Source organism: Talpa europaea, assembly GCF_964194135.1.
Source record: "Talpa europaea genome assembly, chromosome: 12".
NCBI classification, from domain to species: Eukaryota; Metazoa; Chordata; class Mammalia; order Eulipotyphla; family Talpidae; genus Talpa; species Talpa europaea.
Genome location: NC_140079.1, coordinates 1,048,273 through 1,184,970, shown reverse-complemented (window position 1 = coordinate 1,184,970; position 136,698 = coordinate 1,048,273). Strand labels below are relative to the sequence as shown.

Below are 136,698 nucleotides of genomic sequence, written 5' to 3'. Positions count from 1 at the left end.
GAATACCTGCGAGAATACCTGCGAGCTACTGAATGTTCCAGACCCTGAAATCCCAACACAGGGGCCTCTGAGTTCCTGCTGTAGTTCGAGGTCTTTTTATGCTATCTTATGTGTCATCCGCTGTCATCAAGCTAAAATGCTTTTTAAGGTATTTTGGAAGCACCAGCCTTACTGCTGACATGGCAGTGTCTAAGCAGGGCACTGTCACGCACAGAAGAGCAAACTAAATTTAATCACTTGAGACATACTGACTTTCAAATTACAGCATTTCATGAAGTATGGCAAGCAGACTGAGGCTAAACTTTGATTTGCAGAGGGTTTATTCTTTGTGTACTCGTCATATTAGGAACCCACTTAAAGCAGAGCTTGGCATATAAAAATGTCTACTTTTTCCTATTAAACACTCTAGGAATTTCTGTCCTGGCTACTTCAAAAACAGGCGGCTGGCCGCATCACGCGACACTGCTCACCTGGACGGCCCTGGCAGGAAGCAGCTCAGTGCTCAGCAGCAGTCCCTGCACCGCCTCTAAGGGCTCTTCTGAGCTGTGCAGGGCCTGCTCCCACCCACGTTTAGCCCATCCCATTTTCTCTGTATCTCATCCATCTCCCTACTGTCACTTCAAATTGCCCAAGAAGCCTTCTTTATAGCCCAAGAGACCTAATTGTTCATTTTGTTGATCTAATTTCTGAACTCCAAAACTTCATTCACCCCTTTGCCCTAATTTCCCCTGGGCGCTCTGGGAACTTACCCAGACCCGTGCTTCTGGCCCCACCACCACAAACCCAACGCGACTAAAGGAAAGGGGACTCTGCTGGCCTCACATTCCCAGCTTCTCCCCAGGTGGCTGCCATGCCACAGCCTTACCTAACGCTCTGCTTTCCTCCCTCATGGCCTCGCGTTTCCCAAGCTTTGCCCCTCTTTCGCCGTCCACCTGAACCCACCCCGAACGCCGCTCCACTCTGACCCTCCCAGATGGCGTCCAGCTCCCTGAGCCACACGCTGTCCGGGCACCGCAACTCAAAAGGCCTGCGCTGCCTTTTCTCCGCATCTTTGTTTGGGGGCACTTCTGCCTCCCCCCCCGCCCCCCCGCCCATCCTCCCTTCCAGAACCCCGTCCCTGCCCGCCCAGCTCACGCTCGCCCCGGCGCGCGCTGCCCACGGGTGTGGCGGCCACTGCGCCCGGGAAGGCGCCCCAGTGACCCGCACGTCCCTGCTCTGCTCCTCCAGGGCCGGCCCCGCGATCCTGCGGCCTCGGCGCCGACCCTCGCGGAGTGAACGGCTGCGGCGCGAGCCCGCCCCGCCGGGCCCTCTCGCGGCGCGCCCAGGCAGCGGGGCCCGGCGGGCTGGAGGCAGCGCCCAGGAGGGCTCCCGCGGCCCGGCGCAGCCTGCGGGGAGGGGCCCGGGCCCGGGGCGGCGCCACACGCCCGGCCGGCGGGCGACTCGGCCGCTGCCCCGCGGCTGCGGACCGTTGGGCCGCGCTCCCCGGCAGGTGCGCGCCCCGGGGCCGCCGCGCCACGCGCCCGCGGGGAGGCCGGCCGCCGGCGGGGACCCGCGGGCCGCACGGCCGAGGCGGCGGGGCCGGCGCCGCCGGGGCGCGGGTCGGGCGGGCAGCGGCGCCGCGGGCGGGGAGGCGGGTCGGGCCGGACCCGGGGCCTTACCGAGAGCTGCGCGCCGGACGCCGTGGACACCGACGCCGCCATCTTCCCGGCCCCGGTGCGCAGCGCGGGCCGCACGCGCGCCCTCGCCGCGATCCGGAGCCGCCCGCCAGGGGCGACCGGGCCGGCCCCGCGGGAGCGCCGGGGTGCGGGTGCGCGCGAGGGAGCCCCCGCCTCACGACCCGGGGACGCTGCGCCCGGCGGCCGCCGCAGGCCCGACGCGAGCTAACGGACGCCCTTAGCAGCCAATCAAAGGGGCGAACGCCTTCCGGGAGTCGCCGAGGGCCCGCCCCGCCCCGCGGTGACGTCACAAGGTAGCGCGGCGCCGAGGGGGCGGCTGCGGCCGGGGGTGCCCCGTGCGCGGCGCGGGGGACCGTCTCCAGGGCGACCGTGCGGCGCGATCGCGGCAGAGTCCAGGCCAGCGCGACGTGCAAACACGCACCGGCGCCCGCACCACACGCAGGAGCGCGCGAGGCCCGGCTCCGGGAGGCCCCGGCTCCGGAGGCCCCTCCGGGAGAGACACTGCCTGCGGGCCAATAGCGAGCGGGGCGGGGCGGGGCTTAAGGAGCGCGCCCAATGGGCGGCCGGCCCCGGAGAGCGGCGCGCCCGGCGCGATTGGCCCGTGGCGCGCTCGCTCCCGCCCGCCCGCGCTGAGACGGCGGCGCGCCGGTGGGCGGGGCGGGTTTAAAGCGGGTTTCGCGCGCCGACGGCGTCGGGCTCTGATTGGCCGGCGCCTCCCACCCTTTGTGGGCGCGCCTGCGTCGCCGGGGCCGGGGGTGGGCGGGGCGCCCGGGTGACGCCGTCGCGCCGCCGGCCAATCAGGGGCGGGGACGCGCGGCCGAGGAGGAAGCGGATCCGCCGCCGCCGCGCAGCGACCCGCGGCCGCCCGCGCTGGTGTCCCTCCGCCGCCGTCGGGCCTAGGCGCGCCCGGACGTCCCGGGCCGGGGAGCGCGGGAGGCGGCCGGGCCGGGGCGCGGGCCGCGCGGGGGAGCGGCGCGCCCGGAGGCCGCGGCGGGATGGCGGCCTCGGCCCTGTACGCCTGCACCAAGTGCACGCAGCGCTTCCCCTTCGAGGAGCTCTCCCAGGGCCAGCAGCTCTGCAAGGTCCGGCCGCGTTCCCGGCCTCCCGGCCTCCCGGCCCCCCGGCCTCCCGGCCTCCCGGCGGGCGGCGGCACCTGTGTCCGCGCCCGCGCCCCCCGCGCCGCGCTGTCCCGGCCGCCGCGCCCGCGAGCGGGGAGCGGACGGCGCCCCCGGGGCGGGGGGAGCGGGCGGGGGGCCGGGCCCCCCGCTGACGGCCGCCCGGGCGCGTCGGGGCCCCGAGGAGACAAAGACGCCCCGGCGCCCGGGGCTGCGCCGCGCCGGCCGCGCGCGGAGGCTCCCCGGCCCGGGCGCGGGCGCGGGCGCCGGGGCGGGGCCGGGCGCGGCTGACGCGCTGCCTTGTTTCAGGAGTGCCGGATCGCGCACCCCATCGTGAAGTGCACCTACTGCCGCTCGGAGTTCCAGCAGGAGAGGTTCGTGCGCACCTGCCCCCCGGCGGCCCCGGCGCCGCGCCGCGCCGGGCCTGCGGGGGCTGTCGGGGCAGGCGGGTTCGCCTCGGGCGCGTTAGGACGGGCCCTTCCGCGCGCGGGGGCGACGGTGAGGTAATAAAACAGGGTCAGGACTAGACGAAACAGGAGGACATTCTGGCGTGGAAAATGGACAGACTTGCTAGTGAAAGTGCAGGTGAAGTTACTGCTCAGCTGTTAAGAAAGTGGCCGAATTCCAGGGCTGGAATGGACGGGAGGGGGGGCGTGAGGAGAGGTGTGAGGAGGTGTGCGGCAGGTGTGAGGAGAGGTGTGTGGTAGGTGTGAGGAGAGGTCTGAGGAGAGGTGTGAGGAGGTGTGTGGCAAGTGTAAGGGAAGGTGTGAGGAGGTGTGTGGCAGGTGTGAGGGGAGGTGTGTGGTAGGTGTGAGGAGAGGTCTGAGGAGAGGTGTGAGGAGGTGTGTGGCAAGTGTAAGGGAAGGTGTGAGGAGGTGTGTGGCAAGTGTAAGGGAAGGAGTGAGGAGGTGTGTGGCAGGTGTGAGGAGAGGTGTGCAGTAGGTGTGAGGAGAGGTCTGAGGAGAGGTGTGCAGCAGGTGTGAGGAGAGGTGTGCAGTGCTAACAGCCACATCAAGTACATTTTTAAAAATGGAGTAATTTGTTGCATCTTTGACGTTCACATTTCTGTCACCTAGACAGCATGGTGACTGGTATCTGCGCATGCTGCAAAATTAGCACCAAAATAAATCCGGTTCACATCATCCCCACGTAGATTTTTTTCCCCCGTGATGAGAACTTCTGGGATCTACTCGCCTAGCCAGCTGTAGTCATGCTCTACCTTTGACCCCTTCACCTGCTCCCTCCCAGCCCCTCGGGCACCTGTCCTGAGTTTGATTATTTTTCTTTTTGAGATTCTGCAATGGTGAAATTGCAGAGTGTTGGCTGGTCACATCCGCTGTGACGGGGTGCTGCCCCGCGAGAGCGTCCGTGACACCCGGCCTACAAGGAGAGCAAGTCAGGTCTTCACAGGTCACTGTGGGCAGCAGCATGGAGAGGCCGGCAGAGGTTAGCTGAGCACAGATCGGTCATCCTCTGCTTTCAGGGTGACGCGTGTGAAGTTTCTGGAATGAGAGGAAATTCAAAGTTTTTATTTCCTTTACCAAAAAATACACACTGAAAATGCTTAAAAACATTAATCCTAAGTTATGGCGAATTAAATGTGCTTAGTTTACAGTTCTCAAAAGATCTTATGTTTGTGTTTTTTAAGCAATCCTTCCTCCACATTAGAATTAAGTTTCACGTTTACACATCTATTTGCTAATTTGTACTAATTTCCTCAGCTACATAAATCTGATCTATATGCAATTACCTTTTCAGCAAAACGAACACAATTTGTAAGAAGTGCGCTCAAAACGTGAAACAGTTTGGCACGGTAAGTTAGATTTCTATTTCCTGCTGTTGCTTGCCGCTGGTCGATGTATTCCTCGAAGACGAACCTTTTAAAAATAATGTACTGTGTGTCCTTGCATGTTTCTACATACCAGAATATTTCAGAAAGAAATTTCTTATCGACAGTCTGACAGGAAGGTGGTGTTTACAAAGTCGTATCGTGTGTGTGTTTCATGTATATAAATTTCATTGTGAAATGTATGAATATATTAAAGATTCAAATATAGCTAACTTGGTACAACCTTTGTATGTTATGGCAGCACAGTCAGGCATTTACTCCTCGAAGCTGTGCGCTCTTCTGGGGCACGTTATTTACTTACCTGGTTAGAGTCAGTCAGGCCAAGCGGCTGCCTTACGGCTTTAAAGCTGCTGAATTGTCTTGAATAGCAAAGAAAATCAAGGTGTGTTTGTTATACTTTAGGTTAAATGTGCTGCCCCAAGTTTTTCAGATTGAAAACTTCCCAATTGTATATAGATTCCATGTGCCATCCGTACCCGTAGGTGATGAAGTTTATTAAATGTGTTTCGAGTAAACGATGTAATGAAGCTAAGTTCATGCCCGCGATGCTGGCTACATAAACTTTCCGTCAAAGCATATACCTTCGTTCTCGTTCTTTCAGAGTTTTTCCATGTGGGGCTTTTGTATTTATGGTATACTGTGCAAATCGTGAATGCATTTTTCATGATCTCATTTAACTATTCTGTAGTGTAACAGTGACCTTCACGACGCCAGAAATAAATATTAGTTGAACGCCTAGAAACGTGACAAATGTCCTTGAGCACGGCGTGGTACGCCCCAGATAGATCGTTTGCCTAGTGTTGTCTTCCACCCCAGAATAATGTCCATCCGCTGGGTGTGTCCCAAGGGGCCTCTTTTTGATATTTTTCAATGTCTCGACTAAAGGCACTCTCTCTTGTTCAGCCTAAGCCTTGTCAGTACTGTAACATCATCGCAGCGTTTATTGGTACAAAATGTCAGCGTTGTACAAATTCAGAAAAAAAATACGGACCGCCTCAGGCCTGTGAGCAGTGCAAACAGCAGTGTGCTTTCGACCGGAAGGAAGAAGGGAGAAGGAAGGTATGTGGCATTTGTGTTCTTCGGGAATCTCTGCTCACATATGGGGTCTTGTTGGGCCCCTGAAAGTGGTTGCGGAAAGGGCAGAGACGGTCTTCGCCGCTCTTGTGCCTGCGTCGTTTCCGCTTGATCCTGGGCATTGCTGGCCTCAGAAAATGCGCTCATGACGACTCTGCACTTAGGGTATCTGGCATTGGCTCCGGAGAACCTTAAATCCCGTCCGGCTGCTTGCCCTTGGCTGGCGACTTGGCGTTGCTGCTGTGAAAAAGGGCTGCTGGCTCGTTGGCGGCAATGACTCAAAATTCAGCTCTGCCTTTTCACGCGGGCGCGTGTTTTAGACCAGGGCTTATTTCCCATTTCCGGTGACTTAGTGGGCATGTGGCAGGCGGTGGCCGGCTGTCCATCAGTTTCAGCCGACGTGGAGGGGGACGGTCTCTGAGGACTCCCAGACCCCCACAGCCGCGCATGTGCCTGGGTTAGAAGACAGGAGGACTCCGTGTGCAGACGGACGGGAGAAAGACACTTCATTTGTTTTTCTAGGCTTAGTCTTAATACTTGGGGGCAGCACTCTCTCCCCTTGACACACGTGCAGTTGGCTCGCTCCGCTCACCTGCTTGCGGTCCGCCAGCAACAGCTGAGTGGGGGGCCCCAAGTCTCGCTCCTGAGAGGCAGGGTCAGCGCTTCCCGCCACCTGACCCTCCGTCGGTCTGACACCCTCGTGGGGGTGTGCGTATTGATAGGGGTGTGTGTGGCCGGTGGAGGACCTTGATCTCACGCCCAGCAGCACTGTAACTCCGGCCCGCCAGCAGCCCCCTAACGCGGCCTCCTCCTAACGCGGCCTCCTCGCGGTTGGGGCGCTCTTCCGCACTGCATCTGGGGAGCATTTACATAGCGGCTTCCCCCTCACACATGGGGAAAATGCACTAAGCAGACCTTGAAAACAGCCCTCGCCTCTAGTCGGGGAACTCCAGGAAGGTAACAGGGCCCTGGCCTGCCCGCGGCCTGTGTGCATCGCTCTACGCGGGCCGCGGCTCTGCACAAGGGAGGCCGAGAAGCGAGGGAGCCCGTGCGGGGTTCCCCGTGAATCTCAGCGGGTGATTCACACATGAGGAGTTTACCAGTCACTCTCACGAGTAGCGAGAATTGGTTGGGCGTGTCGCGCAGGTGCTCCTGTCTTCTGTGAGTAAGAGTTCTTGCTGCGGGGGTCGTACTTCATCCGTGACTTGAGGGCCGAGGCTGATGCTTAGAGGAAACCTCGCGGACGCGTGTCCTCGGTTAGGCTTCCTTTCCAGCCACGAGAACAGCGCCTCTCTCCGGGTTCAGAATGCCTCAGCACGAGTGGGTTCCGTGTTCCCGTTCTCACGCATCCCCGGTTCTCTCGTCTTCCCCGCGCTCGCCCCGGTTTCAGAAAAGTCTGATTTTACTTCCATTTTGCCGAGTTCTGTGTGAGAGAGGGCGCGCTGCAGGCGGGGTGGCGGGAGAAACGGAGCTGGGAGTTGAGCGTGTCTTGACTAGTTTCACTTTGCGCCACTCTGGGGCACATTGACCTAATAAGAATCCTGTCTTTCACGAGGTCGATGGGAAGTTGCTGTGCTGGCTCTGTACTCTGTCCTACAAGAGGGTCTTGCAGAAGACGAAAGAGCAGAGGAAGAGCCTGGGGTCTTCGCATTCGAACTCCTCCTCCTCCTCCCTCACGGAGAAGGACCAGCCCCACGCCAAGCACCACCACCACCACCACCGCCACCGCCACGGCGGCAGCCATCACAAGTAAGTGCTTTCAAGGGAGGCTTGGAAAGTCCTGCTGTCCTGACGCCGCCTGCTGGCGGCCAGCTCCCGGCACGTGCTGACTGGCAGCTGCGCTTCCGCGGCGTTCCTCAGCGTTGTGAGGCCCGGGCATCCGGGCTCTGTGCCGCTGGTGGCCAGAATAGTAAAAATATCCGGGCAGTTACTGCAGAAAACGGGAATCCTGCTATGCCAGGTAAACGCAAGGACATCAGGGTCAACGCTTCAAAGATTGAGGTTTCAAAGCAATCCTTCAGGGCGTCAAAGCCGCCGTTGTTGTTTAATTGTTAACGGTTTTACATGGAAAAATCCTACAGCCCTCGGTTCTCGGCTGCTGCTCTAGTTAGGCCCATTGAAACCCGTGGCTGAGAAATGCACGCGTCAGTTTCTGCGGACAGAGGGTGAAACCCGGTCATTTGTGACCGTGATGGAAGATTCTAAATCGCAGAGGGCCCCAAAGTGTGAGAAATAATGGGTTTTTTTATTAAACTTTCCAATTTTTTTACTTCTTTGTCCATTTTTGGGCAGCATTTGGTTTCTTCCCTCAGGGGAAGTCCCCATAGTTCTCCCAGCACCCCCAGCACCCCAGCCCCTTGTGCTCTTCCCGCCTGTCTTGACCCCTCTCCCCGCCTGCCCCCCATGCCGCAGGTCTCTGGTTTGCCTGCGAGTTCTGTCTTGTCTTTTGGACTCTGTTCAGTTTCCTTAGATTCCTCCTGTAATGGAGACCACCTGATATTTTTTATTTTCCTTCTAATAAATAAGAACTTGACTCGACGCGACTTGGGAAAGTTCTTTAGCTGTAACGTGTTAGCCTTTTATGTGTGTGCCACAAAGGATTATCTAAGGGGTTTTAATGCTCACGGAGACATCGGGGACACTAAAATTTAAACACAGGATGGGAAAAACGGACAGGACATGCACCCTTTCTAGAAGAGCCCCACATTTTTTGCTTAATTTTTCTATTAGTCTTTAGAATTACAGGCAGCGGCAGCATTTTGTTTCCAGAAACGGACGTCCCGGCTGACATCTGGGGGCCGGTGGTGGAGCCTTCGGAGGCCAGGCTGGGATTTCACGGTGCCCTGGGGACGTTCGCGTCAGTTTTTCCACCTGCCTCCCCAGTGGTGGAGATTTCTGGATGTCTCGGTGGCAGCTTCTCTCTCCTGGCTGCTCTGGAGATATGTTGAGATCTTGGTATCAGGGTATCCCAAGGAACCAAAAAATCCTCTATGTTTTTACTTGTTGCTTTAAAAAAAAAAAAAAAAAGACAAAATAATTAACTGTCTCTGTCCTGGTAACTTGAGCAAAGGGAAGGAGGATGGGGTTGGCTTCCATTTTTTGTCTTTTGAGTAGGAAATAACTGGCGTGGTGGGGTGTCGCGCAAGGGCAACAGGTGAGAATAATCAGGAGGCACAAATGGGTAAACATTGAGGGACCCACGCTCAGCGGGCGTGGAGGCCAGTCTGGGTCGCGAGTGGCCAGGCTCAGAGGCCGGGGGGAGGGCGCTCCATGCCCCGCTGAGGCGTCCTGCGCCTCCCGTGGGCCACGTTCGCCATGGCGCTTATTTACGGGTGACGCCTGAGGACGCGACTTCTTTACTTTTTGTGTGGAGCTGACAGGACAGTAAACTGTGCACACACGCGCACCTGCCCTCTAGCCCTGCGCTAAGTGCGTGGGCAGGCGTGACTCACTCACCCTCGCAGCCCCGCAGGTCCGACGGCTTTTTATTACACCCGTGTCAGAGACGGGACCAGGGCGAGGGATTTTAAGTAACTTTAACACGGTCACAGCCCAGGGCCTCTTAGTATCCCCCTATACTCCTTGTGCCGCGTGAGCGTGGGGGTCCGGCACGCTGCACGCTGCACGCTGAGGAAGCGGCTCGCGGCGGGACGGCTGCGGGTGCAGGGGAGACGCGGTTGGCGGGCTCCGGCGCGGCGGCGTGGTGGTGTGAGTCGGGTTATAATTAGCTGTGACTGCGACGCTTCCCGGTATTTTTGGCATGGCTTTCTCAGCACTAAAGAAAGATCTACAGACTTCAGAGGGGGCTCTTGGGAAAGCTTGGAAAGAAACGTAGACGTCAGGATAGTTCTTGGCCCAACTTAACATCCTGTTCTGAGGCACCTGCGCTTCCCCGAAGGAAGACTCTCCTTGCAGGATTATTGGGCAGGTCTTAAATCTGAAGCTCGGCCAGCATTGTCTCCCGTGGGAAGGGCAGCCTAAGTATGACGATGCCCTGTCGCCTTAGCCTTCCTGCGCGTGTGCCCCAAGCGTTGGTGCGTAACGCGGGGCTGAGTTACGGAAGAAGGTTCCGTCCTGGTCATCGTACCTTTCCTAATCCACAGCTAGTAATCATTTGATTAGATATATGTCTTACTCGAATCGGTGCATTAAATAAATACTAGTTTAGCCGGAGAACAGTTGAATTTGTCTTTCTCTGAACAGAGGGAGTGAGCGTAGTTCCTCCCTGAGGAGAGTGCTGTTGAGGGGTGCGCGCTTGTGTCACGCAGATATTACTAGATGTCATGTGTATCTTTCAGAATCAGCAACCTGAGTCCAGAGCAAGAGCAGGGACTGTGGAAACAGAGGTACGTATGTCGGCATCTTTTCTGGAGCAGCTTGGAGATGTGTTTGTGAAGATACGGCGTCTCTCGCCCTGTGTAACGTAGGCTTTAAAAAATTCAGTGGCATTGAATAACATTTCAGGGAAAGAATAATAACTGAGCACTCAGTTCCTCTGCCCTTTTCACTCTAACCGTGCTTGTTAATGTTTGGTTTCAGCCATAAATCCTCTGCAGCAATTCAGAATGAAACTCCAAAGAAAAAACCCAAATTGGAATCCAAGCCATCTAATGGGGACAGGTGAGCCGGACCCCTTAGGTGTTGTCACGACTCAGCTTAGTGAGCATTTGTGGTGGCTGGCCAGTGGTTACTAGGTAAAGACTACAAACGTGTGTCTTCCACATCGATTTCTTGAAGTCACCTGGAAGAGTAAACATCAAGTTAAAGTTAACTGAAAAGTGGCACTGAACGATGTTGTTCTATTTGGGGAGTAAATTGGGTTTTGAAGGAAGGAAAGCAAATGTTCTGAGATCAGGACATTCTCTTAGTTATTCTCAGTGAAGCAAAAATCTGCTTGTGGTATTTTGAAGTGACCTGCTTGAAAATGTTTTGAAGTTTTCTGAGCGTGACTGTTTTAATTCATTAGCCAAAACTTTGCTGATGTTACTGTACAAATTGGCTGCCTATTGCTTTACACTAGAAGTATTGACCCCCTAAAAGCTAATACTGAATTATATTTCTGCAGGTGTATGTAATGTGTGCCATTAGTAAGGTAATTTGCCAGTTGCATCCATTTCTGTCAGGTACATATTTTTTTGCATTAGCCTTAAGGATGTTTGTGGAATTGTCTAATTTATGCAATTTGAACACCTGCTGACTGTCCTTCTACTTCATTTAACTGTGTTTTACTTTTTTCTTTTTAGTAGCTCTATAAATCAGTCAGCAGATAGTGGGGGAACAGACAATTTTGTCCTGATCAGTCAACTGAAAGAAGAAGTGATGTCACTTAAGCGTCTCTTACAGCAGAGAGACCAGACCATTTTAGAAAAGGACAAGAAGGTGAGACGTGGCTCACGGGAACCAGTGAAATTCCCATCTGGAGTCTTCGTCGCTGACGGCAGCGTCACTAGCCTAGAGGGGTTTGTGGCTGCTTGTCGTGCACGCTCCTTGTGAGGCGCATAGCACCCCTGGGTTGCCGTGGAGGCCGGGGGGCAGGCAGGTCGGCGTGGCCGTCCAGAGGGTGTCAGGGGAGGGCTGATGGCAATGGGACCCAGACGCGCTTCTGAACGTTCATTTTCAGTAAGCTCGTAACTGAAAACCCCTGCTGATGACTCAGCCTGATACCGAGATACACACGGAACATTACATGAATTCTTGTGATCTGAGAAAGGAATTGAATGTACATTGACGCACCCGTCACCACTGCTGTGACCCACAGTGAGTGCCAGGCGGCAGCCCTGCTATGGGGCACCCGCTGTGGTCAGCGCAGGGTCCGCGGGCGGCGTCCGGCCATCCTGCAGGAGCGGGTGTGCTCGCCGGGACTCTGGTCTCCTGGCAAGAGCAGCACCACGTGATGGAAGCCGGCAGGCCCCGGATGCGGGGCTTAAGAGGAGTAGCAGATGCGGCGTGCTCTTAGTCACCAGGAGGACGCCAGCAGACTTGTGCACGGGGCCGGCTCACCCTGAACTAGAGCGGCCTCCGGCTGCTCAGGCGCAGCTGAGGCGGGACGTGGACGGGGTTGCTCCGCACTGTCTGTGCAGACCCAGCTGTCACACTTTCTGTGGGAATCCATGCAGGAGGCGCTCACCTCTCGGGCCTCAGTTTGCACTCCAGGCCCAGGGGTGTGAGGGAGGCTCCGGCGCTTACCGAGCTCAGGGATGCTGTTGTCTGGCCCTTGTGGATAGCGTCTTTTCCATACTCCTAGGCTGGGCGGTTTGGCTGATTTCAAACATTCATGCCATGGGAAGATATTAAAACCATTTCTTTTGAAACTGGGAACAAGGCGTGAATGACCTGCGTCTCCACGGCCACGCTTGCGTCCGAGCTGGTGTGGCCGGGGGTGCGCCAGCCCATGTTCCCCACGCCTCGGCGGTCAGCAGATTTAGATTCCATGCATTGGTGCCTTACTCTGAGCCGATTCAGTCCGAGGAATTTAGGATTGACACTAGATAAAAATAGGATAGTTAAGGGTGTCGTCTTTATGGTTAATGTTGACTGACATCAGAGTGTTTTAAATTACTAGGGATTTTGGAAATTGATGCACAAGTTTTAGAAATGTTTCTGTGGCTCAGACAGGTCTAGCTGCACTAACCTAGATAAAGGTAGTGCGGCGCGTGTGCCCGCAGCATCCACGGCTTCCGCGTGCACCCGGCGGCAGGCCTGGCCATGGGGCCCCTGAGTGTGCGCACTTAGTCGAGAGTTTCCTACTTTAATTTGTTTTTTTTAAACTGTGGTGGAGCTAGACAGGAGCCGTGCTGGGAAAGCAGCGATTGCTAACCCGGAGTCGCTTACTCGCTCGCAGGGTTTTCTTGTAAGACATCCCGTTATTTTTTCAAACTTTTTTCACTCTCTTCAATGACTTCCGGGGCCAGGTGAGTACTGGATCCCAAGGGCACGAGGAGGGATAAATACACGAGACACCGTCCTCATCTTCCAGAGATTCATAACCCGGAGGCAGCAGCCACCGCGCTGAGAGGCAGCGTCTCCGCTGACCTTGCGTGATTGGCCACTGGGAGCACGCGTCCCATGTAGCAGGGCACACAGAGAATCCACCTTTGTTTGAATTTGACAAAGCAAGTTTCTGTTCCGAGAATGCGCGTCTCAGACACCACGACTCCCTTTCTCCACTGTCCATGCAGTTTGGTGGCAGCAGCAGTTACGGGAAGAACCTGCCGACCTTTAAAGCTTATGTGATGCCGACCCTTCGGAAATAGCTAGAAGCTCTTTTCCGTATGAAAACTTCTTAGTTTGAAGTCACGTGCTTTTCACGTATGTCTCTGACGCTTGAGAAAAACTGCCACGCGGCCTTCCTTGCTGCTTCCCCACAGCCTGGCTCTGCCTCATCTTGACTAACTTTAGCCCAGGTTTTAGGCAGATGGAGCACATCATTCTGGACATAGTCTGAGGCAGCACGCCTCTTGGCCAGCAAGACTGGTCTCCGGGCTGGCCCAGCGGGAACGGAGCCATGTTTTCGTGACAGAAGCTTGTGGCGGTCTTTCCTGCGACTCCCTAGTAGCCCCAGACGAGCTGGCAACGCATGCGTGCCTGCAGCTTCCGCGGGCACCCGGCGGCAGGCCGGGCCTTGGGGTCCCTGAAGACCCTTTAGAAGTAGCAGAAAAGATTCTTCTCAAAAGTTTTAGCTGGTGGTTGATACCATTTACATTTAAATGACAGCAGGATCCAGCCGTAGTGCTCCCTATCAAGGCACAAGCCCTGGGTGGGCCATAAGCTCCGACCGGCCCCGGCCCCTCCCTGTTGTGCGCGATGGGGAGGGGTGCTCAGAGGGGCGTGTCTGCGCGGGCGCCTGTGTGTCCTTGTACACACCCATACGTGCCCGCGCACGTGCAGAGACGTATCCCCTTGTCTCCCAGCTCACCGAACTGAAGGCTGACTTTCAGTACCAGGAGTCGAACTTGAGAACCAAGATGAACAGCATGGAGAAGGCTCACAAGGAAACCGTGGAACAACTTCAGGTAAGTGGTGTCATGTGCGTCCCGCTCATCCGCCCTAGGGCAGGGGTGCGGCCTGGCTGGAGGCCGTGGTTGGGGACCTCTGGTGGCCCTGCTGTGTGCCGGGCTTGGCTCGTGACTTCGTGGTACAATCCTGAGCAACCCTGGCCCCACTAAAGTTGCTTGAAATCACCTAGAAGAGTGTTCAGCATATTCTGAAAAGTGTTGCCTAAATTTCAATCAGAGTTTTAGGGGATGTCACTAGAATGTGTCCGTCTGATCACTGGGTAAAAGCAACAAATTAAACATCAGATGCGTGTGAGCACAATCCATGCGTGCGTCGAGCCGTCACTCTCGCTGCTGCCCTGTCATGGGAGGGAGGCGAGTAGCCAGCACCAGGGGCTCCGGTGAGGCCTGGGGCACCGTTCTGGACCGAGGCAGAGCGTGCCCGGGAGCCTTTGAGGTGCAGACAGCCCACGCTGGGGAGCAGTCGGCCCAGGGGCCTCAGGCTGGATGCTGGGCAGGCAGTGAGTGGCGAGAGGCCCCCAGGGGCTGCAGCTGGCCGCGCATTGGCCCAGACTGAAGCGTCGCTCCCCTGCTGACCGTGGGTGAAGTAATCTCTGGGTAACCGCGTTCTGTAAATTCAGAAATTTTAAGTCTCCAAAGCACCAGGGACGTCGGCACACAGACTTTAGACTCTAGAAGAGAGCGTGCATCCCGGGAAGGAAGGAGGCCCCATTTGGGCTGATGACCAGTGTCAGACCAGGGTGTTCTGCAATCCTGTCTGGGCGAGTAGCCGACGTGGAGGAGCTTGTGAACTGGACGCAGGAACCCGCCGACACTGGAGGCGCAGGTCACCTCATCTTCACCGCAAGGTCACGATTACAAGGCACATTGGAGGGGACACTGTGCAGAGCCTGGCACGTGGTCGGCCTTCATGCAGCCAGAAGAGCCGTGATTGTGCAGGCGCCGCGTGTCCTGCAGGCCGCCTGGAGCGGCCACGGCCCCTGTCCGCAGGGACGGCTGCCAGGCTAGTTAAGAAGGCCAGACGCAGGCCTGGCGACAGAGCTTCTGCAAGGATTGGCTGTGGGGGGTGCCCTGGTCCCCAGCAGAGTCAGTCCAGGAGCAGGAGCGCAGTTGCCATGAGGGCGTGGCTCGGGGCCCCTCCCCGTGTGGTTCCAAGCTCGGCCGCCGCCTGGCGGGTGCTCCGTCCCGGAATGCACTGCTAGTTCGTGCTGTTGGGGGTTTCCATAGGCTGTCCTGTTCCCCCTCACGGTATCTTTGAGCCTCGCGGCACCCCATTCTCTGGGGGAGACTGTGCACGTGGCTCGTCCGTGTCCTCTGCCCCCCGGGGCTGCTCCCCGGCCCTGGTCACTGCCTGCCAGGCCCCCAGGTGACACTCTCGGGTCTCTCAAACCTTAGTTTTGAGGGAAAATGAAAGTCCTGCAAGCTCTCGAAGGTGTTCTCAACCTGCAGCTGTGGCTCACCGCCTCTGCAGGGGCGCGCTGTGGAGCGGAGCGTCGGTGAGGGCAGCTGGCCTGGGGCTTCTGCCTCCGCAGCTGCCTGCTGGGCTGGGCCGGCGTGTGGCCCCGGCCGCCGCAGGATGCCTCAGACAGCGCAGTGGCCCAAGCTGGCGGGGACGCCTTCTCGGACGCCGTGTCCAGGCCGCGCTCGGGCCCAGGCCTGCCCGCGCCGCGGTTCTGGCGGGCAGCACCGCGTCTCCTCCGGACACCTTGCCCCGCGCAGGGCGCCTGGCCCGGGCCCCCAGGGGCCCGCCAGGGAGACGCGCAGGGTCCGAGGACACTGCTGGGGCCTCGCAGGACGCCTGCGGTCATTCGGGCTGCGCCCCTGCCGCTCTGGGTGGAGTGTTGGCGCCGACTGGGCTCAGCCCGGAAGGCCAAGGGCCATTCTGCCTCTTGGGAGAAGCTGCGGCCTCGCGGGACCAGAAGGCCGCGCTGGCAGGACGGGCCCACGGAGCCAGCACCAGCCGCAGGACCCGAGCGGCCCGAGAGGGCGGCCTCCGGCGCTGCCAGAAACTGGGTGTCCAGGAGTGCCCCGCGCCCCAGCGAAAAACTCAAAGCCCTTTGCAATAAGAATCTCCTCTCGCCCTTTACATGGGTGACATCCAAGTGGAAACTGCAGTTTGCCGGGAGACGCTAACCTGGTTATGTACGAAATAATCCTTGTTTCCATAGTTGCCATTTTATGTTTCCACGAGAGAAACCAAATAGGTTTCGCCTGCGAGTTGCCTTTTTTGTCACAGACAGTGTCCCCGGACACCGGCTGGCGCCTGCTGGCCTTCCCGGGCCGGGGGGCCGTGAACGGGTCGGAAAGTTCCTTCTTCGCGTCCGGCTTGGCAGCAGCGGCCCCGGAGGCACCGGCGCTCTCGGCCCTGGGCGCGTGTCCGGGAAGTCAGTGTGGGCAGGAGCAGCGTCAGAGGAGCCGTGTTCTTCAGCCTGTTGCGCAGCTTGTTAATCTTCAATGTTTTTGTCTCCCGCAGGCCAAAAACAGAGAACTCCTCAAACAGGTCGCGGCCTTGTCAAAGGGTAAAAAGTTTGACAAGAGCGGAAGCATGCTCACGTCCCCCTGAGAGCGGCTGCTCGCAGCCTTCCTGCTGGAAACGCAAATCTGAAACCAATTCTGTGAAGCCCTTAAATTCTGTGTAGTGGGAACTATTTTTGCACACCAGATGAATTGGCCCGTTTCCTATTCACTTTTGTAAGCGATATGCAGCGTTTTTTAAGTTGTAAAACATTCAAATAAAACTTCAACTGGTTTGAAGTAACTTTTTAATTATTTGCTACCCAGGAACTTTCTTGCCAGCAATAGTCTCCCCCTAGGGAGGGCGGGGCCGGCTCCCCCGCCCCGTGCAGAGCCGCAGCCCCGGGGCGGGCGTCCTCGGGCCTCGCGTGGAGCATGGCGGACACTGGCTTGCGCGATTGTTTCACTCGCCTCAACTTCGGAGAGAATCATGGTGCTTTTACTAAATGAACTCCAGAGTCTGTGTACATATGTTTTTAAAAGTTAATCATTAACACGAGTCAACTAGCATCTTCATCGTGGGTATAGGAGTTAATGTGGATTGTACAGTATCCAAGGTCAAATGTGTTTGGTTTTGTAAAAACTGTAGATTTTTACTTACAAGTGCCTTTTTGCCACCTAATGTTTTTATTTATAGGAATGCTGATCTTTTGTACATAGTTTGTTTTAAAATCATGTTTAATAAATGTTTGTATATAAGCGCGTATGTACAGAAGCCTATTTCCAAGGGAAGCCGGAGTTCCTAGGACAGTGCTGGAGGCGGCATCGAGAGCTGCTCACGCGTGTAGGCCTTGGAGGATTTTGTGGGTGGTTTCTGTGGGAGGCAGGAAGCTCTTGGTCGGAGAATTCAACAATCACGTCAGGATACTTCCCCAAAGATTTCATTTTAAATCTCTTCAGACAGAGTAACGTTACCTTTCACGTCCATGGCTTCATGTTGGCTGTTGGTGGGCTACATGTTCTGCTTTACTTTTCTTTTATAAATATTTTTGAAAATATTAATTTTCTGCCGTGGTCCATGTATCTGCGGTCCCCGTAACAGGTGGTTCTCTAAGTTAATATTTATGTGCGCCGCCCTTCATGTGTAAGTTTAAAGCAAATCTGGAAAAATTAAATAACTTGTAAATCATTCTGTGATGATCTTGAATAATTTGGAATCTACTGTAAGATTCAGGTTTACTATTTATAAGAAAACTAGCGGGGCCTGTAAAGTTGCCTGGAGGAAGTCAAGGGAGGGTGGGGCGGGTCACCTGAAGTTACCGCCTGGTGGTCTCCTCCGAGCCCGTGGTGTCGGCGGGTCCGGAGGTTGGTCTTGCCAACGTGCCGGTTCCGACCTGCCGGCAGCGTGAGCGCCGGCTGCACTGCTGACGCCGAGAGCCCTGCCCCTGGGCACTCGAGGGCAGGGGCATCTGTCTCGAGTCGCCAGCGCTGACTGGATCAGCTTCAGAGATTTCGTTTCAGACAAGCTCGGCTGTGACCGCCCCGTCGGAGGTCGCCTCGCTGCAGCCGGCCGGTCGCCCGCGCCCCACGAAGTGCCCCCGGAGCTTTACCCGGTCAGGGCGGTGTCCGGGCGGCAGCAGAGTTGGGACCCGTCGAGGCTGAGAACCGTTAAACCCACTTCTTTTTATGAGATTTTCACGCAATAATCTCCCAGCGTTGGTGGGGCCATGGCGGCGTGCGCAGCGTGTGGTAACCGTGGAAGCTCGTCGATGCCTTTCTTTACAGTTTGTCACGTTTGCCGTCCTGGCTGCGCAGCCATCCGCGAGTCGCACAGCCGCTCCGCTTTGGAAGCCAGCTGCGTCCTGGTTCCTCAGCTTCGCGAGGCTGCTGCGAGAGCAGCGGGCCGCTCCCGTGCCTGGGGCTGCGTTGACAACCGACCGTGTTGGGCTGGAGCTTCGTAAGTTTCAAGGTTAAAACCTCCTGGGGGCGCCGCAGCATGTAGCCCCCATCCAGCGCCCTCTTTGTGTCTCGGCCTCGCGTTACAACTGGAAGTTTCTGCAGCTGTGGAACCAGTGACCGTGCCCGCCGGGCCGTGGCGAGCTGGCAGCGGCTCCGGCTGGACCCTGGAGGGCGGCGGTGACGGGCGTGCCCGGAGGCTCCTCTGGGCTCGAGTACTCGCGTGCTCGTGGCCTGTGACTCTGCGCCCCTCCGAGGCCCGGGCGGACGGCTGCGCCCTGCGGGCGGCCCGGCGCTGTCACGGGAGGCTGCGGAGCTGCTGCGCTCGCACACGACCTGCGGCCGGCGTTTTGTACTTTTTTCTAAATCCAGTATTTCACAATAAAACCTTGTCCTAAGTTTTATGCTCCTGTCACTGCTGTAACGATCCCTGGGAGCTCGGTGGCGTCCCCCGGCACCCTCCCCATGCGCCGCTGGCGTCCGGAGCCCCGGGGGTGAGCCTGTCAGGCCTGGGGCTGCCGTCCTGGCTGCTGTGCCGAGCCGAGCCTCCCCCGGAGGGCAGCCCCCGATCTTCCTGCTGTGTCCTGTCACCATGAGGCCCCCGGCGCTGGCATCAGCGCCGCCCCTTCTGTCCCCGTCACAGGTGGGGGTCCCCTCAGGGTCCACCATCAAGCCCGGGATGAGCTCCGCCTGCGCTGTCCCAGGAGGCCGGATGCGGGCAGGCTGGGGGTTGCTGGCGCCAGGAGCCCTCCCCGGGCATGCAGGGCTGGCCCGGGCGCCGGCGTCTCCTGAGGCGGGAACGCGGGTCCGTGTTGAGCTTTCGCAGCAACGCCAGCAGCAGCCGCGTCTAGCTCGGCCTTTGCCACGTGAGACACGGTGGAAGCCTGCCCGGCGCTGGGGGGACAGGACACGGACCCCGCGGTTCCTGGGCGGGGGGTGCCACGAGAGGGTCACCGGGCGCTTAGCTTGTCACTGCACTTGGTGAGACCGCGGCGGGGGGTCTTGGCCGGCCCAGGCGCCCTGGGGTTGGGTAGCCATCCCAGGCCCGGGGTGCGTCCGGGGTGGCACCGGGGCGCAGGGCCGCGGCTGAGGCCCGGGGGAGCCACATCCGGCGGCGGGGTGGTTGGAGCCCCCCCCCCCGTAACTGAGGCCCCCCGAGGGGGTCGCATGCAGGTGTCGCGCTCCCCTCAGCACCCCAGCCAGCCGCGCGCCTGGCCACGACGCAGCCGGGCCGGGCGGGGCCAGCAGTCGGGCCGGCGGAGGGCGGCGGGCAGCCGCCCGGCCCGGGACATGGCGGGGGTCGGCAGGTGAGCCCGCTCGTCCGCAGGGGGGACACGAGAGGGGCGCGGGGTCGGGGCATTAAGGCGCCCCGACGCCACCGCGCCCGGCTCCAGCCCTGACCCCACGGCCCCCGCCCGCCCGCCCCCGGCCCGGAGGCGCCGGCGCGCCCAGCCCGGCCGCCAGGGGGCGCGCGTGGCCGCCGGCTCGGGCCGCGGGTCCTGCCCTGACCGCGCCGGGGCCGGGGCCGGGGCCGGGGCCGAGGGGAGCAGCGCGGGCGGGGCCGGGCGCGGAGCGCCGGGAGCCGCGGGGGCTGGGGGGGGCCGCACCCCGGGCCGCGCCCGCACCCCCGGCGAGGGGGCCGCCGCCGTCCCTGCCCCCCGGCCGCCGCCGCGCCCCGCGCTCCCCGCACCCCGCGCCCGGGCCGGCGCCCCCTCTCCGCGCCCCCCTCAGCGCCCCCCTCAGCGCCCCCCTCAGCGCCCCCGAGCCCCGGCGGCCGCGCCCGCACACGCGGAGCCAGAGGCCCTGGGGGCCGGCGGGGGCCCGGGGGCGCGTCCTGCCGTCGTCCGCGGGGGACTCGTGCGCGGCCGGGGCGCCGGGACGGCCGGGACCCCAGCGCCGGGCTCCCCCAGCGGCCGCCCCGCCCCGCAGCCCCGCCCGGCCGGCCCGGCCTCCCCGGGGCCCAGAGCCGCCACCCCCGCCGGACAGGCCCCGCCCCGCTGCTCGGGTGTCGCCTCGGGGCCCCGCTGGCCCGGGAGCCGGCGCCGGGGAGCAGCCGGGGCCCAGCATCCGGGGGAGCAGCCGGGCCCCAGCATCCCCCGCAGAGGGGGCGCCCGGCCAGGGGAAGGGCCGCGCCCGAGGGAACAGTGACCCCAGGCTGCTGCGCTGGTTCTCACAGTGCTGGGGGCCCCCCGCACAGCAGCAGCCCAGCCGCAAGTCCTTGCCGGTGACCGTCGCCCCGAGGCTGAGCACTGGCGCCCCGGGAGCCCCCGTGACCGCAGTGACCGGAGGGGCAGAGAGCGCCGTGTCCCTGCAGCATCCACTGACCGCCCCCTCCGGCGCGAGGCCTCCCTCTGGCCCGCTGCTCTGTCCACAGGCATCTTCCGGAGAGCAGACGTCCCCGTGGCCAAAGCAGCCCCCGCTGGTCTCCCCACCACGAGGGAGCTGCCCACGAACACGGCCCCTGAGTGGGGAGTCGATCCCCGGCCAGGGAGCTGCCCACAGGGCGCGGCAGACCCTCCCGTCTCCCCGCGGCTCCCTCCCAGTGTCTCAGTAGATCTGCCTGTTCTGCGCCCCACTCTGTCTCTGGGGAGTCCTCTCACCACCCCCCGCACCTCTGGCCTGCACCCCAGTTCTTGTATGCATAAATAAATCTTTAAAAAAAAAATAGAGCTGCAGAAAGATCTAGCAATCCCACTGCTGGGTGACTCTGCAAAGACCAAGACACTAAGTCGAAGGGCTCCCTGCACCCCAGTGTTCGCTGAACCCCTGTCCCAGTAGCCGGCGTGGAGCAGCCCAAGTGCCTGAGGACAGGCGAGCGGATTCCCAGGACGCGCCGTGTAAACGCGGTGGAATACTACTCAGCTGGGGAAAATGAACCTTCCCTTTGGTGACAACACGGCTGGAGCTGAGAGGACGGTGCCACACGAGAGACGTCAGAGAGAGGAGACGGGACCAGGTGGCTCCGCTCCACGGGATATGCAGAAGCAGCACAGGAAGGCGCAGGCCAGTGGGGGGCGGACCCCGGAAACCGACCGCAGAAGGGGGGGGACGGGGCCACGGGAGAGGAGCCGAGGTCCTGGCGGGGGGTCTGGGCGCCCCTGGCCATGGCTGTGGCGTGGCAACACACATCTGAGGGGGTGTGAACGTGCACCCCCATAAATCCTATACAGTGTTGTGACCAACGTTACCTCCGTTTAAAAAAACCGAAAGCAACCTCCCCTTTGGTCCTCTGGAGGAGCGTGGCCAGATCCGTCGGCGTGAGCGTGTGCGTGTGAAAGACCTGCAGTCGCCATGTGCTCTCCAGGCGGTGGGGGACATTGGGGAGAAACAGAGACCCCTTGTCCGGGTGGAGCTTCTATTCTGGTGGGGAGACCGGGGTGACAGGCGCTGGGTGCGCGGAGGCGCATAGACAGCCAGCGGGGCTGCGAGGGCTGAGGGGCCTGGGGAGGGGCCGGGAGTCCTGCCGCGCCCCTCGATGCTGGCCCCCAGGGGACGGATGCCGCGAGCGGTGACCCCCCCACCGCCGCCCCGAGGGTCCCATGACCGGCTGCAGAGGCTGCGGACAGCTTCATAGGTTGCGTCTCAACCCCTTGCGCCACCAGGGAGGCTCTGTAGCTCTATCTTTTTAATTATTATTATTTTATTTTCTATAATTCTTACATCATTTTTCATTTTTGCACAGTGTGTGCATTTTCATCTTGGTTACAGTCCCCATGCAATTCCCACCCCCTTGTTTTGACCCTAATCCCCCCTCCCCCTACCCCCAGTGTGTCTCTGGTTTATAGTTGCTTGTGGGTTTTGATTTTTTCTTTATTATTATTAGTCTTTTTCCTGGTCCCTTATTTAGGTTTTCTAGATTCCTGCTCTGAGTGAGACCATCTGGTATTTTTCTTTTTCTTTCTGGCTCATTTCGCTGAGCATGATCCCTTCCAGCGCCATCCATGTTGCTGCAAATGGCATGTGTTTATCTTTTTTGATGGCTGAGTAATATTCCACGGTGTCTATGGACCCCATCTTCTTGATCCAGCATCTGTTTTTGGGCATTCGGGTGGTTTCCAGAGCTGAGCGGTTGTGGACAGGGCTGCTGTAAACCCAGCGGTGCAGGTGCCCTTTGGAATAGCTAGTCTACTTTTAACATTTTGAGAAACATCCATATTTTCCACAGGGGCTGGGCCAGTCCACCTCCCTCCACTGTGCGGGGCTTCCTGCTCCCTGCAGGCTCCTCCGGAACTGGGAGGCGTCTTTTTGGCCTTTTTGACGCGGGCCATTTTCACAGGCGTGAGGTTGTCTCTCGGGATGGTTTCTTTGGTGTGTCCCTGATACTAGGCGGGGATGAGCATGAAATGAAGGGGATTTCATGAGGGGAGAAAAGATCCTTCCACGAGAAGGGTGAGGGGCTCAGACGGGTCGCCCTGGGGGCCTGAGCCGGAGGGGAAGGCAGAGCCACAGCCGACGCTAGAACCGGGTGCCTCGGGTGGACGCCCCCTCCCAGCTGGGGTTTAAGAAAACAGCTGCAAGAAGCTTGGCCCGAGCGCGTTTCCCGCCTCCTTGGCCCTGAGTTGAGGGAAACAGCCAGGGGGTCTTTGTTTCTCTCTCTGGGCCTTTGGTCCACCCTTTGCTGGGACTTGGCGGCTCACCGGTGTCCGGCTCGCAGCCCAGGCGAGCCCCGCGCAGCCCGGGCAGAAGGGGGCCTGTGCGCCCCATGGCCGCGCGAGGAGGCCGGCGGGGCCTCTGTCCTGCCCGTCTGGCCCCGTGGCTGCGCGTCCTCCGGGCGCGGGGCGAGCTGTGGAGCGGCTGTTTCAGGGCTGCTGACGACGGGGTCTTGGCGTTGGGTGTTTCTCCTTCGGGGGCGTGGGAGGCTCAAGGTCGGGGGCCTGAGATGTAGGAGAAAAGAGACCAGAGCTGACTCGGGCGCGGGGATGCCCCCTCCCGTGCCAGTCGGCCCTGTGGGTGCCGCCCGGACCCTAACTAGGTCGTCAGGTGACCGTGTCAGCCGCGGAGCCGCCACAGGGGCTCGGCCCGCCAGGCCCGGCGGGGCTGCTCGCTGGTGTCTGAGACTCGGCCCGGGGCGCCCCCACCCGCGGGTCATCGTGGTCCCCCAGCCGCTGCCTCGCGGGGCCGCCGGTAGACACGGGCGTGGGAAGCGCACGAACCCTCGACCCCAGGGGCACAGAGCTTCTCCAGACGACGACTTTCATTCTTGGAATAGCTTCCTGATGTCAAGCGAGGAAGGGAAGGAAATGTCATCTTCCCATTCCATCTAGGACTTGATTTCTCTGAAAATATGCACAAGCCTTTGAGATCAGTATCCAGAGAGACTGAAATGTCGCTGCTGGTCTTTTTTTGTTTGTAGTGCTGCATTTGGAGTCCTTAGCAATAAAAGGAATCCTTTAATCTCCCTTTTTAAAAAAGATTTATTTATGCACACAAGAGCTGGGGGGCAGGCCAGAGGTGCGGGGGGTGAGAGGACTCAGCAGAGACAGAGTGGGGAGCAGAACAGGTGGATCCACTGACACACACTGCTGAGGGAGCAGCGGGGAGACAGGAGGGGTCTGCTGCGCCCTGTGGGCAGCTCCCTGGCCTGGGGTGGAACTCTTGCCGCAGTGGCTGGCGACAGCGTCATAATGCTGAGACTTAACCCCTTGCGCCACCAGGGAGGCTCTGGGGTCCCTATTTTATCTTGTATATCTGATATTTAAAATCACAGATTTTCGGGGCCTCCACGGTGGAGCGGCAGGTTGAGCACTGCGCTGTGAACCTGTCCGCAGCCTCTGCAGCGGGGGTTCAATTCCCGGCCAGCCAGGGAGCTACCCACAGGGCGCAGCAGACCCCTGCTACCTCGCCTGCTGCTCCCCTCAGCAGTGTGTCTCAGTCAGTCTCCCTGTTCTGCTCCCCACTCTGTCTCTGGTGAATCCTCTCACCCCCACACACACCTCTGGCCTGTACCCCAGTCTTTGTATAAATAAATAAATCTTTAAAAAAAATGAAATCGCAGGCTTTGGAATCAGAACGCTATCATCCTAGATCTGCTGCTTTCAACTTACTCATTTTTCTCCTCACGTGCTCATCGCCCCCTCTAAAATAGTGGTGATGTTTTCTTTCAAAAACTTTGGTTGTCATTTTGTTTCAAGACAACAAATCAATTCCAAGGTACCCGTCTGCCTTTTAAACCTTCCCTTTGTCTTCACACACCTGCGTTTTCATTAACTCTACATAGGAATGGTGCGGGGAGGTACGTAGGTGGGTATTTTATCCCGATTGGTCTGAGTTGGTGTCTTTCCAGAAAACTCCCCATTATTCTACCTTCAAATACTGTTTCCTCCTCCCACCGCGTCAGAACTGGGTGCTTCTGCAACAACTTCTGAAATTCTGATTAAAGTAGGTTGGACTGTCTCATCCTGCCTCAGATTTTATTACCCTCTCTCCTCGCCTCCATGTGTCTCTTTCAGAGCACTCTGCATAGTTTCTTTGAAGCTCTCCTCCTTTCATTAAGTCAGTCTGTAGCTATTTCTAATCTATGTAGCTTCCTCAGTGTTTCATCTCATTGAATGTATTGCCACTGTAATCACCAAATTACCTTTCTTCAGTCTGGGGTTTGGTTTATTTATTTATTTATTTATTCATTCATTTATTTAAATGTATTTATTTATTTATTTATTTTGGTCTCTTTATTTCTTGCTTCTCTTTTCAAACCTCGCTCCTTGAAGCATATCACAGATTTTTCCTTTACACCCAGCATCTGAGTCTTCCAGTGGCTGGAGGCTTGTCTGGCTCTGCAGCATTGTTTCTCCTGGTCTCATCTGTGCTGCTTTTTTGTTGGTTTATTTGATTTTTTTTTTTTTTGCTTATCCCTCATATCCTTTAGCGCATTAACTGAGAGAATTTTTTCAGGCAATGCTAAAATTCATTCAGAGAATTAAATTCATTCAATTTTCCTCTCCCTTTCACCTGAGGTTGAGCACTAAATCTAGGACCATTTTATATTTTAAAAAAGGTTTTATTGGGATCTTTTCAGACCACCCAGAAAGTTTTAACTTGGGCCAAAAACCTGTGTGAGGGCTGGCGTGCAGCTCCAAATTCCCAGCAGAGAGATTTCCCTCCACGCTCAGTGCCAAGCTGAAGAGACGCTTCCTCGTACTTGCAAGAGGAACTGGTACCTCGTGGGCTCCCAGCTCTGTGAGGGGACCTGCCATTAGCCCCCTGCTTGCGGCGTGCCCTGGCTTGTCTGCCTTCCCCTGAGCCTTATGCCGTCTGCAGAACGTGCGTTCAGGTTCCCCAGGGTTCAGCCGATCCCTCGGTCAGGCTGGACTCGGCCCTCGCTGGCTCCCTGTGGCTTCGTGCGCCCTCCCCTGCTGGCCGGGCCTGGCGTGCCGCAGGACCCAGGAGCCGGAAGTCAAACTGGAAATGCGTTGCAAATTATATTTAAAAGAAAAAGAGACAAAGCAGCCGTTTTCACTGAAAGATACTAGATACCATCTGATGAAAAAGGCAGATGAGCTCCCCCAGGAAAGAGCCGCATTTTTGTGTTTGTGTCTCGGGAGCTCACCACCCCGCGAAGACACCCCAGGAGATGCGTGGATGATGGTTGAGGGGGGTGCGTGGATTGGGCACCGGAGGCTGCACGGAGCTTGGTGAGTGTTCGTCAGTATTAAGTGTGTGTGGACATTCGCCTGCCTGGTCCCTGAACGCTCAGACACCGACACACGCGTGGCATGTGCATGTCTGTGTCTGTCTTGCACGCGTGTCATGCCACGTAGTCCCGGCGCCTCAGCGATGCCTCACTCGGTCCGCGCGTCTCCGGCAACCCTCAGGCGGCTGCTGTGCTCGGGCGGGACACACCCGGGCAGCCCTCGCCAGGGCAGACCCGGCAGACCCCGATGCTGGCCCCGTCCCGGCTGCCGCGGAGGCCCTGGCCTGCACGCGCGCGTCCCGTGGCGCTGCGTGGCTCGTGCGGAGCCCCGAGGAGGACCGCGAGGTCCCCGAGAGGAGCAGAGCTGAGGGGCGAGGGGGGAGCTGCTGAGAGCAGGAGCCGCTGTGCCTGTTTGGAAGTCAGGCTGCGAAGGCCGGGACCGATACCGGACTCAGGGCGAGCGTCCGCTGCCTCGGTGGAGGGAGGGTGAGCTCAGAGCTGCGGCTGGGGGTCAGGTCTCGTGTGTGACTTGAGGTGCCCTCTGTAAGAGAAGGCGTGGGAATCATGAACAGGTACTTGGGAATGGACATGACTATTTAGACTTGGAAAATAAACCTCAACAAATTATAAATTGTAAAAAGCTGACAAATGCTAAACATCATGAAGTCCGGGGAAGTCGTAGAAAACATTTATTAACGAACTGCCTGGCATGGAGCTTATTACCATAAGCCTCGTGATAATCTATTTCTATAGCTCTTGGCTTTGTATACTTTGATGGTCTCACCAGAGGATGACGGGTCTGTAATGTCTTTTCTGAAAAGAGTTGAAAGGGATATTCCAGCCGTTTCTCTGGACACTCGTTTTTTAAGTGCTAATGCGATGGTGCCCCGAGGGGGCTCCCGGTCACAGGACGGCTGCCAGCTCGTGCTCCAGGCGGACTTCCGGAGACAGTAACTTTCATGGTCTTATTTTTTCAAGTACCATCAAAAATGAAAAGAAAGTAGGGCTGGTTTATAATGTATTTGTTGCATTGCAAAGCATATTCCGGAGAGCCGAGTTTTCGTTTTGAGCAAGTATGGAGAAGAAGTTGCATTTCTGCTTATCATTTTTTCATGTCAGTGACTGGAAGGATTCCCACCAGAGTTCTGCTCCATACATTTCCGACCTTGTTTCTCTTCCACCCCGCGCGGGGTCAGGCACCCTGTCAGAGTGTTTTATGCTGCAATTGATTTGGACCTGTGGGTCACGATGCTGGAGGAACAGTGTGTTTAGGGGAGGCCATTTGGGGCAACTGGAAATAGCTGCTTGGAAATGACTCTGAATTATATAAATACTGAACTAAATATATCACTAGCTCAACTCTGCCTTTTCTGGAGATTAAAAATGCCTTGGCCTGCTCCTTGGCTGCTACCTGGTGACGGCGTACATGTGAGAGGCTATGGGAATCAGAGGCTTAAAGAAGGCGAAGGGCAAGCCTGCGGCCCATGGTCTCGGGAATATGTCACTAAATATTATGCATTCGATGACATTAGTCACCTTTCCATAGTGAAGCTCACAATAAGCGTGATATTCTTTCTCTGGCCTCACTGGTTATTCAGTTATCCTGTCCATAGTTTTCCAAGGACAAGCAAGATTCAAGCCAAAATATAGACTTTTTAGTTTCCATTCCTAATCAAAGTTCTATATGTCTTTAAAATATATAGCATTGGGCCTCGCTGGTGGCGCCGGTGGTTGAGCACCGCACTGTGAAGCTGTCCGCAGCCTCTGCAGCACCGGTTCAATCCCGGCCGGCGGGCGAGGGTCTCACATGACGTAGCAGACCTCTCCTGCCGCCCGCTGCTCCCCTCAGCAGTGTATTTCGTCCGCCTGTTCTGCTCCCCGCTCTGTCTCCGGTGAATCCTCTCACCCTCCCGCGCATCTGGCCTGTACCCCGGTTCTTGTATAAATAAATAAATAAATATTTAAAAGACAAATAAATAAAATATATAGCATCTCCAGAGAATTACTATTTTACAATCGCGCATTCACGACATACGTTTGTGCTCGCCGCTCTCTGAAGCCCACTGACAGGGTAGGAAGAAGCGAGGTCAGGATTGCTGCAGGGACGGGGCACACGAGATGATGGCACACGGGCGCCGGGAGGGCTTCCGGCCTCTGTTGTTTGTTCAGCTGGTCCCTCCTGCAACTAACAAGCACAAGATGGAAACTACAAACCCACCAGCATCTGCCTGCACACACACCCGGCGTCGCTGCAGTTTTCTGGAGCTACAGAATTAGGCAAAAACTGGGGAGATGGCCACCCCTGAAAGATGTCCTATTCTACGTGAGAGTCGTGTCTTCTGCTTTTCTTTGAAGTCAGTCCCCAGCCCGCGCCGCCTGGAAGGACAGAGAGCAGCTGCCTTCCTGCTAAGGCCGCAGTGGAGGATCTGGGAGTGAGAGAAGGTCCCGTTTGGGGTGAGAGGGACTGGGAGGGAGGAGCCCCACATTTGTGTACAAACACATTATCCTCTGACTGACCGACTCCTAATCACACCTTCATGAGGGAGAAACTGTTGGGGGCGGGGGGCGGGGACGGGGCTGGCAAAAGTGGGAGCTGGGAAGTAAAAAACCGAGCCCTTCTGGTGCCTAGAGAAGACAGTCTCGACCTCACCCTGCCGGCTGATTGCTGCCCTGGCGAGAGCCAAGTTCTCCAGCAGCACAGACAGAAGCCCGAGTGTTCACGTCACCCGCAACGTCCGGGGCGCGGTGGAAACGTAGACATGCAAGAAAAAAAGAAGAGGAAATAAAGTCATGATCAAGGGAAAAAACAAGTCTGTGATACTCAAAAGCAATCATGAGTGTGGCCAAGGACGTAAAAACAGTCACTCTGAATAAACAGGCGCGAAATCTCAGCCGAGAAAGAGAAGCTGCAAAAAGGAACCAAATGGAACCAAAAATTAACTGGATTTATTTCACTGCAGATTGGAGAGGTTAGCAAATTAAAAGATAGATGATAGAAATTACATAATCTGAGGAAAAAGCAAAAATATCGAGAAAAAAGAGAATGGATCATCAGTGAAATGGGAGCCAATCCTCAGAATCCAACGTACGGGCACTTGGAGACCAGGAGGGCAGGAGGTGGAACAGGATGGAAAATTACGTGAAATCTGGAAATGTAGGAAAATGAAAATGTATGAAATCTGGGAAAAAGCCAAGTTAAATATCCAAGAGGCTCAGCAAATCTCAAGTAAGAAAAAGCCAAAGAACCATCCCTGGATTCATGATTGTCAAATGGTGGGTATCACAAGATTAAAAAAAAAATTAAAAAATCACCTTGAAAACAACCATAAAAAATGTCACTGTCTGCAGGAGGAGCCGCAGCACACGTGGGAGACGCCATAGAATCAAATGAAAATCCTGCCTAAAAATGATGCACAAATTTGACACAATCCCCATCAAAACCCCAGCAATCTTTTTCAAAAAAATCTCAAGCAAAAATATTAAAATTTATTGGGAACCATGAAAGACCTCGAATTACAAAAGCAACCCTGACTTCAAACTTAACTACAAATCAATAGTCTTAAAAATTATATGATTTTGGCACAAAAATAGATGCATTGATCAATGGGACACAATCAAAAGCCCAGAAATAACCCACACCTATGCCAGCCTCTAATTTATGATAAAGCATCTGTGGCCGTAAAATGGGGAAAGACAGTCTCTCTAATAAAGGGTTCTGGGCAGCTGGAAAGCCACACGTAAAGGATGAGGGCGGATCACTCACCGACACCAAATAAACTCCAAGCGGATTAAAGATTCAGGGGCACGACCTGCAGCAATAAAATGCAGAGAAGAAAACACTGAGGATACTGTCCACGACATCAGCAATAAAGATATTTCCGTTGGGCCTCCCTGGTGGCGCAGGCGGTTGAGCACAGCACTGTGACGCTGTCCGCAGCCTCTGCAGCGCGGGTTCAATTCCCAGCCGGCCAGGGAGCTACCCACAGGGCGCAGCAGACCTCTCCTGTCTCCCCGCTGCTCCCTCAGCAGTGTATTTCATCAGTCTGCCTGCTCTGCTCCCCGCTCTGTCTCTGGTGAATCCTCTCACCCTCCCTCGCATCTGGCCTGTACCCCAGCTCTTGTATAAATAAATAAATCTTTAAAAAAAAAAAAGGTATTTCTGTTGATTCAAACCCAATGGCAGAGGAATTAAAACCAAAATGAGCAATTTAGATTAAGTCAAGTTCAACAGCGTAAACTTGAAAAAGAAAACTAAGATGACTAAATAGTCACCCTCCTGAATGGGAGAAAATGTTCACACAATATGTGATAATAAGAGATCAATATCCTGGGCCTCCCCTGGTGGCACAGCAGCTGGGCTGCGAAGCTGCCCGCAGCCTCTGCAGCGCCGGTTCGCTCCCCAGCCACCGGCGAGGGTCCCACATGGCGCACAGACCTCTCCTGCCACCCGCTGCTCCCCTCAGCAGTGTCCTTCGGTCCTTCTGCCTGCTCTGCTCCCCGCTCTGGCTCTGGTGAATTCTCTCACCCTCCCGCGCTTCTGACTGTACCCAGTGCTTGGATAAATAAATAAATAAATAAATCTTAAAAAAAAAAAATACCCGTATGTCCAGGGCAGTCTCATCCACCACAGTGAGGACACAGAAGCTGCCTCAGTGTCCTTGACGGGTGATGCCTGGAGAAGATAGAGAACGACGCACCGTGGAGTATTATACAGCCACGAGAAAGGATGACATGCGCCATTTTATGGAAAATGGAACTTGAGAGCAGCAGAGGGAGTGAGAACGATAACAACAAACACTGGACGTTTACGTGGCGGGCAGTTCAATAGCGTAAAACACTTTCAGAAATAAGGGCACATTAGTAAGCTTTCTGGGGGGCTCTTCCTGAGGTTAAGGGGGGGCAGGGACAAGGAGACACCAGGGGTGGTGGTCAGTGAGAGGCGCCGAGTCCCCGGGCCCTCTGACGCCAGGTCTCCTGCCCAGAGCTCCCGACAGTCCCACAGCGCCGGGGAGGGCCCTGGGCAGGGCGTCTTCGAGGACCCGGCAGCTCTGCCCGCGGGGAACAGCGTGGCCCGTTCATGCTTGCCTTGGGGGCCGACTGCGGCCCCCCGCCCGCCGCGAAGGCAGAGTGTGTGCCGGAGCCAGACACGCGGGCTGGGCGAGCGGTTTTCACCTGGCAGCACCCAGGGACCCACGCCCGCTGCTGCCGGCCCCGCGCGCTGGGCTGCCCCCGCCGCAGGAACACGCAGGTGGGTCGTTCCAACCTGAAGGCGCGCCCGGGTCGTCCAGCTGAGCGCCTCAGGACATGGAGGCCTTCTGGTCCTTCTCACCTGCCTCTGCGTCCACGCAGGCTGCTCCCATCGTGGCTTGAGTCGGTTTCCGGAAAGGCCCTGCCCGCTGGGCGCCCCGTCTGGGTTCCCGGGCCCGGGCCCTGTCCCGCCGCGTGTGTGGCCGCCGAGTCGAGCGCGTCCTGGGGTGTGTGGACGGGACGTTCGCCCGGCCCGGCCGGGGTGACGGCCTCGCGGGAGGGACTTGAGGTCCCCGCAGCCTCATAACCGGTCAGAGAAACACTGCACCCGAGCACGGCCCTGACCCGAGAGCCACACGGCGCGGCTGGCCCGGCTGCCCTGCGCGCTCGGCCTGGCCCGCCCGGGGTGTGGGCGGCAGCGACGGCGACGCAGCGTTGGCCCTGCACGCGCCCGGCAGGCGTCCCGCTGCGCAGGAGCCCGAGGTCCGCTTGGCCCAATCGCCACGGGATGCCGCGTCGCGCCGGAGTGTCCCCCGCGGGCGGCACCGGGTCTGTCTCCGCCGCGGGGACGCCGCCTGCGGGGAGCCGGCCGCTGCTCCTTTCGCGTCCGTCTGTGACCCCGCTCCGGAGCCCGGGCCGGCCCCTCGCGTGACCGGTTTCCTATGGGAAGGTCGTGTCGGGGGAGCCCACGCGCCCCTGAGGCCGCATCCGCGCTCCGGGGTCTCCAGTCTTCTCAGCCTGCGCCCTGCGAAGTCTCCAGACGGTTCTTGAAGTGGGGGATCCAGGGAGGAGCGTGGTCCCCGCCGGGTCTCCCATTCCCAAACGGCCATGCCGCGAACCCTCGGCCCCCAACGTCACCCTTGTACTGCTCCCTTTCACCTTTGACCCCGGCACCATGCCGCAGCTTCCTTCCCGGTCCGGGGACTTTGCATTGGGGCCGAGGGCGGTGCCCTGGTGCGAGGGGGCCCGGGGTCGGCCCAGCCCGGCGAGTGGGGAGAGATGCCGGGAGGGACCCAGCGGAGGACGCGGACACGTCCCCAATGACCCCGTCGTGCTCTCCGCAGCGGTGGGGGCTGCCGGGGGTTGTCCCGCAGGTGGGACGGGCTCCCAGCTCCTCATCAGCCCATGTCACACCGTCGGTTTTCATTTCTGCATCCAAGTCCCTCGGGGGGGCGCGGGGCGCGGCGTGTCCTCCCGGAGTCTCCCTCTGGGGCCTCCCCCGCGCCCCTGTCAAACCACCTCGCTCCGGCCCGTCTGGTCCGCGTTCCCCGCTGTCCGCTCCGGCCTGGGCGCGCGTTTTCTGGCCTTCCCGGGCCTCTCCCGCCGCCACCTTTCTGCTTCTCCGCGTCCAGGCTGGGAACCACCCCCAGCCCTGCGGGGCGGGTGCTGACCGCCCCTGCCTCCCCCGGGCCGGCTGTGCGCCTGGTGGCAGGTGTGGCGGGCGCCCTGAGGTGCCTTCCCGGGAAATGCTGATTCCTGGTGACTGTGCTGGGCGGCCCCGGGCCTCGCTCTGCAGATGTGGGGGGCGGGGGGTGCAGAAGCTGCGGGAAGCTTCTGGGATCAGGCCCGACCACCCTGCGTTCCTGGCCAGGATCCTGGATGTGGGTGTGGCGCCCCACTTGCCTTCCCTGCTCCGTCCGGGAGTCTCCCCCACGCACCCCGTCCGCCTCTGCGGGGGACTCGGCGCAGCCTCCGCACCGCGGCGATCCGGGGACACAGGCGCTCCGGGCTGCGCTGGGGTCTCCGAGCCGCGTGGCCCCAGGACGGGCCGGTCCCCGCCCGCACTCGCGATGCCACGGAGGCCCCTCCTGCCTGTTCCTCGGCCCACAAACCCCCGTGGCAAGAAATGCCTCGCGTGACGTACACAGCGTCTTCCTTCCTGCGGGAATGGGCCGTGTTTATTTTTCAAAAATTGAAAAACTAATTTTCAAGCCAGGAGAAATAACTGCGGCGGGTTCCATAGACGCCTCTTCTTTTACAAGTAACGACACTTTCTCTCTAATTTGGGATTAAAATCACATGTTGTTTTCTCGGCTTGACACATTGAAAACTTTCCTGTGTCTAAAGCTACCCCCGCTGCTCTGCGGATGTCCAGGGACTGGACCCGGTGGGCGCCTGTCGGGGCTCCGGGTCGGCGCCAGGCCCCGGGTCCGCAGCCGCAGCGCCCACTCTTGGGTCCTGACCCTGTGCTTGGGGCCGGCGAGGGGGAGCGTTCCCGCCTCTGGCTGGCCGTGGGCTGGGCCGGGCCGCGAGGGTAACACCCTGCTGTGACCTGCTCGGGAGCCCTGAGCCTTGGCAGACGGCGCCGGGGGGCAGGACCCAGCCTGGGCGCTGGTGAGCTCCGGCTCCTTGGGGACCCTCCGTAGCGTCCCCACCCCAGGGTCGCCCTGGGGCCGAATCCAGGGCCCAGCGCGGGCCTCTCTGCTCTCCCGCTGGGCCCCTCGCTGTGCCAGGAGCACCACCCCTGCCCTCGCCACCTGCGAGAGAAGTTCTGAGAACAAACAAGCAGCCGTGGCCTCTGCCCCAGAGGCGGGGTGGGGTGGGCGGTGGGGGGAGAGCCAGCGTGATGCCCACGTACCCTCTTTAGTGCTCTTTGTAAGCTGGGCCGGGAGAGCCGAGCCAAGCCTGGGGGCTGCCCTGGGGCGGCCGGGGTGGCCCGGCTTGAAGAGAGGCTGTCACCCGCTGCCACTGTGACCCTCGGGGCCCGGGAGACGCACGATGAACTCCCGGAGTGGACAAAAGCCCAGTGTCCCGGGACAAGCAGGCCTCTCTTCCCTGCCGGTCACAAACATGTTTTCTTCTCCCTGCCTCGCTCCGGTTCCCCCAGAAGCAGGGGCTGGTCTCCAGTGCACGCTGAGGGCCTGGGGGGGCTCTCCCGGCCGCGGCCGCCGCCCCGGGGCTGTCAGGGCAGCTGGCGCCAGTCCCTGCAGCTGCTCCACACGCCTCTGCCCCTGACCCCACCGCTGTGTCTGGCCTGTCCCTGTCTCTGTCCCCTCTGGGAACGTGTCCCGGGGACAAGGACGGTGTCCCCAGAGGGCGTGCCCGGCCTCCAGAGGGGCTTCTCCCTGTTGGTTTTCCCGCAGACGCAGCCATGGGGCAACCTGGGGCTCGAGTCCCGGTCACCTGGGCAGAGAGGGCTCCAGGTTGTTATTCGGGGCCTGCGTTGGGTCTCCTGACCTGTGCCATGTCAGGGCTAAGTCTCAGCATCGTCGGGCTATCTGTCCGCAGCCGCTGCGGCCTGAGTCCGAGCCCCGGCCAGGGAGCTACCCACAGGGCACACAGACCTCTCCTGTCTCCCCGCTGCTCCCCTCGGCAGTGGATTTCAGTGGATCCGCCTGTTCTGCTCCCCACTCTGTCTCTGGGGAGTCCTCTCACCCCCCGCACCTCTGGCCTGCACCCCAGCTCTTGTGTGCATAAGTAAATAAAATAAAGCTTTAAAATAAAAAAAAAATTGCGACAGCTGGAGTTTGTCTAACTCGGGCGAGGATTACTGCGTCGAGCACAGGTCTTCGCTGGACGGCATCTGCATGGAGACGTTTCCAACCCCAGAGCAAGCCGGGCTGCAGGCGCTGCGTGCTTCCTTCTGCTCCCCTGTGAAGACCCCAGTGTCTCAGTGCCTGTGGCTTGGAAAGCTCGTGGGCGCCTGGAAGAGAAGCTGCAGCAGGCAAGGGCGTATCAAGACCCCGTGTGCGTTATGCATGAAGCTGCACTTTCTTTGACCTTCTGCCTTGGAACCGTCCCAATCCAGATTACCCAGGCCGGGCTGTGAGGCCCAGCGAGCCAGCAGGCCCTCCCCGGGGCGCTAGGGAGAGCCAAAGCACCAGCGCCAGCCGCCTCTCGGCCCTTCACGGTTCTCGAAGCACATAAGCCGAGCGCCGGCGGGAAGCAGGCCCTGCCAGGGCGGGGCTGCCGGGCCTGGGGGCTCCAGACTCTCGGGCACAACACAGGGAGCGAAGCCTCATGTCAGCGTCTCGACGGAACCAGAGAAATTCCGGCGACGACAGCACTCGGTGCCGCGGCCCGGGAGACTAGGTGTTCGGTCTCAAGGGAGCCGGAGGCCGGTGGAGGGAACGGCTGCTTCTTTTTTTCAGGCACATTTAAAATTCTCGGAACCAGCCGGCTGGGGATTCTGGAAGGAGCCTCATCTTTTGATCTGGTGAAAAGCCTCCTTGCGGCTTTCAAGGCAGGAGACAAAGGGCCGCGGCTCCTCTCCGGGGCTGCCGGCTCCCCTTCGCCGCAAGGGGGGTGCGAATCAGGCCTGCAAACCCCAGTGCATCCCCCAGGCCTGCTCTCCCCGCTCCTGGGCTCCGGGCTGCATGTGGAGGGGCGTCTGCGCGGGGCTGCGGCGGGCGGGGCGGGGCGGGCGGGGCCCCCCGGGGCAGCGGGTGACTCTTTGGGGACCCGGATGCACGCGTCAACGGCCAGCACCACGCCTCCGAAGACGCAATTGAGAAAACTGCATTTTGGCTTTTCTGCAGGCCGCGGAGCTGCCCGACCAACCCCAGCGCCGCTGTCAGCCGTGACCGCGCGGCTCCCGGTCCAGGCGCCCGCCCAGCAAGAGGCTCTCGGGAAAGGCGTCCGGCCTTTTTATCCCCCGGTAATGCGTGACCGAGACGCCGGGCGCTGTGCAAAGCAGTCGGGCCGGGCGTGAACGGCCCTCTCTGCCCGGCGGGAGGAAGTCTAGTGGCAGAAGCCCGAGCGCAACAATCACGAGTGAGGACACCGCGGGCTTCGCGCCTCTCGTCCCTCAAACCCATCGGGGCAAAAAGGGGCGACGTGGCCGGTGAGCCCGTGGTGGGACGGAGGCTGGGAAGAGGAACAGACTCTGAGGAATGGACGGAGCAAGGGCGAGGCCAGGGGAGGGGACAGTGGCCCCAGGAGGGGAAAGTAGCCACAGGAGGGGACAGTGGTCAGGGGAGGACACAGTGGCCACAGGAGGGGCAGCTGCGCAGGCGGCACAAACGCAGGCTGGGCTTGGAGCGGGCCACGCTGCCCCCGACTCTGCGTCCATCACCACCCACAGCTTGGAGGGCCCAGGGGTGCTCCGCGGACGGCCTCGTGGCGCGCACGAGCAGGGCGCCCGCTCCGGGCCGCCTCGACACCTGCGCAGGCAGCGGGAGCGGGGAGCGGGGAGGCTGTGCCCGGCTCGTGCGTGGGGCGGAGGCCCCCGGCGCCGTCTGGGTCTCGGCTGAAAGTGACCCGCGTGGTTTTCGTCTCCAAGGGGCCCCTGGTGGCCACTGGCCTTGGAAAAGGAAACAAAATTAGAGAAACGTGCCCGAGGGGAGGCGGGAGAAGGCGCCAGGCCCGCGGGCGCCCAGGCGAGGGGCCCTCTGCTGTCTGCTGCCCTCGGCCCCGGGCCGCGCTGGCCAACAGCCAGAGCCAGGCAGTTTGTCCCGAGAATCTTCTAAGCACAGACGCCATTCCAAGCTCCCTGGGATGGGCCCGGCTGCCGGGCTCCCGGGACCACACACAGCGGCTCCAAGTGACAGGACCGCTGGCCCCGCGGACCTGGGGCGGACTCCTGTCCCTCGTGCCCCGCCCGGATGGAGCACCCGGGGCCCGGAGCCCCAGACAGGCTGGGCCGAGGCCGGGTTCCGCCTCTCTGGTCAGGCGATGAGGAGCAGATTAGACGCTCTCGGCCCTGCCCTGCGCCGTCTCTCCCTGGAGGCGCCCGGCCTCCCCGGCGCCGGCCTCCACGCCACCCAGCCTGCCCGGCCCTGGGGCATCATGGGGTTCTGGCGTCGTTCTGACTCGGGGGGGTCCCCCGGCACCCCGGCAGGGAGCCTGCGAGGGAGAGTTTCAGAAGACGCGGGTCTCAGGCGTCGCCGTCCGTGTCCTCCTGTCCTGGATGCGTCCGCCCAGCCGGGCGTCTGTCACTCAGCCTCCCAGTCCTCCTGGTCCGGTGTCTGGGCGGGGTGTGGGGGCCCCTTCTGCGGGGCCTGGGGTGCTGCTCTGGGGCTCGGCACACGGGCTCCCCCCCGCCAGGCTCGGCGGCTGAATGTTCGCCCGGTCAGGGGCCGGGCAGCGCCCTGTCTGGGAGACCCTGGCCGGCCTGTGGACGCAGCAGAGCCCACCCCGGCCCGCAGCCCCCGCCCCTGGAAAGCAGGGGGTCCACGGACACCACGCGTGGCGTGAGGGGCCTGGGGCGGATGAGAGGACTGCAGGCTCAGCGGGGCTCGCCGGCCTGGGAGACAGCGAAGACCTGGGGGCGCAGCCAGCAGCGCGGGCTCCTCCGCGAGGGTCGGGCCTGAGGACGCGGCCAGCGCCTGGGCTGCGGCACCCGGTGGCTTCCAGGGCAGGGCGGGGCCCGCTGCTCAGCGCCCAGAGCCCGGTGGGGCGAGGAGAGCCCGCCAGTCTTGGGGCCCCCGCAGAGGCCTCCCCGCCCCCCCTTGCCTGGTTGTCTGCTCCCGGCTCCGGCTCCGGCTGCCCCTGCCGGCCAGCAGCGAGGCCCCGCGGCCGCCTCCCCCAGCGCACGCACCCAGGGTCCCGCCGGGGCCTGGGCCTGGCCATGGCCGCCGGGCCCGTCATCCTGCTCTCCCGCCGGAGCAGCGTCCTCCCGCCCTCCCTGCCCAGCGGCAGCCCCCACGCCCCAAGTCTGCTGACCCCGGGCCCGGCTTGCTGCAGAGGGTCTGAGCCCAGCCGCCCGACCCCATGGCCTCCCCCCGCCCTCGCCAGGCAGCTTCCGAGTCTCGCCTGCGCGCCAGCCGCCCCCGCGCCGCTTGGGGTGAGTGAAATCCGGCGTCCGCATCGCAGAGCCCAGCAGTTCCCCCTGTTCTGGCGTCCACTTGCTGTCCAATCTTTTGTCCAGTAGCCCCCCCGCACCCCGCACAGACTCAGCCCCAGGCGCGGGGGCCCACCCCCCCCCAGCACCGCCGTGGCCTTGCTCCGTGGGCCTTTCCCGCGATGGTCCCGCTGGCCTCTCAGGCCAGGTCAGGCTTCACCTCCCCTGCCAGGCCGGCCCCCGAGCGCCGCCTTGCTCCTTGGCCTGGGGGGGACGTCTTGGCTGAGGACACTCTCCGCCTGTGAGGGTGCCGCCTGCCACGCCGAGGTGCCCCCCGTGTCCGGGCCAACCCCTCCCCCCGCCCCCCGCGTCTCACACGCAGGCCTCAAGGAGCAGGCGCGGGTGCCTCGTCCCTGCCCGTCTCCTGCTACGGCGGCACTAAACCCTGATGAGCGCCTGTGACGAGAGGCTCTACCTCCCCTCGGCGACTCCCCGGAGTCTGTGCCGCTGCGCGAAGGCCTGTCTCTGCGAGTGACTTTTCCGTTGGGAAACACACGGTGATCCGGAGGCCTGCACCCCCCTCGCGCCCCGCGACCCGTGCCCCCGCCCTCGCTCCGCCGTCAAAACCTCGCTGTGTCAAGAAACAAGCACATGTGAGGAGACTGCAGTATTGCTTATTGCAGATAAGCTCCCGCGCGCGCGCGCACGCACACACACACACACACACACACAGGCGCACACACACACACACACACACACTGGCTGGGATGTTTACAAAGTTCCAAGTTGAAAAAAACAAGGGCTAATTTTAGATCTTGGTTTTTCCCTTTAAGTCATAATAAGAAAAAACACAAACCAACTGAAACCCAGCGCTCGGGGGGGGGGGGGGGGGGGGGCCTCAGTCATGCCCGCCGGGCGCGCTGCAAAGACACGGTCCAAGAGGCAGGATCTGACCTCAGCTCCCAGCCCGCGCCCTGGGAGCCCGTGGACCGGCAGCGCCCCATGGAGTGCCAGGTCTGGGTGGGGAGTCAGGTGGGACCAGGTCACGCCCACGTCCTGCCCCGATGAGAGCTGCAGGGCGGAGACCCCCACTCAGGCCCCAGCCCGAGGAGGAGCCGCCGCCTGTCCCGCAAGGCCGGCCTCCGCCGCGCCCAGACCCCTCCGCGCGGGGATCAGGCGCGGGACCGTGGACGCCACCGGGGGAGTCGCCAGCTGGTACGACGCGTCCTCCTGGGCCATGGTCTGACTCTCCACCTCGGGCCTAACAGCGCAGCCCCCTGTGGTGCTGGACGGGGCGGGCGCAGGGCGGCTCGTGACTGTCGGCTTCTGCCGGGGACTCCCTGGGCCCAGACCCTCCGAGCGGGGCTGGCTGGCGCGGGGGGCGCGGGGACGCTTGCTCGGCCCCCTCGCCCTGCTTCCCGCCCGGCAGCGGTGACTGTTCAGAAATGAAGGCGACGGGGCTTTCGGGAAGAGTCTGCCGAGTGCCGCGGGCCCCCTGGCCCTTCGCGGCTCCCCTGGAACGAGCCTGTGTAGCTGTTCTCCCCGCAGCCATCCCGGACCCGGCGACGAGCAGAGAGCGGCACCGCGCGCGCGCGGGACCTCCACGGGCTCAGTCCTCCGACGTGCCCTTCTCAGCCGGGGGGACTTGCTGGCTGTGCGCTCACCGGAGCTGCTGGGGACTAGTTTGCTCTCCCCGGGCAGGACCCCTCTGGCCACACGGCGGCATCTTGTCTTGTCTTCGTGTCGTGTTTGCGGGGACCCTGGAGCCGGACAAGCTACGCTCCACGGGGCTCTTCCACCCCCAGGCCCGACCCTGAGCGCGTCGCCGGCCTCTGTGCCTCACGCTGCTCGTCTGCACACGCGGATGACAGTGTCTGCTCCCCAGCAGCCTGCCGGGCCTTCCAGGAGCGGGCGGAGGGGACGGGCTTGGGAAACACTGAGTCCCAAATATCGTCACACGTGAACACCCCGGGCGCCTCCGACCGTCCGCGCCAGGCGACTCAGAAATCTGCGTGCAGCTACCGCTTGAGGGGCGATTTCGGGTGCTGGCAACGCAGGGTGAGCGAGCCTGACAGAGTGGAGCTCCCTGCGTGGACAGAGAGACAGACGCGAAGCAACCAGGTAACTCGGCCAAACACAGAGCAGGACGACGCGACGGGGCGGGAGTTTGGGTGGTGACGTGGGTTTTGAGGAAGACTATGAAGACGGGGGACAGTCGGGGGACCTTGTGGGTCCCTCCGTGGTCAGGTCTGGGGAAGGAGAGTCGCGGCCTGGGAAGTCTGCATGATGTCACGCTAGAGAGAAGCCTGTGAAGAACGACGCTGAACGGGGCTGGCCAGGCCCGTCCCGCCACGCGCTCCCGACTTGATTTTATCTGCCCGGCTCTGGTTCCGCCAGCAGCCTGGCTGCGCAGAGGACTGCGTGATGCTTAGCCGGGGGCTCAGCCCTGTCGGCTCCCTTTCGTTCCCCTGGAAACTCACCAGCAAGTCCCTCCCCGCAGGAGGAGAGCAGACGCCTCCCCTAAAACATTCCCCAACTGTTTGCTGGCGGTGCTGGGGCGGCAGGGAAAAGCCCTTATTATTCGCAGGCCGGATTCCTGCCTCCTTGGTGATTTGTGGGGATCCCTGCAGTATGTCTAATCACAGGAATTTCACAGTGGCAGGACGTGGGGAAGACACCTCGGGGCAGGCAGCACCCCGTGAGACCTGCAGAACCTCGCAACACGCCGCAGCTTGTCCGGGAAGGATATTTTGTGGTTAGTCTTTTGTCTGGAGTCACGTAAACCCGGGCCGGCCGGCCCTGCCACATCTTGCTGTGAGACTTGCAGAAAGTAACTGTTCTCCGCTTCTTCTGTGCAGTGGAGACCCCGTCGCCCCCGATCGGGGTGTCCAGCGGGGTGACACGCGCGCACGGGCGGAGAGGATGTGGCCCGGTGCCGCGGCTGTGTAAGGCACAGTCACATCTTCCAGAACCCTGTGCAGACCAACAAAGGTCTCTTTGTCCGGCCTGCAGAGGCTGCGTTTGCACAGCTGCTGCTCCGAGCGCGGCTCTCGGCCAGCGTGAACCTGGCCCGGCCCCGCGCGGCCCGAGCAGGAAGCGGTGTCTCTAGCGGTAAATCTGTGCACATTTACCCATAACGTGTGCAGTTTCGTTTCGTGGCTTTAAAATATTCAAAAGACAGAGTCTGACCCGTCACAGCCTTGCTGCTCCTGGGCGGGGTGGGGGGGTGGGGGGCTCCCTCCCTAGAGCCCCTGGAGGAGGAAGGGGGAGCGGAGCAGGCTGGGCCTCCAGCCAGGGGGCTTGGCGTCTGCAGACAGGCCGCGGGGAGGGCCTTCCTTTCTGCAGCTCCAGAATGCTGTCTGGTTTTTCCACCTCTCTGCCGGGCGGGCGCCGCCGCAGGGGAGGGGTTTGGGGGGGGGCGTGGGTGGGCGCTGGGAGCAGCCACCTGGGGGGCAGTCCCTTCGCTAAGCTCTTGCGCAAATGGCATGATTTGTGGCTCATCTGAACCCGGAGTGCTGTGTTATGAGAGACGTGGGGGGCGCCAGCCCATTAATGAATTAGTGATTCTCAAAGTGTGGTCTCAGACCGCCTGCCTGGGAGTCACCTGGGATGTCTGGACACGCACACGCCCGGGCCCACTGGGCTCTGCCTTCAGGGACGGGCAGCAACGTGTTTTCCACGAGCACCCGCTGCCCCCAAGCCTGGCAGCGCGCGGGGTCCAGAGAATAGAGACGGGTCACATCTGGGCGCCATCGCCCATCCCGTGACTTGTGGAGTAGCACGAGCAGAAATTCGGGGCGACTCCTGCATCCTGGGGAGCCTGCCGGAGACACATCCTCCAGGGGGGCTGGCGCAAGGCGGGGACCTGCGCTTAGCCACAGCCTCACCCCAAGCCCAGGGAGAGACTTCCCGTTTGCTCAGCGGGAAATGCACTGAAACGAGAAAACAAGAGCAGGAAGCAAGAACAAGAGCAAAGCGTCTCATGGAGAAGCAGCTGCAGACGTTGCACTGGGGGCTGCACTGGGGGCTGCACTGGGGGGCATTGCAGTGGGGGTTGTTGCACTGGGGGCTGCACTGGGGGCTGCACTGGGGGCTGCACTGGGGGCTGCACTGGGGGCTGCACTGGGGCACATCCCTCTGATGTGTCCTCCTGCCCTCTGTTTGGGGGTAGGACGACCTCTAGCCCTTGGTGGGCTTTGACAGGTGGGGGAGGGTCTGCCCTGACTCACTCAGCATCTCCTTTGGGGGTGACTAACTGACCCTCCCAGCAGCTGGGGACCCCGCACCCTCGCTCCTGGGGGCTGCCTCTGCCCAGGTGTGTGCTTGGCGGGTGCCAGGACTCTCTGGAGCCTCTCCCAACCTGTGGCTGAGCCCCTGTGCCCCAACCTGGGCAAAGAGATGGTCAGGCCGCACGAGCACCCCTTTGGGGTGACTGAGGCTTCTCTTCCCCCTGTTTCTTGCTCCCTTCTCTTCCCTCTGTGGGCCCCCCTGCAGTCGGGGGTGGGGGGAGGCTCGGGGAGGCCCCCTGTAAGGCCTGTCCCAATCAGGCCAGTCTGCAGGGGCAGGAGCCCACTCTGGCCAGTCCATGGAGGGTCCTGCCCCCCCAGGGGGAGTGACGAAACCTCCCTCTTGGCGTGGACGACCTCAGTGGCGCCTCTGTCCGGCATGGGAATGTCACCCAGAAAAGCATGTCCAGGAGACCCGCCCGCCCTCCCAGGCGCGTTGCTGATGGGCGGCGGCAGCTTCCCCTGCACCGGCCCGGAGCCGCCGACCCACGCGTGGGGGGCCAAGCGCATGGTCTCTTGGAGACTATTTTCTAGCTGGGGGGAGCCAGAAAGTCCACGGGAGCACGTGGACCGTCACGGGGAGACCGAGCGAGATTAGAAGTGGCTCTGAGCAAGGGGGGGGGCCTGGGGAACCCGGGGGGCGGATTGTCCAAGTAAACGTCTAAGTAAGAAGACTCGGAAGGAGCAAGAAGACGCGAAGGCCCTGAGAGGGGCGTTTGTCCTCGGCCCGGGTGGGGCGCCGGCGGCGCGTCGCTGGGATGTCAGAAGAAGTGGCCGACCTCGGGCTCGGGGTGTCTGTGTCGCCTCCGCTTTCAGGCATCTTCTCGGGTGCAGCTCGCGTCCTTGAGGGTGGACAGTTTCTCCGCGTTTTCCTGACGCTTGTGGTTCATAAACGCGCTTTTCCTGTCGCCGTCGTTTCGGAGGCTCCTCCGGCCTCTCACCCTCCCTGCGCGTTTCCTGTCGCTCTTGCTCCGACCAAGTTCTCTCTCCCTGTCGCCGCTCGCTGCCGCGGCAGGCTGGGCAGACACATCTCACGCACCGAAGGCCCTGCTGCTTCGTCGTCGCCCCCGGTCTCTCGGTCACCGCCTCCCTCGCTGCTCCACACTCCCGCGGGACCGCCCGGGAGCCGCAGACGCGGCAGAGCTGCCACCACGCGTGCCCAGCGCTACTGAGCATAACTCACGGGGCGCTGTGTGGCGTTACGCGCCTGCCAAGTTGACCTGCCGCACGCATCGAGATAGAATTGAAAGCCCCGCGTATCCGTAAGGCGCAGGCCTGGTGATCCGGTGCGCGTGTCGCAGCAGGACGACCCCTGGAGTGCAGCCGTTACAGCTTTGAAATCCTTCTTGTCGCTGCTTCTTCCGCCCCTTCTTGTGTCTGATAACACGACTGTTCTATTTTCTTATCATCCCTCCGGTCCCTGAGGCTTGGTTCCTCCTCCCCACCCCCACCAAGCTAGTTTTTTTCCCTGTTGTTCAGATTTGGATACTTTCTGTTGTTCCGTCTTCAAGTTCTTGGTTCTCCGTCGCTCCAGCCTGCAGGTGAGCTCATCCCGGGAGTTTCCACTTGGCTCCTGTATTTTGCAGCTCAAAAGCTTCCACCGGTTCCTCTACTTAGCGTCTGGTCCTTTGCCGAGACTTTCTAGTTCTGCGTTAGTTTCTAACATGGTTACGATGGTTTGCTAAAGCATGTTGATGGTGGCCGCTGTGAAATTCCAGTTGGGATTTTCCACAGTTGTATCACATTGGTGTTTGTGTTTGTTGATTACTTTTTCTCAATCAAGTTGAGATTTTCTTCGATATCGTATGATAAATGACTTTTTATTGAAACTGTTACAGGGCAACCCCGATATAAAACGGGTTCCTGGCTGTGGGTCCTCACCGTGTGCTTTAAAGGGACTTATGAATACTCCACTGCAGGACACACAAAAGGTTCATAAAAGGTTTATTGACAAGGGAAAAGGAAAGAAGGAAAATGGACAACGCAGGGAGAAAATAGGGAGATATATTCTTAAATGCATCCAACCCGTTCTGCTGACCTGGAATCCCAACGGCACGCTGAGAGCTGGCCGCGAGCCAAGAGCTGTGAAGCCGAGAGCCCCAAGGCCCATGTGTCTGGTTTTATACCAACCCTGGCTGCTTAACTCCACCCTCAGGCCCCAGCCACCCTCCCTTTGGTGGTGACGGGATTTGTCATTTCCAGTGTCCTGATGGCTGTGGTCTGGAGTGGGGTGGCGTCCACAAAGCCTGTATGGGATTAGCTCAGGACATCCTCTCCTGCCGCGGACCAGCACAGCGATGGACGATGAGGCCGTCTCAGGGTTGAGAGACTGCGCAGGTGGTCAGGGATTCGATGAATAAATGACACACAGACACACCTGAAGAGAGTGAAAATCTGAGTGCGTCTTTATTAAGCTAGTGGTCAGTGTATAGATGTTTTTCTAAAGGCACAGGAACAGTGAACATCAAAGAGATCAGTTTGCTCATAAGCTTAGCTTAATTGACAGGGCAGTGATTTATGTCCGAAGTTACACCTGGACCTGGCCTCATTCCTAATTGGACAGGCTATAAATTCTTTCTACTGTTTTATATAATTATTTTCTAGTTGCACTAACTATCATTTTTACTCATAATTAATTGTCATGGGTGAATTTATTTTATAATGCAGTTAATATCAAAGGTACTAAAGTTAAGCACATAATAGAAAGATTATTAAACTAACAATTCTATTATAACACAGTGTTTAGTAATGTTTCATTTGCATTAGCCTAATTATTAAATTATGTATGTTTTTTAATTAGCAATCAATGACCAGAAAAAGGAAAGATTTTAGAGAGACAGTTGTAGCAGAATAAAGTGTGTGGGCCTTGAGAAAGCGAGATAAGGTTCCAGGTGGTCAGCATTTCTTTTAATCATCTTTGTGGCAGCTTCTGGTGGTCATTATTTATTGGCAGGCATTCGGCTTCTCTGCATCTCAGGGAGTTTGCTGTTCTCCCCCTGCGCGCTGGTTCCTTGCCCACGCGGGACCTCAGGGACCATGGCAACAGCCATTAGCCCTGAGGGTCACTGCAGGGGGGGGGTGCAGCACTCTCCCCCTAACAAAACCTGAATATTTTGAGTATTTTGTCATTAAATTCTGTATTTTATTTAAATCTTTTGCTTTTGCAGGTGTCTCTGACCCGTGGAGAGCTGCACCGTTACTGCAACCAAGCAGTCAAAGCTCCTCTCCATGACCTTGGCAGAGGCAGGTAAGAAGGTGTTTTATGCTGGTTGAGGGATCCAGGTAGCCTCCAAGGACACCTTTGAGAGGTCAGGAGTGCCCATTAATGCAGGGTGGACAGGGTGGCCCTGGTGTCTGTCTCAGACCAGGCATGCGAGGCGGGATAGCAGCGCCTTGCTAGGCTGAGCAAGAATGGACGTCTGGGCCCCTCACTAGGCCTTTGCCAGGGGTGGGGCTGTGAGCCTCCTCCATGGGCTTGCTGGCCCGGGGAGCATGCTTTTGTCTGACAGTGCTCCGTCGTACTGGGGTGCCCCTCACTCGGGCTTCTGTGATCTGCTTCCTTTGGCGTGTCCAGGCTGCTGGCTTCTCCGGCTTCCTGTCTGAGATGTGTGAAGCAGAGAAAACCCAGACTCACCTTCATGTTATACCTCCAGGCCCTCCCAGGCCCCAGCCAGCCTGCCTGCCTTTCTGCTTTGCGTCTTCCTGTGTTTGTTTCACGTGTAACGTGTGTGTGTGTGTCTACCCACACACTATACTTTATATATATATCATAATTAGTTTTTATTTTTATTTTTTAATTAATTTTTTTATTTTTATATTCCCCATACAATTGCAACCCCCTGATTTTGACCCCAATCCCTCCTTTCCCGCCCCCCTCAAAGTGTGTCTCTGGTTCATAGTTGTTTGTTGATATAATTAGTTTTTTAAAGATTCATTTTATATGTATATAAGAATTGTAGGCCAGAGGTGTGCGTGAGGGGGTAGGTGTGGAGGGTGAGAGGACTCACCAGAGACAAAGTGGGGAGCAGAACAGGCAGACTGACTGAAACACACTGCTGAGGGGAGCAGCGGGAGAGACAGGAGAGGTCTGTGCGCCATGTGGGTCATCTCCCTGGCTGGAGATCGAACTCAGGTCTTTGGGGTGATAGCCTGAGACTTAATCCACAACACCAGGGAGGTCCTATACTATCATTTTTAACTACACCCAGCAGGAGGAATTGAGAACAGCACCTGCCTCCTCCCTTTTACACTCACGGCATCCGGAGCTCATCGTCACGGTGACGCTGCTGGGTTTGAGGCGCCTTTCCATGGCCAAGACCAGGCGGATCATTGGACGTTCATGGTGACCCTGTGGCTGGAGCACAAGCTGGCTGTTGCCATTTTATACAGGCAGCAACAAACCCGGCAGTAACTGTGTCAGTATTTATTGCTAGAACAATGCCTAGCACACAGGCTGACAGAGGTTAGGGAATTTTCTTGTTCTTAATGTATCAGACTTATAAGTGGAGATCCAACTCCAGCCCAGGACAGGGCCAGCTGGTGCCTGTGAGCTCGGCTTGCCATTTCTCTCACGGGCGCGGTCATCTGGATTTAGCAATTTCTATGTCACCCCGTTCTCCTGTGTGTCACCGCCCTCTTCCTTCTCGTCACTTTCTCTGGAGCTACGACCTGCCAGTTTCCCTCCATTTATGTCCCAGTAAGAAGATCACCAGAATGCATGCAGCACGCCTGTGGCCAGCAAAGCCAGTTTATACTTTCACATCTCGTATGTATGTGAAGCCTGGTCACGGCCGCGTCGACAGCCGTTACGAATCAGCGCTCCACTTGAAACTCAGGCTCGGAGAAGCGCAGGGCCCGGTGGAGGTCACGTGCCCAGGAAGTGGTCGAGACAGGCTCAGCCCGGCCTGGGTGTGCGGCCCACGGCTCACTTTCACATCCTCCGTGTGCTGTGTGCGCTCAGCGCTCTCCTCCCTGGCAGAGTTCAAAGGCCAGGGGTGGGGGGGCGGGGCCCAGCACCTAACCAGGCCCTGAGGACCCAGCAGACACATCACAGGCCCTCCCCTCCCCTCCCCGCTGCTCTCCAGACGTCGCCCGCAGCCCCGTGCCCGGCCAGCCCACCCGTGGGTGGCCCGTGGCTGTCTCAGCCATCGGGGAAGAAACACAGCCAAGAGCTCTGCTACCTGAGGGCAAAAATTAATCTTTGTAAGTTGCCCCCGTTGTCATTTTCACATCAATCCTCGCGACTTAAGAGAGAAATTCTAACTTACTCTTGTAAATGAAAGACCTTCCAGAGCCCCTGGTCTCCCTGACCCAGAGAGGAGCCCACGCCGGGGTCCCACGCACAGGCGCAGGCCGAGGCTGCCCGTCCCAGTGCAGGGCAGGTGTCCAGCCGGGCACGCTCCTGCAGGGCCTCCGGTCTCCTCGCCCTGGGGTGAGAGGCTGCTGGAGCACTCAGGGCCCCCCCGCAAAGGGCTGTGCTCAGTCTTGCAAATGCTGAGAAATGGCGTCAGCACGTCCTGAAAGGTGGCCACCGTCATCCCATTCCTCAGAGAAGAAAACTGATGTTCTAGAAGGTTCTTAAAACCCATGCAACTAGGATCAGAATGTGGAATCAGGTCTTCCTGACTCTAAGCTCATGCTCATGAAGTCAGGCTGACCCCACAGCACTGGGCACGAAGCGGCAGTGACTTTGCTCAGTGAGCACCAGAGCAGTTTTTTTGAGCTGCAAAAAATTGTCGTCAGGAAGCCAGGAGCTTCTAACACAAGCTCATCAGCTCTGGGTATTGCAGGTTGCTCATCTTCTGAAGGGAAAACACGAGGCCATTGAATCCCTGGTTTGTACCATCTGGTCTTTTTTTTTTTTTTTTAAGATTTATTTATTTATGCTACAAGAGCTGGGGTACAGGCCAGAGGTGAGGGGGGTGAGAGGATTCACCTGGGGGGGGGGCCAGGGCAGGCCGCGGGTGGGGCTGTCTGGAGCAGGCCTCTAGCTGTGCCGCCAGACCGGAGCACGCTGTATCTAGCCGGGTCCTCTCACGATGCTGGTGTGAGGAGCTACTCTGCGGGGGGCCCCGAGGGCGGGCAGTGGCCAGCGCCGCCTCGAGCAGGGCGTTACGTGGTGGGGACCTGGCCCAGGATGCCGGGAAGAGCCTGGCAGAAGGGGGAGTCTGACTCCCCAAATGAGTCTTTACTTTCTTCCTGGTGGAGAGGGGCTCGCAGGTGAGACGCGGCGGCAGAAAGCATGAGATGTCGTGTGGCGCAGGGAGGGTGACCCCACGCCCCTTGGGGTTTCCAGGCCGTGCAACAGTCACCCAGTGTCCAGGAGACGGAGAGAGCAAGAGGCTAAAGGAAGTTTATTGCGACAGACGTGACCCGGCCCCACTGAGCACGGTGGCTTCGGCGCCTGGGCCGCCCACCAGGGCCAGCCCAGCACCCCGGGAGGGCTGGGAGGTCATGGCCACTGACAATGAAACATTCTGGAAAGAAACAAAGGGCTCCAATCTCAGGAATTTGCCGCAGGTCTGACCAGCTCCCCATCCGTATCCCAGCACGGAGACGGCCCGGCCCGCCTCCCCTTCTCCATCCATCAGGAGCTCGCTGCCCCCCAGACCCACGACCCTGGAGTGGAGCCTCCTTGGGAAGCCGCCTCGTCCTGTGCCTCAGGCCCTTTGCACGGCCTGTGCTTGCACGATCCCAAACCAGCACCGAGCTGAGTGGCCATTATTTGTGTTAAACGTTCCTCCTCCCTCAGGACCTGCTCTCCAGGGCCAGGATTCGCGCCCTCGGACACCTGCCGCTGGGCGGGACGCTCCTCACAGCATTGCCCTCCTGTAAGCCATCCTGCAGGGTTAGCGCAAGACCTGCACTTCCCAGCTGAGCGAGCCGTGCTCGACGTGTCCCCGGCCGAAGCCACGCCCAGCGAGCCTGTGTGGAGTCAGGGGTCCCGGCCTGCTGCCCCCGGCCTGCTGCCCCCCACCTGCTCCTGGGTGGGCCTGCAGGACGGGACGATGACCTCGTGGGAGGAGATCAGGGTGTCTTTCTCCCAACCCCGAGCGTCCCGGTGGATCTGCTCAAACCGGCCCCTTCCTCTGATTTCACGCTCCGAGCAGGTGGCCAGCGAGCCAGCAGCTCCTGTGTGGGCCTGGCCGCCGGGGCCGCCGCTGTTTGGCCTTAAGAAAGGGCTGCGTGGAGCCGGGGCCTATGGAGCGGTGGCTTGAAGTGCCGAGAGGGAGTGCCAGGCGGCCGGGAGGGAGCAGAGGAGAGGCCCAGGCCCGGTCTCCACGCTGGCGTCAAACCCGCACCTACGCCACCAGCTGCATTTGAACACCTGGACCTCCACGCTGACCAGCCCCCCCCCACAAACCCATGACCCTGGACCAGGACCGGCCTGGCAGGGCTCACAGGGAGCTCTCTAGGCCCGGGGAGAGGCCACGAGGCATTTCTCTCGGCTTTTACGGGGTGTTGATCCGGCTGTTTTGACGTCTGGAGCGCTCTGGACAGTAATGGGTTGCAGGCCTCGCGGCGGCCGGGCGCTGGGGGCGGGCGGGGGTCGGGCGGGAGAACTGCACCGTCAGCAGCCGGGCCTCCGGGCGCTCGGCCACGTTTCCTTAGTTTTACGGGAGTCACTGACCTTCCCCGGGCCTGCATCAAAGCGGGGTGAACAAAAACACCCCAGAGTTTTTGGCGGCGGACTGGGGAGGCTGCTGGGCCTGCAGAGGCCTCCTGGCTGGGTTTACTGTCATGGAAATTCTGAGTGTGACTTAGAGCCGCCCTGGCTCCGTGCCAAGTGGAAAGGTCTGGAAAGAAAGCTGAGCCTCGGATGGGGGTGAGCTGGGGGAGGAGGCAGCTGCCCGGGCACAGCAACCCCTGCGCCCCAGCCAGGCCAGGGTGGCCCAGGGCACAGAAGCAGGGCCAGGGGACTAGCGTTAGGGCTGGGGGCGTCCTGATGAGCTTGTGGGGACCTGCTGACAGCCGAGGATGGGGAGGCGCTGCTGGAGCTGGGGCTGCTGCTCCTCAGCTCCGGGGGTGCCCGGCAGGCAGAGCGCCTGTGTGGGGCCCTGGGGGTCACGGACAAGGGCTGACCCTGCAGCGGAGGCGGGGAGCGGGCATGGGGGCAGCCCCGGCGGTGGCCGGCCGGCCATGTGAGCGGCCTCCACACCGCGGCCTGAGTCCTGGGGGCGTGGAGAGGCCTGTCCCGAGCCCACGGCGGCCCTGGGAAGCCTCCAGCGCTGCGGATGCCAGGCGCCTGGGAAACCTGGAGGGAGCAGACGCCGGCGTGCGCCTGGCTCGGGAGCAAGTGAACAGGAGCGCGGGCAGGGCCCTGGGGAGGCGCTTCTGGAAGACCAAGACCTAGGGTGGGGGTGCCAGGGCCTTAGTGGGGGGGGCGGTGACTCGTCTTTCTTCCCTCTTCCTCTTGCATCTCCTGAGAGGGGCTTGGGGTCCCCAGGGCAGCCCGGAGCGGGAGGCAGACCCTGGCGACAATCACTCGAAGCCTCGGCCACCCAGCCAGCCCGACATCTCGAGCGCGGCTCCCAGCCCCCGCGCCGGCCCCGGCACCCCATTCCACCCGTGACAAGCGAAACTCAGACCACGCAGGGCCCTGCCGAGGCCCAGCCACATCTGCTCCGCCTGCGCTAGCGCCCGCGCCGGGTCCTCGCTGCCAGTCGCCTGACCAGAGACGCGCGTCCCCGGGGCCCAACTAAGACCCACGCACACGGGCGTCCATCCCCTCGCAGCTGTCCAGGGCCCCGCATGCATGACCGACCCCCCCGGGCTGGACACAGGACACGGGTCCCCGGGACCCAGCACGAGCGGCTGAGCTGTGGCCTCGGCGACGCGCTTCGGCCCGGCACGGAGACCCCAGGCGCAGAGACGGTCCCTGGAGCAGGAACAAGCCGTTCGCTCCGCTTCTCCTTCTCCGGGATACGCTGAGCCCAGGGTGGCGGGGGAGGGTGGGGGAGGAGGTCGAAGCCTCCCTGCACGTGTGCTGCACCCTGCCCGGAAAGCGGCTCCGACCTGAGCTCCATCAGGCTGGCCGGGCCCTCCCGGACCCCACGCTGGGCCTCCAGGCTCCCCTCAGGCCCCCCTGCCACCCCCCGGGTCTGCCGGCCGCCTCCTGGCCTGCTCTCTGGCTGCTGAGACACTGGGGGGAGGAGGGGCGCTCTGGCGCGGCCTGCGCTTCCCCAGCGGCCCTCGGGGAGTCACCCTGGGCACCCAGCACCAGCTGGGGAGGCTCCGCCCCCACCCCAGGCCCCGCCAGCCGAGCCGGCAGTGAGGTGGTCCCGGCTCTCCCTCCCACCCCTGCCCTGGACGGCGAGCCCGGCCGTCCCGCGGCCTCGGCCACCCTCCTGCACACTTCTGCTTCCTCGCTGACCCTGTGGCACCTGCTCCCGGGCCCGCGGGCACCAGACGCCGGCTGTGCGGCAGGAGGGCGCCCCAGGCTCGGATGCCAGGCGGGGTTTAATTATGGGTGCGCAGTTTAATCACTCGGGCCAGCTTCCTATGACTTAATTTATGACGTAACTTACAGTTTCCTCGTTTCTTTCTCAGGCCATTTAGCTCATTAGTAGCGCCGGCGGCAAGAGCCCCCGGTCCTTCCTTGCTGGGCTCCGGCCAGCGGGACCAAGACGAGGGCCAGGGCGGCGGGGCAGGCGCCCCACTCCCAGGGCCTCTGCGTGGTATCAGAGCCCCCGCGGGGCCCGCGGTCCTCCCCAGGTCCCCTCCCAGCCGGCGGGCCGGCCCGCCCGCCCCCACCCTGCCCTCCCACAGACCCAAGCCCCAGTCCGCGTCAGGGTCTGCCCGTCTGTCCTGGCTCTGACTACGCGCCCCCTCCTGTTCCGTCAGCACCAGCCCGGCTCCCCGCGGGCTGCTGCGAGGGGGAGCGTCCGTCACGGAGCCCAGCGCCGCACACAGGCCGTGGCTCCCGCCCTCCGCTGGGCTCCTGGGCTGCTCCCTGCACAGCGGCTGCGGGGCCGTGGGAGCCGCCGTCAAAGCCCAGGTGGGCATGGCTGGGAGGAGGCCCCAGCACCGTGGGCGGCACGTGGGTGGCCCAGCCCATGAGACTAGCCGTGGCCTGGAGGGCGGCCAGCGCCCCACTGGGCACCCGCCACGGCCTGGCATTCCCTTGGCTCGGACACAGACATCGCCCAGGGAGGGGTGAGCTCGAGGCCGCCTTCTCCACCAGGCCTGTTTATCTGACGGTTCCTGTAAAGCCACGGGTGGTTCCACGACCTCTCCCGCTGGCCGTGGTGAGGAAGGGGCCTGTGGGGTCCTGCCTCTGCCCCTCCCTGGCCGTGAAGCCTGGCCTCGGTTCGCCCCCCCACTCGTGGAGGGCAGCCCGGGTGACGCGCGGGCCACGCCAGGCCCCAGCAGATGCGCAGTGAGTCTGAGGTGCTGCTTTTACCTGCCTCCCAGCTCCAGTCTCCGCCCCCACCACGTGTGACCCCGTGACCCCAGGACCCACCCGCTGCTCGGTCTCGCGCCCCTCAGTTCTCCAGGGAGGGCAGGAGGGCTCCTGGCCCAGCCTGGCTGCTCTGCGGGCCCTGGGGAGCCTTGGCTTGCTGGGCTGGAAGCGCACCCCAAGGCCCCCAGTAACTGACCGCCCCTCCAGGACCCAGCGCGTAACCCCCAGGCAGAAATTTAATTACAGCCCGAGGGACTTAGTGCAGCTTAACTCACAACTGTTGTCAGATTCCACGGGGTCAGCGACTTTCCCCGGGTCTTCGCCCTCCAGCCCTGTGGCAACAGGGGGTTTGCGCTTGAAGTGCAGGCTGCTCCCCAAACAGTGTCTGAGCACCTTCCGGAGCTGCACCTGAACCCCAGGTGCACACTCAGCCAGCCCCAGTCTGGGAGGTTTTGCGATCCCCCCGGTTCTGTGACCCGTCAACTCATCTGTGTTACCGAGTGCCCGAGCCGGCAGTGGAAAGCAGCTAACCCACGGCGCCGAGTCCGAGCCCGGGCCCTGCCCGGACAACCTCACCGCACAGCGCGGGGGCCGGAGCCATCTTGCGGGATGACTGGGCAGTGCGGACTGACTGACACAGACACGCGCTGTCCGGCCGTGGACCGTACTCACTAAAGGTCAGCTGCGGCGCTGGCGCCCCCGGGCCAGGGGCAGGGCGTTGTCCAGGGCCCCCCTGCTGGAGAAGCCCCAGCTGGCCTGCAGCGAGCTCGGATCTGTCCCGGCAGGGCGCCCCGTCTGTTCTGACCGCCAAGGGACGGGGTGCAGGGCAGGGACACCCGGAGGACAGAGACAGCCCAGGCCGTGCAGACGCTCCCCGCAGCGCTGCGCGGACTCGCAGGCAAGGGCTGGATTCTTTGCTCGGAGGCCAGATGCAGGCCCAGAGCCCCGAGCCCCCCGGCCAACTCCTGGTTTCCTGGCAGCTGGCGAAGCCCCCAGACGCGCCGGGGGCAGAAGCCGCATGCCCACCACCGAGGCGCGCCCCTCTGCAGCTGCCTCCAAGCCCAGCCCCCGCACCCCCCCCCCCCGGCCTCCTTCCCAGTGACCCACAGCCTGTGCGCCTCGGCCGGGCTCCCCGCTGTGGGCAGAGTGTGCGGGAAGCAGCTCCCGTGTCTTAAACTTTGGCTACTAAAACTACTCCCTGTCCCCGGACACCCCTTGTCTCTCCCTGCCGGCGGCGCCCCCCTCCCTGGGACACCCCTCCATCCCGCGCCGCCGCGCCCCCATTCCCACCCTCCTCAGCCTCTTCCGGGGCGTCAGCTCCTTCGTACCCAGGCGCTGCCCCTCGTCCTCCAGCCCTCCTGCGCCTTCCAGCCCCCGCTCGGCGTCCCTGCCTCGGAGAATCACCTGGACTTTGTTTTCTGTGTCTGCGTTTCTCTCCCCTCGCCCACATGGCCTCCTGGGGAGGGTCCTGCGTCCTTCCCCTGGGTCTTCGCAGCACTTGGGGCGCTGAACAGGCGCCTGGAGGTTGAGCGACTGACCCAGGGAGCCCCTTCACCCCACAGAGGGGTGGGGACTGCCCCGGCAGGGCGCGGTGGTGGACAAGCCAGGCCTGTCCTTGGGGGCGAGCGTGTCCTGTGGGGCTGACTCCGGCGCTGTTTCGAAGGCCCAGGCGGGAGAAAGCCCGGCGTCGTCACGGGCGCGCCCCGCAAACACTGACGTTCGCTGCTGTCCCCGCGCTGTTCCCGCCGGCCACACAGGGTTGAAACCACTGCCGGGCAGCGCTCCCCGCCTGCGGACAGCCTGCCGGGCACGGCACGGAAATCAGCTCACGTGTCCTGGCAGCGTGGTGAGACGTGGGCACCACTGCACCCAGGACGCCGGGGCTCTGCGGGCACTGCCCAGGGGGCCGGCGCTGAGGGCCGAGGCTTGAACCTGGGCCCGGACCTCCATCCGCCCACCCCCCAACTTAGGGGGCTGCGTCTCCTCCCACCTCAGCTGTTTCTCAGACAGTCGCCCCGAGTCCCATGTGGGCTAAGATCACATTTTCCAGCCTGGAGGGCAAAAAGCCCTCTTCATCCTTGTCTTCGTGATCCTTGGATGTCGCCCAGGTTGGCGCCTTGGGCACATTTGTCCTGCACATGAAGGTTCCGCTTTCACATACTCGTCCCAGGCCTGGTCTGAGGAAATCTCTCATTTCATTTTTCTTTATGGCTTGAGAAAATGCATATCAAAAAACCCCAAAAGCTTTAATTACACCTTTTAGTGCCCATAAAAGTCAAAGTCAACTTTTAAGAGGCCCAGCTCTCAGAAACGGGGTTCGCCGAGACTGGCGGGTGCACGGTGGGCTCAGAGGCGGGGTGCGGGGCAGGCGGGCAGGGGTGCGAGGCCTCGGTGCATGGACGAGGCGCCACCTGCACGGAGCCCGCCTCCGCGGGTGTGTGCGGGTCGCGGGTCTGTCTCCAAGCCTCCTTGTCGGGGAGCAGAGCCGCGCAAGCTAGTGCGGGGATGGTGCTTCACGCGGCGGGCGGCGGCCGAATCCGCAACGTCGTTTTCCAAGATCTCTCAAGTGTTGTGTGACCCGTTCTCAGAACGTCGTGCAGTCCCTGCTTCGCGCAGCTGGCACGCCCGTGACTACGGGCCGGGGGCGGGGGCGGGGCCTGGGTGTGGGATGTGGGACCCGGGCACAGAAGGCCGGGCCCGGGGCACCGTCTGGGGCGCTGTCCTTGACCCTCTTAATTTCTCCCCAGCGCTGATCGCCTGCTGAAATGTCTCGCTGAGGTGTTCCCTGCCGCCCCCTCCTCGGGCCATGAGCTCCACAAGGAAGCCTTTGTCTCCTTCCCTGAATCACCCCCAGAACCTCAACCCTAACGGGCCCTGGCAGGTCCCCAGTCCATACCGTCTAGTTAATGGACTCCTCGGATGGACCACGGGGGTCAGCAGCAAGGCCTGTGACGAGAGAGGGTCCTGAGTGACGAGAGAGGTCCTGGCTGTGTCCGGCGCTGTGTCTCAGAACCTGGCCTCGTCCACCTCTGCACCTGGGATGGCTACCCTGCAGCGTGGCCACGGCTCGCTTTAGCTGCACACACACGCACACACACACGCACACACACGCACATGCACACGGGCGCTCAGCCAAAAACACGCAGGCGTGTCCAGCGCCTGCCATTAGCGTCACGGGCGTCCAGCGCGGAAAGCAAGTGTCCTTCTCGCCTGGCAGCCTGCCCTGCCTGCAGCCCGCTTGCCACTGGGCAGCCTGGACAGGAGTGCGCGTGTCCCTAGGACCCAACGCCTTGTTAACCAAACCTAGTCAGGGGGTACTTACCAGAGACCCACACGGCTGGGCGTGCATTTATAGGGGCTGCCCAGCACCCCCCATGCACTGCCCTGGGACGAGCCACCGCCCTCCTGATGAGTCTGTGCAGCACCCTCCCTCCCCCACCCCTGCTCTCCCCGCTGACCCCTTGGGACACCAGGGAGAGGTGCCAGGAGCCTCCACCTGGGGCTTCCGAGAAGGGCAGGATGCCACAGGAAGCCGACCTGGGCATGGGTTCTGCCCGGGGGACCAGCCAGGCCCACAGCTGACGGGGTGTGCGCACCCCCTGGCGATGGGAAGAGTCTCCACCGTGGTCAGCCCGAGGTCGTCAGATGATGAAAGGAGCGTTGGAGCCTGGAAGCGGCTGCATGGAGACCCGTGGCCCAGGGCTACCCCTGTTTGGACAATGCCGTCACTGTGAGGTTGGGCTCTCAGTTGAGAGAGGCAGCTCGGGAGCAGGAGAGCGGCCCCAGCTCTCCTGGTTGGGCCTCTGACTCCATGTCTTCTTCTCAGGCTCTCGGAGACGTGATTGCTACATTTACGGCCATCGTGTGACCGCTTCTGTATTTTCCTATTTTTAAATGGTGTAACTGATGTCAGCCTGGGAACGACAGATGGCCAGACGCCTGATTTGTGCAGCTGCTACAACAACAGGTAAAATGTAAGTTTAACTTGTATCCCCCAAATGTGGCGCCAGGGGCTGCGGGGCGGCCAGGGCTGAGGCCGGCTGGTACTGGGGAGGCAGACGGGGTCCCCACAGCTCACTCGGGGCGGGTGAGAGAGCACCCCACTGCTGGAGAGAAGGAACATCGCTGGTCTCGGATGCAACAACTCCAGCTTGGCGATGACCCACAGGGCGAGGCTGCGGACATGCAGAGAGCGTCCGCCCTGACGGGCAGAAGAGCGGAGCCCCCCGAGGGTAACTGCGTGTGTAAGTCACCGCTTCCTGTTCCCCCCGATGCCAGCTAAAGCAAACGTGGGTCTGCCGGAGCAGCTCTGCGGGTAGGATCTGCCAGGCTGCCTCCCGGGTCTCCAGTGCGCACCATGATCACGCACTGACCTTCAGCTCTCGGTGACATCTGTCCCGTGAGCCCCCGTCACAGAGGACCCCGAGCGCACAGCCACCCACATCCACGCTCTCCATCGACCCCGCAGCATTTTTCAGACAGGCAGGCGCAAGGGACCAGAGGACCGGAGGGGAGAGCCGAGGGCGGAACGTCCCGGCCGGGTCCAGCTGCCCCGACACCTGGTCCTAGGGAACGAGCTCAGATGGATCCTGAGGGACCAGAGCCCTCCTTGGCTTCAGCGTCGCCGCGCTCCCTCTGGGAGGCCAGCACCCGTCCCCCGACGTGCTCAGGGGCTCCCTGGGGCGTGGGGAGTGTCCCGGGAGCCCAGGGATTTTAAAAAGGCGACCAGGGTGTGCTCAGGCTACCGTGTTTGTCAAGCACGGGAGGCGGGTCACGGCGGGAACCAGCGGGAGGCGGCCCGCAGGAGGGGCTGAGTCTCCGGCCAGGCCAAGGCAGACACCTCGGCTGGAGGGGGAACCACTTCCACAGTGTTCCAGGCAAGAAATAACCGGGCCCTGAGCTCCAGTGCGGGCAAGTGCAGAGGGAGGTGGGGAAGGACTCATAACCGCGGCTGAGGAGGAAAAGCTGTAAAATATCGGCGGAAACTGCAGATCCTCAAAAGGTCAGAGGGTCCTTTGAGTCGCCAACTGCACGCCCATTTCACAGACAGCAAGGCCCGGGGGGCAGGACTGCAGCACCCCCTTCTCTCCCGGGGAGGATGAGGGTCCATCCCTCCGGACAGCCCATCAGGTGGCCCTGTCTGTGCAAACTAGCCCCCTGCCCAGACCCGGCCGCCCCTCGGAAGCCCACCAGGTCTGCCCTCGCAGCTCCGCCCACGCCCGCTTCTGCACTTGCTCACAGAGATCGGGCGCCTGGGGGCCCTGTCAGGTTTCCAGCATCCTGTGGCCCTGCTGGGCAGCCGTCTGTCTCCCGCAGCCCCAGCGCCCTGAGGAGAGAGCAGGCCAGAGCAGGCGCCGAGCTGCAGACTTGTTCTTGAGGAGCAGGGCCCGGGGGGGGGGGGGGGAATACGGGAACATCTCCACTGACTGCCGACTAAGGAGGAACCAGAGTCTGAAATAGTGGGTTCAGCCTCGCCCAGGAAATGCAGCCCACCCCCACCTCCCACCCCCACTTCCTCTTCTCTGGGTCTGGCAACTGTGCTGACCTCTAACCTGCAGGCCCCAGGGACTCCGCGGGCCCTCCCTGTCTGCAGGGTGGGTCTACAAACTCCCGGGGTGCCAGGGCCACGTACCCTTGGAGGAGGTGCAGGTGCAAGAGGGGCGGCAACCCCGGCAGGGGGTTCCCCACCAGGGCGCTGACATCTTGGGTACAGAGCACCAGGGATTTAAAAACATCTCAAGACACACAGACAAGCGAGACTCAGATCACAGGAAACCACCCGCACGCGGAGCTGGGGTCACTCAGGCAGCAGGAGCTGAAACCTGAACAGGTGAAGGGGGCGGAGGTTCCCCAGCTGGCTGGGCCCCCTCCCGCAGCCCCCCTCCTGCAGCCCCCCTCCCGCAGCCGGCTCCCCAGGACTCAGTGGGCCTTTTGTATGCTAATGACGAGCCCTTCCCTGGCACTGCTGTCTGCCAACAGGTTGTCTTCGCAGGGTAGAGGGTGGCGGGTCTCTGAATGGTTGCTGGGGCTTGGCCGGGCTTGGCCACAGACTGTTTATCTTCACGGCTTCATCTGGCAGCTCAGCTGTGCCCCATTTGCACCTGTGGGGTGGAGCGTGGGCCCGAGGTGCAGACTAGGAAGAAGTGGAGCTGGACTCAAACTCGGGGGAACCCGCCTCCCCCCCAGCTGCCAACGCATTCAGCCTGCTTCGCCCCAAAGTGTGTCCCCAAATTCAGCGGGCTCAGCAATTCAGAATGTGCGTCCTCATGAGCCCAACTTGGCTGGCTTTGGTGAACTCTGCTTTCCTTCCAGCCGTGAGGAGGGTGAGGCTGTGCCCTCTCCCGGGCGCAGGGCTGAGGGGGTGGCGGCCAGTCTGGTGCCGGGTCCTGGCGCCTGGGGTTCTGAGCCCTCCGGAGGCTGGCGAGGCCTCGGGGAAGCTCACTCCTCTGGTTGCGTCTTCTCTCTTTGGAAAGCGCTGCCTCCCGCCTCCCGCGTCCTGCAGAAACCCTCGCGCAGCCCAGGCTGCGGGCCCCGCCTGGGCAGTGGCAGCAGCCGGTGCTGGGAAGCCAATCCCGGGTCCACCCAGCCTCCTCCGGGGCAGTGGGCAGCCCCGCCGGTCCTGGGACACGCATAGCACACGAGCGCCTGGGGTGGGAGCCTCCTGCCCTACCGCAGGTGGCTCCAGGCGGCTGCAGGAGGCCCCCAGGCGGCTCCAGGTGACTCCAGGAGGCTCCAGGCGGCCCCCAGGCGGTGGGGCGAGAAGAGGCTGGACAGCAGCGCATGGGGGGCTCCCTCCAAGGTGGACGCTGGCCCCAGGCTCCCCTGGCTGCCCCCCACCCTCGGAGCGAGGACGCGGGAGCCACACGGGCTTCCGGCAGGCAGGTCGCACCCCCGGCCCCGGGAATATCTATCAATGTCGACGTTTTTTGTTGCAAAAATTACTTGAGGGAAGGCGCCGGCAGGATGCGTCGGGTGCTGACCCCAGCGGCCAGCACCGCCCAGCGCGGAGGCCCAGTGCCAGCTTGTGAGCTGCGCCCCAGACCCGAGACCAGGCTGCTGGGCTGTGCGCTGGGCAGGGCCGCCTGCCGCCGTGTCCCCCAAGGCCGGGTTGGCTGCGCCGCGCCGGCGTCCCCTGTTGTCGGGTGGACATGGCGGGGGCCTGCAGCTGCGCGGGGGGACAGTCCCTGCACGGCGGGGGCAGGTTCCAGAAGCGCCTTCCCGTGCGCGGTCACCGCCGGCTGGAGTCCCCCGTGCAGGCCCGAGAGTCTGCTCCCGGGCGGGGAGGAGCGCCCCAGCTCCCGGGCCGCCGGGTGCACCCCCTTCACGCCCACCGGAGGCTGCCCCGTCCCTCCACGGGGCCTTGGGGAACACAGCGGCGGGGCGGCCCTGCCCAGCACACAGCCCAGCAGCCCGGTCTCGGGTCTCGGGCGCAGCTCACAAGCTGGCGCTGGGCCTGTGCACCAGGCGGGCTGGCCCCGGGCCGGCATCTGTGGGGCCTGCAGGGGGTGGGCCTCAAGGGCCCCCAAGGCAGTAGCTAAGAAGCGGAACCGGTGTCAGGACCTGGCCCCTGGCCTTGACCTCCGAGCCTCTGCTCCCAACATGGCCCCCAGCCCACCCTGGCCGGCTCTCAGCTCCCCAGCCCCGGCCCCAGGCACACCCAGGGGCGGCTCCTGACTTACACCTGCCACCTGGCCGCGGCTTCTCCCTGAGGGGCCAGAGCCTCTCCGGGTGCCGATCCCGGGCTCTGCGGGAGAACTCGGCAGCCGGGCTCTGGCTGGAGGCGCTGCGGGGGCTCCCCTCTCCCCAGGACCCTGCTTCTCCCCACTTCTGTCCTCTGCGCCCTGTCTCCTGGCCCCCTGCCTCTGTCTCCTTCACCGCCCCAAGCCCCTCCTTTTGTCCACTTGTAACCCCCTTTGGAGATGTTTCTGCTTCCCTGAGTCATTGCCACAGAGGCAGAGCAAACCTGGGCTGGGGGGAGCCCAGGTGCGCGGCCCAGGTGAGAGCGGGGCCCTCCAGCTCCTTGTAAAGGCCTGGACTCTCAAACAGGCCCAGGCCAAAGCGTGGACAGCAGGGCCAGGAGAGAGGCCCAGCCTCAGCTGGCCTGGTGTCTGCCCAGCTCTGGGCCTCCACGGCCTCCGGCCACCATGTCCTCTAGCACCTGTGGGTCATGTCCGCCAGCCCTCCGCCGTGTTCCCCAGCCCTCCGCTGTGCTCCACCACCACCCCCTAGTTCCAGGAAAAGGTTTGGGGGTTCTGGGGTGCCACCTCCGTGCCCTGTAATAGGCAGAGCCTCTGGGGCCGCCCTCGGTTCCCCTCTGACGTCCAGCCTTCCCAGTGCCGCCATCTTGGTGGTGGACACTTCCCCTCTGCCGGACACAGCGGCCTGAGTTCCATCCCGGCCAGGGAGCTACCCACAGGGCACGGCAGACCTCTCCTGTCTCCCCGCTGCTCCCCTCAGCAGGGGATTTCAGTAGATCCACCTGCTCTGCTCCCCACTCTGTCTCAGGTGAATCTTCTCACCCCCCCACACCTCTGGCCTGCACCCCAGCTCTTGTATGCATAAATAAATAAGAATTAAATCTTTAAAGGAAAAAAAGTCCTAAGCAAACACTGGGTGTCTTGGACACAGGGACTCTGCTACCTCCCGTGTCTGTGGTTAGAAGGCGTGTGGGCTTTTCCGTAGCAGGGATCGTGTTTCTGCCGGGGCGAGCGCGGAGCCCGTTCACCCTGTTCCCCGTGGCCCAGGGCTTCCTCAGTGGCCCTTTGGCCCTGGGTATCAGCAGATTAGCGTCTGGGCGCCTGTTTGCCATCGTGCTGTGGAGCAAAGGGCCTTGTGAAAATGCACCACGAACTTGGCTGCTCTGTCAGGGGGATCAAAGTGCCAGATTATCCGCCTGTGCCCTGGGTCCCAGACAGAGGAGCCCCCCCGAGGAGGGCTGAGTCGGGACGCTGAGGGCCAGGCACCCCTGGAACCAGGCAGGGCCCTGGGACAAAGGCCAACAGACAGAGCGGAGGCACCCGGGGGGCCGGCTCGGGGAGGCGGCACTGGGCTGAGCCCCCTGCAGCGCCGGCGTCCTGTCGGGGATGGACGCTGGTCTCCGATCTGAAGCCCCGGGAACTACGGCACTGACCCCCGGGGCACCCGGCTTCTTTGCTCTTTTCACCTCGAAACATCGTGCCCCCTTGTGACCCTGCACATCTAGAACCTCCTCCGTGGCTAATGCAGATGTGACTCTGCGTGAGTGAAAAGAATCTCACGGTTTCCACTCCATGGAGGAACTTCTGTTGGTGACACAGGCCCGCTGGCTTGCGGGCTGGCAAAGTCCAGCGCGCCGGTCACGATCCGCCAGGCTGCCTCGGGCATCCCTTAGGTTCCAAGCGCTTGAAGCACCCAGACGGACGAGCGTCGTCCGAGAGACGCTCAGAGCGGGGGCGGCGGGTGCAGATTATCCCTGGGCCTGCACTGGCGCAGACAGCCCCCCGGGGGCCTCGCCTGGACCTGGGCCCGGTGCTGGTCCCCACAGTCCTTTCCGGGGCTCACGCGGCCCCTTCTCTCTGCGGGCGCTCCTCTTCGTTCATGCAGGACGCTTCACGGGATCTTTCTTCACAACAGAAACTACTTCTGCCCAGTTGCCTCTGCCCTGAAGGCAGCGGGGGTTGAGAGCTGGGGACGGGGAATTTGGGCTGCAGGGGGACCACAGGCCAAGCAGAGAAAAGGTCCCTGAGGGTGAAAAGGGGAACCGGTACCCCTCGGGGATTTCGCGATCTGGCTGCTTCCCTCCCGGAGCGCTGCCCCCGCGGAGCTGCCCCTGCGGAGCTGCCCTGGGTCGGTGGAGACACCCAGGCGGGACAGAGTCGCGGGGTGGTGCGAGGGCGGGCCCTGCTGCTCTCCACCTGGCCACATCTGAGCCCCGAGCCGCCGCTGCCACTGGGCCTTTGGGGTGCCTGGAGAGGCCCGCCTGCCCACTGGGTATGGGCCTGACCCACTCACCGCCTCACACAGCTAACGGGGCAGGAAACTAAGGCCAGAGCCCGGCTCCCGGCAGCAGCACCAACCCCTAGGCCGCCTCTTGCCGGGATGAGACGGTGGCGCAGATGCTGGCGGGCGGCCGGAGAGGTGGCAGATGCCCGCGAGCGTCCAGAGGAACGTGGCCGCAGAGGCACGCGCGGCCCTGGCCGCTCAGGAGGGGCCCGTGTCCAAAGCCGGCCGCTTCCGAGCTCCTGACGGCTGCAGTGGCGCGACGGGCCCGCGGGACCGGAGCTGCTCGTGTTTCGAGGGAAACTGGAATTCTAGGTTTGGGGGTTAAACTGTCTGAGGCTGGAAATATTTCGAAATCGCTCCTTTTCTCTAGAGCCGGGTGGCTGACGTGGCGGGGCCGGCTCGCCGCCCGCATCTGCCGGCCTCCCGCGGGGCCTGTTCTCTGGGGCTAAGTCCAGGTGAGGAGACCGGCCCGAGTCTTTCTCTTGCCATATTCGTTCCTTGAAAAATGAGCTTCGGCGAGAAAAAGTTTCCTTTTCTTGGAGTGGGAGTGGGCCCCGGGGAAGCAGCCGGGACGTCCCGGCTCAGCGCTCTCCTCCCTAGTCTGACGTCCGGGGAGAGCACGGGCCTCTCACGCACAGCTCCCGGGGAGCGGCGGCCGGAGCGGCCTGTGACGTGCGCTGGTCTCGGTGCAGGAAGAGAACCTGTAAGTAGCGGGCCTTGTCCCTGAGACCCAAATGCTTTGGGGTCCCCCTCCCCCAAAGGAAAAGGCCAGGGGAGACCAAACGTTGGAAATGGATCTATTGTCTTAAGAAATAGAATTTTAAAAGTATCTTTCAGTGACTCCCATTTTCAGTCCTTATTTACCCACTCACAGGTGTGAAGAGCTAGTCAGTTGGCAGCTCCAGGCCAAAGGCCCACCCGCGGCACTCACGGCCCCCTCTCTCAGCGCGCCGGGCGTGAACAGGCACCACCCTCCTTCCACCTGGTTTATGGTGACAAAGCTGATTTTCGAGAAGGCCGGGGAGCCCGGCCGTAACACAGCTGGCCGGGGCCGGGTCTGGGGTGGGGGCTGTGAGACCAAGTGAGTCCTGCGGAGGTCGAAAGAGCCGCCTCCCAGGAGCACCTGCTTCACGGAGGGGGCTTTGCCTCAGGTGGCCTCGGGGGCCTGTCCGCCAGGCAGGTGCGGCTCACCGCCCTCGTCACTGCGCTCGAGGCCACAGAAGGAGCTGGTGAGAGCCGCCCATGCAGTCGCCTTACTCCGCAGCCCTGTATTTCTGAACCGTTCAAGTCACAGATATCCACGGGGGCCCTTGGCACCATCCTGCGGCTGCAGCTAGACACTCAAGAGACGACCTGGAAGACTGTCCCGGCCTTAAGACAGTAGGAGTGAAAACTCGTGACCTTCTGAGGTTTCTGGAGCACTTCTCTGTGGTAGAGGCAGCAGTTGAGAACACAAAATGAATGTGACTCCATCCCTGCCCTGGAGGGATGCACGTCTAAAGGGAAAGGGGCTTCAACCCAGCATTTCAGTTCAAGCTTAATGCTAAGGAGCAGGCGGAGCTTTGAGGGCTCTGAGGGGAATCTCAGCTCCCAGAGAAAACCCCTGGTTGGGTGGGAGCAGGAGCAGGGGCCTCTGGCAGGGGAGAGACATCAGATCAGACTGGAGCTTGCAGATGACCCTCTTCTGTTGTTATGTCCCGGGAGACGAGACGGGTGCGAACTGACTCAACCTCTAGCAAAACACATCACGAGCCTAAACGTACTCGCATCCTTACTCAGAAATTCCACGTGGAAGAATCAGCGCCTTCCAGAATGCGTGTGTGAGGGAGCCGCTGCCTATTAAGCATCATTTATAAGCAGGAAAAACTGGAAACCACCTACATGCTCCACAAGTTCAATACGCTTGGTCCACCCAAGCCAGGTGATTTTCTGCACCGCTTGTAAAAGAAATTGCATTTAAATAAAAAATTTAAAACAAGCAAAAATGATGGGGGATCTAAAATGTTTAATGAAATATCACCCTGATTTTGTAATAAAAATTCTCAACATCGGTTGTGATCGTCACCCACATCTCGCTTTTCCGAAGCTCTTGCTGCGGACACACCAGCCGAGAGAAGGGGCGGGGCTCCTTCTTGCTCGTGTGAGATCGAGAGCTTTGGCTTCTGCTTTCTTCCTTCTAAACTGCCAGTGCCCAGCGTTTGCAAGACACTGTTCTCCAGGCCACGTTCTCTTCCCGGTGTCCAGGCTGGCTGGGGAGGGAGCGAGGCCAGGCCGGTAGAAGGACAAAGGAAATAGAAAGGAAGCGCCCAGAAGCGGAGCAGCGTTGGGGAGGGCACACGCACGACGGGAACGGGGCCTCCAAGGGCCGTTGGCACTGAGTGTGGCACTGAGTGTGGCACTGAGTGTGGCACTGAGGACTCCAGGGGGGGAGGTTCCATGGAGAAGGGCTCAGGCAGTGCACGCCGCCTCCTGGCACGGCTGCCAGCCCGGTGCGGAGCCACCTAGTCTGCCAGACGCCATGTGTGTCACCACGCGCCACCGAAGACTCCCCACGGAGCCTCCTTTGTGCAACCTTTGGGGGGGCAGGCTTGTCCACCACCCTTTCTGGGGGGCTGGTTACTGAAGAACTTGAAGGCTGCACTGCGACGGCGGCTGCCCTGGGAAGTGCAGGAAAGGGCAGAGGGCGCGACAGAAAATGAAGCTGGAGAGTGAAGTTGAGAGACTCCTGGAGAAAACTGTCTCCGCCTGAAAACTCACTTCACCTTCCCCCGACGGTGCAGTCTCGGGAAGTCTGCTCCACCGGGCACACGGCCCAGGACCGCCAGCCGAGGGGACACGCCGAGGGGACTGCATTTCTGGGCTCTGTGCTGATTCCTGCTTTTCGATGCCTGCTGCTGGACCGGGCACCTGCCCACAGCCGGCTACCCGGGTCTGCACAGCGCCAGGCCCGTCACCACCACCAGCTGCCACGCTCAGCACCCCCGTACCCAACGCTGTGCGCCTGGACACGGCCGGGCGACCGCACCTGCCCTGGTGGAGCTGCATCCCTTGGGGCCTTGGGGAGACCGACCGGGCCTTGGTCTGGGGGGGGGGGGCGGAGCGAGCGGGCCCGGCTTCGCTGTGCGGGAGCCCCGAGCCCCCCCCCCCCCCCCCCCGCGCCTCCCGCGCTCGCCCCTCGCGCCCCGCGGAAACCCGGGAGCTGGAGGGAAAAGAGACGCGACCCTGGAACCCTCCTGCGGGGCGCCGGGGCTGGTTCTGGGCGGGAGCCCGGCGGGAGCCCGTGCTGGGCCCACGCGGCGCGGACACGGGCCGTGGCCGGGCCGGGCCGGGCCGGGGGCTGCGGGCGGCGGACCGCGGTGGGGCCCGGGAGCCGGCGCGGGGCGCGGGGAGGGCGGGGCGCGGGGGGCGGGTCTCCGGGCGCCCGTCGGGTCCGGCTCGCGGGGCCTTTGTTCCCGGGGGGCAGGGCCGGCGCCCCGCCTCCCGGCCCCGCGCTCGCCGCATGCGCGCTGCAGCCGGGCCCCGCCGGCGCGCCGAGCCGCGCACCCCGCGCCTGATCTGCCGCGCCCGGCCGCGGGGGGCCGCGGGGGCCGCGGGGGCTCGGGGCGCTCCCGGGCGGCTCCGGCTAGGGGCGCGCCTGTGGCCCGGGCCTGCGCGCAGCGGGGCCGCCGTAGTCCCGCCGGGGCCTCGGGCCGGGGGAGCCAGGGAGGGCGCTGAGCCCCCACCTGCGCCCCCACCTGCGCCCCCACCTGCGCCCCCACCTGCGCCCCCACCTGCCGCGGGCCGGCTGTGCGCGGCGAGGCCGGGGGGGGGCGCGCGCGGCGCCGGGGCCGCCGTCCTCCGCGGAGCGGGGCTGAAGTCCGGCGAGCGCAGGCCCCCCCAACCCCGGGCGCGCAGCCCCCCCCCACCCCGGGCGTGCAGCCCCCCGCTGGGCCGGGGCACCCCGCGACGCGCGCTGCGGGGCAGGGGGCGGAGTCTTGCGGCGCGGGCCACGCCCCCGCCTCCCATTGGCGGGCGGCTCCAGCGCCCCGCCCCGGCGGCCCCGCCCCCGCCGCCCCCGCGGGCCTCGGGCCCCGGAGATAAACTAACTTGCCCGGAGACTCCGGGCCCCGCGCGCTGATTGGCCCGCGCCGCGCTCCGGGCGCCCATTGGCGGCGGACGGGGGGCGGGGCCGCGCGCTCCGATTGGCCGGGCGGGCGGGGCGGGGCCGGCGCGGGGCGGGGCCGGCGGCGGCGGCGCGTCCGGGCCTGGGGCGCGGGCGGCGGACGGGGGCGCGGGGCCCGCGGCCGGTGAGAGCCGCCGCCGCCGTCCTGGGGCGCCCCCCGTCCTCGCGGCCCGGCCCGGGGAGCGCGGCGGCGGCGGGCGGGGGCACGGCCCGGGCGCCATGAGCCGCGGCGGGAGCCCGGGCGCCGCCGACTGCCTGCTGTGCGCGGACGGCCGGAAGGGGCTGCGCCAGGTACGGGCGCGGGGCGCGGGGTGCAGGGGGCCGACGGGGTGCGGGGCGCAGGGGGCCGGCGGGGGGCGCGGGGGGTGCAGGGGGCCGGCGGGGTGCGGGGCGCAGGGGGCCGGCGGGGCGCGGGGTGCAGGGGGCCGGCGGGGTGCGGGGCCGGCGGGGGGCGGGGCGCAGGGGGACGGCGGGGGGCGCGGGGGTTGCGGGGCGCAGGGGGCCGGCGGGGTGCGGGGGGCCGGCGGGGTGCGGGGCGCAGGGGGCCGGCGGGGGGCGCAGGGGGCCGTAGGGGGGCGCGGGGGGCCGGCGGGGGGCGGGGCGGGGCCGGCGGGGCGGGGGTGCGGGGCGCCGGGCCGGGCTGGGCGCGCGCTCCTGCGGGGCGGGGCGGGCCTGTGCCCTCGGCCCGGCTCCCGGGCGTCTGGGGGTGCGCCGCCCCCGCGCCCTGGCCGGACACCCCGCGGCGCCCCCGCTGCAGGTCGGGGCGCAGGGGCTGGGAGCGAGGCGGGGGGCGGGGGGGGGGCGGGGGGGGCGGGGGGGGCGGGGGGGCGGGGGGGCGGGGGGGCCCCGCCCCCCGCGCCCCCCCCGCGGCCGTGGAAAGTTTGCTCCGTCGTGCTGGGCGGCGGGGGGCGCTGGGGTCCCCTCGACCCCCGCCGGCCTCGGGCGCGCCCCCGCGGTGCGGTGCGGGGCGGAACCCGGGGCGTCCCCGGGTCAGGGCGCGCGGCCGCCGGTCCCGGGCCGCGGGGCTTTGTCCGGAGCCGGAGCCGGAGCCGGGGCTGGTCTGCGGGGCCTGGGGGGCCCCGGGGCTGCTCCCCGCGGGGGGGGGGTGCGCCGTGCAGTCGCCGCGGGCCGCAGGGGTTCAGCGCGGCCCCCCGCGCGCGCCCGACCCGCTTGGCGGTGGCGGCTGGTCCGGGGTCAGCGGGGAAGCTGCGGCCTCGCTGCGCCCTGAGAGGCCAATGAAATGTGGGGGGCCGCGCGGCGGTAGCCCGTCTCCGACCCCCCCTGCCAGAGCCGGGCGCGTCCACCGGGTCCACCCGGGAGAGGCGGAGGGGGCCGTGCGCAGGCCGCGCCCCGCCCCCCGCGCCCCCCCCCCCGCCCCCTGTCCCGGGGCTCCCCGGCCGGGAGGGGACCCCACTGGTGGGCGCTGAGGAGTAGCAGGCGCTTGACACCCCCGCCCTGCACCCCGCACACCGGAGGGCGCCCCGCGGGAGGACGGGGCCGTGGCCCCCAGCAGCTCCCCGGGGGCCCCGCGGCGCTTCCCGGGCGGGTGTCCAGGGCCGGCGCCCCTGAGGAGCCCCCGAGGAGCCCCCGAGGAGCCCCCGAGGAGCGGGCGCGCGGGGGGCTGGCAGGGGAGACGGGAGCCTCCGCCGCGAGTGGCCGCGCTGCCCGAGCCCCGGGGGCCCTGGAAGAGCTGCGCCCCGCGCTCCCCCCGAGTGCGGGGGGTGGGGGGCAGGAGCGTCGCCCCCGGGCCTGCCTCAGTGTCTCCAGCTGGGCTGACAGCGCCCGCCTGGCTCGTCACCTGAGGCGGACCGCCGGGCCGTCAGCCCTGGGACTGCTGGGAGCCCGGCCTCCCCGTCGGGGCGCCGGTGCGGCCCCAGCAGAGGCTTTAGTGAGAGTAAAGGCTTCTGGTCACTGGGGCCGTGAGGGGTGTTGAGGGGTAATAATCCCTGTCACCGGGGGGAGTTTGGGGACAGGGGGTAGACCAGTTTCCACGTGAGCACCCCTTGGCCCTGAGAGGGTCACCGCCCACTCCCCCCTGGGGTCACCGCCCACTCCCCCCTGGGGTCACCGCCCACTCCCCCCCTGGGGTCACCGCCCACTCCCCCCTGGGGTCACCGCCCACTCCCCCCTGGGGTCACCGCCCACTCCCCCCTGGGGTCACCGCCCACTCCCCCCTGGGGTCACCGCCCACTCCCCCCTGGGGTCACCTCCCACTCCCCCCTGGGGTCACCGCCCACTCCCCCCTGGGGTCACCGCCCACTCCCCCCTGGGGTCACCGCCCACTCCCCCCCTGGGGTCACCTCCCACTCCCCCCTGGGGTCACCGCCCACTCCCCCCTGGGGTCACCGCCCACTCCCCCCCTGGGGTCACCTCCCACTCCCCCCTGGGGTCACCGCCCACTCCCCCCTGCAGCGCAGGGGCCACTGCTGCCCTGTGGCATCGCTGCTGACCGCATGGCCCTCACCCTGCAGAGCTGGGCTCTGACCCCACAACAGTCCGGCTGCATCTCGTCGTAGGTCCAGTGACACCGTCTTGTCCGTGACTGCACTCTCCGCGTCGCTTACATGGTGATTTATTTTGAGAACTTTTTAATGATTTCACAAGTGAAGAAGCTGAGAAAGTGGGAAATACGCGCCTGAACAATACGAGCCGCGTTGCTGCAGTCACAGTGGCCGGTCAGTGGCAGGTTGAACCTGCAGAATGAAGTGTCCTGTGGAGAGCAGCGATGTGCCGCCTTGGCCTACGGGGTTTCTTATGTGCATATATTTTTTTAAAGATTTGTTTTTATGCAAGAATCGGGGTACAGTCAGAAGCGCGGGAGGGTGAGAGGATTCACCAGAGCCAGAGCGGGGAGCAGAGCAGGCAGAAGGACCGAAGGACACTGCTGAGGGGAGCCGCGGGCGGCAGGAGAGGTCTGCGCGCCCTGTGGGGTTCTCCCCGGCTGGCCGGGGATCTAAGCGCGCTGCAGAGGCCGCGGGCACCTTCGCGGCCCAGCGCTCAACCACCTGCGCCACCGGGGAGGCCCCATGCATATCTTTTTTGAATGTTGAAACCAGTTTTTTCACCTGATTTTTGTCTTAAACTAAGCTGCCCGAGCGGCGATCAGGCTGCGCGTTTCTGCCCGTGAACCCTCTGCGGTGGTTCTCGAAATGCTCTTCACGGCGGCCTCCGTGCTCCCATGTTCTAAAATGCTTGCGTTGGATTCACGTTTGAAGCACTTTCTGGTTTGACGATACAGCGACCCCAAAATATGTTTTGCCAAATATCAGCCAATTGTGTTGAGATTTATCTTTTGTTACAAGATTATTCTCGTGCGGGTCTTGAGTTCGAACTCGCCCTGCTGCCTTGGCGCGCACATCTGGATTCTTCGTGAGGCGCTTTGACGGGAAAGGTGGTCGCCCATCACGAGGGCGCTGGCCTCGCAGAGAAAACAGCCTGTCCTGTGTGCTCAGACACACTTTCACTCGCAAGCTCACAGTCACCGGGAGCTGCTACTTCCTAACTGCGGTGTATAAAAGTCATTGTCTTGTAGACAATGTTTCCTACTTCGGTTCTGCCTGAGATTAAATTTCTGAAGGGACCCCGACCCCCTCAGCCCCGCCAGGGCTCCCGAGAGGCCCGGAGAGGCCGGCGCCCACAGGCCCGCCGGGCGGACCTTTTAATTTCGCACAGGCCTGTTAACTCCCCTGCAGCCTGGTTTTCTCTGCGAAGTGAGGATGATTTCTCCTTGATTTGTTGTTTGCGGCCCGGCTTGAGAGAGGTGATAGGTGTGAAAGTACTTTGTGAAACATGACGCGTAACTGTAAATCTAGAAACCAAAAAGCTGCCAGTTTCCGCCCTTTCCCAGGAGCCCGGGGCGTGGCGTGGCGTGGCGTGGCCCGCGAGCGAGCGGTGAGGATGCGCTTTTAGTGAGAATCAACATTGGGTTTGTGAGTTTCCGATTTCTCTTTTTATTCTGCCCCCAACCCGTACATAGTAAGCCAATTTGTTGCTTTTGCTTTTTTTTTTTTTGAAATGATTAAACTAAATAGCATTTTGGACCCTTGGGGGGCTGTGGGAAATTGGTATTTGGTTTGAAAAGACCCCGAGTGGAGCATGATGGTGCGGAAGAGAGGCCGGGGCGCACCCCGGCCAAGCAGAGCACTTGGGCGGGGCGGGAGGAGCTGCCGGGCGGTGGCTCTGGCGGCGCTGGGTCGGGTCCTTGGGAGACAGAGCAGCGGCTCTCAGATTGGCTCTTCGGACCCTGTGCCCTGTGGGATGTCCACGGCCTTCCCGAGGGTCCAGAAGATCAAAACGGTTTCTGAGACTTCGCGGCCTCTCCCGGTGCAGGCCCCGCCGGGCAGCTGAGAGCAGTGGGCAGCCCGGCCAGCCCGGCGCAGCGGGGAGGTGCCCGCCCGCAAGGCACAGCCTCCGGGACACAGCGAGACTCGCGCCTTCAAAGTCGGCCCGAGCGAGGCCTCCGGCGCGTCCCCGGGGCCAGCTGAAACGCGCGGGCCAGGGCGGTCTCCCCGGAGCTGCGGGCGCCCAGGCCGGAGGAGAGCTGGCGGAAGTCGCCCCCAGAATGAGTACGTGACCCCGGGGACTCGGGGGAAGGGACTGACGGCGCTGAAGGCGCTGCGCTTGGGGAACTGTGCCCCCGCCGCCATGAGCCCGCACGGCCCAGCTCGGAGCCTCTCCCCGGGGCCGGCGGAGCCGCGAGCAGACCCGAGCGGCGGAGGCGGGCAGCTCTTGGGCCAGCGCGCGAGGGCTCCGTCTCCCGCGTGGCGCTGCCCGCCCTTCCCTCCCCACCCGGGCACCACGTGGGCCCTCCCGGTTCTCGCCCCTCAGTTTCCTTGGATTCTCAAGATCACCGTATGCGCTTTCGAGAAGATTCATCGAAGTCATACGCGGCTAAAGAGTCAAAGGCCTCGGCTTGTAATGCCCCAGGAAGTCCAGCCCGCGCTCCGCGCCTTCACCTTCCCGCAGCGCTGCTGGCGCGGGTCGGGGCCTTCGCGGTCTCCGCCCTGGCGTCCGGCCCCTGTGGGAGGCCAGCGCTGCCCACAGCCTCAGCCAGCGCGGCGGAGGGACGCGGCAGGGGGCGCGCCGGGCTTGGCTCTCTGCTCTCCACGGTCTTTAAGGAAATAGTTACTTTCCTAACACGCGTGTTCACCCATGAAGGGTTTTTATTATTTTAAATGAATTAACAAACATTTTAAATTGTGTCATTTTAACCCCCACACAGTAAGTGTTGCCCTTACAGCCCGCACCTGAACCACAGCTCTTGGGGTGCACGACGCTTTCTGGGCGTGTGTGGGCGCTTCAGGACCCACGTGGTGACGCAGGGCAGCCGAGCCCGGCGCCGCTTGAAGGCTGCGGGGACGCTGGCAGCTGAGGCCGGGGCCGGGGCCTGCCGGCTGCTCAGCCCTGTGAGTGTGGAGCCACCAGGCGCCTCTCCAGGGTCGCCCTGGATGGTCTCTGCTCCCAGGCCCCTGGGCTCTCGCGGCCCTTCGGCGAACGCGCGGTGCCGGCGGCCGCAGGAGCCTCATCCCGGCGCCGTGTGACCGCAGAGGGCCAGACGGGAGGCTGTGTCCTCTGCCCCCTGGCTTGGGCCGGCAGGGACGCCAGGCCCCCAGCAGCAGGGTCGGCCTTTTGTCTTGACAGCCGAGCCTGTGGGAGAAGCAGCGGCAGGAGAAGGGACGAGAAAGGAGGCCGGGGCGAGTGCGCGCTGATGGCGGCAGCAAGCTCGCCCCACCAAGGAAAGGCAGAGCCGGCGGAGCCCCAGGGGGCATGGGCACGTGTGTTCTCTCGCCGCCCCGCAGACCGGACTGGTGGGGGGGAGAGGGCAGTGGACGCCCAGGGCTCCCCCGGCGCGCGTGGAGCTCCCTGGCAGATGCAGAACGAAGTGCTTGAAGACGCGCCCGGCCCTCGGCCTGCAGCTGGCGCGGAGCAGGCCTCTCTTTCCCAGACTCTCTCCCGTGCTCCGTGACGCCAGGAAGCCTCTCCCGAGCGCCAGGCCCCGCCCCGCCCCCGCGCGGCCGCTGACCGGGCACGGCCCGGGCAAGGGCGTAGGCGACAGAGGACAGTGGGCAAGGCCCCCGCGAGGCGGCTCTCACCGGCATCCGGTTCACGGGAAGTTCATGTCTAGCAACACAGGTTTGACTTACAGGCACGTCACCCCTCTCGGGACGGCCCTCACGCCAGGTGGCCCGGCCGCTCCGGTGAGCGCGTCTCCATCCCCGCACGCCCGAGCGCTTCTTCGCAGGCCCGTCCGGGAAGCCCGTGGCCGCTGGCTGGCTGGGGCTGTGGCGTGTGCGCGGGACACTCTGCGGGGGCTCTGACCCGGCCAGGACGCTGGTCCACGGGGCGGGGAGGTCAAGGCCCCGGCCCGGCCGCCAAAGGAAAAAGCGGCCTTTGCTCTGGCACAGCCCTGGCGCTGGGCATGTGGGGAGTGGTGAGGGCAGGCGATCGGCTCCCCGGAGCCCCCCACACTCCCCCTGGGTGTCCTAGGCCAGCTGCGGGCTCCCGGGCCTGCCGGCGCTCCTTGGCCCACCGCGAGCCGGGAACTGCCCAGAGGCCGGGACCACCGCGGCTGGGCCTCCACAGGCGAGTCGCGCGGGTCTGCGGCGGGGTCTTGCTGCCCCCGGTCCCACGACCGTCGGGCCCCGGCGCGGGTGAAGGGCCTTGCTTCCTGCTCAGCCTCCGACCTCGTGTCCCACGGAAGGTGCTGGACACGGGCTGCGAGCGCAGGACCAGGGGCCCGCGTGGGGCTGTGTCCGTTATTAGCCCGGTTTTCCTCACGGCAGGAAATGGACTTGCGCGTCAGACCCGTCTTCTCCCCGCGGAGGCAGCGCGCGTTCTCCGTTCCGGAGACGGGTTTTATTTTCGCGTCTTCCTCCGTCGCAGAGGGAGGTGGACGTGGACAGCTGGGGAGATGAAATCTGCCTTTCCAAATACAGCTGCGCCGAGTGCTCAGAGGTCAGACCCACCTCAGGGGTAACGGAAACTGGATTTCGTGCAAGTTCCTCCTCACTGCCTGGGCCAGCTCTCCCTCCGGGAGGCCGGTGCGCGCGGCACGGCGGGGCGGGCGCGACCCTCGCGCTTCTCGGCGTGGCCAGCGACCCTGGGCCTCGGGACCAGGTGCGAGGGTAGCACCCCGCTCTCCTTCCGGGCGAGCCGCTGCCTGGCATCTCCTGCTCTCCTCTGGGCACGGGACTCGTGTTGTGAAATGACCGTGACGCGATGGGCCCTGACTCTCCCGGAGACTAACAGCGGCTTCCGAAGCAGATACTTTTACGACTTTATTTGCCCATTAGAAATGCAAATTCCTCTCTCTCTATAACACTGCAGCAGTGGACACACGGGTTAGGGTTCTTTGATCTGTCCCTGTAGCTCCTTCATCTGCACGAATCTGTCTCCTTTCCTTCCCAGTCACAGAATGGTTTTTCCCAACAGCCGGCAAATTTTAACTCCCTCCTTTCCCAACAGTCGCTCCTCAGCGCGAGGGCGAGGGCCCTCCGTGCTCTGCTGTCTCTGCTCCATTCCAGAAGGAATGGTTTCAGCAGCATTCCCTTGGCGGGGGCCTCTGAGACGTGGCTTCGCTTTCTGGCGGTTGTGTGCGGCACGGAGAGCTGTTTGTGCAGACACGGCTGCCCGGCCCCTCGCCTTGGCTGTCTGTGGGAAGGAGAACCCGGCAGTGCCACGCAGCGGAGCCCTGGAGTCCGTGTCCAGCCGCCGGGCTGCCCTCCTCCGCCTGGACACCACAGCCAGGGATGAGTGTCCACTCTCACTGCGGGCCGTGCCGGGGACGGGGCATGTGGGAAGTGGCTCCTGCGCGCCGTAAACTAGAACTCCCGGGAGCTGCCCACAGACACGCAGCAGACAGCAGCGAGGCCTGCTCTGCCCCGGCACAGACACCGCCGGCTGCAACTGACCACTCGAAGTGTCCCCCGGCGGGGAGCGTCATGTCCATGGGAGGCGCACCTGGGGCCGAGCAGCTGCCCGAGACCATCTCTCCCAGCTGCTGACCCCACATGGTGACGGGCGGTGAACTCTGGCGAAGAGCAGCTTCAGCGTGTCCACTCTGAGGGTGGGCTGTGCCCTGGTTGTCGGTCCAGCGGGTCCGCCCAGTGTCCAGCAAGACGTGGAGATGAAAAAGAACCGCCGGTGGGCGAGAGCCGGTGTCAGGCTGTGGGCAGCGCCCCTGCCTGGTGGCCCGGTGGCGGCTGCCGCCAGGGGCACATTTTACCACCGCGAGATTCAGAGTTCACTGTGCTGCTAGTTTTGATATAAATCAGTAAAGGAAAACAAGAAGCCCAGAGTGTTTCCCCCACTAAACAACAATGAAAACAAAAGTGAAAATCACCTAAGCTGGAGGCCCCTTCACGGAAGCCACTGGCGAGGCCGCAGCGCCCCGGCCCGTGGTGGAAACTTGTGTGTGGTGGTTTATCTTTTGCTTGAGTGTGAGGTGCAGATCCAGCACCCCCGGGCATGGCTGTCCACAGAGCCGGGGGCCGGGCCTGGTGTTTGTCGGGCTCGAGCGCTGCTGCACACCACTCGTGCGCATGCATTCTCTGGGTTCTGCAAGTGACCTATTTGGCATGTGGGGCCCTTAAAAATGGGGGAAACCGTGTTTAGATAAATGAGAACATAGAAAAGTTCTCTTTTCGGGGCCGAATATATTGCCATTTTATGCTGTTCTCTGTGTCGACAACTGCCGGCAGCTGAAGAGCGGAGCCCCGAAGAGCAGAGCCTGCCGGCGTTCACTAAGGCCCTCCTTGGAGGGGCTCGGTGCTCACACGCGGTGCAGTGAGCATAGCCGGCCTCTTGTCCAGCATGGAAGCCCCACCTATGCCGCAGCCGCCCCGTCCAGCCATCAGGGTGGACAATCCCCCTAGGCCGGCGAGCTGGCCGGCTCCCGTGACTGTGGGAGGATCCCGGCAGGGCCGCCGCGTGGACAGTCTTTCTTGTTCTCGTTTGTCTTATGAGGTGATTGCTAATCTGATGCCCTTGCTTTCCAAAAAACCCAGTTCCCCTGACGAGCGGCCACTTAGAGAAAACACTTCACTTGTAAGTGATGTTAAACTTTAAGTAGAAGCACAGAACATCTCCACGGCTCCCCCGGGACCCCTGGCCCGTCCGCCGCAGCTCAGGGCAGCTGTGGGCCACGCCGGCTGTGAAGTCTCCCCAGGCGCGCGCTCAGGGGGACCCCGGCGCGGGCACTCACCTGCGCCTACAGGGCCGAAGGTCACGCCAGCAGGCCACAAGCCAGAGCTGACGAGAGCCCGAGCGGCCTGCACCGGGGTCAGGTGCCAGCCGGGTTAAGGCTGTGCTCTGCGGGACGGCCTTGGCCGCGGGCCTGGTCCGGTGGCGCGTGGACTCTCTTGGGTTATTTGGTTGCATTGAGTTTTGAGGAAAAGGAGTTTTCCTCATGGTGTCCCTTGCTTAGCTCCGACACTGGCCCATGTTGAACGTACTCAGCAAGAGTAATGGGCTGTGCAGCTCCCGCCCCTCCCAGCCCCGCTGCTGCCCGGGCCGGGAGGGGACCCCATGCCAGGGACGGCTCCCTCAGCCCGCTGCTGCTCCTCCGAGGGAAGGGCTGGTACGCAGCCCTAAATAGAACGGTCTCCATGGCAATGGCCAGTCAGCTTTTGACTTTGAGATGCATAAAAAAGGAAATTTAAAAAGGCATTTTCGTGGCCTAAAATAGTGCCATGAAAGTGAGGTCTGGGGGACCCGGGGCCAGCGCCTCTGCTCCTCCCACAGGCCTGTGCTCGCGCCTCCAGATGCCGCCACAGTGCTGCCCTTCGCGGACGGCGGCGGTCACTGTCTTCAGACACCGGGCGATGGAGGCGCTCAGATCCGGGCTCGGAGTTGGGGGCCGGGCTGGGAAGGGGTGCGCTCGCTCTGGCGTCGTCTCGCCGTCGTGCTCGCCACGCCTACCGCCCGCGGGCACGTCCCCTGCAGACGCGGGCGCTGGCTCGCGTGTCGCCAGCACGGGTGCTATCGCCTCGCTGCTTGTCGGGGCGCTTAAGCCGAGCCCCGCTCCGTGTAGCAGTCTTCCATGACGCTCTCACGCGGCTGCTAAGGCCGCAGATCGCAGCCGCGGAGCGTCACTGGCTGTCTGCAGCGCCCAAGTCTGTTGATACATTGAAAGTATTTTTAAAATATTTGCCAACCGGATTGTGCTTAATCAGTAATCACAGATGCCTGCTCAGGCTGCTGCTGCAGTAACTGCACCCACGGAGGGTAAGAGTGATTTAGCGTTAGCAGCTCACTCCTGCTCCCGCCACGCGGGGCGGCCCCCACGGCTGGCTCTGCGGCTCCGGGGCGCTCTCGCCTGCTGGCTGGAGGGTCCCCTCCGGAGCGGCCCAGCCCCGTGTCCTGGCGCCTCTCTGCAGGCCGCTGCCACTCGGTGGTGTCGCCGCTGTGACACATCTTCCTACACAGAAGATGCTTTGGGGTGCATCTAAGGACCCTAAAATCCGTTGCTTTACAAAGTGCAGTGGCCTTTGGAGGACTGACCGTGACCGGGGGCGGGGGGCGGGGGGTGCACCCTGGGCCTTCACACGCGTGCCCACCTGGGGGCCCAGCTGCCGTCCCGGGGGACGCCCCACGCCTGCACGAGGAGAAGCAGGCCCCGACCGCCCAGCACCCCGGCCACCAGGCCCGCGTCTGCAGGACAAGGAAAGCCGATTTGGAGGTGGCATCCGTGAGGGCAGGGTCGGGCCGGCGCGCTGTGTGTGACGCGCTGGGTCACAGGAGCCCCCTAAAGCAAGTTCGGGAGGATGGAGACTTGGTGACTCATGGTTGCCTAGAAACAGCTGTCCCAGCGGCGCCGTGTGCCACTCCGTGAGGACGTGGGAAACACATCAGTGGGTTCTGAAGATTATTTACATAACTACGCTCATTTACATAAGTGGTTGATCATAATTCCTTGCCTTATTTGGGGAAAAGGTAAAGAGAATCATTAAGCAACATGGATTCTTTAAAAATGGATTTGATTTTCTAGATTCCTGCTATGAGTGAGACCATCCGGTATTTTTCTTTTTCTTTCTGGCTTATTTCGCTGAGCATGATCCCTTCCAGCGCCATCCATGTTGCTGCAAATTTTTTTTTTTTTAGAAATTTTTTTTACTGGATCATTTATAGAGAAGAGAGAATATGGAATATTGAAAATAATTATAGATATTTAAGATTAAAGTTATTTTTAAAAATATATAAATTACATAATATATAACATGTTATTTTCTGATCTTGGTTTTATATTTTACAAAAGTTTCGGTATCTAAGATGATCAGTTTATTAACAGACTAGGTGAAATAGTTATTTTTAAAATATTTCTTTCGCGCTAGTCACATGGGAAGGCCTCCTCCCTCCCTCCCTCTGGAAGCTCTGGGGTACACAAGCACGTCGCCCCTAAGCCTTCTCCTGGCACCTGGGGTCTCTGACTAGGCTGGAGAAAGTTCTGGGCTGGAGAAAGTTAATGCAGTCAGGCCCTTGGAGAGGGCCTCGGCCTCATTTTCAAATGAGAAAACTGACGATCTGGACACTGACCAAGTGTCTGCATCCGGGAGACTCTGTGCTGGGGTCTCAGTGACCTTCTCTGTCTGCCGGCCACGGCCCACCCTGGAGTCTGCGGTGTGCGTCCACCTTCCCCGGCCGGTCTGTGAGCTGGGGAGGAAGGGCCCTCCGGCCAGTGCAGGGCTGGCCGGTGTTTGCCGGATGTGCGTGTGGTGCCCGCAGAAGCCGCGGCAAGGTGCTCACTCCCGTGGTTGTGCTTTTAACACGTAGGCGTTAGTTCTGCCTGAGCCAAGGGAAGGAGCTTGTTTCCTGGAGGACCGTGGAGCTAGCAGGGAACACCCGCGCGTAGGCCAGGCTCTCCTTCCTTGGGTGAGTTGAAGTAGGGCCGTCCCGGCCCTCTGAGCACTGTCGGGGCGCCCACGCCCCTAAGGGCCGCCTGCTGCCCGCGTCTCCCGGAGCCCAGCCTGGGATGTTGCCTCACAGACCCGCTGCCCTCGCCTGCGGCCTGACCGTCGGGGTCCTGCTCAGGTGACCCGTCCGGGGCTGCCTGGACACCGCCGCTGGCCTCCTGTCTGGGCTCCTCCCGCGCCCTCGCCTGTGGCTGCGTCCATGGGCTCCAGCCTCCCGGGGCCCCCTGGGCTTGCTTATCCCTGGGCCTCAGGGCTCAGCGAGGACCCCAGACAGCGAGCGGAGGGGGATCTGGGCGAATTGCTAGTTCTTCCTCATGAAAGTCACGTTAAATAATTTTTTAAAGATTTATTTATTTATTTATCCAAGCCCCGGGCACAGTCAGCAGCGCGGGAGGGTGAGAGGACCCACCGGAGCCAGAGCGGGGAGCAGAGCGGGCAGAGGGACCGAGGACACCGCTGCGGGGGGCGGCGGGCGGCGCCGGAGGCCGAGCGGGCATCTCGGGGCGGCGGGGATCGACCCCGCGCTGCAGGGGTGCGGGCGCTCGGCCCGGGCGGCCCCGCTGCGGGTTCTCAACGGCGCGCGCGGAATTATTTTTTCAATTGTTTGTGAATTCTGAGTCCCTACTAGAAAGTCCCGTTGGGGTGCGGCCTGCTCCGCGCCCGCACCCCTGGATCACAGCAGGTCCGGAGCCCGCGGGCGCGAATGTGGGGGGGCGGGGGTCCGACGGCGCGTCCCGAGCCCCCCGGGTTTGCGGCCGCCCTGCGCGTCCTCCGGGGCGCGGCGCGTGGCGAGGGGCGTCCGGCCCGCGGGCCTCGGTGTCGGGGCGCCCCGAAGCCGGCCTGCGAGTGCGTTTGGGGGGGCGCCGGGCCGGACCCGGGGTGGGGGGGGCGGGCGGCTGGGTGCTCGGGGCGGGCTGCCCGTGGGTCCTGCCGCCCCGGAGCGCGGGGCGCTCGGTCTCTCCTCGCGGGGCGCCGGCGCTGTCGGGGGGGGGGGGGGGGGGGTCGGGAAACGGCAAAGCGGCGCCACGAGGCCCCGGCCGGGCGCTGGGGGCGCGGGGCGCGCGGGGACCCCGGGAAGAGCCCCCGGAGCGAGGGCGGGAGGCGGGGCCGCGGGGAGCCCGGCGGAGGCGCGGTCCAGGCCCCCCCTGCTCCCGGGGCGCCCCCCCTCCCCCCCCGCCGCAGGCAAGGGGCGCAGCCTGCGCCGGCCTGCCAGGGTCCCCGCAGGCCGCGGGGTCGGAGGTCCCCGACGGCGCCCCCCCCCTCAGGGCCCGGCCCCGGAGACCCCGCAGCGCCGAGCCCCCCCCCCCCAGCCCGGACAGCCCCTGCCGGGACGCCCCCCGAGGGCACTGCCCGGGCCCAGACGGTGACCCCGGAACACACGAGGGACACGACGCCCCGTTCCTGCTTGCGTCGAGGTGTCTCGATGGGGATGACGGGTTATGGGGACCCCGGGGCAGACCCCGAGACGGATGCGGGAGAGCCCGGGGCGAGTTACCACATTCACCCTCATTTAAGGTCTCTCGGGCCGACCGGCTCGGCGGCCTGGGCGCTGCGGGATGCCCGGTCCTCGCCCTGCGGCCCCGGGCGGGCGGCCCTGCTGGACCGTCCTGTCGCCTCCTCAGGGCTCCGCGGCTTCAGGGCGCGGTGGAGCTGGGGAGCCGAGGCCCTGGGTCCCAGCCGGGCGCCCTCCTGCCCTGGAGCGGTGCCCACTGCCCGAGTGGGCCCACGGGGCTGCCCGTGCCTCCAGGCCACAGACCTCGGGCTCCCAACCCGGAGCCTCCAGGCCGCGGCGGAGCCGCTGAGAGCCCCGGACCCGCCTCTGGCTTTGGGTTTCCACAGACGCGAGCTAAGGGGCTGGGCCAGAAAATGGCCCCGGCCTCCATTCCCAGCTCCTTTAACCTCTGCTTGCTGGACTTTACAAGTAAAAACTCCAAGTTCTTGAGTCTGACCCTTGCTATTTCACTAAGAAAAACCACACGCAGGCCAGGCCGCTGCTGGGGGAGCCGCGGGGCCTTCTCTGTGGACGCAGCTCTGGGGCGTCCTGGCCCGCGGGCTCTGCCGGTGGCCGCAAGGGGCTCGGTCACGCTGGGCGGGGGCCTTTCCTCGCGGGGCCGAGGGAGCCGTGGGGGCCTGCTGGGGCCCCGCCCGGGGCATGGCTCTCCCCACGGCCGGGGCCTTGGTCCGAGGCCGGCAGTGGCCCTGGCTGCACAGCCCTCTCCACGCCGGTCTGCGCCCGCCTGGCTCCTCTTAGAAAGTCATTAACACGTAAATTCTTCCCTCTGGAAACAGGATAACAGAATCAGAGTATCTCAGCCCTCGTCGAGAGGACCAAGTGCCTTCATCCCGGAGAAGGAAGTAAGTGCGGCCGCCTTTGCCACAGCCGGGCCGGAGCGGCGCGTGACCGTCGGCGGGCGGCTCCGTCTTCAACACGGAATAAAAATGCATTTTGTTTTTGAGTTTCTTAAAATGTCAGAGAAGCGCGAAGATAATTTATATTCAGCTTCCCATAAGAGATTTTCTGCGGAATAGTCTGCCGCGTTTTAAAATTAGGGAGCATTTCAAGGCTCGAGTAATAGGGAATTTTCCGTATTTCATTTTAAAACAATTCTCTGCAAATGCCACCGGTCACGGAGGCTGATGTCAGCCTCGGGGTGGCCACTGTGTCGGGGGTTGGGGCCACGTCGGCTTTTAAGGTGTTTTGAAATTCCTGACATTATTCAACTGCTCTGTGTGAGCGGCCACCCGCCCCCCCACTGCCCTGGGGGACCCTGAGTCTGTGACTGAGCCCCTCCCGGACGGCCACCCGCCCCCCCACTGCCCTGGGGGACCCTGAGTCTGTGACTGAGCCCCTCCCGGACGGCCGGGTCGGCCAGTGCGGGGGAGGGGCGGCGGGACACAGGGCAGCTGCCTATCCGTGGCCTCCCTGTCACCAGGGGCTCGGCGGGGGCAGGCCTCCCGGACCCCAGAGGGCGCCTGCCTGGCTAGAGGAGGGCGGCCCTGGCGGGCTGTGTCCACGGCAGTGTCCAGCTCCACCGGGCACAGCGCCCGTGTCTGGGTCACTCGTGCCTGCAGGCGCCGTCCCCTCCCAGCAGGCCTGCGCAGCGTGCGGTGCGCGCGAGCCCCTGGGTCACCGGACACACTCCGGACTGCCCTCATGCCCGTCATGACGTGGGGGTGGACAAGGTAAAGGTGTTTGGCTTTACAGAGAGCTGAGGTGACACTGCCTCTTGCACCCCGTGGCGGGAGCACCCCGTTGGCACTCCCCAGACATCGCGTGTCCTTGGGGCTGGGCTCCTGCTCAGCAGCGCCTTCCGGTCATGTGCGCCATGTCCAGGGGAGGCGCAGGGCAGCCTGGGGGCGTCCTCCCGCAGAGTGACCTACGGGACAGTAAGCAGCCCCTGGCCAGAGCCTCCGGGGCCAGCCCCGCCCGCTGGCACCCCCAGCCCATCTCCAGTGCCCAGCTCAGTCCGTCTGCCACTGCCCAGTGCGCCTTCCACTCTGGGGGCGCTGCGGGGGGTCTTGTGACTTGGTACTTGTTAATGAGGAGCTCGGAGTGGGGGCACCGTGTCTGGTGTCCTTGTTAATTTTTCAATTAAGTTTTTCACACGTTACCTAATTTTTCCTTTGTCCCCCCAAAAAACTCAAAAAGCTTTTTTATGTATGTTCAGAAACAAAATTAAACAAAGAATCTGGAGATACTGATCTAAAGAAAACGAGGTTTTGTCTTGGACTGTGGAGAGGAAACCCCAGTCTCTGGGCCCCGCGGCCCAGCCCCTCGCCAAGGCCCCGATAGCGGTGCGGGCGGCGTGGACTCACCGGCGGGAGGGCGCGTGCGGCCGAGGGGGCGCCGGCCCAGCACCCCATCCTCTGCCCGCAGGTCGCCCAGGCCGACGCGGCGGACGAGCGCACCAGCGTCCTGGTGGAGGAGTACTCGACGTCGGGCCGCCTGGACAACATCACGCAGGTCATGAGCCTGCACGCGCAGTACCTGGAGTCGTTCCTGCGGAGCCAGTTCTTCATGCTGCGCATGGACGGCCCCCTCCCGCTGCCGCACCGGCACTACATCGCCATCATGGTGCGTGGCCGCCTGCCCCGCCGCGAGCGCGCGCCCCCCAGCCCACCGGTGCCTGCCCCCGGCCCGCCAGTGCGTGCCCCACGCTGCGCACCTGCCCCCCAGCCCGCCAGCGCCTGCACCCCCCACACACCCGCCCCTGCGGCCGACGGGAGCGCGTGGGAATGGGAGGGAGGGCCTCGGGGCCCCTGGACACTCTTCATGCTTTAAGCCGCTTCATGTAAGCAGCGTCACATGACTTTCACCGTTCTCGTTTCATCTCCTGACACAGGACGCCTGCGGGGCCCACAGGCCTTGCTTTGCGGTGGATGTCTCGGTCTAGCCATCGCTGTGAAAGCTTGTCATTGGGTCATCACTAATTTGGCGGAATAAGAGGAAGGGTGGTGGGCGCCGGTGGGCCTGGGGTAGAGCGCTCGCACGGGGCCAGCAGGCCGGTGACCAGGCTGTGAGGCTGGCGTGGCCGGGCAGGAGCAGGGAGCTGGCAGCGCTGGACAAGGGGACGCCCGCTCTGGGGTAGCGCGGCAGGGGTAGCCGGCCCCAAGAGCTGGCAGGCGGTAGCAGGAGAGTTTTCACTGAGTTTGAGGCCCTCCTGCTCTCATTCAAGAGCCAGACCACAGGGGTGGCACGCGGCTTGCTGGGGGTGCACTTGACCTTGAGTTCAGCGTCAGTTTTAGCGTCAGTGGCCACAGACTGCAGGAAGGCGGGCAGCGGAGAGGATGGACGGGACTTTCAGGAGGAGCAGTGCGGGCTGCTGGTGCCCAGGGCCGGTCTGGATGAGCGGCCGCGTGGGGGTGCGGGAGGAGGGCTCAGGCCCCTGAGGGTGGAGGCCGACCCAGGCCAGGGCACCTCGCCCAGCCGCCACGCTGGCCACGCCTGCGTGTGGGTAGAATGCAGGCGGCGTCCTCCGTGCCACGCAGGGACACGCGTCCCCGTGACTGCTGGCGTGGGCTTTGGCGGGGGTGCTGCCGCTTCTGGGCGAGTGTGTGTCGCCGGCCTGTGAGGCCGCTTGCTCGCGTGGGTCTGGGCTCCAGCATCCGCCCCAGGAGTCGCTGGCGGCTCTGTGGTGAGAGGGCCCGGAGGAGGAGGGCGCTTTAAACAAAACAACCCAACCGCTGGGGCGACGGTCGGCGCCATCCAGGCCGCTCCTCCGTGGGCAGCGTGAGCCCGGCCGCCCACTGCTGCCCTTTGCAGGCGGCCGCGCGGCACCAGTGCGCCTACCTGATCAACATGCACGTGGACGAGTTCCTGCAGACGGGCGGCGCGGCCGAGTGGCTGACCGGCCTGGAGCGCGTGCCCCGGCGGCTGCGGAACCTCAACGAGATCAACAAGCTGCTGGCGCACCGGCCCTGGCTGCTCACCAAGGACCACATCCAGGTAGGGGCCCGCCTAGAGCCCCTCTTCCGTGTGCAGAAGAGATTCAGAAGTGGGGGGCGAGGTGCGCGCACGCCTCTCCCTCCCAGCCCCGGGGGCAGGGGTGGTGGTTCTGAAGCAAGAGCAGGGCTGCGTGGGGTGGGGCGCAGGGTGCGGGGCAGGAGCGGGCCGCTCCAGGCTGGTCTGGGCAGTCACTGGGAGTGGACACATGCGGGGACCCGGGTCTTGTCCTCCCTGAGCCCTGGCCAAGTTGGGCTGAGTGTGCGCCCGGCGTGGAGGGCAGAAGAGCAGGTTTTCCCATCGGGATTTTAACTGTGAAGTGAACCAAGTGAAAGCTTGAGACTGGGGGGCGGCAGGACATGGACGCTCGCGTGGGCGCAGGGCGCTGACCGAAAAGAGCCCCTGGAGGACTCCCGGGTGGATGGGCTGTCGGGAGAGCAGAGGTACCTGCCGGCTTCTCTGGGGCGCCATCGGTGGCTGCTTGGAAATTTATTTTTAATGTCCGTTTTTAAAAAATTTACTTTTTTGTGAAGAACTGGGGTGCAGGCCAGAGGTGCGGGGGTGGTGAGAGGACTCCCCAGAGACAGCATGGGGAGCAGAACAGGCGGATCCCCTGAAATCCACTGCTGAGGGGAGCAGCGGGGAGACAGGAGAGGTCTGCTGCGCCCCGTGGGTAGCTCCTGTCCGGGTGGAAGCCGGGCCGCAGGTCATGGCGTCATGGCCCCGAGACTAACCCTCAGCACCGCCTGCTCAGAAGTTTTTCAAGCTCTCGTGCAGACGCGGGACAGTGGCCCGCACGCCAGCGCCTTCTTGTCCGGCCTGTAGGGGCTTTATCCTCGGGGAACTTACCTAAAAGGAAGTGAAAGTTCACTTGCTGGGTTGAATTTCTGGTGATTTTTAAGGTGGTCGCTCCCTTAGCACCTTAAAATGTCCTTGCTGGGTGACCCTCTAGATCCTGCCCCGTCCTCCTCAACCCCCCCCCCGCCCCCGCGGCGAGCTGCCGTGGGGCCTCCCGTGGGGGCTGGGAAGCGGCCACACGGCCCTCGGCTTTGTGGCTTCACGCGACCTTATTTGCCCAAAGCCCCTTCTGGCCTCCCGGGGCCCGCGGCTCAGCAGCTCCCCCTCCCCTCCGACTCGCCCCTTCCAGAAGCTGGTCCGGACGGGGGAGAGCAACTGGTCGCTGCCCGAGCTGGTGCACGCGGTGGTCCTGCTGGCGCACTACCACGCGCTGGCCAGCTTCGTCTTCGGGAGCGGGATCAACCCCGAGCGCGGCCCCGGCGCGGCCCCCGGCCTCAGGCTGGCCCCGCGCGGCCCCTTCTGCGCCTGTGACCTGGCCAACGACAACGGCGTCGAGAACGCGGCCCTCCCAGCCGGCAGCTTTGGGGTGAGCCCGCCTGTCCGCTCCTCGCCCCCGGGGCGCCCCGACATTCCACGCATCCGGGCTTGGCCGCCGTTCCCTGCCGCGGGCCGGATGTTCCGCCACCCGACAGCCCCGGGCTGGGTGTCCCCCGCGGCGTGGCCGTGGCCGTGGGACAGCAGGGCTGCGTCTCGTGGCGACGCGAAGGGGCCGCTGCCGCTGCCTCGCTTTCAGAGCACAGGCGGGCAGCTCCACGGGCAGCAGGCGGCGCCCGCCCTCCCACGTTGAGCCTGTCCGTTCAGCACGTGGACGTAGAACAGCCCCCCCAGCCTCGCGCGCCCGCGGACGGCCCGACGGCCAGGACAGCAGCGTCCTCTTGAGCGCGTCTGCAGCCGTCATGCAGTTGTCTCTGGGGTTAGTGGGAAACACGCTGAGGAGCTTGCTGTGTCCACGCCACTGATCACAGTGGGGGGTGCCAGTGGGCAGACCGAGGGACACCCGGGACCCCCAAACCTGCACGCTCTAAGCGGGTTCGCCGTCTGCCACGTGAAGACCAGGCACCAGCGCAACCCCACGGAGGGGCGCCTCGGCCTGCCCCATCTGAGCTTCCCCTGGATGCTCAGCTCCCCTGTCCTGGGGGCAGGGAACCTGGACCCCACTTTCCGTGGGGCTCGCCCTGTCACAAGGGACATTCAAACAGCGCTGGGTGTCCAGGACACCCAGTGTTGTCCTGTCTGCTTCCAGATCGTCGGTTCTCTCGGCGAGCTGGAGGCCTTGATGGAGAGAATGAAGGGGCTTCAGGGGGGACGGGAAGACGAAGAGGCGTCTCAGGAAGACCTGGCCCCGCGCCTGGAGTCGGAGAAGGACGGTCTGTTCGTGGTCTCTGGGGACACTTTCTACGCGTTTCCTCACTCAGGTATTTTTCTTCCCTGCCGTCTGCGGAGCCCTGCGGGTCACCCCCCCCCCCGCCCCTGCCCCCCAGGGCGTCTCTGGGCAGCCTCACGCAGGGGAAGGCCGCAGAGCCCTCGCCTGCCAGGCGAGATGGCAGTTTGTTGTTTTTTCTGAAATCCTGTTTCAGCAGACGTGGCTCCCTAGAGCAGAGCCCATCGGCGGGGCGGGCCTGAGGGCTGCCCCCCGCTCTGCCAGGCAGCTGAGGGCTGGGCGCCCCCGGAGTGACCGCTGGGTCCTTTGCTTAGACTGAATCTGGAGGAATTCATTCCATGTTAAAAGCTAAGAATCCTTAGTCTTAAGAGCACATTTTTTCCCTAATACCCCAGAGACTTTGAAAGAGGAGGGAACTTTCTGATTGGGACTGAGACCCAGGACACGCAGTGACCGCCACTCGGCCACGCCGACCCCTCCGGGCCTCGGACTCTCAGCACTTCCCTCTGTCGCTGGTCCCGGCAGCTGCCACGTGGGGCTGGTCTCGGCTCTCGCTAGCCGTGGGCCGCGGCAGCTTGTGGGCAGCGCTGCGAGCCATGGGTCGTGCCTCAGGCTTCTGAGCAGCAGGCCTGGGCGGCCCTTCACCCCCCAGACATCTGCCGGCTCCCCCCTGCCCTCAGGAGCCTGCCCCTGCGGCCGGCAGTCGCAGCCCTGGGCAGATGTGGACAGGCCTGGGCGCCCGCCATGAGCCTGGCCCAGTTTGGGGGCGTGGCAGGAGCCCCTCGGCCCCTCCCGCCTGGCTCTGGGGGACGCCGGGTGACTTCACAGGGGTCCCGGACCTGGGGGTGAAGGTGGGGTACGCAGGCGGGGATGCAGGTGCAGGCGGGGAGCTGAGGAGCTGCCCCTCGGCCTCCTGAGCATGCGAGCCCTGTGGGCTGGTCCCGTGGGGGCGACGGGGGAGCGTCTGAGCGTCTGGGCCTCCCGTGGGCGCCCCTTCCTGGCGCGGGCGGAGCTTCTGCCCGTTGCCATCCCCAGAGAAGTAAACCTCGTTCCCTCCCCTGCTGCTGCTGAGGTGCTCCACCTCAGCTGCTGTTTCCCGCCTGGGTAACTGAGTGATTATTAACGTTGCCAGGATTTGGTGATGAAATTGTGTCCCAAGCAACTACTGTTTCTGTGAGTCGAGCCACGAAGTCAATATTGTTCCTTCAGAAATCCAGGAGAAAGATTAAAATTGGTGGAAAACCTGGCTGCGTTCCGCTGCCCGAGCTGTCTCCGCGCGGCACGCTCACCTTCCTTGCTGCTCCCTCTGCCTAGATTTCGAGGAGGACGTGATGGCAGCGTCCGACGTCTCGCGGTACGTGGAGGACCCCGGCTTCGGGTACGAGGACTTTGCCCGGCGGGGAGAGGAGCACCTGCACACCTTCCGCGCCCAGGTGGGCCGTCCTGGGCAGAGGAGGGCCCCCCGGCCTCACCTGACCCCCCGCAGCCGCGTCGCTTCGGTGTCCCCGCAAGGAGGCAGGAGGCCTTGGCTCTGTCAGTCCTGAAGTCACCCCACAAGACCAAACTCCCCCACATCGGGTTTGGGGGCCCAGGCGACAGGCTGCCCCTGTCATGAAAGGCGCCGGGCGTAAGGCCCGGTGCTGCAGGGTGTCAGGCTGTGCGTCCCCCCTCCCGGGACCCGCGGCGGCGGCGATGTGGCCCCGGGAGCCCGAGGGAAGCAGACCCTGCCCCTCGGGGTCCCTTGTCTCTGTCCACGTCACCCCATAGGTCTGGGCCCGTGGGGATATTTCAGGAGTCTGGGCCCCCTGGAGAGGCCCACGGTGGTGCCGTGCTGAGCACAGGAGGGGCAGAGGTCATCCCCAGCGGCCACCCGGGCCAGCGCCCTGGCAGGCGGGCAGCACGCATGGCGGGGCCGGGATGGCACTGTCCTGACTGCGTGACCCTCCTCCCGCAGGACTACACCTGGGAGGACCAGGGCTTCTCGCTGGTGAACAGACTCTACTCCGACATCGGGCACCTGCTGGACGAGAAGTTCCGCATGGTCTGCAGCCTCACCTGCGGCCCGGCGGCCAGCCGCGAGGACGCTGACAGCACCACGCTGCACCGCGCCCTGTTCAACTACGTCCACTGCATGTTCGGGATCAGGTGCGTGCTCGGGAGGGGCGCGCTCCCCTAGGGGGACTCTGATCCCGCAGGGCCACGCCTCGGGGTGCCTGCATGTGGACCCCGACTTAGAAATGGGGTCTGTTTTATAGGCCGCGTCCCTCTTTAACACCATCTGTCTCTGCCGCACCCAGGGCTGGAGCCACCCCTCCCTGGGGCGGGGCGGGGGGCGGGGCGGGGGGTGGGCAACAGCCCTGGGACAGGGCAGGGCCAGTCGGGGTGGGTCTGAAAGCCCCCCAGGATCCTGAGAGCGAGGGGGACAGGATGGGCTCGGGCCAGCAGGCTGAAGGGCCAGCACAGACTGGAGCTCCTGGCGAGCAGTGTGGGCCCCAGGTGGCCGGTGACCTGGACTCAGGCAGCTGCAGCCCCAGGGAGGCCCCACCGCTGCGGCCTCCTCGCCCCCTAGGCCGGGTTCTTGGCCACCCCCCTGCGTGGGCTCTTGAGCACCAGTGACCCTGAGCGGTGACAAGGCTTCAGCACAGTGCCAGGGGCCAAGCCGTGGCCGGCGGTTGTAGCCCAGTGCTGGCAGCGGCCTGGAGGAAGACGCCGCTGCACCCACACAGGCAGCACAGAGCCCCAGGCAGCGTGAGAAGGCCCCACTGGTGGGTGAAGACAGAGCCCTGGGGAGACCCTAATGCAAGAGAATGAGCCAAACTCCCGGAAGAAGTTTTCAGACCGCAGGCACGATGGCGCCTGCTGGAGTCAGGAGGGCCGTGCGCGCTCAGGGTGCGCCGTGCTGAGGGAAGTGTGGAAAAGCTCCACGCAGAGCACAGGTCAGGGGGTCAGCACAGCAGAGAGCTCCGCAGCGGCTCACTAGGCGGAGGGCGGGGGGCATCCGGATGGCAGCCGCAAGTGGGGACAGCGCGGGCCTGTGGGACAGCCTCGGGAGCACCCGCGTCACGGGGCCCCAGGGAGAGGGGCAGAAACCCCACCGAAGCAACCGCGGCGAGAACTTCCCCAAACAAGGGGGACATCCAGGTCAGGAAGCTCGAAGGGCTGCAAACGGAGCAGACCCAGCCCCGGAGAGGGGCCCTCGCAGGGGCTCACGGATGGGTCGTCCTCCCTCGGCCGAGCGCCAGGGGCTGCAGGCGCCGCTGAACACGCCGAGGGAGCGAGTGTGTCTCCGCGCTGAGAGCAGGATCTCTTTTGGAACAGTTGCCTTGAAAAGATGCCACCAGCGACCGGCAGGCTTTCTGGAAAGAGCAGTGAGTGGGAAGACAGCGCGGGCTGCAGTTGGTCTGTGATGTTTATGTCACGCGGCGAGCGCTTCTGGAGGGCTGGTTAGAACCCAGCTCTTGGCCGCAGCCGGGCGGAGAGGCGCGAGCAGCACGCCCACCATGCCAGCCCCACCGCGGGCACGCCTCCCCGCTCGGGCGCGTCCCAGGGCATCCTTGGCCTTACGCGCTGGAGAGAACCACGCGTGTGTTCACGAGAGCTCTCCTCATTTTGCTGGCTGATGTTTCTGTTGCTCACGCAAGCCCTGCCCGTTTTCAAGCTCCCTTTAAACTGGGAGTCCAGATCCGTCAGCAAGAGAACGAGCCCAACTCCGGAAGAGACCGGTCAGTGCGACGGCGCGGCTGTGCCCCTGGCGACCGGGGGCCGCAGCCCCTGCCTTTCCTCCAGGGAGCAGCCGGCTCGTCTGCCGCAGACGCGCCGCTCGGGGGAGGAGACCCGACTCCACCAACATCAAACCTGTGGTTTTCTCAAACACTGCGCTTTCTGTGTGTCTGGAACTTTCATTTTCAAGGCTTCATGTTCTCCATACTCGATGTCGTGTGATGGACGCTCCAGGGTCAGATTTCTCTGTGGTTTGACAACCAGTCGCCCCATCTCAGCAGAGCGCTGGGCCCGGGCCCCGCTGTGCAGCCGCGACCCCGGGCGTCCGCCTCCCTCTGCAGCTCTTGGAGCGTTGTCTTCATGCAGCCTCCCAGTCTTTTTATGTTCTTTGACCGTTTGGTTTATATAAAACGCTGTATGATGTAGCTAGCACACCGAAATGCCTTTTCTTTCTCTTTCCTAATTTTTAAAGACAAATCACTAAAGACTGCTCTCTAATTTATTTATTTTTTATTTTTTTAAGATTTATTTATTTATTTACACATGCACTGGGTACAATCAGAAGCGCGGGAGGGTGAGAGAATCCACCAGAGCCAGAGCGGGGAGCAGAGCAGGCAGAAGGACCGAAATACACTGCTGAGGGGAGCAGCGGGCGGCAGGAGAGGTCTGGGCGGCAGGAGAGGTCTGCGCGCCATGCAGGACCCTCCCGGTGTCCGGGGATCGAACCGGCGCTGCAGAGGCTGCAGGCAGCTTCGCAGCCCAGCACTCAACCGCTGCGCCACCGGGGAGGCCCACCCCTCTGTAATTTTTTTAAAAAGAGAAAGAAAACCTGCGCTGAGCGAGAGCCAGCTTGGAGGGAAGCAGCAGCTCAGGCAGATGGTTTCAATAGTGAGTTTTATCAAAGCGCCAAAGAGAGACTCATTCCTGCCCCTCTCAGACACTTCCAGACCCCTCTCCTGAGGCCGACAGTGCTCCGGTGCCGGCAGTAGACAGGGATATGGCAGGAAGGAGAACTGCAAATCAAATCCCTGCCGAGCACGAAGGTGAAAATACCCCGAATCTCAGCAGCAGCACATAGAAAGCGCAGCAGCACATAGAAAGGCCCATCTGCCCGGGCAGAGTGGGCCCGGCCCCGTCCCCACGGTCCACACCGCCCCGGGGAAGACAAAGCTGCGTCGTCTCAGTAGATGCAGAGGGAGCATTGGACGAGCCAACATCCATTTTGATAAAAACTCAACACCATGGGGGCAGAAGGAGCCTGCCGCCGCGTGGTCCAGGCCGGGCATGATGAACCCACGGCAAGCTCGGAAGTTCAGCGGCGGACGCTGGAAGCTCTTCTTCAGAGATCAGGTGCAAGGCGAAGGTGCCCGGTTTCATGGCGACTGTTGGGCATGGCGGTGGAGTCCTGGAGGGGGCAAGTCAACAAGAGTAAGAAAAGAAATCCAAGTTGAGAGAGAAGTAAAAATGTTCATTCTTCATGTCACAAAGCGATCATATACGAAGAAAACTGAAGACGCCACTGCGTGCGCACGGGGAGCCGGGAGGGAACACACCAAGGGAACAGTGCCATTGACGATCGCATCGAAAGAATGAAGTAGCTGGCGATACGCTGTAAAAGAAGTGGAACATAAAACAAAAGGAAGATCCTCCAGCTCAGGGACTGCAAGAACTAACGTTGCTGAAGTGGCCGCCCTGCTCGCTGCCGCCCCGCGTGTCCACGCTGACGGGGACATCTGCGAGGACGCAGAACATCGCCGAGATGCTTGGAGGGGCTGGCGGCGGGCGTGGAGTGAGACCCCCTAACAAACTCGTGCGACACTGAAAGAAAAGGCCTGGGCGTAAACGAGGGGCCTCTGAATTCCGAAGGCCGGCGTGGCGAGGCCTGTGGGTGAGTGAGTGAGTGAAACTGACTTTCCTACTCAGGGAGGCTTTTGGATAATGTGCTCTTGTGAGCTAGAGCTTTGAAGGCATTTGTGGAGACTGATGCGCAGAGACGCAGTTCCCTGCGGTCCACACACGCGTTCCGAGTCCAGGGTTTGTGTTACTGCTGAGCTGGCGTGGAAGGTCTCTGTGGGCCGGACTCTGCTCCTGGTTAAGCAGCGCCGCGGCGGGGGACGGTGGCGGCTCCCTGCCCCCGTCCCTCCTCGCAGTGAGGTCCCTCGGGGTCCGCCTGGAGCGTCTGGCCGGCCTGGCTGGGAGCACACACCAGCCGCGTCGCTGTGGCGCGCCTGTGCACGCGAGGGCAGGTGAGAGGAGCCCGCCGGGCGCCGCTGTCCAAAGCTGGGGAGCCCCCAGCTCCTCCTGTGAACTCAGTCTAGGGTCTGGGCAGAAGGGAAGGGAAACCCTGCCCGGGAAGCTACCACTAGTCCCCTCGCCCTCCTCGCGTCCACCGCCGCCTCCTGGGCGAGCCTGCGCCCTGCCTGGCCGGCGTCCACTCTGCCCGTCGTGTGGGGGCATCTTCCTCCACCGCCCCTCTGGCTGCGGGCTCTCCCGCCCGGTCCCTGAGAGGGTGTCCGCTGGCCAGCGCCTCGCCCACGCCCTCTCCCGCCCACCTCAGGCTCTTCCTCCCTCCCGGCCCACAGAGTCCCCCTGGGGTCGCAGCTGCTGGCCAGGAGGGGCCCGCGCAGGCCCCTGCCCGCAGCAGCCCCACCCGCGCTCCATGCAGCTGCCGCATCATGGACACCCCACCCGCCCCCTATGGGCAGCGCCTGCCTCCCGTGCCCCGTGGGTCCCCCGACCAACCCCTGCTGGCGTTCGTGCGCTGGGTGCCCACGGCTTTGCCTAGCATGTGGGGCAGCCGGCCGGGAGGACCGCGTCTCAGTGAGGAGGGGCACTGAGGGGGCCCTGGGCACGGGGCATGGGTGCCAGAGCCGCGGTCACGAGCCGGCCCTGCCCACAGGTACGACGACTACGACTACGGGGAGGTCAGCCGCCTGCTGGAGCGCAGCCTGAAGGCCTACGCCAAGACGGTGGCCTGCTACCCGGAGAGGACCACCAAGCGCATGTACGACAGCTACTGGCACCAGTTCACGCACTCGGAAAAGGTGGGTCCCGCCCGGCTGCCTGCGGCCCGGCCCGGCCAGCGGCACTCGGCTTCGCCTGCGGGGACTGAGCTCAACGTGGGGCAGGGGGAGGGGGTGGCAGAGCTGGGTGCCCAGCAGGTAAGTCCACGTGGAAACTGCCCTGCTCTGTCGGCCACACAGGCCCGGCCTGGTCATGAGGGGCGCGGGGGCTCGGCCCAGCCTCCGCCACCAGCCTGGACCTGCGCTTTCTCACCCTTGCTTGCTGACGTGGCGTCGGACGGTGGGTGGAGACCTTTGAGCCACGTGTGGCACAGTCTCCGTGTCTCTGGGGAAACATCCAGGACTCAGGACGTAGGCCTGCGTGTGGCCAGGGGCGCCCCCACGTTGTGGGAACTGGCCTAAAATCCTCAGTGTTTTCGCCTTCACGTCCAGGAACCTCCATTTTACACCACAGTTTCCCCAACTGCAGAGTAAGGGCCTAAAATTCACTAATTACCTGTATCATCTCGACAGAAAATGTCACAGCCTCAACATGGATCGGAGTTTTCAAAATCTTAGCGCCGGTCGGCCTCAGAGAGCCATTTTCTCCCCGGCACCCCCGTGGGCCCTCACGCCCCGTTTATGTACTGCGTGAGATTTTCTTCCTTCATGAGTGGGACCTAGACATCCCCTGACTCATCAAGACCGTCTACCCAACGGTATACCCCGCTGTAGGACGGTAGCAAAATAATTTAAATATTAATACCAGGTTCCATAATAGCTTCTGAAAATACCTGGGCATTCATTCTGGCCCCTCTGCCGCCCACGACCTCCCAACGAGGGCCTTGCTCAGGCGGCCGGACGGCCGGGGCGCTGGCGTCGAGCTGCCTCAGCCGGCGGCTTTTCAGCCGAGTCTTTCAAGTGAACCAGGAGTATTTTCAAAAGCGCTGCCAGGACGAAGCATGGGCTGCAAGAAGTGCAGCTGACTTTCAGCCACACAAAATCTGACAGCTGGGAGAATGTTTATTTGTAGGAAAAGATCACTTATAAAAATTAGTTTCATGACCCAAAAGACTCATTGGCTTTACGTAACATACAGTCTTGAAAATTACCGGGATAACGTAAGGCTCGGGGGTCTTTTTCCAGCCCTCAGAGCCACGTGCACACACCAGGTCGCGCGAGTGTCAGGTGGCGTCGGCACCGGGCCAGCGCCCGCCCACGGGGGCCGCCTGCGTGTCTGGATGTGAACGAGCAGCTTTACCAGGCACTTCCGACGGCCGCGCTGACGACGCTCTCATTCCCAGGTGCACGTGAACCTGCTCCTGATGGAGGCGCGGATGCAGGCCGAGCTCCTGTATGCCCTTCGCGCCATCACCCGGCACCTGACCTGAGCGCCGGCCAGCGCCACCCCAGCCCAGACGCAGGAGCCGCCCGGGGCGCGGCGTCCGGATCCTCGACCCCCGAGTCCAAGTCGAGCCGTGGCTGCAGGCGGCTGGGACGTGCAATGATGTGTTTGCCTTTCCTCGATGCCGACCGTCACTAGCAGTCCCCCGGGCGGCGCGAGGACACGGCGCCGCGGGGCCTGCAGTGGGCTCTGGACGCCTGCCACGGACCATGACCCTGGTTGTTGATGCTTCAGCGCTTGTGGGTGTGTGTGTACGTGTAGCCCCCCCTTTGATTTTACAGACAGGGAAGAGTGCTTGCAGTCTGCCTCCGCAGTCGCTCATCGGATAGTGGGGCTGACTCTGGCCGTCCCAGCCCCGGCCTGCGCCCTGAGTCGGGCGGAGCACAGCCTGGGCCCCGGGCCAGCCCTCGCCGGACACGGGCCTGTGCCCGGGAGGCCGCCGCCCGGGCCCCGGCTGTTTGGGGTTTTACTGCTATTGGTGATAACGTGGACTGCGAAGCCGCCGCCACCCATGCTTTAATGTGAAGCTGATCACGATGAATTCTCGAGCACGCCACTGAAACGCCAACTCTGGCTGCTCCTTCCGCCGCTGAAGCAGTTGTGTCGGCGTCCCAGGCAGACGCCCGTGTCCCAGGCCGTGCCGCGCCCCCGGCCAGGCGCCCGAGAAGAGGCCCCCGGCGCTGCCCTGGGGTCGCCGAGCCGGCACCGGAGGGCCTGCTCCCGCTCAAGACTGACCAAAAATTTTCTTTGCACATTTCCCTTTTCTCACAGTGTTTCCTGTGTCTCAGCAACGAAGGGCGGCTAATCCGCCTGTGTGTGTTTCCCCGTTAGGCTTTTAGAGATTATTTTCCATGATTTTTCTTAAAATAGGTTAAGCGGTTTGTTACCCGAAGGTGAACAATGTTTTCTATGCATTAACGCGGTGAGCGGCAGCTCCAGGGGTGCAGTCCGTGGGGAGAGGAGGCCGCGGAGCCGGAGCAGCTCTGCCGGGGCTTCCTCCTCCGCCCGGCGCGAGGCGCGGGCCTTGCTGGGGAGGACGGCGCTCCTTCCGTAACGCCAAAGCATCTCCTCGAAGAGCCTCTGCTGGACAACGGCTGAAGCAAAGCCGTGACGTCCTGGGGGGGAGGAAGCGCCCGGAGGTCACACTCTGCGGGGCAGGGAGCGCCCGGCCCGCCTGTGGGTCGCTCTCTGGTTCGTGGCGGGGCCTCGGGTTCTCCACAACACGCTGGTCTTTCAGAGCAGAGCCCCGGCCGCACGGTACGCAGCGCAGTGGAGGCTCCTTGGCACCCCGGGGCGTCCCCTCCCGAGCGGCGTGGCTGGCGTCTCCTGCCCCTGCCGCTCCCGGCCCCGCCTGCTCCCACCGCCCGGCCGGGCCCCGTAGATGCCGTTGCAGGCGCGGCGGGGACAAGATGGCCGTGAGCCTGTGGCGCGGCCAGCTCTGCGGCTTGGGCTGGGGGACTCGCTCGCCATCATGCCCGTGAGGAGACATTTCCCGGCGTTTTTAAGGAAGGGTGTTTGCTCGGAGAGTTCATGCCAAGGCTGCTGTCGGGCACCTCCGTGCGCTGCTGCGCCTCCCGGAGGCGGCCCTCAGCCGGCGCGGAGAGTCCAGGGGAGGCCGCCGCCATGCAGTGCCCGCGCAAGCGCTTGCGTCCGGGCCTGCGCCACCCTGGGCTCTGTCCTTTGCTGCCGTCGCCCTCTCGGCCGATAGCCCGGGAACGTGCAGGCGGCCTGCGCTGCGGGCGAGAACAGGGATGCACATGGAGGAGAGACGCCCACAGAACACCCGACGGCTCTAGACCGCAAGGGGAGCGAGGGCTCCTCGCCCCCGTGCCAGGTGGGGTGTTCCGCAGACGGGGTGCTCCCCAGTCCCCCAGGGCGGGGTCTGCAGCTCAGCACCCGGCGCCTGTCAGGGCCGGGAGAGAGGCGGACGCGGAGTGTCAGCTGAAGCTGAACCAGGCGTGCGCCCCCGTGACCAGCCTAGAGAGGCAGAGCCGGGCAGGTGTCCCCCCAGGTGCGGCAGGAGCAGGTACGCAGGTGTGGGTGCCCCCACCCCCTCCCCCGCAGCCTGCGGGCCCCCGGGCTGGGAGCCTCATTCTGCAGCGACTTGGCTGCGGGCTCTGTCGAACCCAAACTTGAAATCCTGACGCGGTTTTCCAGGGTGGTATTTTTCCAGAGTGTTGAATTTACTATGTAGTAATTTATAGTATAGCTTTTTATATTAAAATGTGATATTTTTCAAAGAGATACCTGGTCTGGTCGTCGTGGTGATGTGGTGACTCCCCGCCGCCCGCCCCGAGGCGCGGGCTCGTCCGCGGCCCCTGCCCCGGCGTCGGCCCCGGCGCGCTGCCCACCCGAGTCCACTCGGCCCGAAGCCGCCGGCCCCAGCGGTGGCGCCCGCGCTCGGGTTACCTCGCCAAGTCCCCAGAGGCTGAGCCACCCCAAAGTCCGTCGGGACCCACGCGTGGGGGCCCGGGCTCTAGCGGGGCGAGCCGGGAGGCCGCTTGCTTGGTGCCCGCGCTGCTGGGCTCGGCGCGTCGTCTCTGTCGCCGCCCCACGGCCGCCGGGCACGGACTGTGAGATGAGGCGAGACGGATGGGGCGGGGCGCGCTCGGCCTTTACTTGCGGTTTCGGCCCAAACCAGGGCCGCGGCGCAGGACGATTTTAGGACAGAAGAGCCAACGTGGGCTTCACGCGACGTGGATTTAACCAGAGCCCCTTGTCGGGTGTGCCCGAGGCCCCCGAGACCTCACCGCGCCCGCAGGCTCGCGTCCTCCGCGGGCACCTTGCTCGCTCCCCTTCCCAAGCTTCCTAAAACGCAAACCTTGGCTGTGGCTGCTGCAGCGGAATAAACCCCTGAAGCCCAAGACCTGGGCGCGGCGCCTGCAGGGCCCGGGCTGCAGGGCGCGGCGGCCTGGGACAGAGACCGCCGCGCGGGTCAGAAGCGGGGGCCGCCGTGGCGGGGACTGCGCTGCCTGGTTCGTTGTCCGTGGTGTTGTCAAGACAGTTCTGAGTCACTCCGCGGGCGGCCAGAGCGCAGATGCGCCCACGGGCGCTGGACCTCCTTGCGGGCGCAGAGGCCGGACGGCCCGGCGGCGGGGGCGGACGGACGAGGCCCCTGCCCGGTCGGTGCAGGCCGAGCCCCGGCCCCAGGTCCCCAGGAGGCCCGACACTGGGCGCAGCCCTCTCCGCGCCGCCCGCCCGGCCGGCCACTAGCGGCTGGTCACTGGCAGCGCCTCGGGGCCCGGCACACCGGAGGCTGCGACGCCCGGAGCCGGCCCCAGGAGGAGGCCCTGAGTCGGGCACCAGGAGCTGCCGGGGCTGAGCGCGGGGTCCTAGCGGGGCCCCCTCACCCACACAGACCCTGCCGGGGTGCCACGACCCTCCGCCCACCCTGCGCCTCCCAGCGCCTCCCCCGGCGCCCCTCCCCAGCCTCGCCCGCCTGCTGGTCGTCAGCGCCGACCTCGAGCCCCTCTCCCGCCTCAGAGTGTGGTTCTGCCCCCCCAAGTCCTCTCCACCCGGGCCGGCGCCGCCCGCTCCTCTCCACGGCCCCCGCCTGCGGCCAGCGCCGGCCCGGCCGCCCCAGTCCCGGACACGCTTCTGTGGCGCTCGGTCTCCGCGCCGCTGGCCGCCGGCCTCGCGGGAATCTTTGTACTCGCGCGCGGGAGAGGAAGGAGCTGGCCTGCGCCAGGGCTCGGCAGCAGCACGGCCGGAACGCGGCCCAGTCGCTGCCCGCGGGGCCAGCAGCGGGCAGAGCGGGCCGCTCAAGAGGGCCGCGTCTCCGGCCGTTGCTCTGTCGGCGTTTGGGCCTGAAACGCTTGCGGCGGGGCAGAGGGCATTGGGGCTTCTGCCCCCCGCGTCCGTCCGGGGCTTGAGGCAGACGAAAGACGCAGAACCCGCGTGAGGGCGGCCCCAGCTTCGGGTGTTGGGCCGGCTGCGCCCCCCGTTCTGCCCTGCCCTCCGGGGAGAGGCTCTGGGCGCACAGGGGCCCCGGCGGCCGGCCCGTCCCTGGCTGCCCCTCAGAGGCCCGCGCACCCGTGGGGGCCAGCCCCGCCCGGGGGCACCCCAGCCCCGCCCTCAGCCTCTGCGGCAGGTGCCGGGCGGCCGCGCTCCCGGGAGGTGATTCTGCCTGCGGGCCGGCGCTCCCCACCCGGAGCACCCGGACAGCAGGGGGCCGGCGCGGTGGAGTCCGGCCAGCGGCGTCCGAGGGCGCGCGGGCAGCCTTGGGAGAGTGGTCGGCGGGAAGCGCGGCCAACAGTCCGCTCTCCCGGGCCCGGGGAAACGCGCGCCAGCGAGGGCAGCCTCGGGCGCAGCAGCCCTGTTGTGCCGCTCGTAGGGCGGAGTCCAGCTGCCGGCAAGCGCGAGTGTAAGAAATACACTTTTTGGCGCATGGTTTTGCTAAAACAGCCTATTTTCCTGCACCCCGCATGCGAACCTCTTAAAGCGTGACTGTGCAGCTTCACAGGAAGAATGTCGAAGGGAGGAGGCCCGGCCTCGGCGGCTCCCACGCTGCCCGGCCAGCGCCTGCCCCCCGGCCTGCCTGGGTCCCCCTCCGCGGGCTGGAGCGTTCGCCCGCCCCAGGCTGCTGAGACGGGCCAGAGACAGAGGCTCTCGCCTCGGCAGCCAGGACAGCCCTGGGTTTTGTCCAGAGACTTCCCGTCTGAATCTCGCGGCTTCTCTGAGACACGCCGAGTCCGAGGGGCGCCCTGTTCCTGAAGGAAAGTGGCCCCAACTTGCTCAGCCCGCGCGGACCGCTCTGGACACCCCTGGGAGAAGTGCCAGGGCCCCCTCTCCTGGCTGAGGCAGGCCCTGGACGCAGGCGCGGCCGGGGGTCTCCCGCCCCCGAGTGGCCCAGCCCCGCTCTGGCCAGGAGGGTTGAGCCGGGCCCTGGCGTGGCCTGACCCAGCCCCAGCGCCGCGCCCCGGCCTTGTCCTTCGGCTTAGGAGACGGGATGAGAACTTGACTCTGTTCACCCTGACTTGCAGGCAGCTGCCACCAGCGTGTGGCCGAGGCTGGGCACGGCCCCGCCCGCAAGGGCGCCGGCTCCTGGCATCACCGAGCGTTGCCCAGAGCCCTGAGTGACCGTGCAGCCCGCGGGGGAGGGCCGCGGAGCCCTCGGGGTCATCGGTGCCAACGCAGGGCTCTCTCTGCCGTGCTCGGTGCGTGTCTGGTGCGACAGAGGCCGTGACGCTCGCCGTCGCCCTGTGCTGGCAACTGTCATTTTTTTTTTTTTTGACGAAGCACGTGGCTCCAGACCCCCCTCCGCGGGGTGCGGACAGCCCACGGGGAGCCCGGCTCTCGCGTGCCAGGAGGCCCTTAGAAGCAGCTTTTCCAGCGACGGGTGCGCGAGGAGCCCGCCGTGGCCCTGGCAGAGGGCGGCGCTGCCGCGTTTCTGTTCCGAAAAAGCCGACTCGCTGCACAGCCCCTGGGGCTCGCGGGGCCGCGGTGCGGCCGAGGCTCGGCCAGCGGGCAGGGTCCCCGCCCGGCTCCCCTCTCCCGCGTGTGGGACTCCGGCCGGGCTGGCCGGGCTGGTGGGGGTTGGGGGGGCCGGGGGGGGCGCCTGCTTCCCGGCCGGGCGTCGGGCGTGGGGACTCTGGGGGGAACCGCGTACGAACAGCTTAGCAGCGACTCAACTGCACTTTCCATGACATGCTGAGGATCTATTTGTAGGTGCAGAGCAAGGGGTTTGTGAAGCTGCTCCACGTTTACACCTGCAGAAACGTCTTTCATTGTCACTCGTAGGAATTTCATTGGTTCAATAAAACTGGCAAAACCGAACCTGGTGGTCTGCTCTTAGTGGGGCGCCTGTCTTCCTGGGGGAGCAGCGCTGCCCCGCCGGCTGCGGAAGTGCATCCGGAGGACATCAGGGTTGTCAGGCTCGGGGCGCCCCCCCCCCCAGCCTGCCCTTCTCAGAACCCCCCGCCGCCGCCCTGGAGAGGCCGCGCACGCACCGCTGCTGCTGGAAGGGTCGACTGTGGTCTCGGCAAGAGGCCGATCCCGCCCGCCGCCGTCTTCCTGGCCCACAGTCGCGTGGACGGTGAGGGGTGCCGGCCTGAGGGGAGTCTGGGCCCCCAACCCCGAGGGACGCCGGCAGGCCCAGCGGCGGCGCAGGCAGGAAAGGCCACGTGGAGACACCAAGCATCGGCACGTCTGCTGGGAGCAGCACGGGGGTGACGGGGAGCCCAGGCGGGGGACGACAGCACGTACCCCAGGAAATTACAGGCGTCCTCGCCCACCCGGGGCGGACAGAGGCCGGGTCACCCTCTCCCTTAAAAACTGCCCAGAAGATGCCCGTGAGCTCCAGGGGCACCCGAGCCCCTGGACGTCCCAGAACTGAGGGTGGGGCCGGCACAAGGAGAGTAGGGGCCCCCGAGCCCGCCGGCTGCCCCGTGCACCCCGGCTCCCGGGAACTGGGCTGTCACTCGCATGGGCCTGCCCCACCCGGGAGATGGGAACGCGCAGCAGCACCGGGCGCCCGGCTCCCTCTCCCCGACAGTCAGAGAAGCCAGGCCCGACCTGGAGTGCCTCACGGCACGAGGACCACAGGGGACCTCGGGGGTCCAGGACAGCGGCGGTGGCCCGCCCTGCAGCGCCCCTGCCCCCCAGCCCACGCCGCAGAGGACGGGGAGAGGGGCGCGCTGGGAAGCAGCACATCCCCCACCCCAGATGGGGGTTGAGCCCCAGACCCTCTCCCTGCACCTCGCAGGGAGGTAAACTGAGGAAGGAACAGACGAGGGTGACCCCAGCCCCCCACGGTTCACCCGCAAGTGGCCACAAGCAGGTGGAGCCCATGTGGGCGGGAGCGCAGGTGAGGACAGAAGCCCCCAGGCGAGACCCGAGGGGGGACTGTGCCCCTCTTCACGCAGCCACGGGAGACCCGCGCAGCGCAGCGCCCCAGCAGCCAGAGCCTGGCACCCCCGCCCCCGCGTCTCCAGCGCAGCGGCGGCTTTTTCCGTTAGTTTTGTGGCCTCACCTGGTCCTCGGCGAGGGCGCCGCACGGGCCCTTGGGGGAGACGGGAGAGGCCGGGCCCAGGAGGTGGGGGTGGGAGGAGGCTGGGCTGGGGAGCCCCGGCTGCCCCTGGAGCTCACGCTTCCCCCACTCGCTTGGGGGCTTCGGGAGCCCGAAGCTCGCAGCCCGAGAGGGGCGCGTCTCCAAGGGCGCCGGCGCTTCTGCTGGGAGACCGGCGAGGGGGACAGAGGCCCCGAGCCAGGTGGGCGTGGGGGCGGGGGGGTGCTGGTTCCGGTCCGTGCAGCCTCGCCTCGGGGTGTCTGCGAGCCCGGGGGCTGGCGGGAGACCCCATCAGCCCTGGCTGGTGCCGGGGGGCGGGCAGAGCCGGGGCCTGCGCCCGAGTTGCGGCAGGAAAGGAAGGTTGAGGCCGAGGACAGAAGGCGCCGGGCGTGTCCCCTCCAAGGAGGGTTGAGGCCGCCCCCCGGGGACCCCCAGGGCCTGAGCCCCACCCCAGACCCCAGCGCACGTCCCGGCCGCTGCAGACCCCGCTGCCCCCAGGCCACGGGCGCAGACGCGCAACCCCGCCCGCAAGGCCTTGCCAGGGCATCCCTAGGGCTGGCCGCGTGGCCGGTGACTCTGGGGCCCGCGCACCCCCAGGGCTGGCTGCGTGGCCGGTGACTGGAACCCGAGGGGCTGAGTCCCTGGCCAGGGCCCCACGGCTCAGCAGGCGTCAGGGCTCCTCCCGCCCGGAGCTCACGGAGGCCTGCGAGCCCCGTGGACGCTGCCCAGCCAGGCCGCCGGCTGCTCGGGACATTGGGGCGCCCCCAGCATCTGCTCCTCCGGCCGTGGTTCGTCAGGGAGCCCCGCCGGTGCCGTCGCGACCACCCTTGGCTCGGAGTTGGCGCGAGGCTGTGTGGACACAGGTGGACCCGGCGCGGGCTCCGCATGGGGGACGTGGGGGGGCACAGCTCCCTGGGCGCTGCAGAGGGTTGGGGGGAGGACCAGGGCCTCCTGCCCCGGCGGAGGCACCGCAGGAGGGAGGGGCCGTGCTGGAGGCCGCCCTCTTGGAGGCCCCTGTCCTCGCAGAGCCTGTGAGAGGCAGGGGCGATGAGTCCCGGCCCCCAGACAGTCACACTGTGACCCCAAGTGCTACCAGGCCACCGGGAAGGTGGGGCCGGCAAGAGGGGGCGGGTCGGATGGGAGCTGGGGCGGGCGGCTGGGCCTTCCCGTCTGCGCGCCCCGCCCGGGAGGCTGTTGTGGGGCGCGTTCGGGGCGGACTGGTGAGGGCGGAGCCCAGGACCACAGGCCCGGCGGAGCCGCCTGGGGGTGCGGTGCTGACAGAGACCCCCGCCGTGATGGGGAAACTGAGGCTGGCGGCCCGTCTGACGGAGAGGGCCGGCTGGCCCCGCGGTCTGGGGCCACGGCTCTGCTTTGCCCACGCCGCCCGCCAGGCCGCCCCCTGGTCTCCCACAGACGTCCCTCAGCCCCCGCAGCTGCCCGCCGGCCGCCAGGTGAGCCGTGAGCAGGGGAGCGGGTGCCACCGAAGCATCAGACTCGAGGGACTGAAGCGGGCGCTGGTGTTTAGACACGACGGGCGTCTGTCGTGCGGGATGGGTCATGTGTGGCACTCGGCAGTGCCGCTTGTCCCTTCTGGGACGACGTGTCCAAGACGCAGTCCTGGGCCCTTGGGGCGTCCTCTCGGGGTCGTGCGGGCGGGGCGTGCGAGGGGGGCGTTGTGCGGGCGGGGCGTGCGGGCAGGGCAGCAGGCAGGCCTGGCGTCTGGGTCTTTGACCCGCGTGGGTTTATGCTGGTTTGTGGGGTGGGGGGGCTCATGCTCTGCGGCACGCCCCGCCCCCCCCCACCCGGCACCGTCTCTCGGAGGCGTGCGGCCCTGGCCCCTGCCTGCTCCTCGGCTCCCTGGTCCTTGGCGAAGCTGCAGCCCAGCAGGAGGCCGGCGGGCCCAGAGCGGCCTCACCCCGGGCACACGGGGCTCTGGCGGCATCAGCCAGCACCCCCGTCGCCGCGTTTCCTGCCCCTCCCCGCCCCCCACCCCCCATCCCTGGCCCCGGGCTGCACGGTGCCTTCCCGCCTCACCTCCCTGCCTAGAGCCAGTGGTGAAGCGGCTGCCACGGGGTCAAGCGAGGCCTCTGCATGTGCCAGACCCGCGCCCCAGCTGTGCTCGCCTCTGTCCTCCACTGACCCCTCCTCTCCTCATCTGCTGTCCCCGGGGAGGGGCTGGGGGGCAGGTGTGGCCCTTGACCCCCCACCCGCGGGCCCTCCCCTTGAAGCAGCCACAGGGCAGCGCCTCCTCCCTCCGGCCCGAGAGCGGAGCTCCGGGTCCCTGGCTTAGGAGCCGCTCCTCCCTGGGGCGGGCCACGGCCCAGTGCTGTAAGCGGATCCTTTGGGCTGAGCCTCACTCAGCAACATTAGGAATGTACCAGCCTGAAGGGCCCCGGGCGGATGACGGGGGCCAGGACCTCAGACTCGGCTTCTCGTTTGGGGGATACACATGCGCCTTAAACCTTCACTCCCGAAAGGCCCCCTGGTCTGGGGCTGGCTGGTGCCCTGACGCAGAGGCCCCCACCCCGACAGGTGCCTGTGGGTGCCCGCCGCCCACTCGTGGCCCTGGGCTGCACTGGGGGTGGCAGAGCCCAGGCCACAGGTGGGGAGCCCCCCCGGGGCCCTCCCTGGAAAGGCTGGACACATCCTCCCGGAGGCTGCGCATGCGCGCCCAGAGGCCGGAGCTGCCAGCTTGGCCACGTGAGCGTCGTGGGCCAAGGGACGCCATTCCAGCCGTCTGGTCTCTGGGCGCATCTGCTAGCAGTTTTGACCCTGCCTGGGCTTCTGCCAACAGGCTTATGGGGTGGCCTGGGGGACCCTCCCCGCCAACGCCACCAGGCATTCACATGCTCCCTGCAGGCCTGGAAAGTCAGAAGGTCACATCTGATGATGGGCAGAAATGGGGGGGGGACCTCTGTGGGTGCTGACCCAGTGGGTCTCAGCCCGGTGCCTGCTTGTGTACCAGCAAGGCCTGTGTGGGGACCTCACCCCTGTTCTAGTGCACAAAAGGGAGGGCTCCCCCAAAATACCTGGCCTGGGCAGGTGCAGTGCTCCCAAGTCACAGACCCGAGCAGGGTCAGCCGTGAGGCTTCCGCCTTTAAGATTTATTGATTGATTGATTTATACATACATACATACAAGCACTGGGTACAGCCAGAGCGCGGGAGGGTGAGAGAACTCACCAGAGCCAGAGCAGGGAGCAGAGCAGGCAGAAGGACCGAAGGACACTGCTGAGGGGAGCAGCGGGTGGCAGGAGAGGTCTGCGCGCCATGCGGGACCCTCCTCCGGTGGCCGGGGAGCAGCCGGGGATCGAACCGGCGCTGCAGAGGTTCCTGGCAGCTTCACAGCCCAGCGCTCAACCGCTGCGCCACCAGGGAGGCCCCAGAAGAGCTTTATTGAGCATCGCAGGGGCACGGCGTGGTGCAGAGCTGAGGCCAGAGCGGCCCTGCCCCCCAGAGGGGCCTTCCCACCCTGGCTCCCTGGGTGTGCTCAGGCTGCAAGCCTGGACCGCTCATGCTCCCCACCCTTGACCTCAGAGGTGGGCCCCAGCCCTGCTGACCCCCCCGTCACATGATCTTTGGTAGCTGGAAGGTGACAGACGCTGACGCTGGCCCTCAGGCCTCCTCCCTGGTCCGCGGGGAGACGGCGGGAAGGCCCGGTGGGGAGAGGCGTGTCCAAGGCACTGATCGCAGGCTCTGGAGTCACGAGGATCTGGTGGACTCCCGGGGGGCTAAGAACACAGCAAAGCCACAAACCTTCAAGCCAGAGATGGGGTTCAGCCACCCCGAGGACCGGCGCCAAAGCAGCCTGCAGGGAACTGGCCGCCAGCTGGAGCCTCAGGTCCAGCCAGCCAAGGCCAGCGAGCCAGGGCAGAGCCGCTGAGCCTGGGGAATATTTTTTTGCTTTATTATCCCTTCCCGGTTTCAAGAATAAATAAGACACCAAACAACTAGGGGCAACAGCGACATTTGCAAACGGCTCCCACACAGCCAGGGGCTCGGCCGCCACGCCGCGGAGACCCCCGCGAGGGCGCAGGGACACCGCACCGCAGCACGGGCCTGGTCGCCGCATCACCCCGGTGGGACCCGGCTGGGGACCAGGGCCTGGGGCGGCCAGTGGGGGGCGGGCTCTGTGGCCGGTGGCCAAGTGGGACAGGCAGGTGCGATGCCGCTGCCTCCTGACCTGCCACCAGCCGGCCGAGGAGTGGACACTGAGGCCGGCCCGCTGCCTCCACACCTGGGCTCCTGCCAAGGACGGGTCTGCCTGACCGTCGCCCTGGCCTCGTCTCAGATTCCGCCTTTCAGAACAAAGGCCAAGCCCCCCCCAACCCCCCCTTCCCCGCCCACCGCGAAGGCGAAGGCCGCGCTGGAGCAGACGCCCGGGGCGGGAGCCACCGGACTCCGTGGCGTCTCAGGGAGGCTGGGCCGCCTCCCCCCACCCGCTGTCCCCCGCAGCCGGCCTTCGGCTGCTCCCGCCGCGCATCCGCCCCGCAGGGTGGTGACCGGGGCCTCCAGAGCCCTCCTGGGCCCCGCCCTCGTGGTGACGGCCGCACCCCCGCCGCCGCCAGGTCCTGCTCTGCCCCCGGCAGCGCTTGCAGCCCACAGAGGCACCCGACGACCCGCTCCTGGTGGGAGGCCAAGGGTAGCTGAGGAGAGTCTCACCCTTTTCGGAGCAAGATTTGAAACGACAGCGCGCGCCCCAAAAGCGAGGATTAGCTCCCCCGTCAGCCTTGCGTTAATGCAAGTTCCGTAAAAGCTTCCTCAGCGGGAATGATTCTGAATCACGTTCGGGTGCGTGTACATGAACTCGGACCTGCATGGAAACGGGTTGTCTCCCCCCAAAGTGGCAGAATAGCCTTTATTTTAAATATGGTCCTTGATGCATTTCTGTCAAACAATCTCTCAAGGGCAGAGGCCAGGACACGACCTGTCCTGGACACGTCCTTGTGGCACAGGACGGTGGCTCCAGGGTGGCGCAGCGCGTGAGCTTTCCAGGAGCGGAACATCCTCGGTCTCTGTGCTCAGCCTCGCCGGCCAGAGGAGAGACGTCAAGTGAGTCCCGCCGGCCGCCGGGCTGTCCCGGGGAAGGGAGCACCGGGCCAGGGGCCGGCACGTGCCTGGGTCACCTGAGGGGACGGTCAGCCAAATGCGACTTGCAGGGCGAAAGCCCAACCCCCACCCCCTGGGCCGCTGGAAGCTGGGAGCCGGCAGGTCCGTGTCCCCAGCGGCTTCCACGGAGAAGCAGCTCTGCCTCCAGCAAGGCCAGCGACTAGCAGAGCCAGCGAGGGGTGAGACCGCGCGGCCAAGACACTTATGCTGGTTTTGCAGTAAATCTGGGGAGGGACAGGGGAGAGAAGAGCCGCTGCTCCTGTTCTCATAATCCCTTTCCTGAAAGCTGTCCTCCCGCCCCGCACGCCGGCCACGCAGCCCAGCCCGCGCCTCTCCCCAGGCAAGCCCGACAGGCAACGCCGCAGCCCCACCCCACAGCCAGAAGGAAATGAGAACCCACAGGGAACAGCGTAAGAACCAAAGACCCAGCTCGCTCCGTTCAAAATAAAGACTTAAAAAATTAACTTCACTGTCGCTGGACACTCTCCGTTCTCTGGAGTCCTATAACTCCCCGGGGCTGTCCCACGCGGCCCGGTAGCCGATCCGCCTGCAGACGCCTAGAAGCACCTGGAGCAGGCCCCCCGCGGTGCCGGAGGCCGTGTCCAGGAGCAGGGAGAGGGCGCCGCCCAGGCCCGCGGCCACGTCCCGGCACACCAGGGGCACGGCGGCCACGGTGCGCAGGGGGAAGGCGGCCACGTCCAGCAGCACGCGGGCCGGCAGCCCCAGCACGCGGCACGTGGCCTTCAGCAGGCAGCACAGGACACGCAGCAAGGCCCTGAGGATCTTCAGCAGCACCTTGAGCAGCTTCCAGGGGATGCTCAGCAGCTCCTCGCCGATGGCCAGGAGGTAGGAGGTGGCGGCCGTGCCCAGGCGGCAGAGGCCGCTCTCCAGGCCCAGCACGACCTGCTGGCCGAGCCACCACAGCAGTCGCAGGGTGCCCGTCAGGAGCCCGGCCGCCAGGGTGTACAGTAGCCGCAGCAGCCCGACGACCGGGGCGGCCAGGAAGCCCAGGAGCCTCCCCAGGAAGCCGCTGCCCTCCTCGGACGCCTCGGGGGGCTGCGGGGCAGGCGTGGGGGCCCCCGTGCTGGACAGGGGGCCGGGGCTGGCCTGGGCCTGGGCCTGGGCCGCGCGCTCCTCAGCCTGCACCTGGTTCACCACCTCCAGGATCCTCCTCATCTTCTCCGTGTCCTGCTCGCGCTCGGCGCAGTTGTCCCGGAACAGCTGTGGGTGGGAGGGCAGCAGCACCTGCAGGCCCTGCAGCATCACGTCCTCGATCACCGCCCCGGCCCGCGTGTGCTGCACAAAGCCCATGGCCCAGCCGCCCCCGGGGGTGGCGCAGCAGGCTGCCAGCCACACGAACTCGGGGATGGCCACCCTGTCCCTGACCGTGTGGGCAGAGGGCACGGCGCCCACCAGCAGGTACAGGTCCTCCCCGCCGCCGCACTGCGGCTCCAGTGCCCGGGCCAGCAGGCCACGTAGGTTCCTGTGCCAGCGGTCCCGGAAGGACGGGCGCATGGGGACTGCGTTGGTGAGCGCGAACGTGGCCTCGTGGGGGTCGTCGCTCAGGGAGAAGGGGTACAGCTGTCCTTGCTGGTAGCCGGAGTCCAGGTAGTCCGCGGCCAAGGCCTGCCGGCTGCCCAGGGTGTCCACGGCGGCGGCTGCCACCTCCTCCTCGGCCGCCTCGTCCAGGTCGCTGCTGGGGTCATCGATCTGAAAGGAGAGAGCGGTGTGAGGCGCGGCCTGCGGCAGAGGCGCTGCCTGGGGCCAGGGCTCCCGGCTCCGCTTGCCCCACACGCGTGTGCAAGGGCTGGCGCCGGGCACGCTCTCTGGGCCTGACAGCAGCTCCCAGGAGGGGGTTCCTGTTCCGCCTGGGAGACCCTGCTCGGCAGTCACCCCGGGACACCCACTCCCGGGGCACGCACGCCCACGCACGCCCACGCACGCGCACACACACGCCCACGCACAACCAGCCCATCCTGGCGGTCACATCTGAGCTGCGGTGCTCCATCTCCACGGGCCGCAAGCTGACCACAAACGTGAAACAGGCCGGCTCGACCTCCACAAGCCCCAGAAATCAGAAGCGCCGCTCGGGCCGCCAGCCCCGAGGCCGCCGCCTGAGGAGCACCCTCAGCGCTGACGCAGGCGCAGGAGCACCCGCTCCCGCCGGGGCGTCTGGTCAAACGGGACAAGACGTCACTCAGCGCCGCCCGGCCACGCCCAGACGCCAAAACTAACTGTGTTTGGACGACCCCAAGACATCTGCTGTTCTTGGGGTTCCCTTCCCGTCCAGGTCAAGACAGACCCGGCAAGACCCCACATGCAGCCAGAACTCTCCCCCCGCCGCTGGCTCGGCTTCTCCTCTGCACTCAGCCATGGAAGCAGACGCACCCCAGCCCAGAGGAGGGGCACACTCGGGGCTGGCGGGGCCTGTGCTCTCACCCCCACACAGGACCCTAAACTCCTGGACCTGGCCCCGGCCAGCCAGCCAGCGCAGGGGCCTGGTTCCCCGGCTGCCCGAGGCCCTGACCGGTCCTGACGCAGCGAGGCAGGAGAAAGCCGCGCCAGCGGGCAGCTTCAAAACGGGGAAAGGGTAAGGAAATGCTGTCACGGCCGCCAAAGAAGCACCCCGAGTCCCCAGGAAGATGCGGTGCCGAGAGGAAGAGGCAGCTACAGCGCGAAACGGCGACCGCTCTCGAGTGCCAACCAGACAAGAAAAACAAACGCGGGAGGAGACTCAGGCGACCCGCCCTCTGGGAAGCGGGTGCCGCGGACCCTCCGCCGCCCCGTGTCGCCCCGCACCGCTCCGACCACAGCAGCCCCCAAATCACTCGCGCTGGGTGCGGCTTCAAAGGAAAACAAACACAACAGAAGCCAATTACGGTGAGTGCGCCCCGCTAATTGACTCCCTCGGGCGAGCGAGTGCACCTGCCGCGGGTCCCGGGCAACGCGCTGGGCCGTACCCCCAGTCTGGCCCAGGCCTCCCGGGGGGGCGGGCTGGCGAGGCCCGGGCTGGGGGCAGGGGCTTGTTGAGTGTCGCGGGGCTCCGCCCTCCCCGGGTGCCCCTGCCCGGCCGGCTGGGATTCCCGGCGTCGCCCCGGCCGGCTAGACGGGCGCCAGCTCAGCCCCCTGGCAGAGCCACTGCTGCCCTCTCTGCAGAAAGACGTGCAGGGACGCTCCCCAGCGGCGGCGGGTGGGCGCGGTGTCATCCACCAGACGGGGAGGGCGCGGCCTGGGGCCTCGTCTCCGGGCCTGGGGGTTTCGGTGACGGGCGCTGGGCTGCAGCCGGCGGGCATGTCTTCTGCCAGGCCGCACGGGTGCCAGCAGGTCTGCGTGTGAGCCCAGGTCTGGTCCGGCTCCTCTCAGGGCACCAGCAGGCCCGGGGCCCCCCGCAAGCCTTGGCGTTCGCCGCTCGGGTACTGCAGCCCGGAGAGCGACCCTCCCTCACAGAACAGGCCCGACACCCGCGGATTCTGCTGCCACCTTGCCAGGTGTCTGCGGGGCGGTGGGGGGAGCCCCGTGGAGGGAGGGGGACCCCCTCTGCTGCCTGGAGACTCCGCCTTCCCAGACTGGACTCCCAGCGGGCGGGAGGCTCTCCGGGTCCCCTCTATGACTCGGGGCGGGCTCCTCGCCCCCACATCTATGTACCTCGCGCAAACCCTTTCCCGGCCACCTGCTGACGGGGCCCGGCGTAAGCAGACGGTCTGCCCAGCACCTTTCCGCGCCAGCCCCCGGGGCTGGCGTTTCTAGGCAGAGGCGGCGGGTGCTGCGGCCTGTTTGTTCCGAGGTCGCGCTCTCTCTTCCTGCCGCCCCGCGCGTCCTCACAGGTATTTCTGTCGTCCTCAAGCTTATTTCCGTTGTCCCGCGCAACCCCCAGTCATCGAAAACGCCCAGAGTTCCCCGTGAGCCGCTCTGCCTGTCATCTATAAAGCCGGGCCGGGCCGGCTCAGGGCAGCGGCGTCGCCCTCAGACCAGCTGTGACCCCAGGTCCTGACCCCAGGCTGGGCGTGTCTCAACGGCCTTCGTTAGGAACCCCGAGAACCCCGAGCCTGGGTGTGGGGCTGCCCCTGCTGCCCGACCCTGCGCACCCCAGCCGGCTGCAGGGACCCGGCGTCCCGCCAAGACTTTTCCTTCTCCCGGTAGCTTTCCACAAGCATGCGCCCCCCGCCCCCCCAGCATCCTGCCTGGAAATGCTCTCGGGACGTCCCTTTCAAATTTAGTACCAGGAAAAGCCCCGTCCCTCAGCCAGGCTGCTCCCGCCGTGCAGGCCCCGGGGGAGAGACCTGCTCCCGCCAGCTGCAGCCACTGGGCGGCCTGCGAGGGCCCGGCCCCCCCACGCGCCCTGGGGGGCCGGCAAAGGGGCTGGGAGGACCCACGGGGAGGGCGGAGGCGAGGCCCAGGCCCCCTCGGCAGGGTCCTTCCTTGGGGGTTGTCTCGTCCGTGAGACACGTCAGCCCCTGGACGGCCGGGCCCTCGGGGTCCTGCTCCAACTGGGGAATGCGCCCCCCATAGATTCGGGTCCCCTCGGCAGAGCCGGCGCCACCCCCACGGCCCCCGGGTGTCGGGCCGAGAACCACCTCCCTGAGAGCCCCGCAAGCGGCGGGCAGGCGGGACGCAGGGCAGCCGGACCGCGGCTCCGACGGAGGTGACCCTCCCGGCTGCGTCGCCCACCGGCCCTCGTGGGAGCAGAAGGCGCTTCGGAAGCGGAGGCGCGTCCCCTCCCGGCTCCGGGCAGGGAAGAAGCGAGGCTCTGTCTTCCTGACCCGCCCTGCAGCCCGGGCCGCCCCGCCCGCCGCCTTCCTCTGGGAGCCCCGTCCTCTGGCCCCCGCCTCTCGCGCCTTCCTGCGGGGAGGGGGGCAGCGGTCCCCAGCTCCCGGGCGCCCCAACACCGTGGGCGCGGCCTTGCTGGGTGAGCCGTGGGGACGCGAGGACAGTGGCTGGCGTGAGCAGGGCGCGCAGATGCTTCACTCCAGACCTGTCCTCCTGCTGAGAACAAGAAACAGGGAGAGAGCATGGCCGAGCGGACGCCCCCAGGGGGCTGCGGGCCGGGGCCCAGGGCGTGGGGAGCCCCGGAGGCTGCCTGCCGCGCTCTCCTTCCAGACTGCCCGAGGGGCCGCGCCTTGTGGGGGGTCCCGGTGCAGCCCCACCTGCTGCCCCTGAAGCCGGCCTCTCCGCCCGTCACCCGCAGCACCCCACGCCTGCGAGCGGGGTCCGGATGAGGGGGAGCCTGTGGACTGCCCACAGGTCAGGATCACAGGAAGCTTAAAAAGGCCCCGTCTCCCCCAGACCAGTTAGCGGGGGCGGGGGGGGGGGGCGCAGAGATCAGGTGTGACTCAGTGGAGACCCCTGGGCTGGGTCTCGGCCGAGGCTGGTGAACGAAACCCTGCCGGGCGGCTCTACAGGCTGCTCAGGCCCCAAACTCGGGGTGCCCCTGATGAGTCCCTCCCTCCCATGGGCCTGCCGGGTGGCTCCGGGCAGAGGGCGGGCAGCCTCCGGGGCGGCCTGCGGGGAGCAGGCTGGCGTGGGCAGGGGCTGCCTGACTGGGCTGAGCTCCAGGGGACAGTTGAGAAAGAGGTCGGAGGTGTCTTACTTATCTGGGGGCGTGGGGCGCTGGACAGGCCAGGCCGGGCTGGCCCAGGAAGCGGAGGGGCCGTGTGGCGTGCAGCGTGGACACGGCAAAGCAGACCCTCCCTGGAGCCGGCCCAGGGGGGTCCAGGCCCACCCCGCCCCGCAGCCTCACCGGGCCGGGCACGCGTGGCACGCGCATGCCGTCTGCGCCCGGCTCTGTGCCCGCCTGGGGCAGCTCTCGAGCCAGAGGGTCACCCTTCTGCGTGACCGGCAGCCGCGGCTCAGGCGGGATTCTGGCGCCACAGCCCCGCGCGGCTCGCCCGCCGAGGGCTTCTCCCGACTGTCCCGGGGCCTGGACGGGCGCCGGGGAACCCGACGGTGAAACGCAGGCTCTTCGTAAATGAAGAAGCCACAGTGGCGGGAGGGGCGCGGCACGGGCCTGATGTGTGACCCAGATAAGGCCAGGCCGGGGCGGCCGGGGCAGCCGCTGGGGCCGGATAAGCTCGGGTGTGTCCGGAGGGAGAGGCCGGACTCACGGCAGCGGCGACAGGCTGGAGGCGGACCCCCCGGGGCTGGCAGCTTGGCTCGGGCTCCGCCCTCCGAGGGGCAGAGGCCGGGACACGGGGCCGGGCCGCAGGGCGCGCCTATGAGCTGCAGGGCGGAAGCCAGGCCTCCCTCTGCCTGCGCAGACCGCGGGGGGCTGGGGGGGTGAGGACGAGCCCTGGCCTCCTGGGGCCAGGATGCCGCGTGTGCCCAGGCTGTGAGCACCCAGGCCTGCACGGCCCTCGCCCTCCTGCCCTGTCCCGGGCGTGTCCCGCCCACTCGGCCTCTCCCTGCCTGGACGGGCACCCTGGGGCCCCCACACGAAGAGGACAGCAAGGAGGCCTCGGGCAACAGCTTGGCCTGCCCAGACGCTCAGGGAAGGCGGTAGCCCACGGGCTGTGGCCAGGTCTCCTGGCACCTGAGGGCAGCCCTGGCCACGGGAAGGACCTCTGACCCGGGATGCACAGGGAAAAGGCGCCGCTGCACCTTCGAGGCGGGCCAGGCTGGAGGCCCCCCCCAGGCCTGTGTGGGCTCCGTGGGGTGCTGGGTGGTAAGTGCCGGCATGTCCTCTCCTGGGGGTCCTGGCTGGGGAACATGAGGGAGACCAGCGGGGGCTCAGGGCCTGGCGGCCGCACACTTCCCCCCCCCAAGAGGCGAGCCCCCCGCAGCTGTGAGTGGCCTGGGGGGCCTCGCGTGCTCCAGGAGAGGGCGCAGGTGTCCCCACAGCCAGAGCCTTGGGGCGGCTCTGCACGGGGGTCACACGGGTGGGGTCCTGGCTCTGTGGATGGGACAGCGTCCTCCCGGAGGGGGGGCCCCGCAGCACCTGCTCCCTGGGGCGGCAGCGCGCGGTGGGACGTGAGGAGGCTCCGGGCTCCGGGGGCAACGGCGACCTTCGTGTCTCACGCCGGCCGGAGCAGGCGCATCCAGAGCCCGCCCGGCTCCCGGCCCAAGCTCCGCTCAGGTTTCCCTGCGCCGCCCTCGGGCCCGCGCGGCTGCTGGCAGGCGCCAGCGGCGGTGCCGTAACAGGGCAGGTGAGACCGCACCGCCCCCGCCCCTGCCCGGGCACCCTTCCCCGGCCACCCAGCCCCTGCCCTGCGAGCTGCCCCCAGGGCCCTGCTGGCCCTGGCCCTCGCGCCCCCGCGCCCTGCGCGTCCTGTGCCCCGCAGGACAGGAAGGGGCGCCAGGGCCAGCGCGGCGGTGAGAGGCCGGGCCTGGGAACTGAAGACCGAGGACTAGGGCCGCCCTGACGGCCAGGCAGGCGCGGCCCCTGCTCTAGGCCCACACCCGAGCGCCGGGGCCACTGGCGCGCCCACACGGAGCAGGACACAGGCTGGGGCTGCCGCGGCCGGGGACATGGACGTGGCCGCATGCGGGCGCCCCGGGGCGGACGCCGCATCGCCCTGCGGAGCTGGGAGGGAGTCACGCGCCACGCACGGGTAGCAGTGGGCTGGGGGAGCCTGGCGCGGCTGCCCATCCCGCTCCGGCGCCCCCGCAGCCCCGCACGGCGAGCACGGCTGCACCGCAGCCTTCAAGCGAGTGGGGCGCGCAAGCCGAGCCGAGGGCGGGCCCTTCCCGCACGCGTCTCCAGACGGGCTCAGGAGGCTCCGCGCCAGCCCCAGCCTCGTCCTTTGCGAGTTCAAGGGCTGCGCCCCGCACCGCCCACACCCTGCACGCTGGGCGCTCCGAGCGGACACCCTCCAGCCTCTGCACCCCGCAGGGCAGCTCAGCCGCCCGCAGCCTCTCCCACTCAAAGGTGCCGCGCTCCAGAGAACACCCGGCGCTGTCTGCTCTGCCCGCTCCGTCCCTCCAGACCCCGTGCAAATCCCGCCGCGTGAGCAGCCCCGGGCCTGCCTGACACTGAGGAGCTGTGGGCCAGAGAAGGGAGGGGCCCCTGGGGCCGCCCCAAGGCCAGGGCTAGCCCGCGCGGCTCTGCGTGGCACTGGGGCCGGCCTAGCCAGCCCCCTAGGTCAGCTCCCGGCAGGCACCGCGGGGCAGCGCTGACGGTCCTGGCGTCGCCGTGGGGTGCTCAACACAGCACCCCGGAGTGCGGGCTGCACACTGGCCTGGGAACAGCAGGGGCGCACAGGCCCCGGCCCTCGGCTCACACAGAGCAGACACGGAGCAGGGCACTGCTGACCGCGTGGAACGTCCAAAAGCAGAACAATGACAGGCTCCGCGAGGGGCAGACCTGCCCCGGGGGTCCTGGAGCACATGAGGCCGCTGTCTCTAAGGACGGGCCAGGGGCACGCAGGGTGAAAGGCCTGGGGCGGGTCAGCACCACCCAGGACCTGATGTGTGGAGCAGAGCGGCTCCTACCCGGGCTCAGGCAGCCGGGTGGGGGCGGCCGGAGGGGGAGCTGGACACAGGGCTTGTCCACCGTGCTGAGCGCCGGGGCAGCTGGCGCCGGGCAGCTCCCCACGGTCCACTTAGGAGCGTTCGCGCAGGGAACCAGCCGCACAGCCCGCAGGCTGGGGAGGTGGGCTGGGCCAGGCCTGCTGAAGGCCCACGCCGCGGCCTCTGCTTCTCCCCTGCCCGCTGACCTCAGGGGCGGGATGTGGGCGCGTGACTCAGCACCTCGGGCCTCCGCACCGGCAGGGAGCCCGGACACCGCAGATGCAGGGCCTCAGCCCGCACCTGGACGCAGCACAGAGCTCTCACCCCTGCAGCCCCCCATCCTGCAGGAGGGCGGACGGGGTGGAGGGACACGAGCCCCTCACACCCTCAGCAGCCGCTTCCTTTCCCCAAGGCGTCACCTGCCCGGCCCCCGCCCACGCGGGTCTGTCTGTCCCCTGCTCCGCCTGCAGCAACTGCAGTGCACCCGCCTGGCGCCCCCCGCCCTGCCTTCTGAGCACCCGCAGAGGCACCGGCGGGGGTGGCTCGGCATCCTACTGCCCTTCAAGTCACCCCTGATCTGCATTTCCCAATCCCTCGCCCTCGCCCTCGGCTTGCGAGCCCTGCTGCCCGCCCCCAGCTCGGCCTCCCTCCATCTCCGCACAAAGGCCCCGCCGGCCGGTCACCTGCCAGACAGATGCAACCCACGCGCAGGCTCCCGCCACGGCAGCCGGAACTGGGGTGTCAGCGCACCTGCCCCTCCTTCCAGCCTCACACCCACCCTGCGACTCGCCGAGAGCCTGCCGGGTGGACAGTGCCCGGTGGAGGAGCTGGGCTTGTTCCTTCAGGGCATCCTGGGTGCCTGGGGGACGGGGGGAGCCCCACTGCTCCCCTGGACCCTACTGCCCCAGCAGGCGATCACTAGTGTCTCTGGTCGCGCTGCTGTCTGCTCAGCACAGTGCCCGGCCCAGGCTCCCGGGCTGGGGAAGGGCAGGTCCCCTCACCTGCTCCCGGGGGCGGGTCAGCCGCGGCCGCGGGGAGCAGACGGCAGCGAGGGCCGGGAGGGCCTCCAGGCCTGTCCACCCTGGGCATCCCGGGCTGCGCCTGGGCGGCCGGGCAGGTCTCCCGGGTCTGGCCAGCGGCCAGGGAGCCCCCAGCGCGGCCAAGGCTCCGGAGGCGGGTGGGGAGCGGAGGTGGCGCGCGCTCCCCGGCGGTAGGTGAGGCTCCGGCGCCAAGTATTGGGTCACCCTCCCCAGACCGGACCCGGGATGACTCGGTTTCCAGGTGGTCCAGGCGCGCGGGAGGGCTGGAAAAACTGGTCTGTCGGAGCGGGGCCCGCGCGTCGGCAGCGGGGTGACCCGCACCCCGAGACGCCGTCACCCCGAGACGCGCAGCGCCGAGGTCCGCCCGTCCTCACCGAGCGCGCGCGGAGACCCAGCGCGTCCCCAGAGAGTCGGAAACTGCTGGGGCGCCTCCCGCCCTCCTCGAGCCGCGCCCTCCCCGGCCAGACCCGCCCCCGCCGGGGGACTGGGGCGCGGGCTGGGCTTCTCCCGCGGCCGCCTCCAGGGCCCCCCGCGCGCCGGCGGAGTGTGCGCCCGGCCCCCCCCCGCCCCCCGGCCCCCCCGCCCCCCGGCCCCGCGCTCACCTGCGGCTCCACCAGCCAGCGCGGCGCGGGCGCGGCGGGCGCGGGGCGCGGGGCGCGGAAGGCGGAGAACACGGGCGCGCGCCGCCGGGCGCAGTACAGGGTGGCGAAGCGCGCGGCGCCCCCGGAGCGCTGGCACAGCCGGGCGGGCGCGGCGGCCTCCAGCCCGGCGGGCGGGGCCCCGGCGAAGAAGAAGCCGCCGCACTCGCCGAAGCCGCGCTCCGCGTCGCGCACCAGCCGGGCCTCGGGCGGCGCGGCCAGGGCGGCCAGGGCGGCCAGCGCCAGGCAGCGCGCGGGGCCCATGGCGGGGACGGCGGGGACGGCGGGGCGGGCGGCGGGAGCCGGCGCGCCCGGGGAAGGAGGCGGGCGGGGCGGGCCGGGCGGGGCGGGCCGGGTGGGCCGGGCCGGGCGGGGCGGGGCGGGCGCTGCCGGGACGCGGGGCGGCGGGGCGGGGCGGATCCCCAGGCCGCGCCCCCGCCCCGCCCCGCGCCGCCTCGGGGGGCTCCCGGGCCGCACACGCGGGGCTCCCGGGGCGGCCTGGCGGGGGGCCGGGGACCTCGCGGGCCAGCGCGCCCGGGAGCGCTCGGGGCGCCCCGCGGGTGGGAGGTGCTCAGGGCTGCGCTCTTCGGGGCGCCGGGAGGGGAGGGGCCCCGCGCCCAGGGCCGCGCCCTCGGCGCCGCGGGAACACAGTGGGGTGGGGCTGAGCGAACCCCCGGCCCCGAGCCCGCCGGGGGGCCGCCGACCAGGCCAAGGAGGGCCCCGGCCGCGCGCTCTGCGAGGACCCCGGGGGGGGGGAGGGAGAGCCGGCTGCGCACCCCCCGTTGGCCCTACTTCTAGGGCCCCAGGCCCCCCCAGCCCCCCTTCGCCCCCCAGCCCGCGCCAGGCGAGGACAGGGCCCCGCCTCTCCACCAGCCCGAGGGGAAGGTCTTCGCCAAGAAGCCGCTCCTGGAGGAGCCGCTGACCAGCACGACCTGGGACAGCCTGGCCCCGGGGTTGGCCTCCTGGGGGGCCCCTCCCAGCCACCTGGGGGGAGCAAGGAGGCTCAGGCCCCGCCCAGCCAAGGGCCCCCCCGCAGGACAGGGGCTGCTGCCCGCAGGAGCTGGGGGTGGCCCCGCGTGGGGAGCAGGAACGGGGATTGTGACACGGGGCTGAGGAGGTGGCCCGGCAGCCCTTGGGGCGCAGGCGGCCAGAGGCTCCTTCCTCGCGGGACCGCAGCCCAGCCACCCTGCACTTCTGAGTTTACTTTTTAAAAATGCTGTTGTGACCCCAGAAGTGGTGTCCATGGCCCGCTGGGGCCCGTGTGCCGCGGTGCGCGAGAAATGCCACCAAGCGCGCCCGGCTGCTGGCCCTCCTCCGCAGGGGCACATCCCAGTTGCTCTTGGGGCAGGGGCGGGGCTGGAGCCGCCGAGGGAGTGGACACAGCATTGGCCGGCACCAGGCGAGGCCGGCCCGGGGCGGGGGGGGGGGGGGGGGGGGCTGGGGGGGGCTGGTGCCGCCGCTTGGCGCCGTCTCAGCTGCAGCAGTGAGTCCACAGCAGGTTCGAACCAGGCCTGGCCAGGTCCAGAGACCGGGTCTGAGTCACAGCCAGGCCGTGAAGGGGCCCCATGGCGCGAGAGAGACACGCGGCGGCGAGAACGCGCTCGGGCCCGGGAGGCCGGCACCCGGCAGGCATCGGGGCTGCAAGTGCTGTCAGCTTTGGCCCCTGAAATGGCAGCTCAGCGTGCGCCTTGGTTTTAAAAAAGACAAACAGGCAGTTCGCGTGACGCGCAGAGGCCGGGCGGGGCTCGGACGGGTGGCGCCCTGTGGGCCTGAGTCAGGGCCTGTCCGGGGGCGCCGCCCCCCGGCCACGGCCCTGCAGGTGCCCCGTCCCTGTGTGATGAAGGGTTACGTGGGCACCAATGACCAGTCCTGCTGCCAGCGGGAAACAAGGGCAACGCCCAGACAAGCAGACGCCGCCCGCGCCCCGGGCTCTCTGGGTCCTGCTGTGCGCATCCTGGCGGCCAGGACACCCTCCTAGCCCTGGGGGGGGGGGGCTCCGGGTCCCGGTGGCTACCACGTCTGAGCCAGAGGCGGGCACGTGATCATGGTGGTGCGTCTGAACAGACACACAGCAGACTGCACAGCCGAAGCGCTTCCAGGACTCGAGGGACGGCTTCTCCAAGGGCCGTGGTCCCGTCCCTCTTAGAAAAGCAGGGGCCCCTCAGCCACCACCCCACGTTCACGGCGGCAGATCCCAGCCCCCAGCCCAGGCAGTGACCCCCACCCCGCAGGTGTGCAGGGCTGACCCTGAAGCTCCCCGGCGCAGCGCCCGCTCCAGTGACCGCCGGGCAGCGGTGGAACAAACCCCTCTCCCTGGGCCCAGCTCAGGGGCAAGCCCGGGGCCAGCCCCGCTGAAGGGACGCTCAGGGAAGCCACGGCACAGTAGCCCTGTCCCTGCGCAAGGCCCCAGGAGCGAGGCGCTGCCCGTCTCCCAGGCACACAGACACAGCGAGTAGATGCACCAAGCAGACGCCTTCCCCGGCGTTCCGTGAACATCCTGAAAATGCGGGGCGTCTGCCTTGCAGGCGGGCTGGCAGGCGGGGTTGCACCCGAGTGCTCTGGGGCTGCTCCCGCTGGGGCCTCAGCACTGGGTCTCAGGCAAACTCAGCCGCGGGCCGTGTGTCTGAGACGGCGCGACAGCCCATTCGGACGCTCCCCGCTCCCACTCACGCGAATCCACCCAGGATGTTCGGAAGCGTCTGCCGGGAGCCGCCTTGGTGCTGGGTGCTCGGGCTGCTGGGCAGCGGGCGGGCTGGGCGGGCCTCAGGCCAGCACAAGGGGACCAGGCCATGCTGGGAACCGCCACCCCACAGGCCCACCGTGGGGTCTCAGCATCACCCGGCGCCCAGACTTCAGAGGCAGCAGGACTGACAGACACAGCCGTGACGATGGCAGAAGGCTCTTGGGGGACACTAAGGGGCCAGAGCAGAGCTCCAGGCCACTGTGCGGGCGCACCGAGCAGAGTGGGCAGTGGGACGGAGGCACCCGGCTCCCCGCGAGACACCTCGGACCGTGGCTCGCCAGCTGGGGGATGCAGCCTGGCTGTTCTCTGGCCATGAGGCCGAAGACGGTGGCCTCTCCCACTGCCCGTGCAGGCAGGGCCCTGAGTCAGGCCGCTGCTGAGTCAGGCTCCGGGACCGGTGCAGCCTCTTCGCACAGGGCTCCTCCAGACAAAGCCAGACGTGCCACCCACAGCCGCACCCAGAGCAGCCAAGATGTGCACATGCACACGCGCGCGCACACGCACACATGTGTGCACATGCACGCCCCCTGGCACCTCTGGCCGGCCTGCTCTCCTCGCCCCTGTCCGCACTGCACAGGACACTTCGGGCAGGGAACGCTGAATCCCGTGCGCAGAGAGGCCTGAAACGATTTCTCTGAAGCTGGCTCCCGGGGGGGGGGGGGGGGTGCTGGGAGTGTGGGTTCCAGCCCCTCCTCCCGCCCGGTTCTGGGCAGTTGCTCATGGTCGCGCGGGCCTGGCCCTGGTCCGAGATTGCAGCGCTGATGGAAACGCCTTGAGTGCCCCCCAGGAGAGGATGCCCCTCCGCCGTGGTTCACGCTCCCCACACGGGCCTCCTGCACCTTCTAGGGCCCCGACATTGGGGTGCACGTCACAACCGCCTGGCTGAGCTCTGCGGCCGGGAGAGACGCCGATGTCCAGGTGTGCGGGAGCTCGGATGCAGAGCCCAGGGGCGCGGCGCGCGCAGCCTGACAGAGGCCCCGCTTCTGGCCGGCCGCTCAGGCCGTCCCCAGGCGCCACCCACAGCAGAGAGGGACGCCCGGCTGCCCTGCCCCGGGCTGTGAGGACGTCACCCCTCACCCGAGACCCGGTGCCTTGGACAGACCAGCCCCCCAGGCCCGTGAGGTGGACAGTGGAATCTGGGGGAGCAATTCTGCTCTGACCCCAAACCCGCCCCCGCTAGGGAGCGTACCCCAAGCTGCGGCTAAAGCCTCAGGGCACGACCAGGAGCCCGACAGGCCTGGAGCTTCCACACCCTCGGGGCAGCCCAAGCCCTGCCTGCGCCCGCCCTCCCCACGCAAGGCCCAGCCTCCGCCCTGCGGGTGCCCCCGAGAGCGGCTGCCAGCCCCCGCCACGGCCTCCGACCCGCAAGTCCTGGCCCGCAGGAGCCTGGGCGGGCAGCAGAGCGCGGGCGGGCAGGTCAACGCGGGGCGTGGCCCCTCTGCCTGGGGAGCCCCTCAGAGGCGCGGCCGGCGGGGTGAGGGCCACAGGCCCCCGCTCCAAACACGCACGGTCAGCGCCTTGGTCCCGCGTCCCCTGCCTACTTCAGAGCTGCGTGTTTTTATTTCTCTAACACACACACAGATGTTCTCTCCGCATGAAGAAAGTTGTCAAAAGACTTTCCAGGACAAAAGAGACCGAGGCGCCGCTCACATGTTTATTAGAGCAAGAGGAGAAAAGCCGCGGGGGTCTGGCCTCCCAGGCGAAGCAGCCCAGGGCCAGAGCCTGGCCGAGGTCGAGCCGGTCTTCGCCTGACGGGGCCAGCCACGTTCCTTTATTCTATCTTTAAACACTCACCATTTTCTATATACAAATTACCTGAGAAGAGGAAAAAGCAAAATACTTTCTCAAAGCAAATCACAGTCGATGGCGTTTCCCAGGGGCGCGCTGCGCCCCAGCAGCCGGGTGAACGCCAGGCCCGCCTCGCGCTCCCCCTGCAGGACGGCCGCGGGCTCGCCGGGAGCAGGCTGCAAAGACGAGCTGCAGCGCCGAAGACGGGCGCTCTCGGCTCTGGCTTCATTTAGAAAGACTGAACCTGCTCGTGCGTGGGCCGGCTGCAGATCCAGTTCCGAAGAGACCTGGAGCCCGTCCATCCGGGCCTCTCTCCTGGGACCTTGGCCCCTGGGCCCTGGCCCGCTCGGGCGCAGCCGCAGGAGGGGCGTCTCCTCAGGCCCCTGCTCCCTTGGCTCCGGTTCTGTTTCGCCGCCTGGGCCCCTGCCTGCTGGCGTGTGGAGAGTTGGTGTGGACATGGCAGGGCAGAGGCGGCCTCTAAATCGGCCACCGCCACTGACCGCCGTCCCCCAACTTGGTCTGTGCCCAGGCAACTTGTCCCTTCGCGGCAGGCCCGGCGTGACAGCCGTCTCCCCTCCAGGGTGCCCCGGCTTAGCGCCCTGCCACTCCCTGGAGCTCTGCTGCTTCTGCGTGGCCGCTGCACGGTGGGCCTGGCCGACGGGCCTCTCCTTGCCTGTGCCTGGGCACCCGGGACTCAACCCTGCGGGCGTCTGTTGGAACCTTCTGCGGCAGCAAACACCAGTGCCACCAGCTGGCAGGAAGGCCAGGCGGAGGGCGGCCAGTCACGTGAGCAAGACGCGAAGCACTGAACAGGGAGCTTTGTCAAGCGCAGGGCCTGGCCATGGTCAGGCGGAGCGGGGGCGGGTGGTGGACAGAACAATCTCCCTCTCTCTCCTTCTGCTCCGCTGTTTTTGAGGAGACATGACACCGCACAACTCCCAGAGCCGGGTGCCAGGCGGGCACAGGGGTCGCCGTGAACCCAGGAGGCTGTGCAAAGGGGCAGCCAGTGAGCACGAGTGCCCGCCTGGGCACATGCCGGAGCCTTCTGTGGAGGGTGTCCACGCTCCCGCCTCGGGCCTGACACCGGCTGCCCCACCTCTCCTGTCAGCCGCCGGGGGTCCGGCCTGGAGACCCTTGGCATCCCACAGGGGCCACCGAGAACAGGAGTGCCCTGAGACGCGACCAGCCACTGCTGGCCCCTGGCAGCTTCCGTTTGGTCACCTGGGTTTTTACACTTTTTGAATTCAATTCCACATGTGGACATCTGGAGACGCTGTTGTAAAATTCCAAGTCTTCAGCTTCTCTTGAAACCTCAGAATGTGGGGCCTCCCTGGCGGCGCAGGCGGTTGAGCGCAGCGCTGGAAGCTGTCCGCAGCCTCTGCAGCACCAGATGGATCCCCGCCGGCCTCGGAGCAACCCACATGGCGCAGCAGACCCCTCCTGGCTCCCCGCTGCTCCCCTCAGCAGTGGACTTCACCATTCGTCAGTCTGCCTGTTCTGCTCCCCGCTCTGTCCCTGGTGGATCCTCTCACCCTCCCAAGCATCTGGCCTGCACCCCGGTTCTTGTGCAAATAAAATCTTAAAAAAAAGAAAAACCTCAGAATGTGGCGACCCTGTGACCCTTGATAGAACAAGTCCTGCCACGTGATTTCCATATTTTAGTGATTTTATTAGGTTTCCAAGCATTTTTTATTATACTGTTTTATTTTTGCATATTGTTGAAACTTTCCATAATAAAAGGTCGATTTCCATACTGTGAACCACCGTTACCTTCCTGCAGCAAACCCCACTGGGCTGTGTCATTCTGCCCGCGCGGTGAAGAGGGTCTTAGGTTTCATGTGATCCTTTTCCACCCGCGTCCATGAGGCGTTTCCTCCACTGCGAGTTTCTCTCCCAGGCCTTCCCGTGGATGGCCGAGCATCTGCTCTTTACAGGCGTCCCTCAGCCCCCAGGGCAACCCCCTGGTTCTTGTCATTTTTGAAGAGACGTCTTTCGGGGGGCTGTGCTTCTCGTGCAGAGACGCGCCTCAGGGCCCCTCCTGCGATCAGCTGGAGTCCGTGACTTTCCCCAGAAGAGCACGTGCCCCCTGGGATGCTGCTGACGTGACATGAGCAGTCGTTGCTAGATCTGTTAGTAGTTTCTTGGCATTGGGGGATGGACCCGCCAGCCGGGGGCTCCTCTGTGGACCAGCCTCCCACTGAGCGACCTGGAGGCTCCAAAAGTCCCCTCTGTGACGTGGCAAAAGGCCGTTACCATGCTCAGCCTTGAGGTGAGGCTTTGGCAGCTCAGCTCCCCCCATACAGAGGATTCCCGCCTCCAGGCTGGGTGCTGGCCACGCAGTGTCCCCGGGGAGGGGCCGAGCTGGGCGCTGTCTCCCGCCTGCTGTTGGCGCCTGCTGGGCTCCCCTCAGGCTCCACCGTCTTTTTTTCTGAGTCACTTCAGATACATGTCTTTTGTTTTTTTAAATTTTTTAAAGACTTCTTTATTCATGTATGCAAGAACCGGGATGTAAGCCAGATATATGTCTTTCATCTAATTAAGATTTTATAAATGTATTTCAAGGGTATGTCAGAAAGCAAAACTCGACAGTCATTTTTTAAAGTTATTGACTTTATTCAACGCGTTGGGAGTCTCGTGGCCCCCGGCAGCACGGCGCGGAGGCTTCAGGGGCTGCGCCAGGGAGCACTGTCCGGAAGAGGCGGCCACGGAGGCCACAGCAGGTGGGAGCGCGAGGCCGTGTGCTGGGAGGGGCCAGAGCGGAGACGCACTGATTCATTTCCGGATTCGCTCGCGTCTCGGCGTGACGTGGGGCTTCACATCAGAGACGCCATTTGGGGCCTGTTTCCTGTTCTCTAGCGGCGTCGCCTCACCTTGCTTCCTGGCGGGGACGAGTTCCACGCACAATACGAATTGCGCGCGTGCCTGAGCGAGCCGCTGGCCAGGCCTCCCTCCACAGAGCGGGCCCACGGGGGCAGGTGGCGGGGCCCGGGTCAGCTGAGCCGGGCTGAGACCCCAAGGCCCCTGAGGAGGGCCGGGGCATGGACCCATGTCTTGTCCCAAGCGGAAGCGCCCGAAGCCCGGGAGACTGTCGTTCTAGGTGGTGACGCGTCTGGGTTCCCGGCTTGGGGAACAATGAACATCATTCAGCAAAGTCTGTGTCTGGGGCCCAGAGGGGAGCCCATCCGCAGGGGTGACTTCATGGCCAAGAAGGGCAGCTGACCCTAGATGTAGGCCAGGGCCACCGTCAGGGGTGCAAAAGGAGCTGGGGGGGGCAGGCTCTCTGCAGCAGTAAGAGTGGTCCCCCCACATGGGACCCCCCCACATGGTCTCAGCCAGGGGCCGGCGGGTCTTGAAGCCCTGAACGGCCACCCAGGGAGCATTGCTGTGCAGCCACTCGATGCGGGGCACCACCTCGGGCGCCAAGTCGGGGAGATCCACCGTGATGCTGTCCAGGGAAAGCAGGCAGGGGCCAGGGTGCATGGGCTCCTCCGGATCCAAGGGGGGCCCCAAGGGTTGAAGATCAGGGGCACAGCGACACCCAGAAGCCTCCGCAGCGTGCTGGGGCCCAGGGGGCAGCTCGGCGGGGCTGTCCCTGGAGGCGCCTTCCGCAGGCAGGAGCTGGGCCTCGGGGTAGACAGCTGCGCCCCCTTTGCCCCGCGACAGGTGCCTCTTGGTCTGCTGCAGGGGCGAGGTGATGAGGATGTCGTCGATGTCCGCGTAGGTCTGCCTGGCCTTCCGCCCCTTAGGCGGGGTGATCCTGTCCAGGCCAGCACGGTGGGAGCCGCGGGGCTCCATGTAGGCGATGTACCTGGCGAAGTCCTTCAACTCCTCTAGGGTCGGCCGGAAGGTCATGATCGCACTAGTGCACCTTGTGCCTCGGGCCTCATGGCTTCAAGGTGCCGCTGGGGTGGAGGCTCCTGCCGCAGTGGGAGCCTCCCGGAGGGCCTTGGGCACTCCTGGCCCTGCTATGCCAGAAGGTCGGGAGAGGGAAGAGCTACAGGGAGATGAAGACAGACTCTTTAGAACAAGCGACTTCGAGGCAACTCTATCTGGCCATGTGCCTTTCAAAATTAGAGTTTAAGGGGCCTCCCCGGTGGCGCAGCGGTTGAGCGCTGGTTGCGAAGCTGCCCGCGGCCTCTGCAGCGCCGGTTCGATCCCCGGCTGCTCCCCGGCCACCGGAGGAGGGTCCCGCATGGCGCGCAGACCTCTCCTGCCGCCCGCTGCTCCCCTCAGCAGTGTCCTTCGGTCCTTCTGCCTGCTCTGCTCCCCGCTCTGGCTCTGGTGAATCCTCTCACCCTCCCGCGCTTCTGACTGTACCCAGTGCATGTATAAACAAAACAAACAAACAAAATTAGAGTTTAAGGCCAAGCAGAACACTGTTGGCTGAGGGGGTGTAAGTTGGCGCCACTGTGCATGGAAAATAGTGTGAGGGGTCCTGGATGCTCAGAGGGAGACTGTGGGGTCTGGCAGCCCCCGCTCTGGGCACAGCCCCGAAGGAGGAGAGCAGTGACGACCCGACATCTTACCTCAAACGAACTTTTCGAGGGCACGATAATCCATTTATTTTATGAAGCTACAGATAGAACCTTGAAGGCAAAGCCTGAAAGGGGGCAGTGCTAGAAAATAACTCAATAGACCAACTTTATCTAGGGATGAAGCTGCAAAAATCATAAAAACAATTTTAACAAATCCTTCATGAAGCAGGCATTTAAAAGGTGCACCAAGTATGGTGTTGCAAGGATGGTTTTAAATAATCTAGCAGTGTTGTTGGCCAGGATGTAAATCGGTGGAGCTACTTTGGCGAACATGGATGTTCCTCAAAAAATTTAAATATGGAGCTGCCTTAAGATCCAGCAATTTCTTGGTATTTCCATGAAGAAATGGAAACACAAATTTGAAGAAGTGTGCGCCCGGCATGGGCTGCAGCGCCCCGACACAGCATTGCAGGCGGGAGATGCACGGTGACGGGTGTCTTGTGAACGGAGGGGCACGCTCAGCTTGCGGAGAGACAGACCCCACTGCCGGCCTGTGCACGAACCCCCGGGGAGGCTGCACAGAGTAAGTCAGAGAGAGAAACGCGGCAAGATCTCACTCAGAGCGGGAAGGAAAGATACAGAGCAAAGGGACAGACAGAACCAAATGCGGCCGTGCTTCTGACAGGGGCGGAGGCCCCGGGTGTGGACGGCGTGGGGGGCGGGGGTGGGGAATGAGGCAGGGGATTGATTGGATTGTGACAGAGGCTGCGGGACCCCACCCGAGGGGGCATGGACGTCTCAAGAGGCGCTGGCTGCGCCCCTAGACCATGCAGGTTGCAGATCAGTGTTTCCTCAGTAAGAGACAACGGAATAACCTGGCAGTGCTGTGGCGCCTGCAGAGAGGAGCTGGGACAGCGGCCATCGTATCCCAGGCAGGAATACTTGAAATAACGCAACTTCTATTTTATTATTTTAGATGTTAAAAAAGAGGACAGAATTCCCGTCGTAGAAAGCGTTCCTGCCCGAGCAGCAAGCCGGCCGGAAAAGGACCGGCCAGGACGCACTCCTGTCCAGCGAGCGTTTCCCTGAATGGGAACATTTGAGTCAATCCAATTAAACGCTCATCATTCATTCGCAGTAAGAGACAGATTAGCATAAAGAGAGCCACAGAACTCTATGCACCAGTTATGATTATAAAATGGATTAGCAAAAAGATCCCAATCCCTTTAATAACGGGACTCCGAGGCCCCGATGCAAACACATGTGAAAACGACACGCGGGACCATGTGTGTCGGCTCCGGAGAGAAAGGCTACCTTCCCGGGGCTCGGTTGCTTCCTGATGCGGGACGGCACTGTCTCCACCTCTTTCCTGCTTTAAAGGAAAAAGCAAAAGTCTTGTCTTCTGATAACCTACAATCTTGATTCTAAATGATGCCCCACCAGGACCCAGAAAGCTGATTCACTGCAAGGATCCCACTTCCAAGTGAACCTTGCTGTGCCCCAGCCAGGCCTCGGGGCCCGCCCCAGCCCAGTGCTCCGAACCCCCAACGATCATCCATCTTCCACGTCCCTTCCATGGACCCCCTGCTTCCCAGCCCTCCAACGCTGGGTTCCCCCAGAATATCTTCGCAGTCTTTATCAACTCAAAATATGAAGGAGAAAGACCTCATCTTGGAGATGTGAGAACACACGGAAAATAAAAACTTTTTAAACTGAGGAGATGCCGTCCCAGCGCATGTTTCTGATCGCAGACACCGACCTGAGGGCGCGGCGTCCAGGGGAGGGGAAGGGAACGACCGCCGCACACCCAGGCAGAGCGACCTACCTTCCGCCCAGACTGTGATTCCAGAAGGTCCTGCAGGAGCCAGCGGGATTTCGCCCCCTCGGCTGCCAGCCTCCAAATGCAGCCCGCAGCCCGATGCTTCCGGCTTTATACGGCGAGGTCCGGAGCCGTAAATCCCATCAAGTCTCGTCCCCTGACAGCCGCCTGCCTGGGCACCCGGCCTGCGTGCCCTTGTTTGATGGCAGCCAATCTCAATCTCAAGGCAGAGCAATGAGGGGAGAACGTAAAGCAGTGGGAGGGCCAGAGCGTGTGGATGGTGAGCAGGAGGCGCCTGGCCGGCGGTGTGGACACGAAACGCGAGGAAGCTGAAGAAGGGCGTGTGGGTGCCCAGGGAGGGCCCGTCCAGAGTCCTCCCAGGGCCACCGTGTGCGCCGGCCACGGGCTCGCCAGGTCCAACACGCACCCGGGGCCTCCCGGGTCTCGTGGACCTGCTCGAACCACAGGGCAGTGCCCCGGAGCACCGGAGGCCCAGGGCACAGAGGTGGCGGCGCTGTGCAGTTGGGGCCACACCCTTGGCCACTCCCAGCCCAGCGCCGCGGCCGCCGCGTGGCACATGGAAAAGCTGCTCGCTGCGGCTACACTGTTTGATACCTCGTTAGCCGTGGACGAGCACGAGTCAGCGAGGGGTCCATGGACTCCGCACGCGAAGCGCTGTCTCGACCACGGCGGGATAACACTGGAAATCCCGGGCCCAGGGTCCTGACTGCAGGTGTCTGAAAACGACTGTCCGCACCGTGTCTACACCAGCCGTGTGACATCTCAGGTGTGTTGAATTTTATGTTCAGCTCAAACATTTAGTAAAAACAAAACAAGTCTTCTGCCAAAAAGGGAAAGATAAAAATGACGGAATGATCAATAAGCAAAAGAGAAAATGACTATGCACAAAAGGAGAGAAATATGCAGAAATCCGATCTGCTTGAGAGAAAACTGAGGACCTGGGAGCGGGGTAGAGGGGAAATCGCCCCAGGCAGAGAGGCGGCGGTGCGGGGAGAAGAAAATGGCGCCTGACATCAAGGACAGGGAAGCCGGGGCGGCAGCAGCATCCCCAGCCCGTCGAGGGCCACGGGACCTCCCAGGGGCCCCCGCTCGGCCGCGGGAGCAACGAAAGCTGAGCGCGGCATGGGAAGGACAGACGTGCGTGGAGTTCACGCTAATAACATGATTGCGTGGAACACCTCGGACAGAAGCGACGGATAAACCTGCAGAAAACTCCCAACCCACTGCAGAGTCTCCGCCGAAAGAGGGTGGCCTGGGCGGGCAGGGAGATGGCTGCCTGGCGGGGGCGGGTCCGTGAAGAACCTGACAGATGGGTTCGGTCCACATGGAGTCCCGGGTCCTGCTGCAGCCTCCGCCTGGGTATGACGGGACAACCGTGGCCCCGACGCTGTAATGCTCCTGCAGAAAACGCACAAGCCCGGAGACTCGTCAGCGCGAGGGCCACGGCTTCAGCAGAGCGGCCTCCGCTCAGGGCCGGCGGCTGGTGCTCCCCAAACCGGCATTTTTGCAGAAACATCTTGTCAGAGCGGGAGAGCCGGGCAGCTCCCCGCTGGGGTCTGACAAACAAGAGAAAAGCCGCCTCCTCCAAGTCGCCCTTGTAGCCTGGAGACTGGGCTGCGGGGCGCCCTGGCCTTCCTGGGGTGGAACCAGCGAGCGACCCGACCCGGGAGGGCCCCCACCCCCGCGGCCTGTCCTCTCGGGCCGGTCAGCGCCAGGGCCCAGCAGGAGCCAGTGCTTGGCCTCGGCCAGGGGCTCAGGTTAGGTATTATTTTTCCTGTTACCTGCACGTGGGGTTAGTTCCTGCTTCCTCTGAACTAGACGTTTTCCGAATTAGATGTTTTCTGTCGTGAGGCCTAGAACTAATGTTTTCTCCAGTTAAAGCTGATCCTTTCCATGAATAAACATAAAAACAAGGCATGTCTCAGAAATGGCCAGGGCCGCGGCGGGCCCCGCGAGGCCTGGGGACACAGCGTGGCCTGGCGACTGGGGGGGTCCTGGAACAGAGTGAGGATGGTGAAGACTAAGGAGGGGTCACCCTGGGGTGGGGGGTGGCGGGGCAGAAACAGGCAGACACTTCCCGGCCTGCGCAGCTGATAATCCAATTGACATAAAACTCTTAGGAAACACAGTGGAGCAAGTCGACACCCCCAGGGCCCTGCGGATGGGCAGGGGAGAGGGTGGGGGGCACATAAACAACATGGCTGCCTTGTGACCCTGTGGCGCTCAGGCCAGGACAGACAGGCGCCCCGCAGGGGGTGGGCGCGTGAGGGGCGGGCCGCCCCCACGCTGCTGCGTTCGGCTGGGGCGCCCGGGGCCGAGCTGGAGGTGGAGGCCTCTGCGCTGTCCGTGCAACCTCGGAGCCCCAAGGCTGTTCCTAAAGGGCCCAAGATGACTAAATATAGTAAGTTGTGACTAAAAGCCAGGAAGGGCGGCAACGAGCGTAGCTTGAAAGGCCCGACAGCAGGACCCAGGGATCTAGGCTCCAAAAAGATGCTAGAAACCCGATGCCCCAGCCACGGCGCGCGTGTTCACAGCCCAGTTTCTTAACATGTAAAAACCACAAACCGGAGCTGGGGACTTGTCAGAGCCCGGGGCCTGGGGAGGGCCCGGCCGGGGCCCCTCGAGGCGCTGCCTGAGCTGCATGTGGCTGTGCGTGATGGGGCGACACCCCGGCCTGCAGCTGGGTCCTCGTGCGCCCTCGACGGCGAGCAGCGGGGGAGCAGCGGCCGCGCTGGGTATCCGGGGACATCAGCCGGCGCGCCCTGGCACGAGGAGCCCTGGTGAGACGTCCTGAGCCAGTCGGGGGTCACCTCCGACCCCCCAGACCGGAGCTGACCCGCAGCAGGGGCGCCAACCTCCTTCCTCCGCGCCCACCGGGCTCCTCTCGGCAGCTCCCACGCGCCCCGGGGGGCGCTGGAGGTTGCAGGGGGCCGGGCGGGGGCGCGCTCTGAACCCTTCATGCCGCGCTGGACGCGGGACCCGTCCTGGGCGAGGCCGCGCCCCCTGGACCCGGTGCTCTGCGGCTTCCTCCCTGTTCCCACCCCGACACCCCCTCCCTTCCCGGGGGCCCCGCCCCGCGCCACACCCTCCCCCCCCCCCCCCCCCCCCCCGCAGGCGGCGCTGCCCCGGGAGCAGCCCGGCCTCGGCCCAGGGGGACCCGCCGCGCCCGCCCGGCCCCAGCCGACGCCCCCCGGGCTGACCCGCCAGGAACACCCGCCCCGCCGGCGGAGGACACCACGAGCAGCCGAGTCGGGGCAGGACTTTAATGCCCGCGCGGCCCGCCCTGGGCCCCAGCTCAGACCCCCGCAGCCGCTGCCCCGCCCCGGGCCCGAGTGTCCGCGCCTGGTTTCGGGGAAGGGGGGGCGCACAGGCCGGGTCCGCGGGTGGCCCCGCGGGCTTCAGGCGCTGGCGCGGAGGAAGGTCACGGGCGGCGGTTCCCGAGGGCGCTGAGGTGGCGCCACGCCCAGGCTCGGGCACACGGGCGCCCCCCGCTTAGGGGGCGGGCGCACAGCGACCCCCGGAGGCCCCCGCGGCGTGCTGGGGCGCAGGGGGCAGCGCGGCGGGGCCGTCCCCGGGGGCGCCCTCGGCAGGCAGGGCCTGGGCCTCGAGGTGGACGGCAGCGCCCCCCGCCAGGCGCCTCTTGGCCCGCGCGCGCACAGGGGGCTCCTGAGCGTCCTGCTCGCGGGGCCGGCGGCCGCCCCCTGCCCGGCCGGGGCCGGGGCGCACAGGCGCGGCGGGCGGCGGCGCGGGGGCCGGCCCGGGGGGCGCGGGCTCCCGGGCGGCCCCCTCCGAGCGCGCCCCCGACGGCCCCGCGCACCAGCCCGAAGCCGCGGGGCGCGCAGGGGCTCGGGGGTCCGGGCCGCCCAGCGCGGGGCCGGGCTGCGGGGCGCGCGGGGCCCGCCGCGGGGGCAGGTGCCTCGGGCCTTGCCCCGCCGCCCTTGGCCCCCGCGCCGCCCGCCAGGCGCTCAGCCCCGCGCCCCCCGGGCCCGGCAGCCCCGCGTGGTCGGGCGCCGCCTGGTCCAGGCCGCGCTTCCACCGCTCGTAGCGCTCGGGCTGCAGCACGCGCACGAAGGCGTCCATGGGGAAGCTGACGCGCGCCTCCCCGCAGCTGCACTGCGCCGCCGCCTTGCCGTAGTCCACCCAGCGCGGCGTGGCGAAGTTGATGGCCTCCGCGCAGTTGAAGCCGTGGTTGAAGCCCGCGTGGTAGCCGAAGGGGAAGGTCACCATGAACTCGCCCGCGCGCTGCGTGGCGCGGCCGCACGGGATGCCGTTGTCCCGGAGCACCGTGGGCGACATCAGGGCCACCTTGTGCCGCAGGAAGGCGCCGCAGCCGCGCGCGCTGCCCGGGAAGAGCTCGCGCGCCAGGCGCTCCAGGCGCCGCCCGTGCTCGGGGGGCACCGCGTACCACGTCTTGGGCGCGCCCAGGTGCAGGTAGTTGATGCTGTACAGGTCCATGTCCTCCGTGTGCCAGGCGAACGTGGCCTTCCACATGCCGAAGTACAGGTAGGGCGTGTTCACGCCCTCGATCACCACGCCGCTCTCCTGCTCCAGCAGGTCCTGCACGGTGCCCAGGTGCCCCAGGTCCCACTGCGGCGCGTGCCCGTCGAACAGCGAGCCGCTGACGTCGGCGCCGTAGACGGGCGGCGCGTAGGGCCGCGTGCGCCAGTACTCGCGCTCCAGGCCCGCGGCGTCCCGGCGCGGCGGCGGGCGGTAGCGCGCGCTCTCGGCCAGGCGCCGGAACTCGCCCACCGTCATGGCCGGCCGCCGCCGGTGGTACTGGGTGAACACGCCCGCCTGGCCCGACACCACCTGCTGCAGCGGCGCCGCGATGAGGATGTCGTCGATGTCCGCGTAGGTCTGCCGGGCCTTCCACCCCTTGGGCGGGACCACCCTGGCCAGGCCCGCGCGGTGCGCGCCGCGCGACTCCATGTGCGCGATGTACTTGTCGAAGTCCTTGAACTCCTCCGGGGTCGGGTGGAAGGTCATTATGCGGCAGCCGGGGTTCTGGGCGCAGCCGGCCTTGGGCTTCGTGGCTGCCATCGGGGAGCAGCCGGCGCTGGCTGGGGAGCTGTGCCCGGGCGCAGGGTCTTGGGTGTGCTGCCTTTCACACGATGTGGGTGTGGGTGCGTCGGAGGCACCGGGAATCACCAGCGGCCTTTCCTGCAGAGACGCCCCTTCTCTCGGGCTGCTGACCCCCGGGGGCTCCGCTCCAGGCCGCAGCGGTGCCGGGGGGCTGCGTGTGTCTCGGCTGGAGCCGCAGACTTTCCTTCAGGTCTTGGATCCTCCCAGGATGGATGCAGAATCGACGGGTAAATAGTAGCGCTGGAAGCAAAACCTAAAAGGCGGAAGATAGAAACGTTGAAAATTAATGCTAGAAACACTGCCAGGAAACTGCAGCTACGACCTCACGGCGGGATACAAGGGCGCACTGGGCGACGCTCTGCCGCAGGGCGAGCCGATGTGAAGGGGCAGGAGTGGGCGACCAGAGCCCCACGCCCTCGCGGAGGGAGCGGGAATCATGACAGTCGCTTCGGGAAACAAACTGGCCAACCCGGGCTGGTAGGCGACCTCTGCCCGCGTGAGCAGCCGCGGGGCTGTGCCCTCGGTGCCGCAACAGAGCTTCGAGTGACCGAAACCTGGAAATACCCCAAATGCCCACCAAGGGCAGCATGGTTAAATGACACCGTGGTAGGCTCATTTGGTGGAAAACTATATAGCAATGAAGATAAACAAAAATTTTAAATACGGGAATAATTCTATGAACATAATGTAGAGCAAAATCATCCAGATTAAAAGACGACTTATTCCACTCCTCTGTCGCTTTAGAGGGAAACAGAAGCAAAGCAATGGCCGTTGGAAGCCAGGGCAGAGAGGCTGTGAGCAGGGCGCGGCTTCTGGAACAAGGCTGGTTCTCTGGGCACCCGGCACGGCCATCGGTACAGCTCATGCGGCCGCGCTGCAGACCAGGGTGGTTGCCACAGGCTTCGCGAGGTCATGTGAAGTAGAGTCTGGGGTGAAAGCGTGAGAAGAAGCCTGGTGGGCGCAGTCATTATATCCCACGGAAAGGACGCGCGGCTGAACTCGCACCACCTGAACCCAGCGAGCAAGCGGGAGGGTGGGAGGGGACGAGAAGGCTGGAATAGCAGCGAACACAGATGCGAGCAGCGACAGGAAACACACAGAGCAGAGAGACAATGGCCGGAACATTCTCTGAAGAGCCCGGTGGAAGCAGCAGCCCCGATCGTGAGAGAAGAGAGACGGGCACGGTGAGCGACACCGGGCACGCCGCTGGCCGCACGGCAGCGCTTTTTTTACATCTCAAAAAGAGAATGTATGTACCACTGGACATCAACGTTGTCCAAACATAAGGGAGCAAGTTCAAGAGAAAACTATCCAAGAGAACAACTTAAAGAGAAAAATATCCAAAAGCACATCCAACAAAACTCAAAGGTTTAACACCCGGGAGAGGATCGGAGCCCCACGCCCGTCACAGGCCAACGGAGATGGGCTTTGGAGAACCACCCCCTCTGCTGACGGAGAGGCTTCCAGAATACATAACGCTGAGAAGCTGCTTGTCTCTGCATCAAAACCAGAAAAGACCAAGGTAAGAATAAGCCGGAGGCACCTTGAGTTCTAAGCGAGGTGGGAAGCACTAGAGACGTGACCCGTGATCCCATCCACCGCGGCGACAGGCCAGAGAAACACCACAGCGGGGCCGGCGGGTCCCGTGGGCAGGGGTGACGCGGCCTCAGGAGTTCTGAGGCCTCGACTGAGAAGATTAACAAAGGATGTGAGAAATGGCGCCTTGCAGGGCCGAGAAAAGCATCTGATGCAGAGCAACGTCAGTTCAGGATCTGAAATTCTTTATTGGTAAAACACTAAGAAAAATAATTTCCTTAGCTGATAACCATTCAGTGTCACAAGTTAGTAGCAAAGTATTCTTCGTGGCGGAACATGACGAGGGCGGCCAGCTACACACCCCCTCACTGGCCAGGCCGCGCGGCCCCTGAGCCGCTGCTGACTCTCACACGCTCCCGACTCCCCGCGCTCCACCCCGCAGACGCCCCGTCTCGCGCTCCCCTCCTCAGGCCCCAGGATGCCCACCCACTCCCCGGAGAGCTCTTCAGGTGCCCTAAGGGTGCCACGTGGCCCCCTCGCCTGCTGGCCGCACCCCTGCCCACTCCAGCTTGCTCCGGCCCCCGGCACCCTGGCTGGGCTCAGAGCCCGGCAGCTCCGCCCGGCGTGTGCCCGTGCTGGGCTCTTACCTCCGCTCAGAGGGCACCTCCCCAGGCCGGCTCCTCTGGCTGTGGCTGCCGGTAACAGCAGAGCTGAGCGACGCTCCAGGAAACACCCCCTGAAGAAGCAGGGCAGGCGAGCCCGGCCCCTCAGCACGGCAACCCCAGGCCCGGCCCCACCCTTAATCCCATCGCCCTCCAATCCCATCCCAACCCCAGCAGCTCCCGCCAGCTCGGCCAAGCCCCCCTCCCCTCTCGCTGACAGCCTGCTGGGTGTTTGCCTGGTATTTTTGGAGATTTCTTACAGGACATCAAGCCGGTCTCCGGCCAGCCGCGCGCTGGTGGCTGAGAGGCCGCAGGTGGGCCTGAGGACGGGCTGTCGGGGTGGCCTGCGCAGCAACCACTGCACTGGGGTGGAGGTGACGGCAGCCAGAAGAAGCTGCACTTGGCTGCTGGGGTGGGAGGGGTGGTGGGGTCCCTGCACCCAGGCCATGCTGCCCGCGGCACACTGGCCAGGGGCTGGAGGCCTGAGCCCGCAGTGTGCATAACCTCGCCCTTGTTGGCCGAGCAGGCCCATCCTGGGGGGGGGCGGGGGTGCTGGGAGGACACCCCACCCAGGAATACCACCAGGTGGCCTCCTCCAGCAGGGCTGCCGCCCTCCAGCAGTGCAGGGAGGTGCAGCCCCGGCTCAGGGCACTGGGCCCCCGGGCAGCCCCGTCCTGACAGCTGCTGTCACTGCAGCCCCAGTGAGGGAGAGCTTGGGGCGGGGCCCTGCCCAGCAGCCCTCCTGAGCCAGGCGCCTGTCTGGAGAGGCTGGGGAAATGGGGGGCTGTGTGTGGTGTGATGCGCTCCCCAACACCTGCCCTGAGACCACCCCCCACCCCAGCGCAGGGACCTCCCAGCAGGTGTGTCCTGGGGAAGGCATGAGGGAGGAGGCGCAGCCCCAGGGCAGGGCGTGGGAGGCGGGTGGGGCGGGCTGGGGAGGGTGTGAGGCTGATCCGGGAGAGGAGAGAGGACCGGGAGGGCAGAGGCTCGTGGGAGGGGATTAGACTCCTGGGCCCAGCTCCTGCAGGGAGTGAAATCCGTTGGCACACCAGCCGCAGAACGGGTGCCGGGCCGCCGGGGTGGATGACGCGGGCCCGGCCTTCTCCCCTCCCCCGCTCGGCCTGGCAGCCGACACCAGCCCCGGCGGGCGGCACCGGCCTTTACTGCTCCCTCGGCCTCGGTGTCCGGAACGGGCCGTCCGCAGGGCAGCGGCCAAGCTCGGTGATGAACCACGCGCTGGGCCCCCTCGGCCGCCTTCCCGCCCTCCTGCCTGGGGAGACGGGGCCCCACCCGGAGCCGTCCACACCCAGGGCTCAGGCAACAGCCGCGCGTCTGTTCTTCAGCCCCGGCGGCGTCTCCTGCTCCGAGGTCGAGCTCTCGCCTGGCCCCCTGCCCGAGCGCCCTCTCCCCCCGGCCGGGCGCGTGCTCAGAGCCCCACTCTCGTCTCGATTCTGAGGTTGCTCCCCCCGACCCCAGGCTCGGCTGGCTGTGTCTGACCCTCTTCCGTGGGGTGCCCTGTTCCATGTCTCCCCCTAAGTCCCCAGTTCACGCCCCAGGCGCCGGGCGCCGCGCTCTCTTCAGAGACTCATTTCCACAGGGCGCCCCGTCCCGCCAGCGCTCTCTCGGGCTCGGCGTTCTCCCGGCTTCTGCTTTGCTGCTCCCGCCGTCCCCACCAGCCCCGCGGCGCCTCTCCCCAGGGAGACCCCCGTGGCTGTCGGGGCAGGCGCTGCATCCCCAGGGGCGCCACACCCGGGGAGGCCGCCTTCTTTGAGGGGCTCAGGGCCGGCTCTTGGCTCCCAGCTGTCCCCCCGCCAGGCCCCTGCCCCGCTCGCCCTGCTGCTTGACCTCACGAGCCCCCGGCCGTGGCTTTGTTATAAACTCTGGATGTATTTTGAGGGGAATCTATAACCGAAGAGTTCACCCTTTCACCCTAAATAGTGCTGGGAAGGAATGAAAAGTGGAGCATCTTGAGAGGAAAGACCAGAAGCCGAACACCGCGCGGGGGCCGCGCCCCAGGACACCACGACAGGCCGACGGCCTGCACCTGCACCT

At 64.6% G+C, this 136,698-nt stretch overlaps 4 protein-coding genes across 6 annotated transcripts; 2 read left to right on the top strand and 2 right to left on the bottom strand.

Moving 5' to 3' along the window:
* Window positions 1-2,671: 2,671 nt before the first annotated feature.
* Window positions 2,672-16,292, top strand: FAM76B (family with sequence similarity 76 member B; the record flags this gene model as incomplete). 2 transcript variants are annotated; one of them, XM_084248924.1, is made up of 10 exons in its annotated part: window positions 2,672-2,758; window positions 3,101-3,165; window positions 4,550-4,604; window positions 5,544-5,699; window positions 7,270-7,463; window positions 10,013-10,060; window positions 10,254-10,334; window positions 10,961-11,093; window positions 13,625-13,726; window positions 16,203-16,292. In XM_084248924.1, 10 exons carry the CDS (start codon window positions 2,672-2,674, stop codon window positions 16,290-16,292), a joined length of 1,011 nt encoding a protein of 336 aa, XP_084105050.1. The 2 variants fall into 2 exon arrangements, with proteins under 2 accessions (XP_084105050.1, XP_084105049.1); XM_084248923.1 differs by having other exon boundaries at window positions 10,958-11,093.
* Window positions 16,293-66,787: 50,495 nt separating this feature from the next.
* Window positions 66,788-94,272, top strand: SESN3 (sestrin 3; the record flags this gene model as incomplete). Of its 2 annotated transcripts, XM_084250772.1 has the most annotated exons (10): window positions 66,788-66,859; window positions 80,767-80,832; window positions 82,355-82,552; window positions 83,741-83,923; window positions 85,068-85,304; window positions 86,022-86,193; window positions 87,474-87,592; window positions 88,114-88,304; window positions 92,779-92,923; window positions 94,186-94,272. In XM_084250772.1, the coding sequence occupies 10 exons, from the start codon at window positions 66,788-66,790 to the stop codon at window positions 94,270-94,272; spliced, it is 1,470 nt and encodes a 489-aa protein (XP_084106898.1). The 2 variants fall into 2 exon arrangements, with proteins under 2 accessions (XP_084106898.1, XP_084106899.1); XM_084250773.1 differs by lacking the exons at window positions 66,788-66,859; window positions 80,767-80,832; window positions 83,741-83,923 and having other exon boundaries at window positions 82,239-82,552.
* Window positions 94,273-106,901: 12,629 nt separating this feature from the next.
* Window positions 106,902-116,784, bottom strand: ENDOD1 (endonuclease domain containing 1; the record flags this gene model as incomplete). The annotated part of the gene is made up of 2 exons (XM_084248517.1): window positions 106,902-108,110; window positions 116,485-116,784. The coding sequence occupies 2 exons, from the start codon at window positions 116,782-116,784 to the stop codon at window positions 106,902-106,904; spliced, it is 1,509 nt and encodes a 502-aa protein (XP_084104643.1).
* A 530-nt stretch (window positions 116,785-117,314) lies between these two features.
* On the bottom strand, window positions 117,315-132,406 carry KDM4D (lysine demethylase 4D; the record flags this gene model as incomplete). The annotated part of the gene is made up of 5 exons (XM_084248516.1): window positions 117,315-117,504; window positions 124,374-124,881; window positions 127,773-127,859; window positions 130,876-131,071; window positions 131,120-132,406. The coding sequence occupies 5 exons, from the start codon at window positions 132,404-132,406 to the stop codon at window positions 117,315-117,317; spliced, it is 2,268 nt and encodes a 755-aa protein (XP_084104642.1).
* Between the last annotated feature and the right edge of the window lie 4,292 nt (window positions 132,407-136,698).